The sequence below is a fragment of the Chiloscyllium plagiosum genome, unplaced genomic scaffold (assembly GCF_037043375.1).
Source record: "Chiloscyllium plagiosum isolate Xiang-an unplaced genomic scaffold, Cpla_swu_hap1 HiC_scaffold_9, whole genome shotgun sequence".
Taxonomy (NCBI): domain Eukaryota; kingdom Metazoa; phylum Chordata; class Chondrichthyes; order Orectolobiformes; family Hemiscylliidae; genus Chiloscyllium; species Chiloscyllium plagiosum.
This window is the reverse complement of record NW_028270147.1, coordinates 53383159-53490116: the sequence shown is the minus strand read 5'-3', so window position 1 is coordinate 53490116 and position 106958 is coordinate 53383159. Positions and strand designations below refer to the sequence as shown.

At 40.0% G+C, this 106958-nt stretch overlaps 1 protein-coding gene across 2 annotated transcripts; it reads left to right on the top strand.

Moving 5' to 3' along the window:
• The first annotated feature begins 15593 nt into the window (after window positions 1-15593).
• Window positions 15594-105043, top strand: hook1 (hook microtubule-tethering protein 1). Of its 2 annotated transcripts, XM_043699279.2 has the most exons (22): window positions 15594-15748; window positions 34583-34668; window positions 35511-35583; window positions 39002-39052; window positions 41089-41221; window positions 42123-42190; window positions 45449-45511; window positions 48546-48629; window positions 71323-71486; window positions 77617-77757; window positions 79705-79906; window positions 80638-80748; window positions 83988-84075; window positions 84539-84599; window positions 85092-85232; window positions 86312-86399; window positions 88345-88379; window positions 90842-90924; window positions 93860-93960; window positions 97487-97588; window positions 100458-100526; window positions 103491-105043. In XM_043699279.2, the coding sequence occupies exons 1-22, from the start codon at window positions 15704-15706 to the stop codon at window positions 103635-103637; spliced, it is 2136 nt and encodes a 711-aa protein (XP_043555214.1). In that variant the 5' UTR covers window positions 15594-15703; the 3' UTR covers window positions 103638-105043. The 2 variants fall into 2 exon arrangements, with proteins under 2 accessions (XP_043555214.1, XP_087846745.1); XM_087990619.1 differs by lacking the exon at window positions 35511-35583 and having other exon boundaries at window positions 15700-15748.
• Window positions 105044-106958: the final 1915 nt, after the last annotated feature.

Here is a 106958-nt window from a genome sequence, read left to right as displayed (position 1 = left end):
TTCCTTCTCTTCCAGAATCATGGTAAGGTTTTCTTTGACCTCAGCTTCATCCCACTAACCTCCACATAGTATGTCTTCAATTGCAAAAGGATTTGAGTTCAGAAATAAGGATGTCTTACTGCAGTTATTTGTAAGGCTGCCCCTGGAGTACTGTGTGCAGTTTTGGTCTCCCTACCTAAAAGAGGATATGACCTGGGTCATCCGCATGGGCCCCAGCTATGCAGGCTTCTTCGTCGGGTACGTGGAACAGTCCATTTTCCACAGCTACACCGGCACCATTCTCCATCTTTTCCTCCGCTACATTGATGACTGTATCTGCATTATCTCATACTCCCACGAGGAGGTTGAACAGTTCATCAAATTCACCAATAACTTGCACCCCAACCTCAAATTCACCTGGACCATCTCTGACACCTCCCTCCTCTTCCTGGACCTCTCCATCTCCAGTGACTGACTAACCACAGACAATTACTACAAACCCACCAACTCTTGCAACTACCTGGACTACACCTCCCATTCTGCCTCCTATAAAAATGCCACCCCTTATTCCCAAATCCTTCGCCTCCTCTGCATCTGCTCCCATGAGGACCAATTCCACCTTAGAACATCCCAGATGCCCTCCTTCTTCAAAGACTGCAATTTTCCCTCCCATGTGGTCAGTGATACCCTTCAGCACATCTTCTCCACTTCCCACACCTCCAATTGCAACAAGGACGGAATCCTCCCCCCCCCATCCTCACCTTCCACCCCACCAACGTACAGGTACATCTCATCATTCTCCACCACTTCCACTACCTACAAATAGACCCCACCACGAGGGATATATTTCCCTCCCCACCTCTATCTGCATTTCAGAGAGACCATTCCCTCCGCGACTCCCTTGTCAGATCCACACACCCCACTCCCAGCACCTGCTTCTGCCAAAGCAAGAAGTGCAAAACCTACGCCCATACTTCCCCGCGCTCACGTCTGTCCAAGGCTCCAAAAGATCCTTTCACATCTGACTGAAATTTACCTGTACTTCCACACACGTCGTCTACTATATCTGTTGCACCCGATGTGGTCTCTTCTACATTGGGGTGACTGGACGCCAACTTGCGGATCGTTTCAGAGAACATCTCTGAAACACCCGCACCAACCAGCCCCACTGCCCCTTGGCTGAACACCAACTCCCCCTCCCAAGCCGCCAAGAATTTGCAGGTCCTGGGCCTCCGCCATCGCCCAACCCTTATGAACCGACGCATGGAGGAAGAACGTCTCATCTTAAGCCTTGGGACCCTGCAACCACATGGGATGAATGTGGATTTCGTCAATTGCCTCATTTCCCCTCACCCCACCTCATCCCAGCCCCAAGCCTCCAACTCGGCACCACCCTCTTGAACTGCCCGTTTTCCTTTCCACTTATCTGATCCACACTCCGATCTATCACCTTTCCCCCCCTCACCTTCATCTACCTATCACATTCCCAGCTACCTTCCCCCAGCCCCATTTCCCTCCCATTTATTTCTCAGCCCCTCTGGTCCACCAGCCTCATTCCTAATGAAGGGCTTACGCTGAAAATGTCGATTCTCCTGCTCCTCGGATGCTGCCTGACCTGCTGTGCTTTTCCAGCATCACACTCTCGACTCTAATATATCTTTGCCATAAACAGTGTGCAGCAGAGGTTCTCTGGGCTGATAATAGAGATGGGAGGACTGTCGTGTCAGGGGAATTGGTTTGGCTAGGTCTGTATGCACTACATTTTAGAAGAATGAGAGGAATTTGATATTTGATTAAAATATATGAAATTCTAACAAGGTTAGACAGACTAGACGCATAGAGTTTGGGAGTCTAGAACCATAGGTGACCATGTCAAGATTTGGGGTAGGTCATTTAGGACTGAGGTGAGGAAACATTTCTTCACTCAGAGGATGATATCTCGATAAAATGCACTACCAGAGAAGGCTGGTTCACTGAATATATTCAAGGAAGAGATTAACAAATTTTTAGATATTAAAGGCATCAAAGGGTGTTGGCAAGAAAGCAGAAATATGGTGTTGAGATAGAGGATCAACAGTGATAATACTGAATGGCAGAGCAGGCTCAGAGGGCTAAATAGCACACTACTGTTCCTAGTTTCTGTTCAGTTTATAATTATTTGACATTTGTGATGCCACCACCAAACCGTTTTCAGCTTCCCTTTCAGCAATCTGAGAAGACTGTTACACTTGTGCTTCCTCAATCACTGCAAACAACCCTCTCCTTCCTGTAGTATCTTCCAACAGAACCATTGATTTTGCAATATCTATGCTTTTACTATTACCCTTCTCACTGATCAATGCCTAAACATTCCTTTCAGATGAAGCAACAGTTTACTTGTACAGTGTATGATAAGTCTCCCAACTAATGTTATAACTGGACAAATCAGATCTCAGTCTGAAACATCTTCATAAATCACATTTTGGCTTCAACAAAGTGATCTCTAACTGAAACAAAAGCAGACAATGCTGCAAAGTTTGCTTGAGCCACAAAATAAGTTTATTTAAAATAAAAGAATAAATAAACTATATACTTGCACCACATTTAAAGATTCTTAAATACTGTAAAAGTATAATTGAATTAATCCCCAAGTTCTCCTTTATTAGTTGAAAAGAAAAACAATAGCTCTTGTAAAGTTCCCAAAACCCACTCCTGCTAGAGAACCCAAAAGCACTATTTGCACACTACCCACATTAAAATCCCTGTCTCTAACACGAAAACAAACACAGAAAATGCTGGAGAAACACACCACCCTGTCAGTATCTGTGGAGAGAGAAACAAAGTTAAAGCTTCAAGATTGGTATGTCTTCAGTATTGAAATTGACCTGAGTTCTTCAGTACACCATTTTGTGTTTGTTTTAGATTTCCAGCATCTGGTATTTTGCTTTTATTTGAGTCTCTAACACTTACATAAATTTCATTTATAGACGAGAACTGCACACCACTTCATGCAGCAATTATACACCTGGGCTTAAACAAATTCAGTTTTAAAGCCCAATGTTCTGGTCTGGGACTACCACCAACTCTTTACTCAAAGGTCATCAAGTTTCACTGTATCCTTCCCTTTTCAGGAGTAATAGTCTCTGAATGCATTTTTATCAAAGGACTTCGCTGGCCAACTTAAAATCAAACTAAAAAATTAAGCTCTTTCTCTAAGACATGGATGTTTCCTGTGAGGTGAAGAGAAACTTCTTTAGTCAAAGAGTTGTTAGGATTTGAAAAGTGACGCATGGGAGAGTGGTGGAGGCAAATTCCATTGGAGGTTGCAAAGGATCTGGATAAATATTTGAAAAGGATGAAGTTAGAGGACTACTAAGATAGGGCTGGAGACTGGGACTAGCTGGATTGCTCTAACAGAAGCCAGGACAAACATGATGGGGCAAATGGCCTCCTTCTGAACTACAAAATACTACAATTCTATAAGCTTAAAAAGAACTCTTCTAATTCTAAAATTAGTCATTAGTTTTTCTTTAAGGAAATCACCACGGCTACAGGAATACTTACATTACAAATTAATTGTTAACTTCAGACATACAGCAAACTCCCATGTTACTGACACAAAAGTTGTCAGCAAAAGTATTAAGTGACGTGGACCAAAGGCAATTATATGGAGTTTGGACAGATAGTCATGATCTCATTGAATGGTGGAATAGGCTTGAGGGGCTGAATGATCTACTCCTGTTCCCAGTATCTCTTTTATATACTGCACATCATAATACTAATGTGAATGACCAAACAGAGATTATGTGTCCACTTTGCAGAAGTGTTCAGTGCACAAACATGACACCATATTTCCAGTTGTGTACCATTTTAATGTTCTGTCTACTGTCTGAACTCTCTGTCTCCAACTTCCACTGACCTGTTGGAGCTCAATATTAACTCAAAAGATCACCTGTTCCAATCTCAAAAGTGATTTCAATTTCATAACATAGTCTCTATTTTTAAAAAAAATTTGATTGGTAATTATTCTGCTATTTCTATTTACACAGCTTTTATTTACACCTACCTTTTATTTCTCTACTTGACCTATTAGCATTTTTCTTTGCATTGTGCATTATATCTTTTATGAGTAGGAGTTTGCTGAGAATCAAGTTCTCATGTTTATGAGTGGTTAAGATTTCCAAAGCTAATTTAAGGATCAAACATTTTTTCTCTTCACGAAGCTCTGCTTGAAGTTATGCATTCAGAACAATCAAATGTGATGAAAGTCGGCAATGGATTAATGATGTATGGATCATAACTTCAAAAACTAATGTAACTAGATTTTTTTGGAAGGTAAGTAAACAATGAAAGTATCAGCTCACTGAAAGATAACTATCTTTCACCAGTTCATCCTGAAGTATATGAGTTATTGTGCTTTGCAAAAGCTGAATAAATGGAAAACAGTAAAATAATCAGAATTTTCTCATTCTGACTCTTTGAACATTGTCGAGTCTTTGGAAGAGAAGAGAAAATCTGGGAGCACAGACATCTTCGGAGGCTTACAAACATTAGCAGATATTTCTGACACAGGAAATGTACAGTTATTTGGGTGTGTTAGAGGAATTGTGGCCTTCAACAACCCAAGGACAGTCTGGCTGCAGTGTGCATCCTGCCTACAAAGACCTGTAGGGTGAATAAAAGATAAAGTTGCAATAGTCATACCAGACCATAGAGCTGCTCTCTCATTAGACAGATGATTGGTGTTGGTTTAACTTGAGGGTCACAACACCTCAAGGCAAGGGGAGAGTTGAGATGGAGAGTCTTACATGGTTGCCTCAGTCAATGCGGGAAATAAACCCATGCTGTTGGCATCACTCTGCATCACAAACTAACTGATCGCCTACAGGGTGAATAATCCATTATTAGCAATGAAAGTTGTCATTGTCCTCATTTTTTTTGCCATGTGAAGCTTCCAACACCCAGTGAATACATCCCAGGAGTTAGTTGTTTTTCAATGATTCAGGTCTCTTAAATAAATAAGTAAAGCCCTAATGCTTGCTATTTCATTTATTAGAAAAACACCAGCAGCAGATCACCTTTTTGGTAGGAGACGACGCATGAATCTTGTTTCCCAGTCTATTGGAGTTTCCTCACCTCAATTGTATCATATCCCGTGCTGACCTTGCTAATGGGAACTTATGTTCCCCTTTCCTTATCTCCTTAATACTAAGAACAGTGCAAAGCTAGGACAAAACTGAATAACAAATGACCTGCTCTTTGTCATAATCCTTTGCACTAAGAGCCTCAGGCCACTTCCAGCAAAAAAATCGCCGAGGTGTAGAGCACAGAAAAATGCCCGTAAGCCCGTTGCATTTGCACCAGTCAAAAACACCCAGCTATTTTAATCCTGTTTTCAGCACTTGGCCCATAGCTTTATATTCCTTGGCATCACAAGTGCATATCTAAATTCTTCTTAAATGTTATGAGGGTTTATTTCTCTCGTAGTGAGTTCCAGATTCCCATCACCTTCTGAGTGAATTTTTCTTCCTTCACATCCCCTCTAGACCTCCTGCCCTTTAGCTTAAATGTATGCCCCTTGGTTATTGATCCCTTTGCTAGCGGTAACTGTTCCTTCTTGTCTACCCTGTCTATTACCTTCATCATCATTAAGACCATCTTTCCACTTCTAACGTCTTTTTGAAAGTGACTGGAGAGGAAATATTCAAAAATCCTTTGCGCACACTAACATTGATGTCTTTGGCTCAGTATAGATCTCAAAACTCAAAAAATCTTTTGAAGAGAGCCACTGTCAAATGGCAGAAATACTAATTATGCAAAAACTATTAGACTTGGGGCTATCTTTGTGCCGAAATGTTTGACTGACTAAATGAAGGAAATGTCTTTTGCATGAGGAACAGAGATTTGTATGTTAGTAACAGATGTTTTGGTAATCATGTGAAAGCAGCAGAAACAACCTAAATTATCATATAGCCACGTTTGCTATAAAATGGGTAACTGGGTGATGCACAAACGTGCCCAATGCCACTCTTAGACTAGCTATCCTAAAAACTGAAAGAAATTCCAAGCACCTGAATTCCTTTATTTTCAATTACTATTCATACTCATGGTGCTGTAATTTGATATCTTGTATTGCAATTTTTACCCTGTGTATTGTTAAGCACTACTGCTTGTGGATGTTCTTTTACAATGAGGTGAGTTCTCTGTTTAAAATAATACCAATGGAGGAAAGTTGGATGGTTGGTAATTGTGGATTTGGAGAGCATGAGTGAGCTGTTGAATAAGTTATTTGCAAATAAGAAAGTAGGTACTAAATAGGTGGGATAAGGGGTAATTAAAAGTCACTAATCCAGCTACACTGCATTTTGGGTTGCTGGTAGAAATTAGGGTGAAATTGAAGAAGGTCTCACTGTAATCTTCTCCATAAGTGATTACAGAGGACTGGAAAATACCAAAATGACACCCATGTTAAAATAAAATAGAAGGATAGTCTGCTAACTATTGGTGTTCCATCAGTAATGGGAAAACTACTAGAGATCACTGGCATGGATAAAATTCTTTCCTACTTGGTAAATATGAAATTGCTAGAATGGATGGAAGCAAAATGCTGGAAATTGACAGCAAATTTGTCAGCATCTCTGGAGAGTGAATCAGCTTCAGTAGTGTTACTCCACATATGCTACTGATGTGAGATATGTTATTGAACTGTGTGAGCATTGGAATCAAACTGACATAGTTCCATAGTTCTTTTTTTAAGCCACCTGTGGTTATAATTGAATCTTGGTCCCAAATTTTCCATAACACCAGTGCCAGTAACACATGCCTGTGTTTATTCAATTGATACCTGCAGCTACAAGTGTTGTTGACAAACTAACTTCGAAACCACCATGCAATCAGCCATTGCTTGACAGCATAGTTTTTCAGGGATGGTAGTGACATCTTGATGTTGAACTCCTCTAAAGTAACCAGGCACTTTACAATATGGAAAGAAGACATGCATTTTGATTGCACCTTTGACAATTGCTGAATGTCTGAAAGTTCTATGCAGCCAGTGAAGTACTTTTGAAATGTACTCAGTTTGTAATATAGAAACTGTAGTAGGCAATTTGGTCACAGCAACTCCCACAAAAGTACTGTGATGTATGTAATGTCAACTGAAGGATTAATATTAATTAGGACATCAGGAAAACTCTCCTATTGTACATCAAAATAGTACCATGGAATCTTTCAGATCCACCCTGAGAGGGCACAAAGGTGTTTTTTTTAACATCTCACCCAATAATGCACCCCTCCCACAATACTGCACTGGAACTTCACCCTTGATTTTTAGGTCTTCGTACTTTGGTCTTAAGTATGGAGAGACTGGTAATATCTAGGTAAGGTTATGGGCTGTAATAGCCTTTGTTGAAAGTCAACATGCTAAGTTATGAATTTTCTTAATTTTCTAGAAAGGCATATAAAATATATCCTCAACCCTGCAGAAAATGTTTTTCGGTGCAGAATTTAATAATTGATGACACCTAGTGGTACAAAACAAGTTTTACACCATTTAAACAAATCAGAATCATCATATGAATTCCAGTGCACTTAATTTTAAGGTGTATTTTACAAAATTTGAAACTTTGTTTCTTTCGTGAAGATTACATTTTTTAACTCTTAAGTTCTGTAATGTTCAACATTATAGAGTGCTGTTTAGCTTTTTTTTACATTTTTCTGGGAAAAAATATTTTAATTTGTTTAATATTTGTTATTTACTATATTTGTTATTTAAATGAAGCAAATGAATGTTTCATTATAATATGATTTTGTATGGTAAGCATTGTAGGTAAATTTTATTGATCTGGGAGGAACATGCACAACAGCTTCAACATTAATAAAAGTTCTTTTATGGTACTGAATATCATGGTAACTCTTTCCCTGGCAACTAGTTATCAACTAGTTTGTAACAACACTACTTACTGCAAAATGTCCAGATTACAGAGGAGGAAGTGCTGGATGTCTTGAAATAGGTAAAGGTGGATAAATCCCCAGGACCTGATCAGGTGTACCCGAGAACTCTGTGGGAAGCTAGAGAAGTGATTGCTGGACCTCTTGCTAAGATATTTGTATCATCGATAGTTACAGGTGAGGTGCCGGAAAACTGGAGGTTGGCAAACGTGGTGCCACTGTTTAAGATGGGTGGTAAGGACAAGCCAGGGAACTATAGACCAGTGATCCTGACCTCGGTGGTGGGCAAGTTGTTCGAGGGAATCCTGAGGGACAGGCTGTACATGTATGTGGAAAGGCAAGGACTGATTAGGGATAGTCGACATGGCTTTGTGCATGGGAAATCATGTCTCACAAACTTGATTGAGTCTTTTGAAGAAGTAACAAAGACGATTGATGAGAGCAGATCAGTAGAAGTGATCTATATGGACTTCAGTAAGGCGTTCGACAAGGTACCCCATGGGAGTCTGATTAGCAAGTTTAGATCTCATGGAATACAGGGAAAACTAGCCATTTGGATATAGAACTAGCTCAAAGGTAGAAGACAAAGGGTGGTGGTGGAGGGTTGTTTTTCAGACTGGAGGCCTGTGACCAGTGGATTGCCACAAGGATCGGTGCTGGGTCCTCTATTTTTTCTCATTTACATAAATGCTTTGGATGCGAGCATAAGAAGTACAGTTAGTAAGTTTATAGATGACACCAAAATTGGAGGTGTAGTGGACAGCGAAGAGGGTTACCTCAGATTACAACAGGATCTTGATCAGATGGGCCAATGGGTTGAGAAGTGGCAGATGGAGTTTAATTGAGATAAATGCGAGGTGCTGCATTTTGGGAAAGCAAATCTTAGCAGGACTTATACATTTAATGGTAAGGTCCGAGGGAGTGTTGCTGAACAAAGAGACCTTGGAGTGCAGGTTTACAGTTCCTTGAAAGTGGAGTTGCAGGTAGATAGGATAGTGAAGAAGGTGTTTGGTATGCTTTCTTTTATTGGTCAAGAGTATTGAGTACAGGAGTTGGGAAGTCATGTTGCGGCTGTACAGGACATTGTTTAGGCCACTTGGAATATTGTGTGCAATTCTGGACTCCTTCCTATCGGAATGATGTTGTGAAACTTGAAAGGGTTCAGAAAAGATTTACAAGATGTTGCTAGGGTTGGAGGATTTGAGCTATAGGAAGAGGCTGAACAGGCTGGGGCTGTTTTTCCCTGGAGCGTCGGAGGCTGAGGGGTGACCTTATCGAGGTTTACAAAATTATGAGGGGCATGTATAGGATAAATAGGCAAAGTCTTTTCCCTGGGGTCGGGGAGTCCAGAACTAGAGGCCATAGGTTTAGGGTGAGAGGGGAAAAATATAAAAGACACCTAAGGGGCAACTTTTTCACACAGAGGGTGGTATGTGTAAGGAATGAGCTGCCAGAGGAAGTGGTGGAGGCTGGTACAATTGCAACATTTAAGAGGCATTTGGATGGGTAAATGATTAGGGTTTGGAGGGATATGTGCCGGGTGCTGGCAGGTGGGACTAGATTGGGTTGGGATATCTGGTCGGCATGGACGGGTTGGACCGAAGGCTCTGTTTCCATGCTGTACATCTCTATGACTCTAAATACTGATTGCTTAGAATGTTCCTGAATGAGAATGGGGTAAGTTACTGCTATACAGTGCACATTGTCGGTGGAGGGAATCAATGTTTCAGTTGATGGATGGAGTGAAAATCAAGTAGGCTGCTTTGTCGTTGATGATATCAAACTTCTTAAATGCACTAATTCAAGCAAGCGGAGAGTATTCCATTATGCACCTGATTTATGTCTTGTCAATGGTGGATAGGCTTTGAGGTGTAAGAGGTTCTAGTGGGTTCCAATGTTTTAGTCAGATTTCTGTCTTACAACCTTGATGAACTTGGAAATCTGCTGCATGTATCCAAACTCTCAAGATGTTCTTTTCACATATCATTCCTGTATTCATTCACCTATCCAGCAAAAATTCAATTGTAAAGTTCTTTGTGTTGAAATCCCTCACTCCCTCACTACCTCCTATTTGAGGTTGGCAGTATATTTTCTCTGAAATCAGTAATTTGAGTGCTGTGCTCTTTAAATTTGGCACTGTGAGGAACTGTTCATTCTCTGAAACTGATACTATGAACACTGTATGTTTTTTAAACTTGGTATTGTGAGTTTTACATTCTCTGGACTCAGTAACTTGAACACAATGATCTCTGAACTCACTACAGTGAGCAGTGAGTGATCTCTGAACTCAGTACTATGTGCATTGCGTGATCCGGAATTTGGTACAGTGAGCACTGTGCAGTAACTGAACTTGGTACCATGTGTATTGTAGCATCTGTGAACTCGGTACAATGAGCTCTGTGTGATCACCGAACTCGGTATGGTGAGTATTGTATAATCTTTCAATATGGTACTGTGAGCACTGTTTAGTTTTGCACTTGCCCTGAGGCATGCTACATTGGTGAGACCAAGCAGACGCAATGACAGTGGATGAATGGATACCGTGCAAAAGTTGCCAGACAGTGATGGTCCCTCCCACCCGGGGAACATGTCAGCGGTCTGGGACATTCGGCCTTGGATCTTCGGGTGACCGTCCTAAAAGGCAGACTTCGGGATACACAACAACTAGAGTGGCCAGCAGAGTCTGATAGCCAAGTTTGGTACTCATGAGGATGGCCTCAACCGTGACCGTGGGTTCATGTCACACTATAGGTGACCCCACTACACTATACACTCTCACACACACAGGCAAACACTCTTACAAATTCACACAAATGCTGACACTCTTTCATACACACGCTCTCTCTCATGCACACACACACCCCACAATCACACCCATGCACACACCCTCTCACAGGCGTATACTCTATCACATTCAAGCACACACTATTAAGCCCGCATGCACATACACACTCACACTCTCTCCCTCTCTCCTACACACACACATACACACACACTGTCTCTCTCCCACACATGTCAATTGAGAGGGTGAATTTGCATTTGCAGAATTATATTTGCAGATACATTCTATAGGCAGTCATTATTTTTTATAATCCATGTGACATTTTATAAATTTCTGCTTTGGAAATAGAACTAGTCTGACTCAAGATTAGAATACATACAGACTCTAACCGCACTTTAATGCATTGTCTGAGCTGAGCTGTCGCTTTTTTTTAATAAAACCTTAAGTTATCTCGGGAATGTTACTTGAAAGAAGTTCTGGGGTTTACATATTAATGTTGTCTGTGCTCACATGCAGCAAGAGCTGGACAACATAGAAGCTTCATTTGATAAGTGGCAAGTAACAGTTTTGTCATATAGGTGCCAGACCAATGTCAATTTCCAACAAGAGAGAATCTAACCATTTCTTCTTCTCATTTAACATCAGACCACTTGAAATAGGAGAGGCTGTTTGGCCCCTCAGGCCTGCTCTGCCATTCAATAGGAACATGACTGATCCAACAATACTCCTCACATTCACATTCCTGGCCACTTCCTATAATCCTTGCTTCCCCTGGTGATCAAGAATATATCTATCTCAGCCTTAAAAATACACTAGGACTCTGCCCTACAGCTGTCTCTGACAAGAAGTTTCAAAGACACACAAACCCCGAGAGAAGAAGTTCCTCCTCAGTTCAGTCTGAAATTGGTGCATTTTAATTCTGAGACTATGCACTCTGGTCCCTAGACTCTCCCATGAGGGAAAACATCCTCTCAGCATTTACTGTGTCAAGCCCGTTGATAATCCTCTTTATTTCAAAGAGTTCACTTCTCATTCTGCTAAACTTCAGTAAGTGCAATCCCAATCTGTTCAACCTTTGTTCATAAGACAATCCCTCCACACCAGTGATCCTCCTTGTCAGCCTTTTCTGAACTGCATCCAATGAAATAATACGTTTCCTTAAGTAAGGGGACCAAAACAATCCACAGTACTCCAGATGTGGTCTCGTCGACACATTGTACAGTTTGCAGTACATCTGACAGTAAGACTTTCCTATCCTTAAATTCTAACTCCTTTAAATAAGGGCCAACGCTTCATTACCGTTCCTGATTACCTGCTGCACCTGTGTGCTAGCTTTTGTTGTTTCATGCAAAAGTACCTCCAAGGCCCTTTGTCTTGCAGCTTTCTGCAGTTTTTTTCTCCATTTAAATAATATTTTGTTCTTTTAAAATTCCTTCCAAAATAAACAACTTAATGTTTTCCTACATTTCAATCCAAATGGCAACATTTTTCCCACTTCCTTAACCTATCAATATCTCTGTGTAAACTGTTAGTATCCTTGTCGCAACTTGCCTTTACACTTATTTTTGTGTCATTTGCAAATTTGGCACCAGTACATTCACTACCTTCCTCCAAGTCACTAATATTTATTGTAAACAGTTGCAGTCCCAGCACTGATCGCTGTGGAAGCCCATCTGTTACAGGTCATCAATCTGGAAAATAAACCCTTATCCCCCACTTGCTGTTTCCTGTCCATTAGCTAATTCTCTATCCATGCCAATGTCCTACCTTCAACAGCATGGGCTTTTATCTTATGAATTAATTTTTATGCAATACCTTATCGAATGACTTCTGGAAGTCCAAATATGACACCCCTACTGGTTACGCTCCATCTACAGAGTTACTTTAATTCCCACTATTGATCTAAAATGTTAATTTATTTTCTCTCCATAGATGTTGACTGACTTGTTGACCACTTCCAACTTTTTTTATTATTTTCATTTAGGAACATAGGAATATAGGAACAGGAGTAGGCTTCTCAGCCCCTCAAGTCAGCTCTGCCATTCAGTAAGGTCATGACTGATCTGTGGCTTAACTATATGCTTGCCTTGGGCCCATATCCCTTTGATACTCTAGTTGAATAAGTTTGTCTATATCAGATTTATATTTACCAATTGAATTTGCATTGATCCCCATTTGAGAGTGGGATTTCCAAACCTGCATGACTCTGCATGTTGAAGTGCTGTCTAATATCTCTCCTGAATGGCCTGGTCCTAATTCTTAAAGGATATCCCCTGATTCTTGAACCTTCAACCAGTGAAAATGGTTTATCTTTATCTACCCTGTCTTTCCCTATTAATATCCTGAAGACTTTGATTATACCACTCCTTAATGTTCTAAATTCGAGAGAATAAAGACCTAATTTGTCTAATCTCTCCTCATAAATTAAACCCTGAAGTCCAGCAATCATCCTTGTAAACCTCCCTCCAGGGTCAAAACATGCTTCCAAAGGTGGGTGCCCAGATCTGCTCACAGTCGTCTGAATGGATTTAGATTAGATTAGATTCTCTACAGTGTGGAAACAGGCTGTTCAGCGCAACAAATCCACACCGACCGTCCGAAGAGTAACCCACCCAGACCCATTTCCCTCTGATTAATGCACATAACACTATGGGCAATTTAGCCTGGCCAATTCACCTGACCTGCACTTCTTTGGACATTGGGAGGAAACCCACGCAGACACAGGGAGAATGCGCAAACTCGGCACTGACAATTTGGATTAGATTAGATTAGATTACATTACATTACAGTGTGGAAACAGGCCCTTCGGCCCAACAAGTCCACACCGACCCGCCGAAGCGCAACCCACCCATACCCCTACATTTACCCCTTACCTAACACTACGGGCAATTTAGTATGGCCAATTCACCTGACCTGCACATCTTTGGACTGTGGGAGGAAACCGGAGCACCCGGAGGAAACCCACGCAGACACGGGGAGAACGTGCAAACTCCACACAGTCAGTCACCTGAGGTGGGAATTGAACCCGGGTCTCTGGCGCTGTGAGGCAGCATTGCTCACCACCGAGCCACCGTGCTGCCTCATGGTGGTCCTTTTTATTGGTTTTTATATTTGTTCCATTCCGTGGGATCTTGATTGAATGATTGATTTATTGTCACTTATATTTAAGAGAAAATACAGTGAGAAGCTTCAACTGTCACAACGCTATGGTGCCACTTTGAATAACTTAAAATAATTTTAAAATAGAAAAAAATTTAAAAAGATATAACCAAAAGAGAGTCCATCGTTATTCTTTAACCGCTGTTGCCCAACCATTTTTCTGACCCACCATGGTCAGAGTTGCCACATTTCAGGCACCATCTCTTGCTACTGGACCCACCTTGCTAACTCTGCTATCAGTGCAGATGCCCCTCCACCACCACCTCGCCACTGCCAGCGCTGTCAGTGCAGATGCCCCTCCAACACTACCTTGCCGCGCCAGCACTATCAGTACAGATTGCCCTCCACCATCACGTCACTGCTGCCAGCGCGGTCAGTGCAGATGCCCCTCCACCATTGCCTGGCCGTGCCAGCCCTGTCAGCACAGATGACCCTCCACCATCGCCTCGCCACTGCCAGCACTGTCAGTGCAAATGCCCCTCCACCTCTACCTTGCTGCTGCCAGCACTGTCAGTGCAGATGCCCCTCTACCATTGCCGCACCTCGCCAGCACTGTCAGTGCAGATGCCCCTCCACCATCGCCTCACTGCTGCCAGCACTGTCAGTGCAGATGCCCCTCCACCACTACCTTGCCGCGCCAGCACTGTCAGTGCAGATGCCCCTCCACCACTACCTTGCTGCTGCCAGCACTGGACTCACCGGTATTAGTGATGCCACTCTTCAGAATCTGTACTGTTCTTTGTGATTTTATAAACTTTTCTTTTAATTTTATGCTGTCCCTTACGTCTTTTGTGGGGTGGAACTTTTCCTTCTTATGGGTACAAACCTCTTCTGAATAGTTTAAATGTTTAGTAAAAAATTAGAGATGTCCTTGATTAAAACATTTTACATCTATATCTCTTTTTAGTTCTGGTGAAAGGTAATTGCCCTGAAACTTTGGGTCTTATTTTAACTGTGGACAAATGGATAGCGTTTGAGTATGTCGAGATCTCGCCCATTAACTCTTGTTTCTGCCTCCACTGCTGCTGTCTGACCTGCTATGTCTTTAACATTTAATGTTAGAAACAAGGATGGTAGCAATCTGCACGCTTTAGACATTTGAAATGTAATTGTTGGAGAAGCAGTCTACTTCTGCTTGAGTACACAATGGGCAAAGTGAAAAGTGCCAGTCAGACAGGATAGCAATAAAACAAGGATACTCTTGTCTGCAATTATTTATAGGCTCATTCTCTACTTCCAAACGCTTTCTAGGGATTGGTTTGTTGGTTAGTCAATCAAAAGCAGATAATGTTTTATCAGCCAACCTCCTTAGCGCAGAGTATAATCCTAACTTCACCTGTTATGGCGGTGTAATATATACTATTAAAATATTATGCGATGTTACATTTACAACAAAAATATGTGGAAGACCTTAATTTTGTTAAATTTAAAGGCATCTTAAATGCCAAACGTGCTTTTCGAAATAAATACAAAACAAACGGAATTTGTAAAAATATACTGACGCTGCATGTCTACACAGTGATTTGTTTTGTTTTAACCCCAGTTTGCAGACTGGACGCCTCTGAAAGCAGCACTATCTGAAACTCTGGCAGTGTTTACCTGGCAGGATGTGAGAGACGCTTCGTTGCAGGTTAAGGGAGCGGGGTCTGAAACAACTCACGGGCTCTGAATGGACAGTACAAATGTCAATCACTCTATGCCAACCAATGGTTATCCCGCTATCCAGCTGTCGTTGCTTTCTGTAGCCATTGGGCTGTCGATCTGTGGCATGATTTCTCCTTGACTGAGACGGAAGAGTGAGGACTAAGGTTAAAATAAGTTGTCTTGTGTGTTTCTTTCCGAATGAACTGAGGACTGATGGAAGTGAATAAAGTGGACCTGTGTGACAGCTTGATAATCTGGGTAAGTGAGTGCTCCTTGAAGTGCAGTGAGTATCCCAGTCCAGTGCTGAGAGACTCACCTGGACTGTCCTCCTGTACAGGTGTAATGTCAGGCTTTCAAACAGCCATGATGGCCCTCAGCGAGCACAGCTGCGACTGTATTGTCGACAGCGTTTGCATTGCTCGAAAACACTTCAAAGATGCCCCAATTGTCAAGATTGTGTTGCGTTTTGTCAGTCTCAAGTTAAATAGTGCAGCAGGAGCGGGTTTTACACATCTCTTATTGCACGGGGAACACTGTACAAATTTAAAGTCATGTTTAAATGAGCTGGAGCCAATTTCTCCACTCTCAATATTGATGAAACAGTATACTGCACTTAATCTTTATTTAGAAACAATTTTACTTGAAATATATTTAAAATATATTAAAAATATATTAAAACAGAACAATTATGGGACGATTTTTCAAATAGGTAGTTGCATTGAACTGCTCCCCTCGACAATGTAGTGCATGGGCCACCAATTGTACAGGAAGATGTAATTTAACTGCGGATGAATGAGAATTAACACTGATATCACCTTTTGAGAATTCCCAAACTAGCTCAATAGCAGGATTTATCAATGCTTTAAAATATTTTATATTAATGAAACAGATTATTAACAGTCAAATCACAGAATTACTGATTTTGCCACACATTGTGAACTATGAACATGTTTTTAGATCTTTAAAAGTTTAATGTGTGGATACTCTTCTGAGGAAGGCTAAGCTATGCAAAGTAGTTTTCATGTTATACTAACTCATTCCAAGAATCAAATTACAGATTAGTTATGTTTTTAATTGTTGTTTAAATCCATTGGATGAAAGTATATTTTCTTGCTTTTAAGACAGCATGGACAGCAAGAAAGTATATTTTCTTGCTGTCCAAGGCAGAATTTAGCTTTCAAAAAGATAATTTCTTAATATCTATTTATTTAGTGCTATAATAGGTAATATTTTTCTGAAAATGGAAAAAAAATTGATTCAGGTAGCACTTGTGGAGAGAGAAACAGAGTAAGCATTTCAGTTTTTTGACCTCTCATCAATTCTAATAAAGTAAAAGGTAATCGATATGAAATGGTAACTATTTCTGTCTCATTAGATTAGATGAGATTAGATTCCCTACAGTATGGAAACAGGCCCTTCGGTCCAACCAGTCCACACCGACCCTCCGAGGAGTAACCCACCCAGACCCATTTTCTGCTGACTAATGCACCTAACACTATTGGCAGTTTAGCATGGTAAATTCACCTGACCTGCACATCTTGGGACTGTGGGAGGAAACCGGAGCACCAGGAGGTAACCCACGCAGAAACGGGGAGAATGTGCAAACTCCACACAGACAGTCACCCGAGGGCTGGAATCGAACCTGTGACCCTGGTGCTGTGAGGCAGCAGTAGATGTTGCCTGATCCGAGTATTTCCAACATATTTTTTTTATTTCAAATTTCCAGCATCTAGAGTATGTTTCTTTTTGTTTCTCTATATTGGCCACTGGATAGAATTCAGATTAAAAATAATGAATACATTTGCATTCAATTATGCCATGGTACTTGGGCAATATTACAACTTATGAAAGCAAAGCTTTGTGTATACTTTGCTTTCTCCACTGGTTTAGTTTTATCCTGTATTTTGTTTTTCTAATAGAAATTTACTTCATTCTCTTGTGAGCTCCACAATAAGGTCAAGATATGATTGTACACTCAGTTAAGATTAATATGTTCAGTATATGGTGTAAGATGTAAATTTAGTAATTATGATGATCAAGTTAGATTCAGTTTGAAGATAGCATCAGTGCTGTCCAATCACAGGATCACATGCAACAGTAGGTGTTTGTTTTGTGAATGCGTGTGTTGATTGAGTTCATTCTGTACTTGCCTATTATAAATGAATGAATTAAACTGCATGTTCCTTCAATCAGCAAATCATTAGGATGTAAGCCTTGCATATCTGACATCACATTGGCGCTGTAAAATCTACTATTAAATGTGATTCTGTATTAGATAACATTTGCTGAACAATCTTGCAATGAGCCCTAAACTAACAATCAATTCAAAATAATTATTTGAGTTTGTTAGAAGTAATATGCATTTATATGCAGGCACTTGTTCTCTGCAAACAAAATGAATATGTTCACAAAGTCCAAGACACCTTTTTAGTATTGCCTAGGGGTTTGGCAAACCTGTAGTTTTCCACTGTTTTCCATATTGGAAAACGTAGGTCAGTCATAGAATCCCTCCAGTGTGGAAGCAGGCAATTTGGCCCCTTGATTCCACATCGGCCATCCATGGAACCTCCCAGTCAAACCCACCTCATCCCTGTAACGCTGCATTTCCCATGGCTTATCCACTTAACCTGAACATCCATGGATACTATGGGCAATTTATTATTGCCAATCCACCTAATCTGCACATCTTTGGATAAGGGGAGGAAACTGGAGCACCCTGATGAAACCCACACAGACACAAGAAGAATGTGCAAACTCCACACAGACAGTTGCCAGAGGCAGGAGTTGAATCCAGATCCCTGATGCTGTGAGGCAGTAATGCTAACCACTGAACCATCATGCCATTGTCAACTTTACAATTAATCAACATTCCTTTTTTTTCCCTGTAGTATAAATGGTTGTGATCAGGTTAAAATTCTTGCATTTGTCCTGAGTGAAGCTGAAATACTTCAGCTTATGTCTTCTTTGTCACAAATTGATCGACCATGATCTTGTTGAATGCAGACTTATGGGGCCAAGTGATCTCCTTCTGTCCCTAATTAATATATTTGTATGTTTTCAGCAATATTAAAGTTATATATGTTAAATGACTTATTAATGCTATGTTGGACTCCTTTTGTGAATGAACATCTGGCTGTAGATGTACTTTGAAAGTTCTGAGGATTAATGTAGACATGATTGCATGGCATTGTATGTTTGTCCTGTGTTTATATTTATACTGTAATTGATACTAACTTTGTGACATGGAAGTCATGGTTTAATAATGCATTTTGTAATGTTATTTTGATGCTATTGAAGATTTATTCTTTGACCTAAAGGAGCAGAGAGATTTCATAGTTTGCTTTGATCATTTATTTGATATGGTCTATTTAGAGAAATGAAAAAAAGATAAATGCAATATGACAGCTGAAATGACCTGTTCACTGTCGTGTTTTTTTTTTGGAGAACAGTTTTAAGTTTGAACTCTTAAGTTTGAAGGAAAAAGGGAAATAGAGGGTTGAAGGGTGTTGGGGAATATTGTGGATGTGCTTCACATAGTAAAGATTTGTAATTGGACCATCCTTAATAAAATCTTTGTGAATCAATAGCACTGTAATACTCCAGTGCAAGAGTCGGTACACCAACAATTCAGTCAATGACATCAGGTGATTCTCATTGTAATGATGCAGTTCACAACTGTGATATTTTATTTATTGATGTTTTACAGTGAATATGTCAGTTTCTTCATAGTGAAGCAAAGGAGATATATGAATTTCACATTAGGACATAAGGGATAACTTTCTTTCCATTTTTTTTAAGACATGATGTGATACTTGCATAAATAAATTCCTAAAATACTGTTTTTTGTGAAGTTAATTTTAGACAGTAGTTTGGCACTGAAGTGGTTCAATGCATTGGAGCAGTGACATGTTGTGTAGTAGCATTGAGGGATGGAATATTTGGTCATCGTCCTCATAATGCTGAGTTTCTGATGTGGGCTGTCAATGTTGGAAAAAGTCAAGCAGCTATTGGGCAGTTGGCACTTTCCCTTGGGAAGAGAGGACTATCCAAAAATGATTGGTCCTAGCATCTTAACCACTACTCTTGTTTTTTAGGACGTTCCTAAAAATATAATTCCCTGATTAAACTTTTGGTCAGCTGTTCTAATTTGTGTCTTGGTACCAATTGTTTTTTTAATGACACTCAATTTAAGCACTCTGGAATGTTTCCACATGTTAACTAACCTAAATTCATGCAAATTATCAATGTACATTTCAGATTTTCATTGAGACGTAACTTCTGCGGAATAAAACCTAAATACAAAACTAAAGAATGAATCATTGTGCTATAACTATCTATGATTCTGCAGAGGAGCCATTTGAGCCAGTGTATCCATACCAGTTCTCTGCAAAGAAATTCAGCTAGTCTATTCCCTCATCTTTCCCCCACAACTCTGCAAATATTTTCTATCCATATAATGACCCAATTCCCTTTTGAAAGCCACAATTGAATCTGCCTTCCCCACACTGTCTCGTACAATGGATTTCAGATGATAACTATGTGCTGGCTAAACTGTAGTATGCGTCACCTACATGTCCCAGTTCACCTTTGGATCTTTTTTGCTATTCTGACAATTGAATAATTTTCTCTACTCTGTTTGGACCGTTCATGATTTTGAACAACTTTATCAAATCTCCTCTTATTCTTCCACACCTCTTAGACAAACAGCCCTGACGTTTCCAGTTTATCTGTGTGACTGAAGTACCTCATTCCCAGACCAAGCCTCCTCAAGATAAGATGGTCTAGATCTGATTTTTTTTTTTCTTATATTAAACATAGGTGTAAGGCATTGCATTCCAGATGTAATTCAGTTGGTCCAACTAAGCAAATCACACTTTACTTTTATGATGTGGAGATGCCGGTATTGGACTGGGGCGGACAAGATTAGAAGTCACACAACACCAGGTTATCGTCCAACAGGTTTATTTAAAATCACAAGCTTTTGGAGCACTGCTCCTTCGTCAAATAAATCTGTTGGATTATAACCTGGTGTCGTGTGACATCTGACTTTGTTCTTATACTACAGCTAAAATATAGATTTTTTTAAAAATTGGCTTTACTGTAACTCTATCAAAATGCTTAATCAAATCATAGTAATTAACCTAATTAACCTAACAGCCCTATTCACATCCATCAACGTTAACCTGGCCAAGGAAACACTGACTACACTATTGGAAGAACCAAAGACACATCCACCAAATACCACAAACTTAATCAGCAAGGATAATATTGTCAAGCTAGTGGACCTATGCCTTACCATCCACTTCACCTTCAACAACTAAACCTATAGACAAACCAACGGAACAACCATGGGATCTCCGATATCAGGGTTCTTAGCAGAGGCAGTAATGCAGAGACTCAAACAAATAGCTCTGCCAACCATCCAAACCAAACTTTAGGTCCGCTATGTGATTGACTCCTTTGTCATCAATAAATAAAACAAATTAGAGGAAACCTTCAAGACCATCGACAATACCCTTACTGGCATAAAATTCACTAAAGAGAAGGAAAACAACAGCAAACTGCCATTCCTAGGTGTCGCAGTACAGCAAACAGCTAATGGGGAACTTCAAATGAGCGTCTACAGGAAAACAATACATATGGGCCAAATACTGAACTACAGAAGCAACCATCCCAACATCCACAAACGAAGCTGCATTAGAACATTATTTCAATGAGCCACCACACACTGCAGCATAGAGGAATTACGAAGAGCAGAGGAAAATCACCTATAAGTATTCAAAGAGAATGTGTACCCAATGAACACAGTCCACTGATTTCTCAGCAATAAACCCAAAAAGTAGATAAAATGCGCCCAGAAACCCTAGCCAGTCTCCTGTAGACGCTGGTTTGAAGTTCCTCATTGGCTGTTTGCGGGAAGCAAACCCCAGTGTTTAACTGTAACAGAAAGAGGAAAACGAGCTTCTACATCCAGCTTCAAGACCACAGCAACTCTTGAAAGCTAAAAGTAAAAATCCTGGTTTTATTGGACCTTGACTCCACCCATTCAGGTTGTTTCTATTGTTCCAACTTTTTTAAAAAACCAAGGCCTCACAAGCTGTTTAATTTAATGGCTTTGAGCAGAACTATCTGGTGCCTCTGTCTCAACCTTTCTTCATTTTTTAAAAAAAATGACAAAATACACCTCTTAAAGCCATAGTATCGTCACACAGAAACCATTCATGTAAATTATTTCTGCACCCTTTCTGATGCCTTTTCACCTTGCCTGAAATATAAAGCATGTAAATGGAGGTATTACTCCAGTTGATTCTGAACTGGTGTTTTATAACTTCCTTACATTTGTATCCTCAACCTGTCCTACCAACTTCATAAATTAGTGAATGTATGGCTCTAGGTCTCTGCTCTGCAACTCTTTCTTATACATTATCTCTCCTCCCAAAATGTATCTCTTCACATTCTCTGCATTAAAATTCATCTATCTGTCCACTCATTCCACCATCCTGTTTATCCTGTTTCACCTTTCATAAAAGCATCAATCTGAAATGTTCATTTGGTTTCTCTCTCCACAGAACTGTTGTGCTCAGCATTCTGAACATTATTTATTACATTTCCTTCAGATTTCTAGCATTTCGAGTATTTTTCTTTTGTCAACATTGAGGCCCTGTTTTTATCTGATACAATGCTGAGCAAGTCCTGAGAGTGCATTATAACTGGTTGTCCTAAGATTATTTTCCACTCTTAGCTGAAATAGAAAAAGTGATTTGCAATTAACATTTTTAAAAACTCAGGTCAACGTGGAGTTGTGATAGAGCAGCATTTCATTTCTTTAACTAAGTGCTTCTAACATTCACCTAAGCTGATGCCAATATGTTGAGCTGGAAATGTGTTGCTGGAAAAGCGCAGCAGGTCAGGCAGCATCCAGGGAACAGGAGATTCGACGTTTCGGGCATAAGCCCTTCTTCAGGAATGAGGAAAGTTTGTCCAGCAGGCTAAGATAAAAGGTAGGGAGGAGGGACTTGGGGGAGGGGCGTTGGAAATGTGATAGGTGGAAAGAGGTCAAGGTGAGGGTGATAGGTCAGACTGGGGTGGGGGCGGAGAGGTCGGGAAGAAGATCTCCGGTTAGGAAGGCGGTGCTGAATTTGATGGATTTGACTGAGACAGGGTGGGGGGAGGGGAAATGAGGAAACTGGTGAAATCCGAGTTCATCCCTTGTGGTTGGAGGGTTCCTAGCCGGAAGATGAGGCGTTCTTCCTCCAACCGTCGTTTTGTTGTGGTCTGACGATGGAGGAGTCCAAAGACCTGCATATCCTTGGTGGAGTGGGAGGGGGAATTGAAATGTTGAGCTACAGGGTGGTTGGGTTGGTTGGTCCGGGTGTCCCAGAGGTGTTTAGAACATCTCTGGGACACCCGGACCAACCAACCCAACCACCCTGTAGCTCAACATTTCAATTCCCCCTCCCACTCCACCAAGGATATGCAGGTCTTTGGACTCCTCCATCGTCAGACCACAACAAAACGACGGTTGGAGGAAGAGCGCCTCATCTTCCGGCTAGGAACCCTCCAACCACAAGGGATGAACTCGGATTTCACCAGTTTCCTCATTTCCCCTCCCCCCACCCTGTCTCAGTCAAATCCATCAAATTCAGCACCGCCTTCCTAACCTGAGATCTTCTTCCCGACCTCTCCGCCCCCACCCCAGTCTGACCTATCACCCTCACCTTGACCTCTTTCCACCTATCTCATTTCCGACGCCCCTCCCCCAAGTCCCTCCTCCCTACCTTTTATCTTAGCCTGCTGGACAAACTTTCCTCATTCCTGAAGAAGGGCTTATGCCCGAAATGTCGATTCTCCTGTTCCCTGGATGCTGCCTGACCTGCTGCGCTTTTCCAGCAACACATTTCCAGCTCTGATCTCCAGCATCTGCAGACCTCACTTTCTCCGCCAATATGTTGAGCCCACACAGCAGAAAGTAAAGACTAAATGCCGATCAGGTTGTAACAAGAACCTTTGAGTTCACTTGCTACTCTCAAAAAATACTTTATTGCTGGTGACATACCGTGCAAATCTTCCAGGGGATAATCTTATCATTTCAGTGCATAATGAACTACTACTTATGATTATTTAAGAAACTCGAAACAAATTAACAAGTTTATTGCCTGGCAAGTTATCCAGATTTGAAATCTGATAGCGTGTCGGTTAAATGTATCCTTTCTCCTATATTTTTCAGAAAACATTGTGGTTTATGTTTGCCTATACTATTGTCTTTGTATCCAAATAACTATCAGGCTTTCTTATAATCGAAACTCATGAAGGTTATTGACGAGAACTGGAAAAGTTTTTAGAATTTAAAATTTGCTTGAGAAGTGAAGCATATATGACTACCAGCTGCTGGAGATCTTGCATTTCTTGCTTGATTTCAATGTAGATAATTTCACACCTAGATACAGCTGTGTGCTTTGCTTTGTTCTACAGCAAAACATTGCTTTAATGGCAATTCAATCGGATAATAAATCTGTAGTTTAAATCATTTCTCCAAAGGTCTGAACCACCCTTGAAGTGCCCTTCTTTCTTTGATCTATGAAAGGCTATGCTCAAAACTTTATTTATTGTATATCAGCTCTGGGAGGGAAAGAATATTTCTCTTTGAATGGTGATCAAAATTCATTCATCAACATACTTTTATGTAACTTGTTTTTTTCCCCCTAATGTCAAGGGAACAATCATCAGCGGCATATGCTACAAATAAGTATCTTTTAAATAAGATGGAGTTGATGTTAGTGCATCTGGAGACAATATGGAGAGTCCTATTGAACTCTGGATATTCACCCTCTTTCTGTTTCTACATATGCTGAATTTCTCCAGGACTTTCTGTTTTTATTAGAATTTGATTTAGAATTTAATTGTCTTGCCACTTGACATTTAATTTGGATGTGACCATCTCCGTTGTTTTGCAAAAGTCTCATGCTGAATGGCCACTCAAAAGCTACTGGAGGCTATTCAGTGTAAATAACTTGTCCTTCAGGTCAGCACCTTGAGGATAGGAACAAAGGAGTAGGAGTAGACTATTCAGCTCATCAAGCCCATTCCACCGTTCAGTATGATAATGCTGATCATTTACTTCAGTGCCTTTTTCCCCCAACCTATCTCCATAGCCCTTTAGGTCATTGGTATTTAGAAATCATTCTATATCCACTTTAAACGTATTCAATGGCTTGGCTTCCACAGCTCTCTGGGGTAGAGGATTCCAAAGATTCCAAACTCTCTAAATAAAAACATTTCTCCTCATTTCAGTTGTAAATGGCTTCCCAATTATCCTGAAATTGTGTCTCCTGATTCTACAGTCCCCAACCGGGAAAGAGCTTAACTGCATCTACCCCGACTATCCCTTTCAGTATTTAGTATGTTTCAGAGAGGTCACCTCTCTTTCATTGAAATGTTAGAGAATATCGGTCCAGTTTGCCCAAACTGTCTTCATAGAACAAACCTGCAAAGCTGTGAGTAAGTCTGATGAAACTTTGCACTTCCTATATGGCAATAATATCTTTCATAAGGTAAAAGGATAAATTTGTTTTTGAAAAGAAAATCATTCACAGGATGTGGGAGTCACAGGCTGGGCCAGCATTTATTGCCCATGTCTAGTTGTCATTTGAGGAGGTGGTGGTGAGTTGCCTTTTTGAACTGATACAGTCCATTTGTTGAAATAGACACACAACACCATTTGGGAGGAAATTTCAGGATTTTGACCCAACAACACTAAAGAATAATGAAATAGTTCAAAGTCAGTATGGTGAGTAGCTTGGAAAGGAACTTGTGGGTAAGGGTGTTCCCATGTTGCTGCCTCCTGTCCTTGACAGTAATAGTCATGGTTTTGGAAGGTGCTCTCTAAAGAGACATGGTATTCTAGGTGTGGTCTCACCTAGATAATGTGCAATGGAAGCAAGATTTTGCTGCATCTGTAATCAAAATCCCTGAGCTAAATTATATTTTTCTTCTAGCAGGGTTGCAATGTTTATTGTAACATAAGAAACTGGTCATGGATATCATAATTAATGCAGTGAATATTGAACTATTCTGACAGACATTTACTACAGATAGCTATTACACACAGATATTTACATTTCTTAGACTCTGATCTGTCTGAGTTCATATTAAGCTATTATGCAGAATGCTTTTACTACCATGTCAAGCTTCTAGTGATTCTGAGGAAAGATGGATTATTACACCTTTATACCCTCAGATCACATGTTATGATAATGTAATGGTATTGTTGGAAATATATTACTCTTAGAAAACACAGTGAAAGGAAGCTGAAGCACAGAGGTATTTGGACAGCTACTACATTGCAGAGAGTTTACTGTGTGACGTCTTAGAACAGAAGATTCAAAAGTTGGCAGATGTTGTAGCTCACCTATTGTTGACAAAAAGTCAGCTGTCTTTGTGAAAAGATCACAAGCCAAAACATTTAAGAGAGATATACTTTAATTACTTGATAAACCTAGTTTGCAAAAGATGGGGCCTTGAACCTAAGAACCTTAAAAGTTCCTGTAATGTTAAAGATCGACTGGCATACTACCCATGAGACATAACAAAGGCAAACCTACTTTCCCAACTACCTGTTGTACACACAGGTTAGCCTTCAGTAACTTATTGACGATGCTACCCATGTCCATTATCCATCTGCACTCTCTAATCTAAACATTTAATGAATAGTCTGCAGATATGATGCTTAAAAATGTGTTGCTGGAAAAGCGCATCAGGTCAGGCAACATCAAAAGAACAGGAGAATCGACGTTTTGGGCATAAGCCCTTCTTCAGGATATGATGCGCCTAGCAAAGTGGATAGTTTGACATTTTTTCCATTTATATTTTACCTGCCATATTCTTGTCCACTCACTATGTTTGTCCAGGTTCTCTTGAAGCCCCTTTGCATCTTCCACGCAACATACATTTCCATTTAGCTTTGTTTTAGCAATGAACTTGGAAGTATTACATTTGGTCTGACTTATCAACCTTCAGTACCATTAAATTTTCAAACATAACCTTCTTACTAATTTGCTTCTAATCCTCATTCTCTGTCATCCCTTTGTTCTCTAATCCTGGGAATTATTACATTTAATTCAGTTAAGAGAGACACAAAGTAATCATTAAGCCTATCTGCCATTTCTCTGTTCCCGATAGTAAATGCTCCTGATTCTGCCTCTAATAAAGCCATGTTTGTCTTAGCTAAACACTGCCTTTTCACATAGTTATAGAAGCTTTTACTGTCTATTTTTATATTATCCCTTTCTTGCTCCTCCATTGCTATATTCTAAAATACTCCCACTCCTTGTGTTTACTACTATTTTAGGGAAACTTTATAGGTCTTTTCTTATAATCTTAATCTCAAATATTCCTTAACTTCCTTTGACATTTTGGGGGTCATTGTACCTTTAAAGAATTTATAGTTGCTATAAATAATTATGTCACAATTTTTGAAAGATTACACATAACCTAGGTATAGACTTCTGTTTTGCGATATTTTTCACAGTCCGCCTCAGCCAATTTGATCCACTTGCCTTAATGATTTCTGTTGTTCAAATTTAACACCTTGGCTTCAAATTGCATTACCTCAATTTCAAACATTGTGTACACTTCAATCACATTATGGCCACTCATCTATAATGGTTCTTCTTCAAGATTAATAATTAGCTCCAGATGTAGGTATTAGATCTAAAAATAGCCTGTTCTCTAGTCAGTGCCTCAACATACTGCTCTAGAAAACCACCCCAACACACTGTAGAAATTCATCCTTTACATCATTTGTTCTCATTAGATTTACTCAGTCTATATGCAGATTGAAATCACTGATGATAAACATATTAACCATGTTACATTCTTCTCTAGTCTCTTGATTAATACATGTAACCAGTATTATACATCAAGCAGAATCAGTATAGCTTTCTGAAGGTGTAGTCCTATCCGACAAATTTATAAGAATTCTTTGAAGAAGTAACAAGAAGGACAGATAAAAGGAAAGCAAGGGTTATAATATATTTGGATTTCTTGAAGGTGTTTGATAAGGTATTGCCCATTAGGCTACTTATTAGTTGGCTAAAACTCTGATCATATTAAGAGACAGGGAGTTGGGATAAGGGTAGCATTTTCAGGATGGCAAACTGTAACTGGTGGAGTGCCACAGTGATCAGTGCTGGGATGACAATTATTTACAATATATATTTGTGGTTTAGATAAAGAGAGTGAATTTACAAAAGCCAAATTTGTGGATGACACAAAATAAGTGGGAAAGCAAGTGGTGAGGATAGCACAATGTATCTTTAAAGGGATATAGATAGGTTAAATGAGTGAGCAAAAACTTAGCAAACAGAATATGATGTGAGAAAATGTGACATTCCAGTATCTACAGTTTTTTTGTGTCTGTGCACTTTGGTAGGCAGAATAGAGATGAATATTTTGTCAATGGAGAAAGGCTACAGCTTAGAGGATATTGGGTATCCTCCATGGAACTATCCAAACTATGTCATTCCTTCCCAGGCACAGAATCTAAAACTCTTGCAAACAATTCTTTCTCCATATGTAGATCTGCAGCCCCTTAAAGCTATGATTTTTCTTTAAAAGATTATATGCTCTCTGTCTCAACGAGATCCTGTGGTCAAATATTCCAAAATATAAGATGTACAAAAATGCATATTTTATTGAATCCATTAGTTATGCTCCAAATTCTATTTTAAAAGACTCATAATTAAGCATACTTTAAGACTAGTCAATTATGTCATTATATGAATAGTTAATACCACCTCTGCTTCTCAGTGAAGAAACAAACTTTTTCCAAATCTGATCCATCTGCTATATCTATCCTAACTGGAAAGTAATGGAAAGAAAACCCACCATTTCTTTATTGAGATTGAAGACAGGCAGCTTGGTTTCACATCTGAGTATGTTATTCTGTCATGATCAACATAGCATTATATGGCACAGCTGAGATAAGAAATGTAACATGACTGTTTGGCACAGTGAATCTTTGGAAATATACCAATGAATCATGTAGTATTGTTTTGTGTTAACATTCAAAACATACAAGAACTAAAACATAGTGCACTGTCAAAATAAATTGTGACTAAACTGATAAATTGATTCTGGATTAGTGGTGCTGGAAGAGCACAGTAGTTCAGGCAGCATCCAAGGAGCTTCGAAATTGACGTTTCGGGCAAAAGCCCTTCATCAGGAATCATGGCATGTCTCTGTGGCCTTATTCTTCTGTTTTCTAATATAACAAATCAGTGTATCCTGTTACATTAATCAAATAATGTGTTCAGACACAGGATCTATGTTAGTGCACTATTTTCAGGAGTGGAACTTAATACATGTACATAACAAGAAAGACTTCTTTTAACATGGCACTTTTCTTGACCATAGGACCTTCAGATGCATTAGACCCAAAGAAGAACTTTCAAAATGCATTACACATAAACTGTATAAAGCACAGCAGCCAACAAACTCCCTCTCACATTTAATGTAATAATGAACAGATCGACTATTTTAATGATTTTAATGGTGTAATAAATATAGGCCAGAGCGTTAAGGTTAACAACTCCACTCTTCCTTCAAATAGAGCAGAGATATCACCACCTTAGAGGGCAATCTTCGGTTTAAAGTTTCATCCAAAACACAGCATCCCTGACAGAATAGCACTCCCTTAATGCTATGTTGGAATGTCAGTTTTTGGAATTTGGAGAGAAACTTGAATCCTCGAGCTTCTTTCTCAGAGGTGAGGATACAGTGAGCCACAGCTGACACCCATAAGTGCTCAACTTAACATCTTTATGGAGGGAGGGAACTAACTGCACTCATCAGCTATGAGCTTTTAGCTGATAAGAGAGTATGAGGCGTATCCTGAAATTCATATACAGCCAGTATGGGTCGATGTGTATTTAATTTCATGGTTTATGGTAAGTAGAGCTGCATTCTGTGGTGAATCACATAGAGCCATACAGCACAGAAACAGACCCTTCAGTCCAACCATTCTACGTCGTACATAATTCCAAACTAAACTAGTCCCACCTGCCTGCTCCTGGCCCATATCTTTACAAACTTTTCCTATTCATGTATTTACACCAGTGTCTTTTAAATGTTGTAACTGTTCCCCCATCCACCACTTCCTCAGGAAGTTCATTTGAAGTGTGAATTGCCCTCTGTGTTTTTAAAAAAACTTGCCCCTCATGTTGTTTTTAAATCTTTCTCCTTAAAGGTATGCCACCTTGTCTTGAAATTCCCCATCCGAGGGAAAAGACACCTACTATCAACCATATCTGTACCCCTCATGATTTTATAAAGGCACCTCACAACCTGCCATGCTCCAGTGAAAAAGATCCCAGCCTATCCAACCTCTATAACTCAAACTTTCCATATCCAGCAACAGCCTGGTAAATCTGTCCTGAAACCTCTTTCGCTGACTAATATCCTTCCTATAATAGGGCAACCAGAACTGGACACAATACTCCAGAAGAGGCCTCACCAATGTCCTGTACAATCTCAACATGACTTCCCAACTTCTACACTCAAAGGACTGATCAATGAAGGCAAGTGTGCTAAATGCCTTTTTAACCCTCCTGTCCATATGTGATGCAAACTTCAAAGAATTATATACCTGAACTTTTAGGTCCTTCTGTTCTACAACACTACCCAAGACCCCACCATGAATTGTATAAGTCCTGGCCCTCTTTGTACCAAAATGTAATACCTTGCATTTGTCCAAATTGAACTCCATGTGCCATTTTTCACTCCATTAACCTATTTGCTGAAGATTTCTTTGTAATCTTAGAAAACCTTCTTCACTGTCTACTGTGCCACCAATTTTGATGTTGTCTGCAAACTTATTGACTGTGCCTTCTATATTCTCATCAAATCATGCATATAAATGATGAACAATAGAGGACTTTGAACAGATCTCTATGGAACATGACTGGTGACAGGTCTCCACTCTGAAAAACAACCTTCTACCACCACTCTGTCTCCTGCCGTTAAGCCAATTTTATATCCAATTGAAAGACTCACCTTGAATCCCACGTGACCTAACTTTATTATTTAGTCTACCGTGCGGAACCTTGTCAAAGGTTCTACTGAAGTCCATGTAAACAACATCTACTGCTCTACCTTCATCAATCGTTTTGGTAAGTTCCTCAAAAAACTCAATTGTTTGTGAGAAACGATTTTCCTCACACAAAATCCTAATCAACTTTTGCCTCTCTAAATGTTTATAAATCCTATCTTTTAGAATCATATCCAACTACCTACCCATTAGTCAGACTCTTAGGTCTTTAATTCTCCTGTTTCTCATTGCAACCTTTCTTCAAGGTAAAACATTAGCCATTTTCAGTCATCAGACACCTCACCTGTAATTGCACATGATGCAAATATTTTTTTGCAAGGGGGCCTACAATTTCCTCCCTTACTTCTCACAGCATTTTACATGAAAGGCAACCTTAATTTTTGCAAATGATTATATCATAGAGTTAGTTGAGAGTGCATTGGCTGTTTCTCTGAGTTACCAACTCCAAAATAAAAGACCCTTATATCCATTGTATAAGTTCTCTATCTTGTCACAAGAATGTAATAGAAGTAGCATGAATCCAAATGGTTTGTCAATTCACAATGGTGATTCTGACAAATTGGCTTCCGTCATGGGAATTTTGTGCAGACACTTGTGCATATTTTGAAGAATAAAGAATTTTTCCAGTTCTTAATTTAATGTCAGTAATAGAGGTGATTTTGGATAGATACTTTATAGAAGTGGAGTAACATGTGGATGGTCCAGGAAATTTAAAATTAAGTATGGCACTTCCTACTTTTATATCAAGTGCACTTTGCATTTAAACCTTTTTCTGTAAGATACAGTCATCATTTCAACTTAATTTTAGTATGCTTTGTCAACTGTGCTTGTTGAAAATATTAAAGTATTGAAGAATCAGTAAAATGACAAATGATTTATTATACACAAAATTGGCTATTTCACTGGAAACAGGCGTTTGTGTTTGTGTTGATCCACTAATCAACAAAAACTGTAGAACTGGTTATCACAAAAGAACTGACAAAGCCATAGTTCTAAAGTAATTAAGTGAATCCTGAATTAGGCTCTAATGGTCATTTCTTAGATGTGATTTTTTTCAACTTAAACCATGAGTGGAGCCGTATGTGATTTTCTTTTCATGATGTTTGCAAATACATTCCTTGGAAAATGTCTAAAAAGTTAAAATAATCTGCAAACTATCTAAAATATTAAGTAAAAACACCCAGATCTTCTGAGCAGTGATGTGATGGTCAGATCACCGCTGGGTTGGAAAATTCTCCTAACACATCTCTGTTCAGCATTTCTTCAGCCTACACAGAAATGCGCATCGTAATGTCCATCAAAGAGCCCTGTCCAAGTGGACTATATTCGAGGGAATACAGGTCACCCCTCTCTTTTTTTTTATGATGCTAGTTGTTATATGGTAAGTTTAAAAAGCTAGATGTGATTTTAGTGTACAGGATATTTGCTGGTGCAGTTGGATGGTCATCTGGGTCAGAAGGTTAGGTTGCTTGAAGCATAGTCCTGAGGTGTGGGAATGATGTACGGGCTTCAGATATGGTGTTACACGTGTTAAACTGGGGTTAACGTTTCCTGGGTAGGTATCACGGAACTGTTCCAAGTCTCAGACTCCAAATATTTGTGGCAAGTCATGATGTAGAGGAATTGCCCATCAGAAGTTTAAATTTCCTGGGTAGTTCCCACATGGAGTCATGGTGCTAATTCATCAGCCATATCAATTCATTAACTGGAAGATTTATTCCCATGTATTAAAGCAATATGAGTAATATTTGAATTGTGATCAATATTGCTGGTCCATGAAACATAGTTGAACTATAAAGTAGCGAAGATAACTTCTAATACCCTTGGGCATAATCGTTTGCCTCCGTGTTTCTTGCCTCTGTCCAACTACAAGCATTTAAAAGCCAAGCTTGATGTTGCCTAATTAGTTTTTAAAATCAACTTCTGTCTTGGCCGTTCTTTAACTTTCTATCTCTCTGTGGAAAAGATCTGGCAACCTAAGCATGTTAATTGAAAGTGCACTAATAAAATGCTAATTCTGACGCTGTGAAGGAACTAACATTTCATCTGCAGGTTTAAAGTAAACATTAATGCTGGAGCAATAAAATGTGCAAAACAAACATTTAGCTTTAAAGTACCATAACATTTCTGTTAAAAGAGGATGGATATGGAAATTAGAACTGTGATGTGGCAAACCAATATGGTTTCTTTTCTTTTAAAAAAAATAAATTGTGACAGCTGATAAAGTATAAAAAGAAATTGTTATAGAATAGAAATTATATTCCAAGTACAAGTATATTCCAAAGTGTAAAGGTTAAGAATGAAAGATGATTGACATTACAAAGTAAACTAACTCCAATTATGAGACAATTACTAGAGGGAATGTTTGTAGGAAGAGGCGAGGTTCGCCTTGTGAGTTTGCACCAAGGGAAAACTTAATGCTTTCAATTCTTCCTTGTGAACGTGCATAATTTTGCAACAACTGTACACTTTTCTTTCAGATCCTTACCTTGAGCCATAATGTAATAAAATATTTTACTACCTTAGAAAAATCGAGGGCAGTCATTTTAATTTAATCTCCATAATGAATGAGTGTAACAATCTAAAAAGTTAGAAATGAAGAGTGCCTGAAGCATCACCTACTATGATGATTTATTGTGGCTGCAAATAGTGGGATTTATCTAGAGAAACGGGGGAAAAAAGTGAGAAGCTCCCATTTCAGCCTCAAAAGGCAGAAAATTTTCACTTTCATTATTGAGACATGGGGAAACTCTCCAGTAGCAGAAAGGTATGACAACAGTACTATTTGATGCAAGAAGCAAAAGCCCTGAAATGAAACTAAAATATTCAAGAAGCACTCAACAGGTCAGGCAGCATCTGTGGAGAGAGAAAGAGCTCTGTGTTTCTCCCTCAATAGATGCTATCAGACCTATAGTGTTTTTGGCATTTTCCACTTTCATTTTAGTTAAAAAGACTGATTACTTATTATTGCATTACTGGAGTTTGCTCTGTATCCTTCATTACAGCAGTGACTATGCCTTTGGGACAGCCAGAGGTTGTGGAAAATATTATATAAATGCATGTTTATCTTTTTGTTCTTCACCTTACCATCCATTACAAAGACGCTCAAGGATCAGGTTCCAGGGGACTTGGTCTTCCCATTCAAGCACAAGGCATGTTCACACAGCTTCCAAATATGGGCACACCAGAATTTTTACTGCATGACTGATATGTTGATTTGAACTCATGGAAAAGACTCATCCGGATAATGGATTCAGTCCTTTCAGCATTTTGAGCTATTTAACATTGAATTATGTATTGTGGGTGAAGCGTTGGTGTTGGTGATGATGACCTGAGAATATTGGACAAGAATACTGCCCAACATTAAGCGTCTGGGTTTGAGTTCTGATTTCCTATTGTTTGTTAATATGAAATATTTTTAAGACTGTTTGTTTGTTTTTACTGTGTGATATATGTAAAATATGTTTTATCTGTATGTAATTACCTTCATTGTTTTGGATTTTATGATCAATGCCTGGGCATTTCCATAAAGACCCATAACACAACTGGAGTTTACGTGACTTTTAAAGAAAATATGTTTTCTGTAATATCATCTGAAAGCTGTGTAACAGCTGTTGAAAACTTTCCCTAGGTACCTGTTGTACAAGTCTGATATGTTCTATTTTACAACAATAGCTGATAGCTAAGACACTCATTGTGGTAGAATCTCAAGTCCAAAAGAAAGCTTTGTTATGAAAGAAACCAATAATCCATCATGAAGTCTGAAACAAAATGCTGCCCTCAGTTACTCTGTTATAAGAATCGACTAACCCTTTCTGATGTAATGGAAAATGCTGTAATAGAAACTACTGTTTAAATTATACATTATATTGTGGTGGTTAACTCTAATAGTCCATGGAAAATACACATGTATTTGGGTGTTTTAATGTAACTTAGACCACAAAGTTTACAAATTGCTCTGTGTAATTTCAGTGTTTCCTTCATAGTTACAGACATTCAGTGTATCCTCGGCATGTCAAAATGTTCACGATTTAATTAATGGAGCTGCAATGGCACAGGTGTTGCACCAAATGTAAGTCTTCGAACTTTCATACTTCCCAAGTAATAGAAATTGGATCCCGATCAAATCAGGAATTGATTCCAGTGTTGTGAAAGTACCTAATGCAAATTGATACACTGGCCTCATAACAAAATAAACAATGAAGTAAGGGTGCCAGTTGCAGCCGCAGATGCAGCTTACCATTTGCAGGAAGGAATGAGCCAGCCAAGGACTTAAGTAGTTTGGGGTGGGGAGCAGTTGTTGTGCTCAGAGGAAGAGGGGCAATCCAAAGAGAAGCATACTGTTGCCAGCTATAATTGACAATGCTAATGTACCATTATCTTTTTTGCAATGATATCTATTAGTTCCTTTTAAGGATGACTGCATGTAGATTGTGTTGGTTTGTAATTTTGCTGCTGCTAATAGCTCTCTGCACCTCCATGAGTAGTTTAGGATTGCTTGATCTGTCCTTAACTTGTTCCACTTTTACAATGCTAATGTAGCACTGCGAGACAGTGGGTTCTCTTGCACGGAATCTATTGCTTGTTCTCTTTTGAAAGCTGAGGAAAGGCCAGAGTTTTAAAAAATGTGCTGAATGGCAAAAGTCTAGTGTTACGTATATAGCTGGGTTTGTGTTGCCCGTTTGAGAGAGTGGGTCAGGTATTCCAGAGGCAGAAGCTAGAGGGACAATCTAAGACCAGCTGTACATCTGACAGGATACACTTTAAAATATTATTTGTTCAAGTTTACCCTCAGTCTATCTCGTGTTCTATTTATGGTTCTAGTGAACCACAAACTTAATATCTAGTCTCTCCAAATTAACAGCAAAATGGCTTGGGCTTAACCAATTTCGATTGTTGTTGCAACCTTTGCAGAGACCCATCTTGGTTTAATGAATTGTGGTTGAGTCGCATTAAAGATGATGTGGGTGAAAATTCGAGATTGAAGGTACGAAAAGAAAACTAATTAAACAATACTTTCGCCATCAGAAGCTTCACCAGTGGTGGAATATTTCAAGTGCCTTTTCTGATTATCTCTAATTAATTTTGACTAAGGCTTTTGAAATGTCCGTTCTCCTCATTATACTGTTTCCTGTTGATTCAAAAATGAAAATTATTGCTGTCTCCTTATATAAGAAATTAGAGTATTCTAAAAGTTTCAATGAGATCCCTGCACACGCCCCATTGTTCTAAACTCCATTGAATACAAAGAACAGTCCAACACAGGAACAGGGCCTTCGGCCCACCTAGACTGTGCCAACACATGATGCTTTTCTAAACTAAAATATTTTGCCTCTACGTGATCCTTATCCATCTATTCCCTACCTATTCACATATCTGTCAAGATGCCTGTTAAATGTTGCTTTATTTAATTGCCTCCGCCACCTGTTTTGGTCCTGCTTTCTGGGCACTTATCATCCTCTTTGACAAACTTGGCTTGCACATCTCCTTTAAACTTATTCCCTTTTACCTTAAATCTATGCCTCCCAGTAATCAACATTCCTACCCTGTGAATAAGGACTCCGACTATCTATTCTACCCATGCCTGTCATAATTCTGTAAACTTCTAACAGGTCGCCCCTTGTCCCTGGATGTTCAAGTGAATATGAATCAAGTTTGTTCAATCCCTCCCCACAGCTAATACCCTGCAAATTAGGCCACATCCTGCTTTCTGTATTCTCCACAAAGCCTCCACATCCGTCTGGCAACCAGAACTGTACACAATATTCCAAACATTTCTAACTAAAGTTCTATAGAGCTGCAACATGATTTACCAGTTTTTGTACTCCATGCCCCGACTAATGAAGGCAGGCATGCTGTAAACCTTCTTGACCCACCTTATCCATTTATATTGCCACTTTCAGGGAATTGTGACCCCAGCTGCCGAGATATCTCTCCACATTGATGCTAGTAAGGTTTCTACAATTTACTGTGTACTGTCTTCCTACATTAGATCTTCCAAAATGAATCCCTTCACATTTACCTCAATTAAACACTATCTGCCATTTCTCTGTCCAAGTCTCCATACCATCTACATCCTGTTGTATCTTCTGAAAATCCACAGCTCCCCATTCTTTGTGTCGTCCACAAACTTCATAATCGGGCCACTTACATTTTTTTCCAAATCACCCAGAGTCCTTAATTGTTCTCACATTGATTAGATTAGATTACCTAAAGTATGGGAACAGGCCATTTGGCCCAACAAGTCCACACCGACCCTCTGAAGAGCACCCAGACCCATTCCCCCAGCTATATTTACTCCTGACTAATGTACCTAACACTACAGGCAATTTACCATGTCCAGTTCACCAGAGCACATCTTTGGATTGTTGGAGGAAACCACAGCACCTGGAGGAAACCCATGCAGACAGGGGGAGAATGTGCAAATTCCACATAGACAGTGGCCCAAGGCAGAAATCGAATCCGGGTCCCTGGCACTGTGAGGGGCAGCAACACTAACTACTGAGCCACCATGCTGCCAGACAAACCTTTCATCCTCAGGATGATTTTTGTCAACCTTCTCTGATGCCCTCCAATGCCATCAGATCTTTCCTTGGATATGGGGTCCCAAAACTGCACACAATTTTCCAAATCAGTCTGACCAGAACCTTATATAACAGTATTCTATGTTCTTGCTCTCTTGAAATTAATGCTACATTTGCTTTTCCAACTACCAACTGAACCTGCATGTTAATCCTAAACTAGGACTCCTAAGGCCCTTTGTGGTATAGATTTCCAAACCCTTTCCCTATTTAGAAAATAGTCTACGCCTCTATTCTTCCTATCAAAGTGCAAAACCTCATATTTTCCCACACTGTATTCCATCTACCACTTCTTTACCTGCTCTTGTAGCCTGTCCAAGTCCTTTGCAGTGTCTCCCCATCCTCAACACTAGCTGTGCCTCCATGTATCTTTGTGTCATCTGCATACTTAGCAACACTGCCCTCAGTTCCTTCGTCCAGATTGCTAATGTATAATGTGTATAGTTGTGGTCTCAGCACTGATCCCTGCAGAACTCCACTCGTTGCCGGCTGCCATCCTAAAAGATACCATTTTCTCCTAACCCTGCTTCCTCCCAGTCAGCTAAACCTCCAACCATGCTAATACCTTGCCCATAACACCACGGGGTCTTATGTTGGTTAGCAGCCTCCTTTTAAACACCCTGAAAAAGACTTCTGGAAATCCAGATAGATCATATCAACTGGCTTTTCTTTTTGTAACTTGCTTGTTATCTCCTCAAAGAATTCTAACAGATTTTTCACACATCACCTCCCCTTGATGAAGTCATGCTGACTATTTTACTAAGCACTTTCAACTACTCTGCAATCTCGTCCTTCATAATGGACTCTAAAATCTCACCAATAGCCAAGGTCAGGCTTACCAGCTCTAATTTCCCATCTGCTGCCCTCCCTTTTAAATTAGCCATTTTTCAGTCACGTGTCACCCTCTCTGACTCCAGTGATTCCTGAATGCACAGGCAGTGGTGGTAACCAATCTCCTCAGCCATTCCCTTCAGAAACCTGTGTAGGCACGGTGGTTAGCACTGCTGCCTCACAGCGCCAGAGACCCGGGTTCAATTCCCGGGTTCAATGGAGAGAATGTGGAGTTTGCACATTCTCTCCATGTCTGTGTGGGTTTCCTCCAGGTGGTCTGGTTTCCTCCCACAGTTAAAGAATGTGCAGGCCAGGTGAATTGGCCAAGCTAAATTGCCCGTAGTGTTAGGTGAAGGGGTAAATGTCGGGGAATGGGTCTGGGTGGGTTGCTTTTCGGAGGGTCAGTGTGGACTTGTTGGGCTGAAGGGCCTGTTTCCACACTGTAAATAATCTAATGTAACCTAGTCTATCCGATCTGGTGATTTATTCCTTCTGACCTTTCAACATCCTCAGCACTTTTACTCACTTCTGCTCCTTTACTACCTTGAAGAACTTGTATGCTCCTGGTACCTTTCATTAAATTTTGATTGTTTATTTTATCTTGCCTTGATTCCTCGCATTATTTCCCCAATATTGAAATGTTACTGGAAGGTATTGTGCACCTTTCATTTCTTAAGATTAACAGAATGTAAAATAATGAATGATTTGATTTAAAAGACCAGATATTTAGTTGCTTTTATAGATGGCATATGTTTACATTCTAATACATTTCAGCATCAGCCAATTAAATAAATGCATTAAATGTATGATAGCTGGAGCCGTATTGGTCTCACGCTTTTGTCATTAATTAGACTGATGATATGGTGTAGCTTTCAACTGTCATGACACAAAATCATAATATTTCTTGTCATCTCCTGATGGCAGAATTTAGAAATATGTAAATTAATTATGTGTATGGATCTAAAAATATCTTTGTTCAATTATTCTGCACAGATGAATAATTTGAAGAAGATTCTGCAGATGGTTCTCGATTATTATCATGAGGTAACGTTATATGTTAGTACTGTTACTGCTTCATGATCTGCTGAGTAAATTTGCAGAATAATTAAATGTCTCAAGCCTTTAATTTTCTAATCAGTTTGACCCATTTCAATGAATTTATTGACTGTGTGTGGAATACTTTTGGTACATGTTAGTTACTCACCCTGAACTGATCAACCCAAAGATGACCAACTAAACCAGTATTCTGTCCAACATCAAGATGGTTTACTAGCTGCTTCAGAATTCCCAACTCTACATGAAGTACTTTTAGTACTCTACTGCTACATTATAAGAAATCACCAAATTTGAACATAAAACCTGGACCTTTACGATCTTCATATGAAAACTTAAGTAATGAATGTGGCAGTTTGTTCATCTGTAAAACGCATTACAGCTGAGCCTGATTTTAACCTCCATATCCCTGTAAATAAATGATGAGGGTACAATAGAGTAGTGGTTAAATTTCTAGATTAAATATTCAAAAGCCTGAATTAATGATCTGGGTATACAGGCACAAATTCCACAACATCAGTTGAGGTATGTAAGTTCAGTAACTAAATAAAACTGCAATAAAATGAAATACTAATATTCTTAATAGTGACTGTGATATTACTTGATTTTCATATAATCCATCGTGGTCACTAATGCCTTTTAAAGAAGGAAATCTGCCATCATCACTCAGCCCAGCCTCTATGTGGTGACCTTACGTGCCTTAACATTGAAATAGTCTCAAGTCATTTTGTTGTGTTCAAGAAGGTAGCTTCTCATCAGCTTCTCTGGGACCATTAGAGAAGGAAAATAAATAATAGCCTTGCTGGTGACTGCTGCATCCTGTGAATGAAATAAAGAAAAGGAGTCCCATTGTCAATCATTGTTCATTTGATAATGTGGTGTAAGGTGTGTAATTTATGTATATATTAATATCATTTGTTTTAGCATTTGAATTTTGAACTCAAGGCATGTGAGTTGGTCTCTTTATAAGGGGAGATGTGGTTAATGATTAACTTGTCAGTATTTACAGAGCAATGATCATTTTTATCCTGGTATGAAAGAGGGAGTCCCTGGGTTGACAATGGGAATTTGTTCACATTGGCAACATTTTGCGAATGGACATAGTAAGCATTGTTAGCATTGTCTTGCTTTCAGTTTCGAAGTCTCAAACTTTTTTTTAATTTTGCTTAGTGGGACAATCCTTGGCTTTGAAAGCGTTTGTATTCATTTAGCGGAGGTCTTGATGGAAGTTAGACATATAAAACAGTTTTTTTTCCTGAAGATAGGTAATAGTTTAGAACTGTCACAAAATAGGTTACTTCAGTATAAGGGTCTTGGTTTGAAAGTTTGGGACCAGAATTGTTTGGGGTCAGAACCTGGAAAAGCTTGTTTGAAGCTAATAAACTCTAAACTTCGTGTTGACTAATCCAGGAAAAGGCTACCAAATCTTAAGACTAGTACTTGAAAGGAACAGATCAGTCAAAACTTTAAGTGTAATAGAAAAGGGTACTCCTTCTGGTATTTTGAGTAGAGTAATGTGATGGTGTTGGGGAAGAAATGAATTGTATTTTTACTGTACATTTTGAAATCTTTCAATTAGCTTGATTTGTCCTATTTACCATCTTTTCTTTTGTGTAAATACATTTCTGTTGTATTGTTGAAATTAGATCTGCAGCATTGTATACTTGTGTTTTGGTGAAAGACCATCCCATTAAATTAAAATTGAATAAAAACAAAGCATGATCTATCAAGTAAAATTTCAGGCTGGGATCTGACTTGTTCAGTAATAATATCAGCTGGGATCATAACATTAAACTAGTTAAGTCATGTTTAACACACTCTTTACCTCTGAAATCAGTTAATGTAGCATCATGTGTCTTCATTCTATACTGATGGTTATGTTTACACTTGAGGCCAATAGAGGTAAATCTATTATTCTGATAATGGCATCCAGAATATAATTAACATCTACCTTTTGCATTGTCTTTAGTCAGTGAGCAAATGTCTTATCTACCAAGTATACTTTTGTAACTGACAACTATTTACAGGTGCTCGGTCAACAAATTGCTGATTCTCTCCATCCAAATTTGAATCTGATCGTGGAGCATGTTGATATTGTGGAAATCGGTAGATTGCTCCAACTGATTTTGGGATGTGCAGTGAACTGTGAGAGGAAGCAAGGTATGTATATAACCTCTCTCAATGACTTTACTCATCTAAAATAAGAGTGGCAACATTGAGAGTATTAAAGTTCAAGGGAAAGGCTAAATATATTTCATGTCCTGAAACTTTTGCAGGAAAAAATCTTGTTTAGCCAATGATTGGTGAAAACACTGTACTCGCAGGGGTTAGTGGTTGAAGCAAATAATATTTTTACATTTTAACAAGAAGTTAGATAAGCATTTGAGGGAGAAGGGTCACAATGAGGATTCAGATGACAAAATATTGGAGAAGACTCGCATGGAACATAATTGCTGACAAACACTGATAACGTGTTTCTGTGAAATATATCCTATACAGTGTATAGCTGCCCTAGAGAAAAAAAAATGACAGTTGTTTTGCTTTTTCTCACCCTGTTTTCTCTTCCTTTTCTGAATGTACTGATTCATGTTAGCATAAGGATTTATGCTGTAACCATCCCTTTTTTACTTCATACATACCTTTGTGCAAACCTGGACAGAGAGTTGTGAAAGTCCCAGTCTGGTAGCATCATATATAAACTCAATCCTGTTATTTTTTTGCAATGCCTGTATAGACATGCACATTTCTGACAGGCGTTATTGATTTCTTCCCCGGCCACCAAACCACCCAAAACCCTTAAGACCCTGCAGGTCTTAAGAAGTCCTTCTGTTTCACCAGGTGATAACTAATCCATCAAAGACTGGGAATTGAATCTGGGATTCTTCCTCTTATTTCTTCCTCCACATTTACTAAACTATTGAAAGAGCTTTAACTCTTTTACAGAATATACATTAAGCACGCAGTCAAATGGTTCCAAAATGCTGATGCCTGAGAGGAATTAAAAATGTGTATAAACTTTTGATTTTGATAGCTAAAAATGTTTATCCTTTTTGTATTACAGAGCACATTCAAAATATCATGACATTAGAAGAGTCTGTGCAGCATAATGTTATGACCGCCATTCAAGAAGTAAGGCACCACAAATCTAAATGTATCTCAATTCCAGCATGGGCGTCTTTCTATTGAAAACAGTGGACTTTCTCAATTGAGGAAGACAAAGATAGAATGGCAAAATCTAACTGGTTCACTGAAATCCTTTGGAAATCGAGAGTGCAGCTCTTGCCTGCAGTGACATATATCTGACTCCACACCACACTAATGTGGTTGATTCTTAACTGCTGTAAAAAAAAAAGTGACTCAGCAAGTTACTCAGTTGCCAGGGCAACTAGGAGTGAGCAATAAATGCTGTCTTTGTCAGTGATGCCCACACCCTGAGAAGGAATAATAATGGAAAAAATGTGTGGCTGTTTGTAATATACAGTGCACAAATGTTAATTTTAAAAATAACTTAGAAATATCCCTTACCAAAAGATTCAAAGTAATACTTTGAGCATTTAATTTAGTAATTAAGAAATGAAAGAGCAGACACAATTAAGGTTCAAGAAGAGGTTTCTAACTGTCTTTGGCCTTATACTGCAAAATGTAAATAAAAAAAGTAAATTTGGAGTGCAGATCTGCCAATGGAATGTTAAGTGTTAGTTTGTGTCACATTGGTGAGATGTAGTATAAATAACGTAACTTGTAAATCTCTGGTGATTTAATTATTTTTAGGATTCACATACAAAGTCACCAAAGTGAGTGCTAGTTTAAGCATGCAACATTTAAAAAAAAAACCTTCAAGCTGACTTATAGAGTCATTGAGATGTACAGCATGGAAACAGACCCTTCAGTCCAACTCGTCCATGTCAATCAGATATCCCATCCCAATCTAGTCCCACCTGCCAGCACCCGGACCATTTCTCTCCAAACCCTTCCCATTCATATACCCATCCAGATGCCTTTTAAATGTTGCAAATGTACCAGCCTCCACCACCCCCTCTGGCAGCTCATTCCATACACATCACCCTCTGCCATTTTGCCCTTTAGGTCTCTTTTTTTATATCTTTCCCCTTTCACCCTAAACCTATGCCATCTAGTTCTGGAATCTCCCAACCCAGGGAAAATACCTTGTCTACTTACCCTATCCATGCCCCTCATGATTTTATAAACCTCTATAAGGTCACCCTCAGCCTCCATTCCTGGAAAAACAGCCCCAGCCTATTCAACCTCTCCCTATAACTGAAATCCTTCAACCCTGGCAACATCTTTGTAAATCTTTTCTGAACCCTTTCAAGTTTCACAACATCCTTCCAATATGAAAGAGACCAGATTGCATGCAATATTTCAAAAGTGGCCTAACCTATGTCCTGTACAGCCACAACATGACCTCCCAACTCCTGTCACGACAGAACCCATGCTATTCACTACTGCAGACTTGCAGCAAGACCCCACGGCCACACTTAAAACTATTCACTTATCCGTCTATGTGCTGTGACTCTCCCAAATGGGTTCCTCCAAGACCAGTTGTGAATTTCACTGTTTGTTAATTTTCTTGGATGCACTCTGATGTCCAGTGATACATGAGTTCAACAGCAAACAGTAACTGTACAGATTCACTGCTGTGACAGTTAGCAATGTGGATTTCTTTCTCTCTCTCTCTCTCTCTCTCCCCTGCACAGACCATACCATGTGCTGCCTTTGTCTGTTCTCCCTTTTAAAAGTGCTGTTGTTTTGACTTTTTTTTCTCCAAAGTTCCAAATCAATGCAGCATCACATAAAATAGTAATTGCTGCTCCTGGTATTTGAGGAAATCACCTCCAACACTTAAAATAGCTCAAAAAAGGAGCAGCCTGTTAAAGCCAGAAATTTTTCCTGTCCACCATCTTGAATTACCCAGAATTCTACAATATATTAGAAATAATAGATCAATCATATATCATGCAACCCAAAAAGAGAAAGTTAAGATAGACTAAGTTCAGTTTAAAGTATTCTTTAATAGGTACAGATACAGATCCTTAAACTGGATTTTAACAGTATAATGTACCCATTGAATAAAACAAAAATACATGGCTAATACATTTTCATTAGGACATTTTAGATTTTCATTAAAGTAATAAACTATCTTCAATTTCAGCCTTATTGAAGATAAATTGGGTTGACTGGTCAATTTCCTTTTGTTTACCTGTGGGATATCACTGGCTGGTCAACATTTATTACCTGTTCCGAAATGCCCTTAAGAAGGTAGTGGTGAACTGCCTTTTTCAACTGCTGCAATCCAAATGCTGAAGATTGACACAATGTCCTTGGGGAAGGAATTCCAGGGTTTTGATTCAATCACCATGAAGGAACAATGATTTTATTTCCTAGGTGAGGCTGAGCATCTTTGGAGGGAACTTGCAGGTGGTGTGTTCCCAGGTATCCACTAGATGGAACTGATTATGGGTTTGGAAGGTGGTGTCTCAGGATCTTTGCAGAAATTCACCAGTGTGCCTTGTAGATAGTACACACTGCTGCTATTGATATCAGTGGTGGAGGGGGTGGATGCTTGTGGATCTGGTGACAATTAAGTGGGCTGCTTTGTCCTGGATGGTGTCAAGCTGCTTGAGTGTTGTTGGAACTGCACCCATTCAGGCAAGTGAGAGTATTCCATCACATTCCTGACTTGTGCCTTGCAGTCGATGTCATAAATCACACAACACCAGGTTCTAGTCCAACAAGTTTATTTGAAAGTACAAGCTTTCGGAGCGCTGCTAATGGGGCGGGATCATAGGACACAGAATTTATAGTAAAAGATCAAAGTCTGGACAACTGTTGCGATGTATTGAATAAACCTAGATTGTGGTTAAGTCTTTTAAAGATGTACTAAATTCCTTCCCAATTTGTATATCACTGGTCTGCCAGCTGTACCATTTGGGGTAGTCACTGCCAGAACAGGCCTGATGGTCAGCCTGCTCCCATAATTTGCTGTTAACTTTAAATATTTTCTGCCCACTAAGTGGCACAGCTCCTTCAACTTGGGAGCTTACCTGTAGCGTTATGGGAGGAGGATATGAAATGGCTGTAGCTGCAGGTTGTTATAACCTACAACATCTAAAAGAATCAGGTAGATACACAATTGTAAATGTTTTTCTGCTTTGAAGCTTACTTAGAAATTCCTTGCAGTCTGTCCTGTGTGCTGTTCCAAAATCAGATTCACTAATCCATTTTGATGTCCCTGGCAACACTTCATGCCTCTGGTCTTTGCCTTCAGTATTATTGAAGTGGTAATGCCTTATGATGTTGAAGGCAACAGGCGTGGGTTCAAAATCATGAGAGGGAAAATATTAATAAGTTAATTTTACTTTGCAGCTCATGAGTAAAGAAATGGCAGGAACATTTGGCAGTGAAGCTTCTGGAGACCTGGATCAGCAGGTAACAAAATAATCTCTCTTTGTTTTGATGTAAATTTTTTGTTTTTAATTTCAAATACAGAATAAATTGAATTCTGATTTTAATTTAGTTTTAATTTAATCAGACTTTCAGCTATTCTTTTTAAAGCAATTGCTTTAGTATATCTTTAACGAAGTGTGAATAGTGTATGTGCACTCTTTGTTCACTACTTCTCAGGGAGTTCTGTAAACCAGTTTACAGTTTTAAGCTTTTGTGAAGAAGTCTCAGGATTTTTATTCTGAGTGGAATATTCAGATTGAGTCTTGCCATGCAGAATTATAATTGGCTGAGCAAAGGTTATTTGATATACAAGTCTCCTCGCAAACATTAGTTCAAGTGGACAATTTAGATTATTCTTACACTCCACATGCAAAGAGAAAACATCTTGAAGTACTTTACATGTCTTTTAAACAAGTTGACAGCCAAAAGGGATCAAAGAATTTGAAGAAGGGAAGGCACGGTCAGAAATTTGGAGGTTGTCTTTTAGGAAGCAAGTGATGTAGTAATTTAGAGATTATTCCAAGGAACAGTACTGAAAGAATTGAAATTGGTGACCAAACAGAGGGTGCAGGAAACAAGGAGTGATCCATCTTAGGAGCAACAGATAAAGTGACATGATCTTATGAATGTATTTCATAACAAGGGATTGGGTCTTAAAAGTAATTCTTTAGAAGGCGGCCCTTAATGATGACGATATCATTCATTTCAGTATCTCTTCCAATTAGCAAACCGTCAGTAAACATAGAACGTTACAGCACAGTACAGGCCCTTCGGCCCTTGATGTTAAGTTGACCTGTGAAAATACTCTGATGCCCATCTAACCTACACCATTCCATTATTATCCATACATATGTCCAGTGCCCATTTAAATGCCCTTGACATTGTTGAGTCTATTACTGTTGCAGACAGGCCATTCCATGCCCATACTGCGCTCTGACTGAAGAAACTACCCCTGATATTTGTCCTAAATCTGTCACCCCCTCAATTTAAAGCTGTGGCCCTTCATGTTAGCCTTCACCATCTGAGGAAAAAGGCTCTCCCTGTCCACCCTATCTAACCCTCTGATTATCTTATACGTCTCAATTAAGTCACCTCTCAACCTTCTTCTCTCCAATGAAAACGGCCTTAGTTCCCTCAGCCTTTCCTCATAAGACCTTCCCTCCATACTAGACAACATCCTAGTAAATCTCCCCTGAACCCTTTTCAAAGCTTCCACATCCTTCCTAGAATGTGATGATTAGAACTGCACGCAATACTCCAGGTGCAGCCTTACCAGTGTCTCGTACAGCTGAAGCATGACCTCATGGCTCCAAAACTTAATCCCCCTACAAATAAACGCCAATGCAGCATATGCCTTCTTAACATCCCTATCAACCTGGATGGCAACTTTCAGGGATTTATGCACCTGGACACTGAGATCTCTCTGCTCATCTGCACTGCCAAGAAATTTACCATGAGCCCAGTACTCTGCATTCATGTTACTTCCTCTGAAGTGAACTACCTCACACTTTTCCGCATTAAATTCTATTTGCCACTTCTCGGCCCAGCTTTGCATCTTATCGATGCCGCTCTGTAACCCACAACATCCTTCGGCACTATCCACAACTCTGCCTACCTTAGTGTTGTCTGCAAACCCATCCCTCTACGCCCACATCCAGATCATTTATAAAAATGACAAACTGTAGTGGCCCCAAAACCAATCCCTGCAGCACACCACTGGTAACTGAGCTCCAGGATGACCATTTCCCATCAACCGCCACCCTCTGTCTTCTTTCAGCTAACCAATTTCTGATCCAAACCGCTAAATCACCTTCAATCCAGAAATTCTGTATTTTGTGTAATAGCCTACCATGTGAAACCTTATCAAACGCCTTACTGAAGTCATTTAAACCACATCAATCGCTTTACCTTCATCTACCTGTTTTCTCGAAGAAGAGTGTGAAGCAAAGTTTGTGAGTCACAATCAAATAAAGTGCAAGCATCTGTTTTCTTGTTGGTGTCATTGGATACTTGTATTGCTTATTACACTCATTTATCCATTGTTCATGATGTGAATAACATTTTTCCTCCAATGTATTTCAAGATTGTAGAGACAAAGTACACACTGGAGATGAAGAGTGTTCATGAGTGCTTTATCGTGGAGAAAGAGCTGTATTAAATTAAGTGGAGATGTTCAGACTTTCACTATTGACAAACAAAAGGGAGGTAGTGCTGGTTTAGCCTAAAATGGAAGGAATCAAGATAGCTTGTGGTATGGTTCTTGGATAAGTTCAGTTTCATGTGTGGAAGAAATAAGAGACCTATAGATGGCTGAGCTGGTTAATGGGAGGACTGAGCCATAGTTGGAGTGAAGGGAATACCAGAGTAGGTAAAGGCAGCCAGGTTTTTCACATGAGCATTTTGCCTTCAATATCTGATGCTACAATAGAGACCAATGAAGTATAATCATAATAGATGGTTTGTGTTACTGAAGAGGAATTTGCAGCAGTTACTTGATCTGCAGAATGTAATAAAAGAACTTTGATTAGAAGGGGAGCAGTGGAGCCTCTTCAGATGGTGAGGTCCCATCTGATGGTAGACCACCAGGACACGCGTTCGGGTTCTCAGTCCTGGGGTATGACTACTAGAGTTACGTGTGGTGGGTGATAAACAAGGATTTGGGAAGGATGGTAACGAGGCAGTTGTTGAATCATGCTGTGGCACCATTGTCATGACCGTTGACAGATCAGAGGAGATAGAAATTGTAGTCTGAAAAATACTGTGAAGGTTATCTATAACAAACAAACTTCTGAAAATTTAAAATGAAATAAGATGTACTCTGGTATATAGGTTATGATGCAATATCTTCATGCTAATCTTTACAATCTTATTTTCTTTTAAATTTCATGGTCGCTAGAAAGGAAATAGCACATGTTTCACATTCAAACTTTCAAATGACTCTTGAGATTTAATTAGTTAGGTTTCTCTTATTGTTCCGAAGAACTGTACAATTTAGTTGACTTTTCTTTTTTTTTAGCTTAAAAAGGCCCTGGAAGACCTTAACGAAGCTGTGCTAGAAAAGGAGGAACTGGCTCAGCGCTGCCAGGAACTGGATATTCAGGTTAGTATGTGGAAACCTACCACGCAATTGATATTTGTGAAATGCACCTGCCTAGCAGGAGTCTGTGGAGCATTTAAAATATAATTTAAAAAATAAGGGCCGCAATAATTTCAACCAGTGCTTATCTCAATTTATATGGGACTTGAAGAAAAATTTTAATAAACTTTAAGTAACACTGTGCTGGGGGTGGGGAGTGTGGGACCTAGGTTGATGGTGAGAAAAGAGATCAATCTGAGACTGGTACAGATCAAACAGTCAGGGCAGGAAGGAACAACACAGAGAATAAGGTAGAACTGATCAATTAAACTGCATTTACTTCAACCCAAGAAGCCTAACAGGGAAGACAGATGAACTCAGGGCATGGTTAGGAGCATGGGACTAGGATATAGAATTTATAGAATCCCTACAGTGTGGAAACAGGCCTTTCAGCCCAAAAAGTCCACATTGACCCTTTGAAGAGTATTCCACCCAAACCCATTCCCCGACCCTACATTTACCCCTAACTAACACATCCCTGAATGCTATGGGCAATTTAGCATAGCCAATTCACCTAACCTGCACATCTTTGGATTGTGGGAGGAAATTGGAGCACCTGGAGGAAACCCACACATAGACATAGGGAGAATGTGCAAACTCCACACAGACAATCGCCCGAGGCTGGAATCGAACCCGGGTCCCTGGCACTGTCCTGCAACGGACCTCTACGTTTCTATATCGCCTCCAACACACCCCACCCACCTGGACATCCCGTGCTGGGCTGTTACCCGCCCTTGGCCTCTTCATTTCTAACTGCCACCTTGACATTGACCGCCTCAACCTGTCCACCCCCCTCACCCACTCCAACCTCCCACCCACACAGCGCGCAGCTCTCCACTCCCTCTGCCCCAATCCCAACTTCCCTTGTCTGCGGGTTTGATGGTGGAGGCACAATAGTAGTGTGGCACACCGATCTCTACACCACTGAAGCCAGGCGCCAACTTGCAGACAACTCCTACTGCCTCCTTGATCATGACCTCACCTCCCATCACCAAACCATCATCATCAAGACCATCCACAACCTCATCACCTCTGAGGATCTCCCAACCACAGCCTCCTACCTCATTGTCTGTGAACCCCACACCACCCGATTTTACCTCCTACTGAAGATTCACAAACTTGACTGCCCCGATCGACCTGCGGTGGTCCCACTGAACTCCTTTCTTCCTACCTCGATACCGTCCTGTCCCCCTTAGTCCAGGAACTCCCCACCTAAGTTCGTGACACCACCCACGCCCTTCACCTCCTCCAAGATTTTCATTTCCCTGGCCCCAAATGCCTCATCTTCACCATGGACATCCAGTCCCTGTACACATCGATCTGCCATGTTGAAGGCCTCCAACCCTTCCATTTCTTTCTCTCACGCCGTCCAAACCAGTACCTTTCTACCGACACCCTCATCCGCCTGGCTGAACTGGTCTTCACCCTCAACAACTTCTCCTTCCAATCCTCCCACTTCCTCCAATCCAAAGGAGTAGCCATAAGCACCCGCATGGGACCCAGCTATGCCTGCCTCTCCGTCGGTACGTGGAACAGTCCATCTTCCGCAGTTACACCGGCACCATTCCCCACCCTGTTCCTCCGCTACATCGATGACTGTCTCGACACCACCTCATGCCAACACTTTCCTCCCCGACCTCAAATTTACCTGGACCGTCTTGGACACCTCCCTCCCCTTCCTGGATCTCTCCATCACTGTCTGGTGACTGATTAACCACAGAAATCTACTATAAGCCCACCGACTCCGACAGCTACCTAGATGACACCTCCTCGCACCCTACCGCCTGTAAAAATGCCATTCCTTATTCCCAATTCCTCCGTCTCTGCTGCATCTGTTCCCAAAATGACCAATTCCACCTCACAAAGTCCCAGATGGCCTCCTTCTTCAAGGATCACAATTTCCCTTCCAACGCTTCTCATCCATGACCTGCACCTCTGCCCTCCAACCCCACCCCTCCTACTGCAACAAGTTCAGAACCCCCCTAGTCCTCACCGTTCACCCCACCAACCTCCGCATAAATCGCATCATCCTTTGCCATTTCCGCCACCTACAAATGGACCCCACCACCAGAGATATATTTCCCTCCCCACCCTTCTCCACTTTCTGTAAAGACCGTTCCTTCCGCGACTACCTGGTCAGGTTCACGCCCCCCCAACAGCCCACCAATCCCCTACTGACACGTTTCCCTACCACCGTAGGATGTGCAAAACCGGTGCACACACCATTCCCTCACCAAGGCGCCAAGGGACCCTTCCACATCAGTCAGAAATTTACCTGTAGCTCTACCAATGTCATCTACTGCATCTGTTGCACCTGATGTGGTCTCCTCTACTTTGGGGAGACAGGACACCTTCTTGCAGATCAATTCAGAAAACATCCCTGGGACACCCACACCTACCAACCCCACCACCCTGTGACTGAACACTTAAACTCTCTCTTTCACGCTGTCAAGGACATGCAGGTCCTGGGCCTCCTCCACTGCCAAACCGTTACCACCTAACACCTGAAGGAAGAATGCCTCATATTCCGCCTTGGGACCCTTCAACCATACAGGATAAAATGTGGATTTCAACAGCTTCCTCATTTCCCCTCACCCCACATTATCCCAGCCTCCAACTTGGCACCGCCCTCCTCACCTGTCCATCACTCCTCCCTCTGACCTATCACCTTCTCCCTCACCTTCATGCACCTATTGCTTTCTCAGCTACCTTTGCCCTCAACCCTACCCGCCCTCCCATTTATCCATCAGATTCTGGCCCACAAGCCTCATTCCTGATGAAGGGTTTATGCCCGAAACGTCGGTACTCCTGCACCTAGATGCTACTTGACCTGTTTTTTTTTCCCCAGCAAGACGCTCTCAACTCTGATCTCCAGCATCTGCAGTCCTCACTTTCTCCACCCTGGCACTGTGAGGCAGCAGTGTTAACCACTGAGCCACCGTGCCACTATAATCATTGCAATTATAGAAATATTGGAGGGGGGGGCGGTGTGGGAGAGGGGAGGAGAGGGAGGGCAAGAGCGGAGGGGGAGTGCCGTTTTTGAAAAGGGATAGCATTACTGCTATACTGAGGGAGGATATTCCTGGAAATACATCCAGGGAAGTTATTTGGGTGGAACTGAGAAATAAGAAAGGAATGATCACTTTATTGGGATTGTATTATAGACCCCCTAATAGTCAGAGGGAAATTGAGAAACAAATTTTTAAGGAATCTCAGCTATCTGTAAGAATAATAGGGTGGATTTGGTAGGGGATTTTAACTTTCCAAACAGAGACTGGGACTGCCATAGTGTTAAGGGTTTAGATGGAGAGAAATTTGTTAAGTGTGTGCAAGAAAATTTTCTGAATCACTATGTGGGTGTAACTACTAGTGAAGGTGCAAAACTTGACGTACATTTGGGAAATAAGGCAGGGCAGGTAACTGAGGTATCAGTGGGGGAGCACTTTGGGGCCAGTGACCATAGTTCTATTAGTTTCAAAATCGTGATGAAAAAGGATACTCCAGATCTAAAAGTTGAAGTTCTAAATTGGAGGAAGGCTAATTTTGATGGTATTAGGCAAGAACTTTCAAAAGCTGATTCCGGGTAGATGTTCGCAGGTAAAGGGATGGCTGAAAAATGGGAAGCCTTCAGAAATGAGATAACGAATCCAGAGACAGTATATTCCTTTTAGGGTGAAAGGAAATGCTGGTAGGTGTAGGGAATGCTGGATGACTAGAGAAATTGAGGTTTTGGTTAAGAAAAAGAAGGAAGCATATGTCAGGTGTTGACAGGATATATCAAGTATTTAGAGTATCAAGGCAGTAAGAGTACACTTAAGAGGCAAATCAGGAGGGCAAAATGGGGACATGATAGTTTTGGCAAATAAGGTTAAGGAGAATGCAAAGGGCTTTTATATATACATTATGGACAAAAGTGTAACTAGGGAGAGAATAGGGCCCCTCAAAGATCAGCAAGGCAGCCTATGTGTGGAGCCACAGGCAATGGGAGATACTAAACAAGTATTTTGCATCAATGTTTACTGTGGAGAAGGTCATGGAAGATATAGAATGTGGGGAAATAGATGGTGACATCTTGAAAAATGTCCATATTACAGAGGAGGAAGTTCTGGATGTCTTGAAATGCATAAAAGTGGATAAATCCCCAGGACTTGATCAGGTGTACCTGAGAACTCTGTGGGAAGCTGGGGAAGTGATTGCTGGGTCTCTTGCTGAGCTATTTGTATCATTATTAGTCACAGGGACAGGATTGGCTGTTGCAGGTTCCAGGATTTAAATGTTTTAGTAGGGTCAGAGGTGGGGGTAAAAGAGGGGGAGGTGTGGCATTGCTTGTCAAAGATAGTATTACAGTGGTGGAAAGGACGATGGATGAGGACTTGCCATCTGAGGTAGTTTGGGCTGAGGTTAGGAATAGGAAAGGTGAGGTCACCCTGTTAGGAGTCTTTTACAGGCCTCCTAATAGTCCTAGAATCATTGAAGAAAGGATAGGGAAGGTGATTCAGGAGATGAGTGACAGTAATAGGGTGGTTGTTATGGGGGCCTTTAACTTTCCTGATATTGATTGGGAAAGCTATAGCTCAAGTCCGTTAGATGGGTCAGTGTTTGTTCAATGTGTGCAGGAGAGTTTCCTGACACAATATGTAGACAGGCCAACAAGAGGTGAGGCCATACTGGATTTGGTTCTGGGTAACGAACCAGGCCAGGTGTTAGAATTAGAGGTAGGTGAGCACTTTGGGGATAGTGACCATAATTCGGTGATTTTTACACTCGTGATGGAGAGGGATAAGTGTGTACTACAGGGCAAGAGTTATAGCTGGGGTCAGGGAAATTATGATGCGGTGAGGCATGACTTAGGATGTGTGGCTTGGAAAAGTAGACTCCAAGGCAAGAGTGTAAATGATATGTGGAGCTTGTTCAAGGAGCAACTATTGAGTGTCCTTGATAATTATGTACCTGTCGGGCAGGGAGGAAAGGGTCGTGCGAGGGAGCCGTGGTTTAATAAGGAATTGGAATCCCTTGTTAAATGGAAGAGGGCGGCCTATCTCAAGATGAGACGTGAAGGTTCAATTGGGGCGATTGAGAGTTATAGGGTAGCCAGGAAGGACCTGAAGAGAGAGCTAAGAGCAGCAAGGAGGGGACATGAAAGGTCCTTAGTCGGTAGGATTAGGGAAAACCCTAAGGCTTTCTATAGGTATGTTAGGAATAAAAGAATGACTAGGGTAGGAATAGGTCCAGTCAAGGATAGTAGTGGGAAGTTGCGTGTGGAGGCTGAAGAGATTGGGGAGACATTGAATGAATACTTTTCGTCAGTATTCAATCTGGAACAGGACATTGTTGTCAATGTGAGTACTGAGTCACAATTAAGTAGAATGGATGGCTTTGAGGTATGTAGAGAAGAGGTGTTGGAAATCCTGGAAAAGGTGAAAATAGATAAGTCCCCTGGGCCTGATGGCATTTATCCTAGGATTCTCTGGGAAGCAAGGGAGGAGATTGCAGAGCCATTGGCCTTGATTTTTATGTCCTCGTTGTCTACAGGAGTAGTGCCAGAAGACTGGAGGATAGCAAATGTGGTTCCCTTGTTCAAAAAGGGGAGTAGGGATAACCCTAGTAACTATAGGCCGGTGAGTCTCACTTCTGTTGTGGGCAAAGTCTTAGAGAGAATTGTAAGGGATAGGATTTATGCACATCTGGATAGGAATAATGTGATCAAGGATAGTCAGCATGGTTTTGTGAAGGGCAGGTCGTGCCTCACAAACCTTATTGAATTCTTTGAAAAGGTGACGAAGGAGGTTGATGAGGGGAAAGCGGTAGATGTGGTATATATGGATTTTAGTAAGGCGTTTGATAAGGTTCCCCATGGTAGGCTACTGCAGAAAATACGGAGATATGGCATTGAGGGTGAGTTGGAGGTTTGGATTAGGAATTGGCTGGCTGGAAGAAGACAGAGGGTATTAGTTGATGGCAAAGTTTCTTCATGGAGTGCCGTCACTAGCGGTGTTCCGCAAGGATCTGTTTTGGGACCATTGCTGTTTGTCATTTTTATAAATGACCTGGAAGAGGGGTTAGAAGGTTGGGTGAGCAAGTTTGCGGATGATACGAAAGTCGGAGGAGTTGTTGACAGTGAGGAAGGATGTGGCAGGTTACAGCAGGATATAGAGAAGCTGCAGAGCTGGGCAGAAAGGTGGCAAATGGAATTCAATGTAGCTAAGTGTGAGGTGATTCACTTTGGGAAGAATAACAAAAAGATGGGGTACTGGGCTAATGGTCAGATACTTGGTAGTGTGGATGAGCAGAGGGATCTTGGTGTCCATGTACACAGATCTCTGAAAGTTGCCACCCAGGTAAATAGTGCGGTGAGGAAGGCATATGGCGTACTGGCTTTTATTGGTAGAGGAATTGAGTTCCGGAGTCCTGAGGTCATGATGCAGTTGTATAAGACTCTGGTGCGGCCGCATCTGGAATATTGTGTGCAGTTTTGGTCGCCATACTATAGGAAGGATGTGGAGGCACTGGAACGGGTGCAGAGGAGGTTTACCAGGATGTTGCCTGGTATGGAAGGAAGATCGTATGAGGAAAGACTGAGACACTTGGGGCTGTTTTCATTAGAGAAAAGAAGGTTTAGGGGTGACTTGATTGAGGTGTACAAGATGATTAGGGGGTTAGATAGGGTTGACAGTGTGAACCTTTTTCCGCGTATGGAGTCAGGTATTACAAGGGGGCATAGCTTTAAATTAAGGGGGGGTAGATATAGGACTGAAGTTAGGGGTAGGTTCTTCACTCAGCGAGTCGTAAGTTCATGGAATGCCCTGCCAGTAGCAGTGGTGGACTCTCCCTCTTTATGGGCATTTAAGCGGGCATTGGATAGGTATATGGAGGATAGTGGGTTAGTATAGGTTAGGTGGGCTTGGATCGGCGCAACATCGAGGGCCAAAGGGCCTGTACTGCGCTGTATTCTTCTATGTTCTATGTTCTATGTAAGATGCCGGAAAACTGGAGGTTGGCTAATGTGGTATCACTATTTAGGAGGGTGCTAAGGACAAGCCAGAGATCTATAGACCGGTGAGCCTGACATCGGTGGTGGGCAAGTTGTTGGAGGGAACTTTGAGGGTCAGGATTTACAAGTATTTGGAAAAGTAAGGACTGATTCGGGGATAGTCAACATGGCTTTGTGCATGGAAAATCATGTCTCATGAACTTGATTGAGTTTTTTTTGAAGAAGTAACAAAGAGGATTGATGAGGGCAGAGCAGTAGACATGTTCTGTATGGACTTCAGTAAGGCATTCGACAAGTTTCTCCATAGGAAACTGGTCAGCAAGGTTAGATTTCATGGAATGCAGGGAGAACTAGCCATTTGGATGCAGAACTGGCTCAAAGGTAGAAAACAGAGGGTGGTGGTGGAGGGTTGTTTTTCAGACTGGAGGCCTGTGACCAGGGAGTCCCACAAGGATTGGTGCTGGGTGCACTACTTTTCATCATTTTATATAAATGATTTGGATGTGAACATATGAGGTATAGTTACTAAGTTTGCAGATGACACCAAAATTGGAGGTGTCATGGACAGTGAAGAAGCTTACTTCAGAGTACAGTGGGATCTTGATCAGATGGGCCAATGGGCTGAGGAGTGGCAGATACAGTTTAATTTAGATAAATGTGATGTGCTGCATTTGGAAAAGCAAATCTTAGCAGGACTTATACACTTAATGGTAAGGTCCTAGGCAGTGTTATTGAACAAAGAGACCTTGGAACGCAGGTTCACAATTCCTTGAAAGTGGAGTCCCAGGTAGACAGGGTAGTGAAGAAGGTATTTGGTATGCTTTCCTTTATTGGTCAGAGTATTGAATATAGGAGTTGGGAGGTCATATTGTGGCTGTACAGTACGTTGGTTAGGTCACTGTTGAAATACTGCCTGCAATTCTGATCAGAACTAGAGGGCATAGGTTTAGGGTGAGAGGGGAAAGATATAAAAGGGACCTCAGGGGCAACTTTTTCACGCAGAGGTTTGTACATGTATGGAATGAGCTGCCAGAGGAAGTGGTGGAGGCTGGTACTATTGCAGCATTTGAAAGACATCTGCATGGGTATATGAATAGGAAGGTTTTAGAAGGATCTGGGCCAAATGCTGGCAAATGGGACTAGATTAGGTTAGCATATCTGATCAGCATGGATGATTTGGACCAAAGGGTCTGCTTCTGTGCTGTGGTAGGGTGAGAGGGGAAAGATATAAAAGAGACCTAAGGGGCAACTTTTTCACGCAGAGGGTGGTATGTGTATGGAATGAGCTAGCAGAAGTGGTGAAGGCTAGTACAATTGCAACATTTAAAAGGCATCTGAATGGGTATATGAGTAGGAAGGGTTTGGGGGATATGGGCTAGGTCCTGGCAAGTGGGACTAGATTGGGTCGGCATATCTGGTCGTCATGGACAAGTTGGACTGAAGGGTCTGTTTCCGTGCTGTGCATCTCTATGACTATATTACATTTTATAGAATACAGTTATGTAAACTGGTCCCATTGTGGATTCTCTTTTTTTTTCGGTAACATACTTGATTTCGAGATCACCTCTATTAAACAAGCACATAGGGATGGTTTCCATTTGGGTGAGTGCTGCATGTAATAATATATTTCTTTGCTTTCAGGCTTGATATTTTTTTCTCTTCAACTTGGTTAAAAGTGATTTGTTGTCTGTTATGGTGATTATGTATCTTGAGTTGAAGCTCCTGTTATACGGAAATTTGTTGAAAACTATCAAAAATATTTTCCAATTAATCATATGCCTTTTTTTACAAATTGGTATTTTACATGAGGTATGGTAGTCAGTATTGTAGTTACTTGGGGCGGCACAGTGGCTCAGTGGTTAGCATTGCTGCCTCACAGCACCAGGGTCCCAGGTTCAATTCCAGCCTCAGGCGACTGTCTGTATGGAGTTTGCACATTCTCCCTGTGTCTGCAGGGCTTTCCCCTTGGGCTCTGGTTTCATCCCACAGTCCAAGGATGTGCAGGTTAGGTGAATTGGCCATGCTAAATTGCCCCTAGTGTTAGGTGCATTAGTCAGAGGGAAATGGGTCTGAGTGGGTTACACTTCAGAGGTTCGATGTAGACTGGTTGGACCAAAGGACCTATTTCCACATTGTCAGGAGTTTAATTGTTCTGTCAATTCAGTGCATTGAATTTAAAAGGAATGATTTCTGTCTAACTCTGTCTTGATTTAGAGCAATAATTGGATGCAGAGCTACAGACGTTTGGTGGAAATTAAGTCTGGTGGATTACAGCTCCTTTGATCTTTGGGGTGAATATGGAGTGGATGTTTGTCCTGACTGTTCAAAGCAAGCAGTAGTTTTATGAGTGTATCTGAAAAGGACAAAGTGGGAACTGCACTGTATTCTGGCCTGTAGTTATGCTAATATTTGAGTCTGTAGCACACTTAGTGAAATTGAGACAAAGCCTTAGGAGGACCTGCAGTGGGAAATTTTTAAAAGAACCACACACTTAAAATGCCTAATGTGTTCATCTTTAAAATGTCCTTTTTATAATTTATTTAGTTTCGTTCTGGCACTTAAACTTTCACAAGTCCTTGTAGTGGGTTGAATTGAATTGAATTGAATTGAATTGAATTTATTGTCACGTGTACCGAGGCACAGTGAAAAGTTTTGTATTGTGAGCAATACAGGCAGATCACAGAGTTAAATAGCCATAGATAAGTAAATAATAGGTAAATAGCAAAAACACAAGTACAGGCGACTGTTAAGCGTTTGTGAGTCCATTTGGTATTCTAACAACAGTAGGGTAGAAACTGTTGCAAAACCAGCTGGTGCCTGTGTTCAAGCTTCTGTACCTTCGCCCCAATGGTAGAGGTTGTAGAAAAACATTGCCAGGGTGGGATGGATCATTGAGAATGCTGGCAGCCTTTCCTTGACAGCGGCTTGGTAGATAAATTCTATAGATGGGAGGTTGGCCTTTGTGATTGTCCAGGCTGAGTTCATCACTCTCTGTGACTGTCTCCGATCTTGAATGGATCTTCATTGCCATACCAGGTAGTGATACATTCAGACAGAATGCTCTCGATGGCACACCTATAAAAATTGGCGAGGGTATTCACTGTCATGCCAAATTTCCTCAGCTGCCCGAGGAAGAAGAGACATTGTTGGGCCTTTTTAACCAGCGCATCCACATGAAGAGTCCAAGAAAGCTTGTCGTGGAAGACCACTCCCAGGAGCTTGACACACTCCACTCGTTCCACCTCTGTGCTGTTGATGTGTAGGGGGTGCAGGATGTGTAGGTAACATCCTGCCGAAAGTCAATAATGAGTTCCTTGGTTTTGCGGGCACTGAGAGCTAGGTTGTTCTCAGTGCACCCTTTTTCAAGGTCTTCCACCTCCCGTCTGTAGTCTGTTTCATCGCCATCTGAGATTCAACTGATTATGGTGGTGTCATCAGCAAACTTGTAAATGGCGTTAGTCTGGGTTTTGGCAACGCAGTCATGGGTTTACAGTGAATACAGTAGGGAGCTGAGTATGCACCTTGGGGGGCTCCAGTATTGTGTGTTAGTGAGGATGAAATATTGTCCCCAATCTTCACCGATTATGGCCTGTGGGTCAGAAAACTGAGGATCCAGTTACACAGAGTGGGGCTTAGTCTGAGATCATTAAGTTTACTAATCAGTCTCGAAGGGATAATAGTGTTGAAGGCTGATCTGTAGTCAATAAGTCGGATTCTTACATAGCTGTTCTTGGTATCAAGATGTTCTAGGGAGGAGTGAAGAGCAAGTGATATGGGATCTGACATGGATCTGATAGTCCGATAGGCAAATTAGAGTGGGTCAAGAGTAGTGGGGAAGCGGGAGTTGATTAATGCCATGACCAGCCTCTCAAAGCATTTCATGACCACCGACATTAGGGCCACTGGGCAGTCGTCATTGAGACATGCTGCACGAGCCGCCTTAGGCGCAGGGTGCAGTTACTAATATTTTTTAACCCCTAGTACTACTTAATAGTTCTCAAGTGTTTACTCTTAGGAATCCTTTAAACTAACTTGTTTGGCTGAAATAAAGAAAAGAGGAAAGATGTTTTGCAAGTGAGGCTACCCTCTCTACCACGTCTTGCCTCAATGTTCACAAAGAGTGCTCACGTTAACACTCTTGAGAATGAAGAATGCTCTTCCCAACGATTGCTGCACTAGCGAATCCCTGGTGGTATTATAGTGACATGACTGTGATACATCTAAATAACCCTTACACTTTGGAAGGTTTTTCAGAAATCTAATTTCAAAATGTCATGTTTTTCATGACCTTGCATATAAGAAATTAGGCCAGGGTGATCAGGAGCTGACATCAGAATGATTGTCAAATTCTGATATCATGGATCTGAATCAGCAGATCTTTGCCATCTGTTGCAAGGGCATCAAGTGCTCATCATGTAATGAGGAGCTTCTACAGGGACAGAGACATTATGCTACATGGGACGTAGCCCTGAGAGTTCGCAAGATAATTGGAAGCCAGTTTCCTTTTGTTTTTCTAATACCTTTGTTTTAAAAGTCTCCTGATTTTTAATGTTTACTTTTTGATATATGATGGTTTTCTTTGTATAATAATGTTTATAAATGTGGATTTGATGTTGAATGACTGCAAAACATTTATTTTTCAGCAAGTATCAAATATGCCAATTGATTTTCCTTACAATTGCTATTATAAGATATACATTTCATGTATTTATTTATTATATATAGATGCTGAACTATTTTCAAAAAATTTCTGTCACATGATAAAGTTACTTAATGTTTGTAACCAAAAAGAATATTTTGGAAATGATTTGGGAATTGTCAAGTAGACTATTTATTTATTTAGTTTTACAATTGATATTTTATATAAGCAGTACAAAAATATGGCATTGGTTTATTCAATCACAATGGCAAGAGGAGTGGCATAATGCCCTATTAGGTGAAATTTGAGTACAACTGGGCAGTTTCATTGCCTTGTGTATAGAGGCAGGGTGTTTCAATTCAAACTGTTTTATTCCATTTCCTGTAGATTAGATTAGATTACAGTGTGGAAACAGGCCCTTCGGCCCAACAAGTCCACACCGACCCGCCGAAGCACAACCCACCCATACCCCTACATTTACCCCTTACCTAACACTATGGGCAATTTAGCCTGGCTTATTGCCTTTTTAACATATCTCTTGATCTCCATCAGGATGGAGGGGTTGTGGGGTCTTCACACAGGAGGAGGAAGTTCTAAAACTGGGCAGAACATTTTTTTTTTAAAGTGAATTTTTCCCCATGTGCTTCCAACAACATACCTCATCTTCAAATTTAAATTTTCCCCCTGTCACTTGGTGTGATAAATAAGCTTGCAATAAAAGTTGAGTTGGTGCAATGATGTCATGGTTTTCAGATTGAAATGTTATGATTTACAAAAGTGATTATTAACGTGAAAAGCTTCCAACGGTAAATTTAAAACTGTGCAAGGTTTATCTTCTGTTGTAGTTAATTAATTATGATTAACAATATGCTTTTAAAAATGAGCTAAGAGAATGCCATTTAAATCTGGATTTTGTGATTGCATCACTGTAAAGCTGTTCGAAAGTAGTAAAATCTAATAAGTAGAACTCCTTAGTGGCAAATTATTTGATAAATAGGAATCATGTTAGAAATCTATATTATAACCTTACTGAAAACTCTTAATTTTGTAAAAGAAAGCTCTTATCCCAAACAAATGATTGGAGTGATTGAGGAGAAGATTAGCAGCCTTTGTGTTTGTAATGTCCTTTATAGTTTCTGCAAATTGTAAATTTCTTTTCTCCGTGCCCTATCAATTCACATACTCATGGAGACACAGGTCACACCACATATTGATTCTTCCTCCATCATTTTTCACAAACATTTATAGACCTTAAATAAAGTGGAAAAAAAGGTTTCTGATAAAAATGTTATGCCTCAAAATTACCTGGAATATTCACCTGGTTTTAATTTATTTAAGTAAAAGTATACTCTTGATCAGCATTTTTCTAAATAGGGAGATTATAATAAACTTCCTGTGGAACCTGATTGTGTAACCCTATCTTTTATGGATGTGAAAACTAAAAATGTTTGAACCTAAGGTCAACATATCAGAAAAATAAGTCATTGAGATTTTATCCTTCCCGTTCCAAAGCCTACCATTTTTGTTTGTGTGTTTTTTTTTATCCCAGCTGAATTGTTCTGTAATTTATTTTGGTTTTAACTTACATGTGTTGATAATGACCTACCATGATTTCAAAGCTGCACCTGGAAAAATAAACATTTCAGTCAGGGATTGAGCTGTGAAATGACGTTCCAGGCTTTTTATTTCATGAGCACTGGTTTAGACAGCGGGCTGGATTCTAGATCCCCTGATGGCAGGTTTAAAGGCAGATGGCATTCCATCATCAAACCTTCCTGCTTTGTTCTCATTGATTTAAATTTTATGGTGGGTGAATTAGGTGTCAAAGGCATCCTGCATAGCTTGTTTCACTCACTCATGGGACATGGGCACCGCTGGCTGACTAGCATTTATTGCCCATCCCTAGTTGCCCTTGAGAAGGGAGTGGTTAGCTGGCCTTTTGGTCCACTGCAGTCCATGTGCTGTAGGTAGACCCACAATGCTGTTAGACATGGTATTCAAGGATTTTGACACAGCGATATTGAAGGAATAGCAAAATATTTCCAAATCAGGATGGTGAGTGTCTTGGAGGGGAACTTGCAGGTAATGGCATTCCCTGGTAACTGTCACCCTTGTCCTTTTAGGTAGAATTAGCTGTGGGTTTGAAAGTTGCTGTCTCAGGAACCTTTGCAAATTTCTGCAGTGCATTTTGTAGATGGTACATACTGCTGCTACTGAGTGTCATTGGTGTGGAGGGAATGACTGTAGTGCCAGTTAAATGGGCTGATTTGTCCTCTGTCAAAATTCTTAAGTGTTGTCAGAGCTGCACTCAGCTAGGCAAGTGGGGAGTGTTCTATCACACTCCTGACTTCTGTCTTGTAGGGGGTGAACAGGCTTTGTGAAGTCAGAGGTGAGTTACCTGATTTAATATTCCTAGCCTCTGGCCTGTTCTTGTAGTCACTGCCTTTTATATGGTAAGTCCAGTTGATTTTCTAATTAATGGTAAGCCACCCAGGATACAGATAGTCATGGATTCATTGATGGTAATTCGTTGAATGTCAAGGCATGGTTGGTGGATTGTCTGTTATTCGAGATGGTCATTGCCTGTCATTTGTGTGGTATTGTTGCAACATTTCAGTCCAAATGTGGATATTATCCAGGTCTTATTGTTTTTGGACATAGACTGCTTCAGTACCTGAGGCATTGCGAATGGTCAAAGTGTGGCATTGGAAAAGCACAGCAGGTCAGGCCGCATCCAAGGAGCAGGAGAATCAATGTTTCAGACATAAGCCCTTCACCAGGAATGTGGTGGGGGAGCACTGAGAGAATAAATAGGAGGGTGGGGGTGAGGTAGCTTGAAAGGCAATAGACGGATGCAGATGAGGGATGATGGTGATAGGTCAGAGTGGAGGGTGGAGCGGATAGGTGGTATACTTCAAGAAGGAGACGTAGCTGTTGTAGTAGGTCTGCTTCAGGACGTGGCTCATGAGCTTCAGGGCAGAGGAAATGACCTGGGGGATGCAGTGAGAGAAGAGAGAGACTCACTGAGATCCTTGTGGACGGAGAAGGAGAACTACTTCAAGCTGGGCATCATTGGAAGAGATTTCGCAGTAATGTTACAGAGTCTAGGAGAAAGTAAGGACGACAGATGCTGGAGATCAGAATCGAAACATGTGACACTGGTTGCTGAATAGCTTGCAATTATTGGTGAACATGCCCACTTCTGACCTTTTTGATGGAGGGAGGATCATTGATGAAGCAGCTGAAGATAGTTGGGCTTAGAACACTAACCTGAGGAATTCCTGTAGAGATGTTCTGGAGCTGAGATGACTGGAAAGTGGATGTGTTTGTTGGAGATAAATGTGCCAGGTATGATTCCAACAATTGGAGAGATTGCTCCCTGATTCGCATTGGCTCCAATTTTACTAAGAGACCTTGATGTCGTATTTGGTCAAAAGCGGCTTTGATGTCAAGATCTGTCATTTTTACCTCCCCTCTGGAATTCACCTCTTTGTGAACCATGTTAGTAATGAGGTCAAGAGCTGAGTGGCGCTGGCAGAACCCAAACTGGGCATCACTGTTCAAGTTTATTGCTGTGCTGGTGCTGCTTGATAGCATTGTTAATGGCACCTCCCATCACTTTACTGATGATTGAGAGTAGACTGATGGGGTGGCAATTGGCCGGGCTAAATTTGTCTATTTTTAGTGTCGAGTGTTGAAGCTGTACTGGAACAACTTGGCTAGGAGTATGACAAGTTCTGGAGTACAAGTTGTCAATACTATTGCCAAATGCTTCCAGGGCCCATAGCCTTTACAGTATCTAATGCCTCCAGCTCGAATTGGCTGACGACTGACATCTGTGATGCTAGATAGCTTTGCAGAGGCCAAGATGGATTATCCTCTTGTTACCTCTGGCTGAAGATTTCTGCGATGCTTCTACCATTTGTGCTGATGTGCTTGGCTCTTTCAGTAATGAGGATGGTATATTTCTGGAGCCACTTCCTCCAGTGAGTTGGTTAATAGATCATCACCATTTCCGACTGGATATGGCAGGACTGCAACGCTTCAATATGATCTGCTAAAGCTGCCTGTCTTGCCACATGACTTGGACCTCCCCTGCTATGGGTAAAATGCCAGTGATGGGGGAACAGAGGTCCTTAAGTGGTCATTTGTTGGCCTGTGACATATCCTTTGAACACCCTTGGGGGTTCTGGGCATGGCAGGGCACCAACTTGTCAAGATTCCTGGGTCATTTAAAAACTTGGCCACTAAAAGGTCCTGTCTCTCCATTTTTATATGAAATGAGTGTAACTGTTGATTAAGATCAAAAGGCAAAATCCTGGAAAATGTGAACCATTTTCAACGTTTGGAAGGGTTCTCTCTCGAAAAACAAATGTGAACAACTGTCAGGACTGCATTTCATTTTCATGTTTTTAAAAACTGGGAACTGAAATGAGAAAAAAAATCTGTTCTGAAATCCAGTGTTTTATACGGGTGGCTGTAGTTTTGAAAACCAGTAACCTGATTCCTTGGCTGGAGTTGTAACAACTGCTTGAACAAGCAGTAACTAAATTTTCAGATTGCAGGTGAGGTGTGTCCTCATGCAGCTCTTGACAACAAGTTGATTAATCTGTGGACTAGTAGTAGTTGTCAATGCTAGAGATCTTTTGCCTGTGAACAGCTGTGTGATTGGTTCTTGAGCAGCTTGGAGCTGGAAACAAGTTGCAGAAATGGAGAAGGGAAAAATAAGTGTATGGATCATCTCCCAGCTCTGAAATTGCCTGTTTTCTGCAGTCAGAAACTCAATTTACACCCTAAGAAAACAAGTTACCTTTCTTGTAGCAGTTGCTTTGAGCTGTACCTTTTGATTTGCTAAATCAGAGGCATTTTCCAATTGAATCAGTCACTCTGTACATCCTACAAACTAATGGAAGCTTCCAGAGTGAGAGAGAGAGAGAGAGAGACTTCTGAACTAGGGGCTTGGCCAGCCAAAGAAGAATCATTTCAACCAGAACCAGGAAGCAAAGACTATTATGTTTGCTCTTATCTCCACTAATAATTTGTTTTCCTGATTTGTTTATCTGTATCTGTGAGAGTGAGTTTATAAGAGAATTAGACTTGTAGTTAGTAGTGGAGCCCATTTTACCCCAGTGGGTCATGATATTGCGAAATTCTTCATTGTCTCCAGTGTGCCAATACCTACATACCTACACACATGTAAGCTTATGGGGTGAATTTGTTTTTGCAGAATTACATTTTATTTTGGTCCAAAACTGCATGAATCCATGTAAAACTCTAAAACTATACAGAGGATTTGTCAGTCTGACAGACAGACTTCACACCTATTGTTTAAAAAGCTGAGTTATCTTGGGAATGTAATTTAAAATAAATTCTGGATTTACATATCAAAGAACAGAAACCAGCATATCCATTTTAGAAATGAAAGTTTTAATCTAAGATTATTTACTGTATCACATCTCCATGACACTGGACTCCTTTGGCTATAAATTCTGTGCTGAAAATGTGTTGCTGGAAAAGCGCAGCAGGTCAGGCAGCATCCAAGGAACAGGAGAATCGATGTTTCGGGCACAAGCCCTTCTTAACCTCCACAATCACCTGATGAAGGAACAGTGCTCCGAAAGCTAGTGCTTCCAAATAAACCTGTTGGACTATAACCTGGTGTTGTGTGATTTTTAATGTTGTCCATCCCAGTCCAACACTAGCACCTCCAAGTGATTCATTTATAAGCAACATTAGCTGTGTGTGTTATCATTTGGATTAAGTGCATTTCACTGAATACGGTGTTAAAATGATCTTAGTCACATTCCTTTAATAGATGATTATCATATGACAGAATTGGATCCTTTACCTTCATGATTTTCTTCATAAAGAACTATGTTAGTTCATTGTGTTTAACTAATACAAAAAATGCCACTTTTATGAGGGATGATTTTTTAAAAGAATTCTATTATTATTGATTAGCTGAGGATGTCTACTGTTTAAAGTGTAGTTCCAGTCAAATAGATTTATTAGTGAAGTCCTTTTCTGTTATATTGGGCTACATCATGTTTTATTTCTGGCTAAATGATAGTTTTATTGATTTTTTGTTTTTGTAGCATTACTTGTCATGAGATCTAATGAGAGATCTAACCATATCTAACCATATTTGCTCATGTGGCACCCCACTTAGCCAATTCTAGCCACATATTATTTATAGAACAACTCACCTGTTCCAGGATCAACTAACATCCCTGGCACTAGCATTATCTCTAAAAGGTTGTTATGGACCTGGTGAAGCAGTGTTAATCCTGAGCTGTCCTGCACAATTCCTGCCATTTGCTCCAGATGTGGCAAACAAAATAAATTGAATATTCCCCTTTCCAAGCAGAGGCCTGAAGGTCTTTCTGGATGGATTTGTGCACTGTTGTGATGAATTCTTCATTCCACAACAGAAGAGGAGGCCACATTGCCAGACCATGCCAACCTGATCTGGACTTGCCACCTGGTCAGCCATCTAGAGAAACACACAACACTTCAGGAAGCAGGTCAATGACTTTCTCCACTCTGTGTGACCATATGACCATGAGATATAGGGAGCAGAATTAGGCCATTTGGCTAATGCCTGCTCCACCATTCAACTATGGTTGACCTGTTTCTCGACATCATTCTCCTGCCTTCTTCCCTTAACTCCAGATCCCCTTACTAATCAAGAACCTATCTATTTTGGTCTTAAATATGCTCAAGACTGTGACCTCCATAGCCCTGCACAGCAATGAGTTCCACAGATTTACCACTCTCTATCTCAGTTCTAAAATGTCCCTTCATTCTGAGGCTGTGCTCTTGGGTCCTAGTCTTTCCTATGATTGGAAACATTTTCTTCACATGCACTCTATCCAGGGTATCAGTATTCTGTAACTTTGGTTTTGAGAAGATTTGTAGTTCAGGTTGAGATTCTGGATGTAGGTTTGCTCACTGACCTGGAAGGTTCATTTTCAGACGTTTTGTCACCATACTGGGTAACATCTTCAGTGAGCCTCCAGACAAAGCACTGCTCGTGTTTCCTGCTTTCTATTTATATGTTTGGGTTTCCTTGGATTGGTGGTATCATTTCCTTTGGTGACGTCATTTCCATTGGTGATGTCATTTCTTGTTTTTTTTTCTCAGGGCATGGTAAATAGGGTCCAAGTTAATGGCTTTGTTGATAGAGTGCCGGTTGGAATGCCATGCTTCAGAATTCTCGTGCGTGTCTCTGTTTGGCTTGTCCTAGGATGGATGTGTTGTCCCAGTTGAAGTGGTGTCCTTCCTTTTCTGTATGTAAGGATACTAGTGAGAGAGGATCATGACGTTTTGTGGCTAGTTGATGTTCATGCATCCTGGTGGCTAGTTTTCCAAAGAAAAACAGGAAATGACGTTGCCAATCCAAGGAAACCCAAACATATAAGTAGAAAGCAGGAAACATCAGCAGTGCTTCGTCTGGAGGCTCACTGAAGATGTTACCTAGTATGGTGACAAAACATTTGAAAATGAACATTGCAGCTCAGCGAGCAAACCTAGATCCATATTCTGTAACTTTAATAAAGGTCTCTCCATCATCCTTCTAAACCTCTTTCTTGTAAACCTCCTCTGGACCCCTCCAATGCTAGCACATCCTTCCTTAGATAAGGGGCCCAAAACTGGTCATAATATTTCCAAATGCGGTATGACCAGAGCCTTATACAGCCTCAGAAGTATTTCTCTAATCTTGTAATCTAACTTTGAAATGAATGCTGACTTTACATTTACCTTCCTAACTGCCAACTGAACCTGCATGTTAACCTTAAGAGATTGCTGAACTAGGACTTCCAAATCCCTCTGTCCTTCAGATTTCCAAAGCCTTTCCCTGTTCAGAAACTGGTTCTTGCCTCTGTTCTTCATGCCATAGTGCATAACCTCACACACTTTCCCACATTGTAGTCCATTTGTGTTGCATGTACTGCAGGCATTTAGACTTAGAATAGATTTTATTGTCACATATACCCAAGTACAAGAGTACAATGAAAAGTGTACAGTGTCACCACACCCCGGTGTCATTTTAGAATACAGTAGTTAGATTTTAAAACCTAGCAGAAATTAAAAGAACAGGAATGAAAGGAAAAGAAAATGTCCAAATCGCCCTCACTTCTGCAGCCACCAAGTCACGAGCCACGCTCAATAACAGCCTGCCCTGAATCTGCCAATGCCATAACCTATGCCTTTCCCCCTATGTCCCACCAGTGTGGAAGTCGCCATGCTCACAGTGCCATCATTTGCTACTGGGCCCAGCTCCCGAATGCCACCACCATCTTGGAATCAACTGAAATATCAGAGTCCACAACCTTCCTGAGCAAATGTATGAGTGTAACCCATTGAACCATTGCTGACATCTGAGCAGCTGTCGATGCCACCACTACGATGATGTCAGTCTTGCATTGACTGCCCTCTTTCTCATAGTTGTCCTCTTATCTGTTATGCCTGACGTTAGGTTCCTGACCCTTTCCATACTGTCTGTCCTATTACTTTTTGTGGTAACTTTAAAAAAAATCTCTGCTGAGCATCTCCCCACCACTTTAACTTTGTCTACAGTTGTCAATGCAACAGAACCCCCACCCTCCCTTGCCCGAGCCCGCTGCACTATTTAGCTTAAAGCCCTATCCACAGCCCTAGTTATGTGATTTGCCAGGACTTGAGTCCATGCATGATTCAGGTGGAGACTGTCCCGTCAGAACAACTCCCTCTTTCTCCAATACTCATGCCAATGTCCTATGAATTCAAACCTGTTTTTCTCTCGGCGATTGTTAAGCCACTCATTTACCTCTTTAATCTTGTTGATCCTGTGCCTAGGCAATAATCCAAGACTTATTACGTTTGTGGTTCTGCCTTTTAATTTAGCACCTAGTTGTTCATATTCCCTAAACAGAACCATTTTTCTTTTTTCTACCTATATCATTGATACCTATGTGGATGACAACTGGATCTTCACCCTCCCACCCCTAGTCATTCTGCAGCTGAGGTGAGATATCTAGAAACCAGGCACCAGACAGACAATGCAGCCTTCGGGATTCTTGATCCTGGCCACAGAGCACAGTATCTATTCCTCTGACTGTGCTGTCCCTAATTACGACTACATTTCTCTATTCACCCTCCTTATGAATGGCTCCCTGTATCATGGTGTTTTGGTCAGTTTGCTCATCTTCCCTACAGCCCCCACTCTTACCCAGACAGGGAGCAACAATCTGAAACTTAAGTCAAGCTCAAGGGCAGAGGTTCCTTCAGCATTACCTCCTGGATCCCTTGACCTGCCTTGCTTGTAGTCACACCCTCCTGTCTGTGACCACTGACAGAATTCACGGTAGTTAATCTAAGGGCTGTGACTGTCTCCTGGATCACAGCATCCAGGTTACTCACCCTAACCTAATGTGTCAGTGTTCAAAGTTCAGACTCCAGCTCATCAACTCTGAGACTGAGTTCCTAAAGCAACCAAGACTTGCTACAGATGTGGTCACTGTGAACCAAAGTGGGGTCTGCCATGCAGTTACAGCACCTCATCTGGCCCTTCATCAGCCCAACCCCAAACCCCAACATCACTAACCCTGCATGTTCTCTATGCTGTGTACTCACTTGGGGCACTTGCCCACCTGCTCCAACAGTAACATCTGTGCCACCCAATTTCATCCCCTTTTAATACCTGCCTCTCTCTCTCATTCCAGCCCAGAGTTGGGCAGAAATAATTGAGCTGGGCATTGGGTTGTCAGGCATTCAGTTTCTTATTCCTTGTACATCGAGGAATCTGACTCTGACTGACAATGCCTAATCATCCCCCTCCTCTACCTTCTCCCCCCAGACTAATATCAGAGGCCCCTCTTGACTTTGACTCTTGACTGACTGTGCTAAGATCCTCTGAGCAAAGGCTATATCCCTTGTCTTAACTGAGGACTGCTGACAACCTTATCAAGCTTCCTACATCATGCCTGCAAGAAATGGCAATTCAGCACTGAAAGCATGAGACAGCCTGGTCCAGTCCACAAGCTGGGACATGTCCTTGAGTGCACAGTCCCCTTGAAGCAGTATTACAATGAAGTTGCCAGGGTAGCCCAAGATGCAGCATCAAAATACTGAAGTGTGCTAACAGTGGATCGGAGATGTGGCTGAAGTTTCTCAGAGGTTTAGAGTGTAAGTGTGCACACACGAACACATGGTCAGGGCCCATGTAGCATGTCCTGAAATATTGGTGTCCGCAGTCCAATTTGGAAGTCCTTTGGAGTAAGCAGTGATCTGAAGTCAGCAGATACTACACTCTGACTTCCATATCAGACTGCACAGCATTTAATTTTTTTTCACAGCATGTGGTCAAATAGGAAGTTGCATTTTAATAAGGTGAAGTTTGCAAACAACAGCTGCAGTAATCCTTTTAATAGGCAAATTACCATTGCCTACTGAGAAACTTGCCCTGACCTTTGTACTTAGTTGAAAAATGCAGCGGGTTGCCCCCAACCTTAAGTTTTCACCTTGCAGGATTTCTGCTATTTGGCGACAATCCTCAGTATAGCTCTGGCCATTCAGGTCCCTATTACATTCTGACCAGAGGTGACATCAGCTTGTGCTGACTCATGCAAATAGCACATAAACTTTAATTGTACTTGCCGATTTGCCCAAAAATATATTTTGGAGGCAGTGTGAAGGAATAAAGTTGATTAATTGAGTACAAGATTGTTTTCATCTGAAAACAGAGTGGGAAAAGACCAGTTGGTTCATCCAAACTACCCTACATAACAATGCCTACAGCATCATGACGAGGAACCACATTCCCTGCAGTTATGTAATTTCCTAGGTATGAGGAAAAATTGAAAAATCACTGGGCTAACAACAACAAAGTCTCCAGAAACTTCCTTTCTGTGCAATGGAAACTGACCACAAGGTCCCATTGACCATGAATGCAATGTTTCTGTGAATAAGTGGAATCAGATGCTGGGAATGTGTATTTTAAATCCAATTTGATAAGGTAGCATAAGTATATGAATCTCTGCTTCTAGGTTTCTACGCTGCAAGAAGAAAGAAATAGCTTATTGGCCGAATACGACCTTATGACAGAGAGGATAAACCAATTGGATGCATTTGATGATCCACACAGCCTAGCTGGCAAGAAATACTTTAACTTCCAGCTTCAGTTAGATCAATTACAAGAAGAAAACTACAGGTAAATGATTCAGTTTTATTCATTGTAATTTATGTTAAATTTGTGATGTGTATTTTACACCTTTATTTGAAGATCACCACTGGATCTTACATTTCTTCTGCAAGATGGAGCTTCATAAATGCTTGACAAGAAGCTTCAAATTGTCAGACCAACTAATGCCACATCATGATTCAGGCAGCTCCATTAGCTGCCTACATTCCTGATGTTCCTATTGGACAGTAGTAAACATGGAAGAGTTACTTGCCCGATCGTCCTTCCCTTCAATTCTGCTTTTTTCTGTCTTTTTGATAGAAATGTTTCATGGATCTAACTGTTCTTCTCTCTTTTTTTAAAAAAAAGGATTCCTTCAAATCAAGGCTCTCAAACAACTCACATTTTAATCACTCTGCCATTAATGACTGTCTTCAGCAGCTGAAGACGCTACCCTCTCCAGTGTTTCCCCTGAAAATCCTAACAATTCCCTCAAAAAGACCTGTCTCCTTTTCTTTCCTCTTTTAAGACACTCTGTAAAACCAACCTCTTTCACCTTCTCTAATATCTGCTTACTTGTCTCCATGACAAATTTTGTTTGATAATTCACGTATGAAGTTCCTTATGATGATTTACAACATTAAAGGTGTGATATAAATAGAAGTTCTTGTTGATGTCTCAATCCCTTTACTTAGCCCCATATCACAGGCTTCTTTTTAACTTTTGCTAAGATTTCTTGTTCCTTTTGCTTCTTGCAATATTTTCCTTGCCATCGTAACTTGTTTTTTTAACTTGTATAACATAATCAACAAAGCATATCACTTGAGCCATCCCACAGATCTGCAGCTACATAATCACTAGATCGAGCTTCCTAAGATCTAGAACCTGCAGACAGCCCCATCCTTTTAACTACATTATCACTATTGGAATGAAAGAGGTTTGCTTTATCCTGACATTTTGTGGATGGCAACATATGAGATCCACTAATTAAAAGTAAAATCACAATTTAAAATATATAAATCAATTTCTTTAATCTGAATTAAACAAAATTAAACTGCATTTATTTCAAAGCAAGAGCCCGAACAGGGAAGGCAGATGAACTCAGAGCATGGTTAGGAACATGGGACTGGGATATCTTAGTGTAATGGAAAATTATCCATTTACTGTGAAATTTAAAAGAGAATGCTTTAATTGAATTCAATGCTGTACTGAGCTTTGTAAACGATGCTTTGATGAAGGTGTGCAGTTAGCTTATCTCTGTTTGAATTCTGTAAACGTTCAATTCTACCTTGCGATAGTCGAACTCAGCGAAAGCTGATCAACTGTTATGACTAGGACTAGGAGATGAGAGGATAACAACTTGAGTTTCCCCCAGTCTTTGCCCTTGAAAGTATGATAAGGAACGCTATAAGGCAAGCATCTGTACAATGTTCAGTACTCCTTGCATTGAGGCGTCTGGCTTAGTGTAATGAGTCAACCCTGCAGGATTTAAAACAAAGATGCTTTCTTTGCTCTTGCTAAAAATTGAGTCAAGTCGATTTAATTTCCACAACACTTAGCATTTACAGAAACATGGCTCAGGGATGAACAGGCTGGCAGCGTAATGTTTCTGGATACAAATGCTACAGGAAGGATAGAAAGGGAGGCAAGAGAGGAGGGGGAGTGGTGTTTTTGATAAGGCATAGCATTACAGCTGTACTGAGGGAGGATATTCCCGAAAATACATCCAGGGAGGTTATTTGGGTGGAACTGATAAATAAGAAAGGGATGATCATCTTATTGGGATTGTATTATAGACCCCCTAATAGTCAGAGGGAAATTGAGAAACAAATTTCAAGGAGATCTCCATTATCTGTAAGAATAAAAGGGTGGTTATGGTAGGGGATTTTAACTTTCCAAACATAGACTGGGACTGCCATAGTGTTAAGGGTTTAGATGAAGAGGAATTTGTTAAGTGTGTACAAGAAAATTTTCTGATTCAGTATGTGGATGTACCTACTAGAGAATGTGCAAAACTTGACCTACTCTTGGGGAATAAGGTAGGGCAGCTGAGGTGTTAGTGAGGGAACACTTTGGGGCCAGTGACCATAACTCTATTAGTTTTCAAAAAGTGATGGAAAAGGATAGAACAGATCTAAAAGTTGAAGTTCTAAATTGGAGGAAGGCCAATTTTGACGTTATTAGGCACGAACGTTCGAAAGCTGATTGGGCTGATGTTCATAGGTAAAGGGACGGCTGGAAAATGGAAAGCCTTCAGAAATGAGTTAACGAGAATCCAGAGACAATATATTCCTGTTAGAGTGAAAGGAAAGGTGGGTAGGGGTAGGGAATGCTGGATGACTAAAGAATTTGAGGGTTTAGTTCAGAAAAAGAAGGAAGCATATGTCAGCTATAGACAGGATAGATTGATTGGATCCTTAGAAGATTATAAAGGTAGTAGGAGTACACATAAGAGAGAAATCAGGAGGGCAAAAAAGGGACATGAGATAGCTTTGGCAAATAGAGTTAAGAAGAATCCAAAGGTTTTTGCAAATACATTAAGGACAAAAAGGTAACTAAGGAGAGAATAGGGCCCTTCAAAGATCAGCAAGGCAGCCTTTGTGTGGAGCCACAGGAGATGGGGGAGATACTAAACAAGTATTTTGCATCAATATTTAATGTGGAAAAGGACATGGAAGACATAGAAAGTAGGGAAATAGATGGTGACAGCTTGAAAAATGTCCATATTACAGAGAAGGAAGTGCTGGATGTGTTGAAACACACAAAAGTGGATAAATCCCCAGGACCTGATCAGGTGCATCCTAGAACTTTGTGGGCCTTTACTGAGATATTTGTATCATCAGTCATCACAGGTGAGGTGCCGGAAGACTGGAGGTTGGATAATGTGGTGCCACTGTTTAAGAAAGGTGGTAAGGACAAGCCAGGGAACTATAGACCAGTGAGCCTGACATTGATGGTGGGCAAGTTGTTGGAGGGAATCCTGAGGGACAGGATGTACCTGTATTTGTAAAGGCAAGAACTGATTAGGGATAGTCAACATGGCTTTGTGCATGGGAAATCATGTCTCACAAACTTGATTGTTACTTCTTCAAAAAATTCAAAGAGGATTGATGAGGGCAGAGCAATGGACATGATCTATATGGACTTCAGTAAGGCGTTCGACATGGTTCCCCATGGGAGACTGGTTAGCAAGGTTCGATTTCATGGAATACAGGGAGAACTAACTATTTGGATACAGAGCTGGCTCAAGGGTAGAAGATTGAGGCTGGTGTTAGAGGGTTGTTTTTCAGACTGGAGGCCTGTGACCAGTGGAATGCCACAGGGATCAGTGCTGGCTCCACTACTTTTCATCATTTATATAAATGATTTGCATGTGAGCATAAAAGGTATAGTTAGTAAGTTTGCAGATGACACCAGAATTGGAAGTGTAGTAGACAGCAAAGAAGGTTATCTCTGATTACAACGGGATCTTGATCAGATGTGCCAATGGGCTGAGAAGTGGCAGATGGAATTTAATTCAGATAAATGCGAGGTGCTGCATTTTGGGAAATCAAATCTTAGCAGAACTTCTACACTGAATGGTAAGGTCCTCGGGAATGTTGCTGAACAAAGAGACCTTGGAGTACAGGTTCATAACTTTTTGAAAGTGGATTCGCAGTTGGATAGGATACTGCAGAAGGCATTTGGATTGCTTTCCTTTATTGGTCAGAGTATTGAGTACAGGAGTTGGGAGGTCATGTTGCAGCTGTACAGGACATTGGTTAGCCACTGTTGGAATATTGCGTGCAATTCTGGTCTCCTTCCCATTGGAAAGATGTTGTGAAACATGAAAGGGTTCAGAAAAAGATGTACAAGGATGTTGCCAGGGTTGGAGGATTTGAGCTAATAGGAGAGGCTGAACAGGCTGGGTCTGTTTTCCCTGAAGCGTCGGAGGCTAAGGGGTTACCTTAAAGAGGTTTATAAAATCATGAGGGACATGGATAGGATAAATAGACAAAGTCTTTTCCCTGGGGTTGGGGAGTCCAGAACTAGAAGGCTTGGGTTTAGGGTGAGAGGGGAAAGATATAAAAGAGACCTAAGGGACAACCTTTGTCGTCCCTTAGGTAGTACGTGTATGGAACGAGCTGCCAGAGGATGTGGTAGAGGATAGTACAATTGCAACATTTAAAAGGCTTCTGGATGGGTATACGAATATGAAGGGTTTGGAGGGATATGGTGCCAGCAGGTGGGATTAGTTTGGGTTGGGATATCTGGTCGGCATGATGAGTTGGGCTGAAGGGTCTGTTTCCATGCTGTTAATCTCTATGACTCCATGTTGTCTAATGAGTAGTTCATCTAAATCTCTCTAATCCCTCTTGTCCCCAGTCTCAATTCTTTCTATATCTTTGTCTTTGTTGTTCTCTTCTTTCAGATTCTGTTTGTCTTGTGTACTGCCCACTATCATGTCTGAATATTTCAGTCTTTTGCCATATTTGTCTTGTGCACCTGCTATAGAAAGGATGTTGTGAAACTTGAAGGGGTTCAGAAAAGATTTACAAGGATGTTGCCAGGATTCGAGGGTATGATCTATAGGGTGATGCTGAATAGGCTGGGGCTATTTTCCCTGGAGCTTCAGAGGCTGAGGGGTACTTTATAGCCGTTTGTAAAATCATGGATAGGGTGAATACAAAAGGTCTTTTTTCCCGGATGGGGGAATCTAAAACTGGAGGGCATCGTTGTTTCTCCAAATAACTTTTATTGAAGGTGAGAGGGGAAAGATTTAAAAGGGACCTAAGAAGCAACATTTTCATGCAGAGAGTGGTGCATGTATGGAATGAGCTGCCAGAGGAAGTGGTGGAGGCTGATACAATTACAACATGGACGAGTTGGACTAATGGCTCTGTTTCTGTGCTGTAAGGCTCTATGACATGACACTAGAAGTCCATTATAATGCACATGCTGATGTCCAAAAAGTGAGAAGGTATTATAGGTAGAACACATTAATAAAATGATTTTTAGACAGCAAAACTAACCTTTAAATAAATACTTACCTCTTTTAGGAGCTATGAGACATTTCTATTATAATCAAGGCTGCAAAATAGGCTTTCACTATACTCACTTTAAATAGCAGTGCAAAGTGAATACAAAGATTGATGCCAAAAATTTGTAAGTAATTCTGGTTCACGGCTCCTTGAAATATCACTTGGGTTAGAGCTGTTCATCACCATGTTTTATTTTCATTTCTTTTTATGTTTTCTGATTTCAATATTTCTCTTTTTTTCTTTCTCATGTTAGTGTTTCTTTCCTTTTCTTTTTTTCTCCAAACAACTTTTACTGCTCATTCTTTATTTATATGTTTGCAAGTCTATTCTCTTCCATTTCGTGGTTTATCTTTTCTTAACCTCATTCCCAAACCTGTTGGTTATTTTACTTTCTTCCTGATAATATTTTCAATTTCAATTCAGTATACTTAGGGATCAGGAAAGATGTGGTTTGATTTGTGTGTAATGCCTTTGTGGATGTAATTATTACTTTATTGCTTAGTACAAATTGGAAATAAATCATATTTTGTTGGTATGCAAGCAATGTATTTAAGGGAGTACTGTTTCCTAATCTCGTTCCATTCCATATCTGAAGGTGCATGGTTTGACACATTCTTGGCTATGTACTATGTGTACGTGGGGGAGCTCTGTCCAACGAATCTGTAACATAACTAGATGTACCAATGTAGTGCACAATTTGTATATAGTTTTGTCAAATAGTACTGATTGCTGTGGTTTAGTCTGTACAATTTAGTTTTTCAAATGAAAATATTAGGCCAAAATTACCTAACATATAAATGAACTAATGAATAATAAGACAGTTGGCACAAAATTTATATATTTTCCATACTTATGTTCCAAAAGTGCAATGATTACATAAGTAAATGACCTTGAACAGCCTGTAGCTGTCTTTTGAGTTACAAGATTAGATCATGGTCTGAAATCACTGCAAAATATGTATTAATTTTTCAATGTCTTTGCTGTTAATGGGCATCAATGTAGATGTGGTAGTCAGTGAACGATCCTGCCCCTTCAAAAGGGTTACTGGTTGTGATACAATACATGAGAAACTTGGTTACTTGGGGGCGTCTTTCATATATATCTTAAAGGAGTTTTTTGTTTGTTGCTGTTCTCTTTAGGCTCGAAACAGCAAAAGACGACTATCGTGTTCACTGTGAAGAACTGGAACGACAACTGATTGAGATGCAGCACAGAAATGATGAATTAAACAGCTTAGCAGAAGAAAACCTTGCCCTAAAAGATGAAATTGATATCATGAGGTAAAGGAATATTGACAGATGACAGATTTCATATATATCACATTTGCACTAATGAGGAATTGATCCACAATCTATATTGTTAAAGGTGATCGTTAGCTGAGGTGTCAGAATAAAATTATATCATGCCCATATCATTTGTGAACTTGCATCATATAAGCATAAAAGATATTTGCTGTTTGCATTGCTGATGCGATACATAAAAGAATAACTTCACCACTATTTTGCTTTCAAATATTAGCTGCTGTATTTTTGTAATTTAAGTTTAAAAATAATAATTACACTAATGTGGATAGAGGAAAAATAAAAATTCCATAAAGATAGAAACTTAAAAGATCTGACCATTCTGGTATAAGTGTTTATCATGATGCATTTTACTGGACTCAGAAGCTTTAATTGAAACTTGAGGAAAACTTATCCATGTGTTGACAGTATAGTTAGAGTAAATTAAAGTAGAATTTTGCTGGATTGTCATTAGTTGTCAGCAAAATGCAGTGCTTTTTGGTGCTGAGAATGCAAACAACTACTGAACCAAGATTTTTCAATATTTATTATTGGAACATCAACACTAAACATTTATTTGGAACCATTTAATTTGGATGACCATAGGTTTTTAGATAACTTTTTTTTAGATTAGATTACTTACAGTGTGGAAACAGGCCCTTCGGCCCAACAAGTCCACACCGACCCACCGAAGCGCAACCCACCCAGTCCCATTCCCCTACATTTACTCCTTCGCCTGACACTAGGGGCAATTTAGCATGGCCAATTTACCTAACCTGCACATTTTTGGACTGTGGGAGGAAACTGGAGCACCCGGAGGAAACCCACGCAGACACGGGGAGAATGTGCAAACTCCATACAGTCAGTTGCCTGAGGCGGGAATTGAACCCAGGTCTCTGGCACTGTGAGGCAGCAGGGCTAACCACTGTGCCACCCACGGTTCCTGTTATTAAAGGGACTGTTCAATAATTAAGCTCTACTGCAGGTAAAAACAAAGGAAATATTTTGTATTTCCTGCCTCCTGATATCTGTGGTATTTTGTAAAACCCAGTTTTGCCAAATAGTCACTGTTCTAGAAACAAACTTTATAGTAAGCATGGAATAATATTGTGTTGTTGATATTGACTTAGCCATATTGTCTCCTGAAAAAGTTTTGTGCATGTATCAATTATAGTTTAATGTAGGTGTTTTTTTTCCTAAGTGGAAAGGAAGTATTTAGATAAAAGGTAATCAACTTGGTATATCAACAATTTTATTTTTCCCACCAGGTGCTGAGTATTTCTCATACATTTTGCTTTTGTTTATTTCCAGCATCTGCAGTGTTTTGCTACTCCAATTGGTAATTTATTTTGTATTTTTATTTGTCCACAAAAGAATAGTGAGACATTATTTATGTTCTTTCTATGTCACAGTTCTTATCTGCTTAGAAGTTTTAACTGCATTTACAAATTCAGTATTTTAGTATCAATGGAAAATATCTGGAAAAGCCAAGAAGAATTTGTTTTGTGCTTTGATGATTAGTTCCATTAAACTGTTAAGATTATTATCCTTTCTTCGGTTTGCAATTAGTTAACTCTTGTTCAGTCCTAACATATAGGCATTTTGGTATTTTGTTCAACACATTTATGAATATAGTGATTCTTATTGATCTTGCATGCAGAAGTTCATTGTAGTTGATTACAGACTAAGATATTCAGTTAAGATTCAGAAGGAGTTGAGTATTACTAACATCAAAGAAGCTTTAAATCTTAGGGAACACTTATTGTATGTAATATATCTATTAAAACAACACTGTGCATACTTCAGTATCAGAACGTAGTTTAAACTTAAGCTGAACTGTAGTTTATATGACCATTTTAGTCTCTAGGCTGAACAGAACTCAAGGCGAGTCCTAGAGCTTTTAAAACCAAGGAAACATTTTATGGATTCTGACCACTGTTTTTATAGGAATTATTCAGATAAGGTTACCAAATTAGAAGCTTCACTGGAGACGTACAAGAAAAAACTGGAAGACCTGAATGATTTGAAGCGACAAATGAAATTGTTGGAGGACAAAAACGTGATGTATATGCAGAATACAGTCAGCATGGAGGAAGAAATCCGAAAAGCTAATGCTGCACGTGCTCAGCTGGAGACATACAAAAGACAAGTAAGCATTAGACACAAATCCACTTATCTAAATGCAGCATATAGTTTCACAGTAAATCATTGTTTGTGCTGATAATTTAAACAATTTAAGAGTAAAGTTAAGCAGCTTCCTTAGGCTAAATACATTGTTACACAAAATAAAGGCTGGACATTTCTACAATTGATTTACAATCTGTATTCAGAAAGTAGACTGTATCAGCAGCTCTGATCTAGGGATGTAAAACTTAATTAAGTAACTGGAGACATGGAAAAAGATGAAATCGAATACCAAGTGCTGGAATTGTTTAAATTTTAACAAGCTAATAATTTTGTAGTCTTCTATATTCTGTTGAATTTCTCCTCTCCACCCTATATGATTTACTCCTTTCATGAAAATGCTAACTAGACAGTTTTATTTCAATCTTGAGATGAGAGCTGTCAAGGACAAGATTTGTTACATATTCCTAACTGTCTTGATGAAATAGTTCCTCAGCTGTTTTACTGAAATCATGCCTGTCCACCTGTGATCATTGACACTTGTGGCACCTCTGTTTTTGTCTCAGTTGGAAACAGCTAACTTGGAACAGGTCAGGGATTGAAATCTTTTTCAGTTGGTTTGGTCCATTTCCGTACGAGGCAGTATATTTATTGGCTGAACCAGTGAGGAACATCACACTTTCCTTAATCTAACATAACAGTGCTATTTGTTACAATGATGTTTTGTAACATTGATAGCTTTATTGTGATTACAAGGTTCTGGAACTTCACAACTCATTGTCTGAGGAAGTAAGAAGAGCAGACAAACTGGCTTTTGAATTGAAACAGATTGAAGAAAAGCTTGAAACATTATTGAAAGAAAAAGAGGTAAGTGTCCTTTAGTATTCAGATCAAACCACAGTCAGATTTATTTAGTTCTTCAAACGTGAGCAGCTTACCTGCTGAAATGGTTTGAATTGTCACGTTCCTTATCCTTTCTGGCAAGTAGATATAGTTCATGTCTTTTGATATTGACTAAGCTTTCCTAACTTTTTATTTTATACTACATCAGTGTGAGGATTGATAAATAGTACTTTAGTATTCTATGCAATACTCCCTCAATACTTGCCAAACCCCAGTCTGGTAGATATATCTATTAGGATTTGTTTGGCTTGACCAGTAGTAGTGCTGATGAGCTGTGCTGGGACATTGTACTCTTTGTTTTGTCTCTGCCAACCTCCATCTCTCTTCAGTGTGGTATTCAACATTGTATTCCTCTACTTCATCAACTGAGAGGTGGCACAAGGTTTCCTTATCCATTTTTACATGAGATATCACGGGGGCCAGAGTAAATGTTGAGACTTCCCAGGGCAATTCCTTCCCCAACTGTATAGTACGTTGCTGTTACCTCTGCCTTGCCAGTGGGACAGGACAACACTTTGGGATGGTGCTAGTGGTATCTGGAATATTGGCTTTAATGTATGATTTGATTTAAATAGACATTTCTTATATTTTACATTCATGGGATGTGGGTGTCTTTGGCTAGGCCAGTGTTTATTGCCCCTCCCAATGGATGGTCATCATTAGACTCTTAATTCCAGATTTTTAAATTACATTTAAATTCCACCATCTGCCATAGTGGGATTCAAACCCATATCCCTGGAACATTACCTGGGTTTCTGATTAACAGTCCAGCGACGATACTATGAGACCATTGCCCTCCCTCTGACTATGTCATATTGTTGCTTGACTAATCTATGGGACATCTCTTTCACTATGGTAAAAAAAATCCCAAATGATAGTAGCAATGGCTTTGCAAGGTCATCAGGAATGAGTTATGCCATTGTTATTTTGATGTTGACGCCAACGATGGCTGGTCTGTCCAGTTTTCTTCCTTTTTGATGATTGGTCCATGGTTGGGCGGAATGGAGTGGCTTACCAGGGCATTTCATTGGGCAGTTACAGGTCAATCGCATTGCTACAGATCTGGAATCACTTGTTTAAACTGGGAAGTAATCATCTGAGAACCTTTGGGTATATATTGTCAGAATTCTGTGTGGTAAAATTTAACAACTACATATTTGAGAAGCAGGTCAGAGGCCCTGGTTTCAGCTGTTAACATAGCAAGTTATGAAATTATCTTGAATAGGTTTTGTAGGTTGTTCTTTTGGCACCAGAAGAAATAGAATGAAGTAAGTTGGATTGTCATTAAAAAAAACTGGCTCATTGATATCCCGACCCATTAGATCAGACTCCATTACCATTTGAAGTGACATAATAAGGAGCACTTAAAGAAGAAAGTCCTAGTGCTACCATCGTCTCAGAGTAGCAACAATTGATAATAAAATCTAACTTAGCTCATATCTGGGGAAAAATATTGTACTGTTACACAAATGTCCTTGATTGTGTGGTGCTAGGATTTCATAGGCTGCCTTCTAAAGATGGTGGCAGTGGGATTGAACTCAAAGAAGTCAACCTTTATAGTTAACTATTTCAGTACTAAATTGAAAATATGTGCATGCCTCAGTTTGATACTTCCATGTGTTTGAATTGCATTATATAATAGTTCTCATACTGGAATCTAACCCCGTCAAGGCATGTAATAGAACACAAACCCCAATATTTGACTATCAATTGGATAGTGATTCTTTTCTATAGTTGGCAGTAAACCGGTTATATTTCAGGATTTATTTTAATCACTGGATCAAGGAGAAATTACAGAGGAAGCAGAAAACTCAACACCAAATAAATAATTAGTCTTCAATTAAAAATATTTCTTTGAATGAAGAAAATGTAACTTGCATAAACAATATCCATAAATAGCTTTTTCTAGTAATTTTAATCCTTGTATTTATTTCTTAAAGAGAGTTCAGACGTATTGTGATGGGACCTCATTGTTTGATATTAGGATAATCTTAGCTGAATTTTTAAATTTTTTTAGTGGTCATACGATTTCCCAACTGGGAACTGGGAACTTGCTTAACGACAGAGGCCTAGGTTTTAATTCTCTCGTTTAGTTGTCATTTTGCATCCGTGAAGCAGATCTCAATTACATTCTTTCGTTTTCATTTGTTCATGGGATGTAGGCATCATTGGATAGACCAGCATTTATTGTCCTAGTTTCCTTGAGAAAGAGTGGTGAGCTGCCTTCTTGAGCCTTGCTGTAGGCCATGGAGGGTAGATGCACCAGGAGAGCTGTTAGGAAAAGAATTCCACGAATTTGACCCAGTAGGAGAGAAGGATCAGCGTTATATGTTCAATTCATAATTGCATGTGGCTTGGAAGAGAATATGAAGGTGTTGGTATTACAATGCATCTTCTATTCTTGTCCTTTTTAAATTATAGAGGTCACAGGTTTGGAAATGCTGTAAAAAGAGCCCGGGTGAGTTGCTGCAGTGCATCACGTAGATGATACACACTTCTGCTATTGTGCATCAGTGGAAAGGGAATGAATGTCACCCTTAAAGCTTCCCTCAAAGATTGTTCAACATTGGGAAATACTGACTCTTCAGCTGAGCATGTGGAAGTGGAGTGATGGGTAGTAATCAGTAGGCGGTTTCCTTGTTCATGTTTGACCTGATGCCAGTGTCAGTGTTGAGACTTCCAGAGCAACTCTCTCTTGACATATATCACTGGGCTGACATTTCTGATGGGTCTGCCATGCCATTGGAACACATCAAACCCATGATAACAATATTGTCAGGGATATTGTTTATAAGTTACAATTCTGAGAGTATAGCTATCAGTCTGTTGCTTGACTCATCTGTTGAACAACTCTCCCAATTTTGGCAGTTGTCTTAATCCACACTAAAGGTCACTCTTTGCATAAAAGAAAGCCATACCTGACTAGCCAGCAGTGAGTTTAAAAACTATTACAAAATTCCCACAATATCTATTTCTTTCCATCGGATATGTCCAGGGATGATTTAAGTCTATAATTTAATTTCTTAATTCAGCTACTTGTGTAGTCAAGCACATGAGATGTGATATTTATAAAATCAGTAATGCAACCTTATGCGCACTGATTGTTTTTCTTTTTCATTCATTGAGAACTATGCAGTGACATCTCTATGGAATTGCAGGTGGTTGTTACTTACTGGACTGTGTTCCTTTTTTTTAACCTTCAGCGACTGATAGTAGAGCGTGATGCTCTTAAAGAAATCAATGAGGAGCTCAAATGCACTCAAGTGCAGCAAGATCACTTGTTGCAGTCAGGTATGCATTAGTTTCTTTAATTGTTCATTTCTTGAGCTCTCTCATTTTAATTTACCAACGAGTGTGATTGTTTTTTTACTCTAGAAGTTTAAAATTGGTTTAAATGTATACATTTATTCACAGACCTTAAGTTGATTTGGCATAATAGCATTATTTTGTGTTGTATCAGACAATTTTTCATTTTCAAATAAATTTAAATCTCCAAACATATTAAGAACGTTATTATTTTGCCAGGACAACAAATCTTGAAAATGCTCAAAGTATTGTTTGATGCTGTTAATAAAATGACAATACCATAACACTTTCTTTTGCATAAAACATTTATTTTGGAATAGCTTATAAAGTCCAGGTATGGATTTTGTGTGAAATGGTACTTTGGATCAAGAAGTAAAATGAACTATCATGTTAAAACAGCTTTATTGTCAGTAGTGAATGGTTAATGTTTTAAAATTTTATTCTTTAGGTAAATTTTCTCTGGATTCACATGACCATCTTGCAGCTGAAATTCTTCCTGTGGAATATAGGTATAATTCTTACATTCTTACACTATCCAAGAATAGAAATCTCTGAAATTAATACTGAAATTTGGAAATCAAGTTTTTTATACACCTCTAATCTTTTCAATGTAAGAGCACTTTCAATTCCTGACTTGATCAACACTAAACTAATTAGGAAGTTCAGGATTAAATGTTTTCAACCTACTGTGACTACCAACCATTTAAGTTTGAAATTTCAACAGATCAGGACATTCTCTGGAGAAATAAATGATCCTTCTGTTTAAAATTTGTTTTTGGCCAACAAAAATAAATGAATATAAAGGTGCCTGATGCAGCAATTTTTTTCAATGTTCATCTTTTGTTTTGCACTTTATTTATTGTTTAAAACTAATTGCATAACTATTACACTGTAATAACCAACGTTCATGGAAAAATAGGCAAGTGCTCATGAATATAATGATTGTAAATGCTGTGACTGTTTCTTTAAACGGTAACATTGCAATTCATTTATATGTGCAGGGAGAAGTTTATTTTATTGCAACATGAGAACAAGATGTTGCAATTACAGCAAGAGGGATCAGAAAATGAGCGCATTTCAGTGCTGCAGAAGCTGTTAGATGATGCAAATCGAACAAATAATGAGCTGGAGACCGAAAATAGGTACGAATGTAATTTTGATATGACTTGATCTGCTCACTTCTTATGAGGTATTCTAAATGCCAGGAAGCTGATCTGGTTTATGTCCTGCATCTTGCAGCAAGGTTGACCTTTTGTTGTTTTATATTTTCCCATAAATTCAAAATTTTTGTGTGATTTTCTTTAATTTATCATTGTTTGCATTGTGTTTATAATGATGGGAAAATCTGTTCTGAAAAGTTGCCAAACTGGGCAGGAGACTGTGTTTTCTTCATTAGAGAGTTGCAAATTTAACTCAAAGATGCAATATTAGGTCTGCATTCTGGTAAAACAGGATAAATTAACAAACTGACATTGGGAAATAGTGACTGTACCCTAAATATTACAAAGTAGGATATTGCATAGTAGAGCCTTTTGCAGTGTATGGTCTTTTGCACATAATTCTTGATTATATACAGCTTCGTAGTTCTGTGAAATTAAATGTCTTTGGTAGGATAAGGAGTTGAGTCTTCAACTTCCGGCCCGTCAATGACACTGATGATACTGTACCACGTTGAAGTGGGCTATATTTATAATTTCGCAATGTAGTATATGTTCATCTTGCCTCATGTACATCTTGTGCAGTGTAACCTGTATGCCTTACACTGTCCAGGGTTCTCTCACCTTATGATCTGTCATACTGCTTGGAAACAAAGCTTTTCACTGCACTTGGGTACATGTGACAATAAACCAAATCAATGATATTTTTCATTACAACACAACATATTAAAAGTATTTTCAAAACTGAGAAAGATTTAGAGAGAAATATAGACCAGTTGTCTCCAGTGCTTGAATTTTAATTAGAGTGTCATTGGTAGGTAAATGGGGAAAATTAGAGAACATGTTCTCATGTGAAGAATCACCAATGACAATCGACACTGAGAATATAAAGTTTAAAAAAGGTGATTAAAAATTGAAAAGAATATAAATGGGTATGAGTAAAGGAAAGGGAAATAGAATCAAAACAGATACCTTTAGTTGAAGAACTAGCACCAACAGAGCATAATGATCCAAAGTAATAATTGCTTTAAACTAGCATTTTTGTTCTTATTGTTTCTAAACAGAATCGAAAAACAAAACGTAAACAAACTGCAACATCAGGTTGAAGATCTTCAGAAAGTCTTACAGGAGCAAGGCTCAAAGGTGGAAGAAGTGAGTGATTGATTGCAAGTAATTTAAGGTTAAGTTATTCCATTATATCCTTCATCTGTCGTGGGCATTGGTATGTGCACGAGGCAAAAATGTCAAAAAATGCCAAAACTGTCAAGAAAGCAACAGGAACTTGACAGTGTCTGGAACATCAGCATGCAGGAACCCTGTGGGACAGGTAAATCTGCTGTTAGTATGTACTAAAATGCAATTGACCACTTCAATAATCATGGATTCTGGCTTTAATTGCCAATGCACAGGTAGCCTTCTAGAACTCACCAAATCAAACGAGGTAAGAGGACAGCAGAGATTGTTAGGGTTGAACAACGAGCAAGCTCAAAGCTCAATTCCCTGGCTGTTCTCTGGAGGCATGGCACTCATCCACAGATTCAATCAATAAGCACATCGATCTGGACCCAATATACCGACCACTGCAACGGACAGCTGGAACTGACAACCGGAAGCGGCAGATTCAAACCACTACAAATGCTGGAGGAAAGATCACAGAAGTGCTTCACAGGAGGCTCCCAAGCACTGAGGATGTCACCGAGACAGGGGACAAAACGTCTGCAACACAAATTCCCAGCTCGGCAAACAGAACCACAACAATGTATTCTGAGTGTGTACTTTCACTGCTTTCAAGTAATTCTTCAAGATTTTGAAGGGCATTTCTACTACCTTGGAGTTTTTTGACTTTGCTTTGCATTTGTGTAAATGAATGTTACTTTTCCACACTCAAGTGTATTCAATGACTATCTCCGGCATAAGAGAATCTAATTGACATTCAATGGTGTTACAATCACTGAATCTCCCATTATCAACATCCTGGGGATTACCATTGACAAGATACAAACTGGAAAAGCCGTATCAATGCTGTAGCTACAATAGCAGATTAGTGGCAAGGAACCCTGCAGTGAGTAACTCCTCTCCTAACTTCCCATATCCGGACACCATCGACATGGCACAAATCTGGAGTGTAATGGAATACTCTCCGGTTGACTGCAGCTCCAACACCACTGAAGAAGCTTGATATCATCTAAGACACTTGATGCACTCCACGTTTACAACTGTCCACTCCTTCCAGCATAGATGCACAATCGCAGCAGTGTCTACCATCTGCAAGGTGCACTACAGAAATTCACCAATGCTCCCCAGAGACCAACTTCCAAACCCATAACCACCTCCAGCTGGGACAAGGGCAGCAGCTACATGAGAATACTACGCCTGCAAGTTCTCCTCCAAGCCACTCATCACACTAACATGGAAATATATTGCCATTCCTTCCATGTTGTTGGTTCAAAATCCTGAAATTCCCTCCCAAATGGAATTGTGGGTTTACCTACAACATGTGAACTGCAGCAGTTGAAGAAGGAAACTCATTGCCACCTTCTTAAGGACAACTGGGTATGGGCAATAAATACTGTCCCAGCCAGTGATGCCCATATCCCATGAGTGAATCATTTCTTTTTTAAAAAAGAGGGGGCAAAAATCCCTCTCAGCAGCACGGAAGCCGTTACTACAACTCTAATGCAACTCTATCTTGGGCCTCTGAAGCAGCTGAAAATAAGGATGAGTTTCTTTCAGAGGATTTGAATCTTTGGAATTCTATATCACATAGAGCAGTAGAGGTTGAACCATTGACAATTATTTAAAACTGAGAGAGACGTTTTTCAACTGCAAGAGTTGAGGTTTCTCAGTGATGGGCAAGAGAGAGGAGTTGAGGCCACTCAGTTCAGCGATTTCTTACTGAATGGCAGAGTATATGCATTGCAAAATTAAAAAAGCATCTTGAACTGCTTCATATTTTTAAAAAATAATATTTTTAAAAACTAATTGCATATTTTTTTAAAATATGTAATTAGTTATCAAATGTAGTGCTTGAATTATGGTCTCCGCCATGTTAGGTTAATGTACCAAACATTCTTGATAATATTGTCTTATTTTGCAGTCAAGTGAACTGAAGAAGAAATTGGATGCACATTTGTAAGTAAATAGTATTAAATATGATTTTTCCACGACAAAGTTTATAAAGTCCAGTGATGTAGTTTATAAAAGTAGATAGATGTAATAGATCTGACTGGTACATTCAAAGTACATTTCCTACACTGTAGTATCCCTGACAATCAAAACATGATTCAGCTTTTTCTTCTTACATTTATAAACCAATCCATTAAAGAAAATCAAAACCACAGATGTTTTGTGATCCATTAGTCAATTCTATTTAGTAGTTATAGACACAGTGCATTCAAAAATAAAGGTGGCCAATTGCTTTTGTTTTATGTAGTATTGAATATGCTGCATAATATATCTGGAATTTTTAAATTTTGTGTATGGGCATCCTTGCAATGCTTAGAATTTATGTGTTGTTTCTAATTCTCCAATTGGATAATAGTGAATTTTATGTATTCTAAACCAAATTTTACCTGATTTTGAAACAAACTGAATATTTTCTGAAGTTGACTATGGGGTTTTGTGTAACTTCAAGGAAAAGTCGTTAGAATTGCTTTCAGTAAGGCGTTAGACAAGGTTCCCCATGGGAGACAGATTAGCAAGGTTAGATCTCACAGAATACAGGGAGAACTAGCCATTTGGATGCAGAACTGGCTCAAAGGTAGAAGACAGAGGGTGGTGGTGGAGGGTTGTTTTTCAGACTGGAGGCCTGTGACCAGTGGAGTGCCACAAGGATTGGTCCTGGGTCCTCTACTTTTTGTCATTTACATTAATGCTTTGGATGCGAGCATAAGAGGTACAGTTAGCAAATTTGCAGATGACACCAAAATTGGAGGCGTAGTGGACAGCGAAGAGGGTTACCTCAGATTACAACAGGATCTTGATCAGATGGGCCAATGGGCTGAGAAGTGGCAAATGGAGTTTAATTCAGATAAATGCAAGGTGCTGCATTTTGGAAAAGCAAATCTTAGCAGGACTTATACATTTAATGGTAAGGTCCTAGGGAGTATTGCTGAACAAAGATACCTTGGAGTGCAGGTTCATAGATCCTTGAAAGTGGAGTCACAGATAGATAGGATAGTGAAGAAGGCGTTTGGTATGCTTTCCTTTATTTGTCAGAGTGTTGAGTACAGGAGTTGGGAGGTCATGTTACGGCTATACAGGACATTTGTTAGGCCACTGTTGGAATATTGCGTGGAATTCTGGTCTCCTTCCTATCGGAAAGATGTTGTGAAACATGAAAGGGTTCAGAAAAGATTTACAAGGATGTTGCCAGGGTTGGAGGTTTTGAGCTAATAGGAGAGGCTGAACAGGCCAGGGCTGTTTTCCCTGGATCGTCGGAGGCTGAGAGGTGACCTTATCAAAGTTTACAACATTGAGGGGAATGGATAGGATAAATAGACAAAGTCTTTTCCCTGGGGTTGGGGAGTCCAGAACTAGAGGGCATAGGTTTAGGGTGAGGGGGAAAGATATAAAAGAGACATACGGGGCAACTTTTTCACACAGAGGGTGGTACGTGTATGGAAAGAGCTGTCAGAGGAAGTGGTGGAGGCTGGTACAATTGTAACATTTAAGAGGCATTTGGATGGGTATATGAACAGGGAGGGTTTGGAGGGATATGGGCCGGGTGCTGGCAGGTGGAACTAGATTGGGTTGGGATATCTGGTCGGCATCTGGTTCCATGCTGTACATCTCAATGACTCCAGGACTCTAAATACATAGGAGGTACAGTGAGAATTGTTTGTTTAAATTAGTCTTCATGAAAATTATTTTTCGCCAGTACCTTGTGTAAACCAGAGTTTATTATTTAATGACTCCGTGTGAGACTTCAAGTGGTTACAAATATCGTCAGTTCAGCTTATGCTGAGGCAAAAAAACATTTTCTCATTAAAAATTCAATCCTCTCACCTCTTGAAGAATTGACATAATTCCTGTGGCCTTTCCTCCTAATGAATGTCAGAGGTGTACTGCAACAGGTGTTCTTAGCTTACAATTGGGAGCACGAACCAAACTGATATTAAAAACTATACTGCAAGGTTCCTAATTTCTAATAAATTGTAAGAACGTAAACATAGATTGTAAGAGATGCATTGTAAAGGATAGCACCTGCATACAAGGACCAAAATATTGCCACTTGTTATCACCGACTCTTTCAAAAAGTCACTACATGTATGATGGGCTAAATGACCTCCTGCTTTGTAAGATTTCATTATTTTGGTTCTGTAAAATGGGGCAGATTAACAATTTAATAAAACTTTTAATAGGTAATAGTTAGAATTGATCTGAGAAATCCAGATCTGTTCAACTGCTTACAGTTTAGTCAGCAGAAGAATCTAATCCCACAGATAAAGTTGATAGTTTCCAACAACATCCAGTGTCCTGCTGACTCCAACACAGAAACTGAAATAAAAATCAGAGGCAGAGTGCATAGATTAGTTAGGAGTTGCATGTTAATTTTCAATAGCATCTAATTTGTCATACATTTTATCTCCTAGGGAGAAACTCCATGAGGCCCATGATGAGCTGCAGAAAAAGAACAAACTTATTGAAGACTTACAACCTGAAATACAGCAGAGCTGTAAGTTTAAGATATTGTAATGAACACTGTCTTTCAAATATCAGCGTAGCTGGAGGAAAAGGCAAAATATTCCATACATTATATGAGATTAAATCAGAAGTTGCTGTAAGGGCATTGAAGGTTAAGCAGCATTGGTGAAAAACATGTTCAGATTAACAATACAGGTCTTTGACTGATCATCTGAATTTGGTGATCTGTAGATGAAATTACTGAATGAGGCATGGTGTCTATGTAGGACTATCTTAGTGGGAATCAAGTCTGGAGTAGCAGTAAAGGTTATCTCAGAATAGAATGGGACCTTGATCAGATGGGCCAAGGAGTGGCAGATGGAATTTAATTTAGATAAATGTGAGGTGTTTCATTTTGGTAAGATAAATGAGGGCAGGACTTATACATTTAATGGTAGGGTGCTGGGCAATTTTGACAAACAGAAACACCTTAGGGTGCAGCTTCACAGTCACCGGTAGACAGGGTAGTGAAGAAGGTGTTTGGTATGCTTACCTTTATTGGTCAGTGCGTTGAGTAAAGGAGTGGGATGTCATGTCGTGGCTGTACAGGACATTGGTTAGGCCATAGTTGGAATACTGTGTTCTATTTTGGTCTTAAAAATGTGTTGCAGGAAAAGCGCAGCAGGTCAGACAGCATCCAAGGAGAAGGAGAATCGACGTTTCGGGCATAAGCCCTTCTTCAGGCTTATGCTCGAAACGTCGATTCTCCTTCTCCTTGGATGCTGTCTGACCTGCTGCGCTTTTCCAGCAACACATTCTTAAGCTCTGATCTCCAGCATCTGCAGTCCTCACTTTGTCCTAGTTCAATTTTGGTCTGTCTGCTATAGGGAAGCCATTGTTAAACTTGAAAGGGTGCAGAAAAGATTTACAAGGATGTTGCCAGGGTTGGAGGGTTTGAGCTATAGGGAGAGGCTGAATATGCTGGGGCAATTTTCCCTGGAGCGTCAGAGGTTGAGGGGTGATCTTATAGAGGTTTATAAAATCATGAGGGACATGGATTGAGTGAATAGTCAAGGTCCTTTTCCTGGGGTAGGGGAGTCCAAAGCAAGAGGGCATAGGTTTAAGGTGAGAGAAGAAAGCTTTAAAAGGGACCTAACAGCAACTTTTTCACACAGAGGGTGGTGTTTGTATGGAATGTTGTTAGAACCCACAGCTTTTGCAGTATGCAAGGCCTCCATCTATTTCTGTAAAGCAAATTGAATTCCCTGAAGATTGATACTCACGATCTTTTCGACTTCTGGAGGATCACCCACTCGTCAGTTGTGGCTGAAGATTGTTGAGAACTCCCTGGAAAATTTCTCAACAGGGATATTGAGGAAAGGATTCTCATTTGACAGTTCAAATTCAAACATGAATTTGAGTGTAGGATGGAGCCCATTCAGGCATCGAAGAAAGTTTTGGTATGCAGCTGTGGATTCAGAGCAAAGATATCCTCTATGTGGTGCAAATATGCAATGAGTAAGAGATTAGGTGTCATTTCATCGAAGGTACATTTCCCAAATTGGCTTCCTTGAGTAGAATAAGGGCGAATTGGCTAGCAATGTCAAATGAGCATGTGAACACTTAGGGTCATAGAGTCATAGAAACATACAGCATGGAAACAGACCCTACAAACTTCATTGAATTTTTTTGAGGAAGTAACATAGGGTATTGATAAATGCAGAGCAGTAGATGTAATCTATATGGACTTCAGTAAGGCATTCGACAAGGTTCCCCATGGGAGACTGATTAGCAAGATTAGATCTCACGGAATACAGGGAGAACTAGCCATTTGGATACAGAACTGGCTCAAAGGTAGAAGACAGAGGGTGGTAGTGGAGGGTTGTTTTTCAGACTGGAGGCCTGTGACCAGTGGAGTGCCACAAGGATCGGTCCTGGGTCCTCTACTTTTTGCCATTTACATAAATGATTTGGATGCGAGCATAAGAGGTACAGTTAGTAAGTTTGAAGATGACACCAAAATTGGAGGTGTAGTGGACAGCGAAGAGGGTTACCTCAGATTACAACAGGATCTTGATCAGATGGGCCAATGGGCTGAGAAGTGGCAGATGGCATTAAATTCAGATAAATGCGAGGTGCTGCATTTTGGGAAAGCTAATCTTAGCAGGACTTGTACACTTAATGGTAAGGTCCTAGGGAGTGTTGCTGAACAAAAAGACCTTGGAGTGCAGGTTCATAGCTCCTTGAAAGTGGAGTTGCAGGTAGATACGATGGTGAAGAAGGTGTTTGGTATGCTTTCCTTAATTGGTCAGAGTATTGAGTACAGGAGTTGGGAGGTCATGTTGCGGCTATACAGAACATTGGTTAGGCCACTGTTGGAATATTGCATGCAATTCTGGTCTCCTTTCTATCGGAAAGATGCTGTGAAACCTGAAAGGGTTCAGAAAGATTTACAAGGATGTTGCCAGGATTGGAGGATTTGACCTAATAGGAGAGACTGTACAGGCTGTGGCTGTTTTCCCTGGAGTGTCAGAGGCTGAAGGGTGAACTTAGAGGTTTAAAAATTATGAGGGGCATGGATAGGGTAAATAGGCAAAGTCTTTTTCCTGGAGTTGGAGAGTCTGGAACTAGAGGGCATAGGTTTAGGATGAGAGGGGAAAGACATAAAAGGGACCTACGGGACAACTTTTTCACACAGAGGGTGGTACGTGTGTGGAATGAGCTGCCAGAGGAAGTGTTAGAGGCTGGTACAATTACAACATTATATCCCCTTGGCAGCACCTGTACTAATGGAGTCCACTTGCCAATCAACCAGCACTCATCTCTCATGAAAAATAAATGTTTTTCCTTTTAAGAACTTAAATTACATAATCATGAAAGGAAAAATGGTGTCACCTTAACATAATGAAATATCCAATTCAATTCAATTATAACAACTGCAAAACCATAAATGAAACATTTCCAAAATGCAAATCTAATTCTTTCAGCTCAAAAGATTGAAGAGTTGCAACGTGCCCTGAGTAAAAAAGATGAAGACATGCGGGCAATGGAGGAAAGGTACAAGATGTACCTGGAGAAAGCTCGTAATGTGAGTATATGTGGCAAAATCACACAAGCCTTCTGCCTGGCTTTTTATTGAATCTTTGTTCTCTATAACCTCTGACCCCTATAAATTCTGTTTTCACTTTAGTCTGCGAATTGTTTTCTTTACATGATATGTTTCAAATCTTTTTTTAAGTTCCTAATGAGATCTAAACAAAGTATCAAAACATGCATCTAAAATAGTACATGGAAAATTAGTGGCTCACAGAGGCAGCTTTTGAAATGCAGCAACTTCAATTAGATCTGATATTCACTCGTGAGATGTCCAAAGTGTGACTGAATGCTCTTTACAACTAAAGGAGAATCCTGGTAGGAAGAGGTCTAATGTTGCTGAAGTCTCTTGGAGAAGTAATGTATGCTTTGTTCTTGGGACACTATTGGGGGAGCTAGATGCCCTCTGGAATTGTTAAAAGTAGCCCAGAATATCTGCCAAAAGGAGCTCTCAAACAAACTTGCTATTTCAAGCTCAAGGCCTTTAAATGTTTGAAAAGAAATGTCTACGGTTTTAAAATAAAATGAGTACTTTGCTGTGCCAATCTGCTTCTTGACATAAGCCTGAGGTTTATCATTACCAGATTAGTTTCACAACTTCCACAGTTTAACTGACAGTTTCAAGTAGTTACAGACACTTTGAAGATTTGTGCAGTTGCGGATAGTGTAGAAGATTTGGCAAAGGATATAGCAGAATATAGAGCAGTTGCAGATATGGAGGGAAAAATGGCAGATGGAGTTTAATCCAGGTTAGTGTGAGGTGCTGCTCTTTGGGAGGTCAAATGTTAAGGAAAAATATACAGTTAATGGCAGGACCCTGAACAGCACTGATGTACAGAGGGATCTTGGGGTTCAAGTCCACATTTTTCTGAAAGTGGGCACACAAGTAGAAGGGGTGGTAAAGAAGGTGTGGGCATGCTTGCCTTTATTGTTTGGGGAATTGGTTAGGGCACACTTCAAGTTTTCCGTTCAATTCTGGTCGTCACATTACAGGAAGGATGTGGAGACTTTGGAAAGGGTGCAGAAGAGGTTACTAGCATGCTGCCTAGATTAGAAGGTATGAGCTATAAGGAGAGGTTAGAAAAACTCTGGTTGGTTTCTTTGGAGTGGCTGAAGCTAAGGGGAGATGATGAAGTTTATAAAATCATGAGATGCATAGATAGGGTTGATGGTCAGAATCTTTTTCCCAGAGTTGAAATATCTCTAGTACTCAGGGGCAGGCATTTAAGGTGAGAGAGAGAAAGTTCAAAGGAGATGTGAAGGGCAAGTTTTTTTGCACAGAGAGTGGTAGGAGTCTGGAATGCACTGCCAGGGGTGGTGATGGAGGCAAATACAATAGGCGTGTTTAAGGAACTTTTTAGATCGGCACATGGATATGCAAGTAACGTTGGGATACGGGCCAAGGGCAGGCAGAAGGGATCAGTTTAATTTGGTATCATGTTTGGCACTACATTATGGGCTGAAGAACCTGTTCCTGTGCTGTACTGTTCAACGGGCTCTGAAGTTAACTGCTGGTTTTTATAAGAAATTAAAAGAAGCTAAATGTAGGAAATTCATTTTTTTTAATCAATTAGGTTTTTTTTAAATTAACTTATTCAACATAATCTTAAGGACTTTTGTCTGAGGCCTGCCAGTGCTGGACACTGGGTAAATTGGCAATGTAAGGGCAACAGGTGTGTGTGGCCGAAATGAGTTAACACTAAGTTGTGGTCAAGTTTAGGATACGGTCTGAACTCACTAAACTCCCCAAGGTTAGATTTTTAATCTTTTCTCTATGAATCACTCTTATAAATTGGTTAATAGACCAAATATTGAGATTTGTTTGGTGGATCCCACACTATTAGTCCCAACCTAAATTAGGACTGAAAATCTTTGCTAAGAACTCTGGCCTACTGTAGCAGTTGAATGTGAGAGTTATATCCTGCTGTCATTACTGATCACTGTCGTTATCGCTGTCAGAGGCAGACAGCATGGAAACAGATCCTTTGATCCAACTTGTCTGCGCCGACCAATCTGACCTCGTCCCACTTGCCAGCATTTGCCCTTGCAGACTTTCGCAGGATCTTCCCTCGAGAAAGCCTTTCTTGCAGCATTGAAGGTCTTTGATCCCTGTGTTTTCCTGGGGTGACTTTTTTTAATGCCAAAACTCTGCGGGTTGGAATGGTAATTCTTTATTTGAAGGTGGAGGCTACATTGGGCAGGAATTATAAGGCATGCTGGCAAGAGATAGCATTCTAGCTCAATTAAAATTTATTTTTAAAATATGCAAAACTCAGAGGGATAATTTATAGAGCACATTCTATCAGTTGGAACCTGCCACCAGAGGGTATTGCAATACTCCTGAGTTTTCCAAATGTGGAGAAAGGTGTTAAAAGTTCCATCAGTTGGTTCGTGTTCTCATGTATATTTTTGTTTACAATTTCAACTCGGCAAGAAGGGAAATGGAAGATTCTGCAAACAAGAAATCACAAGAAACAAGGGGCTGGCTATTGAATGGCACCTGCTGGATGTGATTTTGGCTAGTTTACACTTGCTGTATGTCAGGTAGCTAGCCCAGCACATTCATCACCCACTGCTGAGATGCATGCCATCACATGGAGTGGACAGGGTCTGAAATTGGCTGCCCACTCATCATAGTTAAATAAATTATAAAGGATGAATTTAGCTTGTTGAACGATCAGTTGACTCATATAATATGCAGTCCAAACCATAATGTGTTTGGTGTAGGCAGCTGGATGAGATTGGATTCTATTTTTCTGTGGAAGTTTACAAAACAATGGGAAGGAAGTGTGTTCAAATTTTCAGGGGGCACCCAAACTGCACCAGCAAGCTCAAAGATAATAATCCCCTTATGTTTTCAACCTACCCATTCTGTAGATCCCAACCCCCGATACCTCTTTTTCCATCCCCTCAAAATCCCTCTACCTGTTACCTCTTCCCTAAACTTTTAAAATCCTCCCCAGACAATCCCCTAGACTTACCTTAGACCAAGACATTCATGGATCTGCCTGCAGTGCTCACTACCAAGCTTATGGTGCTGTTGAGACTGCTGGAGCTGTAGCTAATCTGATTGGCTGGTATCTCCACAAAGTAGGACTTTGTGAGGGGTAGTCATCTGATTTTCAGCATTTCAGTCGGTTCCTCACCCCCACCACCACCAACAACCAAAACAGCATGTTATATCTCTAGAATGAGCTTCTTTCTGGCTGGTCAGCTCATCACTGGCTTTCCTTCTGGGGTCAGGTGACCCTCTTAACATCCCATTTGAAATTCATCAGTCTCATGTATTTCATCTTCCAATTATGGAGCTTGCAAAGTTAAGGAAAAAATTCCTGAGAAACTGTCTTGTGCTGGAGTTAACAACAATGTTGGGCAATTAGAAAATGTGACTAAAAGTTCTGTAGGTACCAGGATTCCCAACGTCCACATTCTCACTGTCTCCTCCACCCAAAGTAAACCTACATTCAGTCATTTTTACAATGAGGCTTAATGAGGAAAACCATGTTGTATTACTTAAACAGGTGATTAAAGCTCTGGATCCAAAACAGAACCCAGCAAGTACAGAAATCCATATACTGAAAACCCAGATGGCTGAGAAAGATAAAAAGATACAAATGCTAGAGGTATGTCATTTTAGTACTTCGCTTTATTTTAATTACAACAACGTTTTGTCAATAATATTGTAAAGTCTTGATTGGTAATAAGCCTACTCCAACCCCTTAATATCTAGCTTGCTCCATCTATATGTTTAACTATTTGATGACTCAAACTTTGAGAGAGATATATAGCTTTTCCATAGTTTCAAGAAGCATATCCCCAAGCTGCAACAAACCAATCACTTTTTGAATTACAAAATGCAGCAATAGGTTTGGAAGCCAAGCTGTTTCAGTACAAAATTGTACAAATGTGAAAAATTGTCTAGGTTATGATATGTCTGCAAACATCAGTCCAAATCCAAACCAGTCAATTACTACCCCATTAGTCTATTCTTGATCATTAGCAAAATGGTAGGTGCCATTGAAAATAAAATCAAATGATATTTATTCAGCAATAACCTTCTAGAGAATACATAGTTTATCTTCTCGAGGACTACTTGTTTCCTGACCACACTACAACCTTGGTGCAACCATTAACATGAACAAGGACATAAAAGAACTGAAGCTCAGAGGTGAGATGAGGGTGACAGATTGTGACATTAAGACACTATGGTATCAAGAAGCCATAGCAAAAGTTTAAGTAAATTGACAGTGAGTGAAAAATCTTCATTTGTTAAGGTCATACCTGACAAAGGAAGTTGTGGATGTTGGAGGTCAATCATCTCAGTCCCAGGCCTTAGGTTTGTCAGGGTTGTGTTCTAAGTCCAACCATTTTCAGCTGCTTCATCAATGACCTTCCTTCCATAAGATCAGAATTGGGGATGTTCATCAATGTTCAGACAATGTTCAGCATTTACACACACTCATATATTGAAGTAGACCATGTCCATATGCAGCAAGACCTTGACAACGCTGGGGACTGGCAAATAACAGATATGCTACAAAAGTGTCAGACAATGACCAGCCTTCTCGATAAAAAGAACTCCAACTATCTGTTCATAATGGCACTGCAATTGCTAAAACACTTAACTTTGAGTGTTACCATTGACCAGAAACTTTGTGGAGCTGCCATACAAATGTTCTGGTTAAAATAACAGGTCAGAATCTGGGAGTTCTGCAAGGCATGAATCTAGAGTGTGATGGAAATGGCAAGTACAAGATAGTTGGCTGAACTTAATCAACACAGCTCTGAGAAAGAGAGAATCTGAGATGCCTCTGCTGTGTGGTTCCATATCTAAGAAGGCATGGCTTTTTCTTGAGGAATGGCCTCACTTAGATGTTTATTCCATGATGCACTGTAGGAATAAAAGTTCTTCTTACATTTCTGTGAAAAGTTTCAGGTGCAGTTCTACAGATTAGTGCTCTATGCTTAACCAAAATGTTGTCAGTTTCAATGCAACCAGCATTTCCAGATCCTCGTCTCCACCAAGTTTTGATGGACTAAATAGCTGGCATGGTATTCGCCATGGACATTCCCAAACTCTGCACAGTAACAACAGAAGAACAGGCACAGCAAAAACAAAATAATCAGTGAGGCACCACAGCAGAAAACAGTAGTTTATTTTCTCAGCTGGCATTGTTTTACCATTTGCTTTCCATCTGTTTTCAAGTCCTCACATAGGCAAAATAGTTGAGCAGAAACTTTGGGCTTAATGTTCCCACAAGTAACCACAGAAATCATATATATTTTGGCATAATTTCTATATAAAGACATTTGTCCTCATTTTTATTTTATCTAACTGGTTTTGGGGTTAAACCAACATCTACTATTTTTAAACATGGTAATTACAGGTAGGTCGTATTTTTGCACAATAGTTATAAACTACATATAGTTTCAACATTTCTCTGGATTACTTATCCCAAAAATCTAATTCAGGAAAGCTACCTACAGGTAGTTCCCAGATTATGAACATTCCGGCAGTGCAATTTGTTGACAACATCATTGAGGAATTAAGGAACAGTATTTTCGAGAACACTTACTTTTGTTTGCAATAGGTGAAAGTGAGGGCTGCAGATGCTGGAGATCAGAGTCTAGATTAGAGTGATGCCGGAAAAGCACAGCAGGTCAGGCAGCATCTGAGGAACAGGAAAATCAACATTTCGGGCAAAAGCTCTTCATCAGGATTCATTCCTGATGAAGGGCTTTTGTCTAAAATGTCGATTTTCCTGCTCCTCGCATGCTGCCTGACCTGCTGTGCTTTTCCAGCATCACTCTGATACAGACTCAGTGTTTGCAATAGTGCAATTCCAATGGCGATCATTTTGCACACTTTGTTCTGAGCATGCACTGATGTCAGCTGCTGACAGAGCAGCTCCCAGTGAAAGGTACATAATCCTAGATTATCCCTTTGGAGGATAAGATGGAGGAGTGTAGTGACAAGAATGTTAGCGAGAAGCATCCTGGTGATAAAATGGGGGTTGGTGAACGCGAAAGAAAGGCTATAACACTACAAGAGAAGCTAGATATTATGAAGTGTTTTAAGCAAAAGGAGAGAATATGTGATATAGCTTGCTTAACAGGAATGGGGGGAGTCAATCTGACACACTATTTATGACCCTCTGTCCCTGAATTAACTATTTTTAAAATAGTTGTGTTAAATTTGTGTTAATTTAACTATTTGTGTTAAATTTACTTTTGTTTCATTGATAAATATAATTTATATCTTCATTCAGGCTGTGCTATACTTTGTGTTAGACTTCTGGGTTATTTTTGAGCGATCGTGAGTAATGTTTATTTGCTGGTCAGCCTCTAACCCATTTTTCCCAAAGGCCCCACTATTTATATTAAGCAAGCAACTACAGTGTTACGGGAGAACTACCTGTATTTATAATGCAATGGAAATTTTTAACAAAATGTCCTTGAGTGGCTCAAACTGTTTCTCTGTTTTTATACTAGCGTGAATGTGAGCAAGCAAAACTTCGAGGGTATGAAGAGGAGTTGATAGTAACAGCATGGTACAATAAGGTAAGTCATTAGCAATGGATAACATAGAATCATGTATGTTTCAGCACAGTAGCAATCGTGCCTGCCCTTCACTGAGTTATGGAATTAGTCTCATTTCTGCTCTTTCCCTATTGTTCTTGCAAGTGTTTCTTTTTCCCCAAATAGACCTAATTCCCTTTTGAATATTATGATTGAATCTGCCTCCACCACTTTCAGACAGTGTTCCAGATCCTAACCTCTTATTGCATAAAATATTTATCCTCAGCTGAATTCTGTTTATTTTGATTATCTTTTACCTGTGGCGAAAGTGAGGACTGCAAATGCTGGAGATCAGAGTGGAGAATATAGTGCTGGAAAAGCACAGCAGGTCAGGCAGCATCCAACGAGCAGGAGAATTGGCATTTCGGGCAAAAGCCCTTCAGGAATGAGGCTGGGAGCCTTGGGGGTAGAGAGATAAATGGGAAGGGGTGGGGCTGGGGGTAAGGTAGCTGTGAGTGTGATTGGTGGATGGAGATGAGGGTAATGGTGATAAGTTGGAGGGGAGGGTGGAGTGGATAGATGGAAAGGAAGATGGACTAGTAGGACAGATCATGAGGGGGTGCTGAGTTGGAGGGTTGGATCTGGGATAAGGTGGGGGTAGGGGAAATTAGGAAACTGGTGAAATCCACATTGATGCCATGGTGTTGGAGGGTCCCGAAGTGGACAATGAGGCATTCTTCCTCCAGGCATCTGGTAGTTCAGGAGTGGTGATGAAGGAGGCACTGGACCTGCATTTCCTTGGTGGAGTGGGAAGGGGAGTTGAAGTGTTCGACTACGGGTTAGTGGGTTGGTTGATGCAGATGTCTTGGAGATGTTCTGTGAAGCACTGTGTGAGTAGTAGTCCTGTGTCCCCAGTGTAGAGGAGACCGCATCGGGAGCAACAGATACAGTAAATGACGAGTGGAAGTGCAGGTGAAACTTTGATGGATGTGGAAAGCTCCTTTGGAGCCTTGGACGTAGGTGAGGGCGCAGGTTTTGCAATTCCTGTGGTGGGAGGGGAAGGTGCCAGGAAGTGGGGGGTGGTGAGTGTGGAGCGTGGATCTGATGAAGGAGTCGCAGAGGGAACAGTCTTTACAGAAAGTGGTAGGGGTGTGGAGGGAAATATATCTCTAGTGGTGGGGTCTGTTTGTAGATGGGGTAAATGGTGGAAGATGATGCGATGTATACGGAGGTTGATGGGGTGTAAGGTGAGGACCAGTGGGGTTCTGTCCTTGTTGCGGTTGGAGGGTGGGGTTAGAGGGCAGAGATGCGGGAAGTGGATGAGATGTACTGGAGAGCATAATCAATCATGTGGGAGGGGAAATTGCGGCTTTTAAAAAAGGAGGCCATCTGGTGTGTTCAGTGGTGGAACTGGTCCTTCTGGGATCATATGTGGTGGAAGCGGAGGAATTGGGATTAAGGGATAGCATTTTTACAGGAGGCAGGGTGGGAGGAGGTATAATCCGGGTAACTGTGAGCGTTGGTGGGTTTGTAGAAGATGTAAGTGTTGAGTTGGTGGATGGAGATGAAGAGGTCCAGGAAGGGGAGGGAGCTGTCTGAGATGGTCCAGGTGAATTTAAGGTTAGGGTGGAATGTGTTGGTAAAGTTGATGAACTGTTCAACCTTGTGAGAGCATGAAGTGGCACAGATGCAGTCATCAATGTAGTGGAAGAAAAGGTGGGGAATGGTGCCAGTGTAATTACAGAAGATAGACTGTTCCATGTAGCTGACAAAGAGACAGGCATAGCTGGGGCCCATGCGGGTGCCTATGGCTACCCCAATTGTCTAGAGGAAGTGGGAGGACTTTATCTGTGTCCACTGATAACAGTTTGTCAACAAAAGCAATTTCTCCTTGTTTCTTCTGTTAAAGCCTCTCATGCTTTTGAACAGCTCTACCCCTTTAATTTTCCAGCTATAAAAAGAGTAATCTTAATTTCCTTCATCCCTCTAGATAACTGAAGCATGTTCTCATTCTGACAAATGCTTGACATCCTTCCTGAAGTGTGGTTTCAATAATTTGACACACTTCTTCATTGAGACTTGATTAGTGTTTTAAAAAGGTTTCTGTACAAGGCTAAGGATCACACATGCCAGTTTAAAAGAGTTTGTCATTTTGGCCTGCCACTCTCAAAGGACTAGTATATGTAAACACTTTGGTTTCTTCATTCCTGAGTGTGTTTAAAATCATGCTGTGTGGTTTCTGTGGCTTTCCCTCATTCTACCTTCCGAAGTGCAATTTTGCAATTCATTGGTTTGATTTTTACTTGCTGGGTATGTGCCATGTTCACCAAATGAGAAAAAATTGCCTGATATGCATTCCTAAAGTTTAACACTATATTCCTCAATTCATAAGCAATCGTGCCCTAAATATCTAAGTATAAAAAAAGCAATGGCATGAATATCAAGCCCAAGAAGACAACTACATTCCTCCCTCCAAGTTTAAATACAACTCCACCAATATTTTATGCTTCTATCTCACAGTAAATATTTTATTCATGTTGCTACGGTCTCTCAAATTCCAGGAAGTACAGATTTGCTAACAAGTCTATTATGTAGCATTTTGTCATACCTCTTCTGGAAATCCATGTACACTTTCAAATCCATGACTGACTTCAACTCTCTGCTCAGTCAAGTTAAGCATTTTCATGTATTACACCATATTTTTTCCAATTTATCATACTTTACAAAATTCATTTTGAAAAAACCTGAGGTATCTGACGTGTATAAAACTTGGTATTGCTAGAAAATTGTGACTAGTGAAAATAAAGTTGTGAAGGTGAAACACTTTTTCATACATTGTATTAAAGTGTGATTTTTTTTAAAAAAACATTGTTGTTTAAGTGTCTATTGGCATTTCTTCAAGTGTGGATATTTCTCTAACTCTTTAGGTCACTCATTTACAAACAGATTTTTTTGTATCATTTCCTTTATGTCAATGTAAGACAAGTAATTGTGAACTATTTTCAGAGTTTGGCTTTTCAGAAGATAGCCAGTGAAGCCCGGTTAGGAGGGTTTAATCTAAATGCAAATCGGTCATTCCTAGCAAAACAACGACAAGTAACCAGCACACGGAAAACTCTCACCGTCGCTACGCCTGCAGCAGATTCAAAGTAGATCAACTAATTGCAATATACTGGTGTCCCATTTTTAAAAAGAGGAAAATTGTTAAAGGTAGAACCTAAAATAAAAAAGGAATATGACTGAGATCTGTATTTTTATAATATTTCTGCTTTCAGTAATATATTTCTATTTTGTAGTAGTCCCAATAGAAAGCTTACCTTTAACTCTGTGAGGGTTCCTTTATACTTTATCCAAATTATTTTATATATACAGTACAGAAATGTGAGATCCAAAGATGAAAATTTGAGGAAGTTATATTGGATTTTATTTGTTAGATCAAAATTTAAAGTTATATTTAATATATATTTCCTGGTTTTAATTTAATGAATTCATTTACTGGAGAATGTTTGCTTCCTGAAGTAATATTTTGTTGCTTTTTATTAAAAAGTTCTGTTGTTGTTTCTGTGCTTAAAGGGGTGACAATACATTTGCAAACATATTTGTAAATTTGAAAAGATATACAATGTAATTGTAATCTCTACTTCTGGTCAAAGTTTAATATGTATACACAGCAATAAAATCCTCTTTTAATTTGTTTTAACTTTGACATTGCTACACATTCAAATCAATTCACTTTATTGAGGAAATGTGCTACATGAGATTGTATTGAAAACACTTGTAAATTTTAAACTAGAACTTGTTACAGTGAAATTTCACAAATGTATTAAGGATTTTTACTATACAGTTCCACAAAACTAGTTTCCATAAAACTAATTTTTAGTTAAATGTTTATAAATCAGAAGTTGGGTCTTTATTGATTATTTTTATAACCTGAGAAAACAAATATAGTTATCAAATTCTGAATTATTTTGGATTTATGTTCTTATAGAATGTTCTAGTTACAGATTTTAGAACATTTTAATCGTTACTAGGAATATGTTTATCAAAATATCTTATTTAAAACACCTGAACGCTGGACTTTTCTTTCCCAAATGGGCATTTATACAGCTTTGTGTTTAAATCTGTGTCTGATTTCCAAAGTTTACTACTGCGTGAACTAGATTTGGTGCATTTGATCATCCTTTGCTGAAACTGTTGCTTCACCGGTGGTAACAATTAAAAGGTTAAAGATATAAAAGATAAAGTTTTTTATTAAATGGAATATTGTCAGGATTTAAGAGAAAAAAAACTGCAACATATAGCATTCTCTGTTTGCATTTAGTAGATTTTGAAACTCTGTTTTAGTTACTATGATTTCAAATATTGGAAAAACTTTTCAGAACCTCCCATAGCTAATTGAAAGATGTGTTCAGGTCCAGTCAAATTTTATGATTCTTAACTTTTTGTACTTTTCTATCTTTCTTTCTGATTGAATCATATTTGCAGTGCAACTGAAGTGTTGTAACTTTGCCATTCAAGTGCTTTAAAGATTATTCTACAATAAAGCTTGAGTTACAGTATATTTCATTTTATCAGTTTGTGAAAAACAGTGTTGAAAGAATGTAGCTTTTTTCATTGATATTATCCCCCTGTGTTGGTTGGGGATGGTGGGGATGAGGGAGAGGATTTAGTATGTGGAAAATCAGGATGCACAGATTTCCAGAAGCGCTAGTGCATTTAGCAGCTGGGTCACATAGAAATTTGTTTGAAAGGATTTCCAAAGGTGAACTTTTGGGCGGGTGACAGCAGGAGAGAACAAGGAACGTAGAAACAATTGGAGTAGTAATTGGATATCAGTGAGAATATTTGGACAACAGTTGAGTCATATATTGGTTGGATGATGAATGATTGATAATTTTGCTTGATGTGTTATGTCTCTGAGTCTGTATGTCAACATCTCTTTAAGAGACATGCTCGTGTTATTGTCACTGTATGATAGCCTGTGACCTGGGGGTATCAACATCTCATACTCTTAATCTGGGATCACTTGAAGTCTGACACTCTACTAGAAGCATACTCCTTTATTGTAGTTTAAGTGTCTGGGCTTACATTAAGCTATCATGTTCCTGAGGAATGAAATGGTTACGCTTATCAGTTAGCTGGAATAAATGTTCGTTGGCTTCAACACAATATCCATATCCATTTTATGTTAAGAATAATACAAGCAATGCTGCATCAGGGAAAACGCCTTGTTGAGGGTAAACTTGTGCAACTTGATACATCATACTATAAGACACTCTGGCTGTTTATGCCCATAAGCAACGCAAGAAAGCCACTGATATGATGGATCCAATTGTTCTCATCACGTACAACTGCCAGATTTCTCTATACCTAGAAAATCCAATTCCTAGGAGAAAAACATGAAACAGAGGTTAAATTTCACCCCAAAAATGCCAAATAAGAAACTTTAAAGACTATGCTGCCTCTATAAAACAGGATAGTCACCTTGCTCTCTAGTCATCCCTTACCCACCGCCAATAAACCTGGAAGTGGATGCATTGGGTGACGTTTGGCACTTGTTCATAACCAGTCTCCGTCCCTACTCCAAACCACCACTGCCTCCTAAATCTGCCAAGACCTTCCCCACACCTCCACTGCTCACCTTGAAACAACCACCAAACCTCAAACAGATCATTGTTCGTAGCAAACTGCCCGGCTTTCAGGACAACTCCATACAACCCTTTCACAGCAAGACGTATCAGCCTGTGGACATGGATACCACCATTACGCGTGGGACATTTGACATCAGACCTTCGGGTGACCATCCTCCAAGGTGGACTTTGGGACAGGCGGCAGTGAAAAGTGGCCAAGCAGAGGCTGATAGCTAAGTTCGGTACCTATAGGATTGGCCTCAACCGGGACCTTGGGTTCATGTCACCCTACAGGTGACCCCCATTGCATTATACACACACACACACACTCCTACACACACACAGGCACTCCTATACACAAACAGACACACACTCCCACAGACACGCACACACACATGCACCCTCTCACAGACTTAGACCCCTTTACAGTATCACACACACATACACTCTCTCTCACAGACACTCACAAGCCCCCTCCACCCCCCCCCCCCCCCCCCCACACACACACACACATGCACATATAAGTTTGTGGGGTGAATTTGTACTTGCAGAGTTACATTGTACTTTGCTCAAAAATTACATGAATCCATGTAAGATTCTGTAAATTCATTTTTTAGATGAGAATCAGTAAAAACATTATGGCACAGACAGCAGCACACAGAGGTGCTAATACCCAATACATTATCTGGGTTGACACCAATTGTTAAAGTTCACTTGAGAATATAACGTTTTTAAAAAAGTTTTGCGATTTACATATGAAAGAAGTGAAACTAACATGGTCGCTCTAACAGATGAGAGACTTAACAAACAATCAAGGTATTTTTCAATGTATAATTTCATTTAC

Excerpts from the sequence above, each read along its gene's own strand:
- hook1 (XM_043699279.2), top strand. The coding sequence starts at position 15,704 with ATGGAAGTGAATAAAGTGGACCTGTGTGACAGCTTGATAATCTGG. Across the intron at positions 35,584-39,001 it reads GTGAAAATTCGAGATTGAAG|ATGAATAATTTGAAGAAGAT; the intron begins GTACGAAAAGAA and ends TATTCTGCACAG. Across the intron at positions 80,749-83,987 it reads CATTATTGAAAGAAAAAGAG|CGACTGATAGTAGAGCGTGA; the intron begins GTAAGTGTCCTT and ends TTTAACCTTCAG.